Source organism: Hemitrygon akajei, chromosome 1, assembly GCF_048418815.1.
Source record: "Hemitrygon akajei chromosome 1, sHemAka1.3, whole genome shotgun sequence".
In the NCBI taxonomy this organism is placed as follows: domain Eukaryota; kingdom Metazoa; phylum Chordata; class Chondrichthyes; order Myliobatiformes; family Dasyatidae; genus Hemitrygon; species Hemitrygon akajei.
In genome coordinates this window covers 170,346,770-170,490,948 of record NC_133124.1, presented here as the reverse complement: position 1 = coordinate 170,490,948, position 144,179 = coordinate 170,346,770, and the positions used below count along the sequence as shown (strand labels likewise).

The 144,179-nt window shown below is 42.9% G+C and overlaps 1 protein-coding gene across 2 annotated transcripts; it reads right to left on the bottom strand.

The window, feature by feature from the left end:
• Positions 1-55,584: 55,584 nt before the first annotated feature.
• On the bottom strand, positions 55,585-94,949 carry LOC140732255 (cell adhesion molecule CEACAM5-like). Of its 2 annotated transcripts, none has more exons than XM_073054626.1 (10): positions 94,703-94,949; positions 94,242-94,559; positions 81,239-81,517; positions 78,811-79,074; positions 76,801-77,067; positions 75,049-75,312; positions 67,179-67,454; positions 65,206-65,466; positions 57,901-58,014; positions 55,585-56,868 (listed from the first exon to the last, which is right to left on the bottom strand). In XM_073054626.1, exons 1-9 carry the CDS (start codon positions 94,752-94,754, stop codon positions 57,902-57,904), a joined length of 2,094 nt encoding a protein of 697 aa, XP_072910727.1. In that variant the 5' UTR covers positions 94,755-94,949; the 3' UTR covers positions 55,585-56,868; position 57,901. The 2 variants fall into 2 exon arrangements, with proteins under 2 accessions (XP_072910727.1, XP_072910717.1); XM_073054616.1 differs by having other exon boundaries at positions 55,585-56,871; positions 94,703-94,947.
• Positions 94,950-144,179: the final 49,230 nt, after the last annotated feature.

Here is a 144,179-nt window from a genome sequence, read left to right as displayed (position 1 = left end):
TGTTTACTTTTTTATTGTTTGCACAGTTTGTTCTTTTCTTCACACATTAGGTGTTTGACGGTCTTGGCTGTACATGATTTTTAATGCGTTCTAATGTGTTTCATTTTTTGTGGTTGCCTGCACAACACAAATTTCAAAGTTGCATACAGTATTCATACTTTGGTATTAAATGTGCTCTGAAATTGATAAACAAAGACAAGCAAACAATCAATGTGCAAATGACAACAAACTGTGCATATAAAATCTAATACTGACAACACAATTTGTAAAGAATCCTTGAAAGTGAGTCTGTAGGTCATAGGTCATAGAATCAGTTCAGATTTCTGGTGAGTGCAATTATCCAAGGTGGTTCTGGAGCCTGATGATTGAAGCATAATACCTGCTTCTGAACTCGTGGTGTGGGACCTGTACCTCCTGTCTGGTAGCAGAAGTGAGTCTGGTCTGAAAAATGGGTGTTTTTGATGATGGATGCTGCTTTCTGTGGTAGCACTCTTTCTAAACGTGCTCGATAGTGGGGAGGACTTTGCCTGTGATGGACTGGTCTGCATTCATCACTTTCTGTAGTCTTTTCCATTCCTGGGTATTGCCTTTTCCATACCAGGCCATGATGCATCCAGGAAGGATATTCATCAGTGTGCATCCATGAAAGTTTTTAAAGTTTTTAGTGACATGTCAAATCTCTGCAAAACTCAAAGGAGGTAGAAGTGCTGTTGTGCCTTCTTTATGAATACACTTATATGCTGGACCCAAGATAGATCTTCTGCTATAGTAATGCTAAGGCTTTTGAGCTTTTATCCCTTTCCACACCAGTTCCCTTGAGCAGGACTGGCTCAGGACCTCTGGCTCCTTTAAGACTGGGGTTTTAGAGCACTGACATCTCCATGAGTATCACCTCATGAGGCAGCAACACCGCAGAAAGAGGCAGTTATGGAGGAGGGTAGAACACAACAGAGATGAACTTTTATGGAATAGAGTCACAGAGTTAAATGGCACAAAAACAAGTTCTTTGGCCTGACTTGTCCATGCCAACCAAGACGTTTGCTTGAATTAGTAAGATTTGGCCATAACCCACTCAACCTTTCATATTTATGTACTGTATAAATGTCTTTTAAACATAATAATTGTACCCACCTCCTCTCCTTCCACTGGTAACTCGTTCCATATACCCACCACCTTCTGCGTCAAAAAAACTGCTCTGTAGATCTTCTTTCATCTCTCATGTTAAATCTGTATCCTCTACTTTTGGATTCCCTAACTCAAGGGAAAAGACGATGACCATTCCATTATTTACACCCCTCATGACTTTATAAACCTCTATAAAGTCACCACTCAGTGTCCTTTGCTTCAGGGAAATCAGTCCTAGACTGTCCAACCTCTCTTTATAATTTCAGCCCTCCAGTCCTGGTAACATCCTCATGAAGCTTTTCTGGACATGCTCCCGCTTAATCACACCATTGCATAGCTGTCTGACCAGAATTGCATCCATTCTCTGAGAGCAGTCTCCCTGACGTCTTGTAGAGATGTAACTCGGCAGCCTAACTCTTAAAATCTATGCCCTGACTGACGAGCGCCAGTGCACCAAAAACTTCCTGCAGCATCTTGTTGAGCTGTGTCACCCCTTTGAAGAAACTAAATATCTGAACCCCTTAGGTGTCCCTATCTGCCAAGATTCTCCATAAGAGAAGACAATGTATCCTGCTCCACCATTTGATACTAACTGAACCTGATCTCAAATCCATGTCCATCCTCTTCAATATTCAAAATGTTCAAAGTTCAATGTAAATTTATTATCAAAGTACAAACTTTGTACATATCTGTACACTATACTACCCTGAGATGCATTTTCTAGTGGACATTCATAATAGAGAGAAACACAACTGCATCAATGAAAAAGCACACACAACAGAGACAAACGAACAACCAAGGTGCAAAATATAATAAACTGTGCAAATAAAAAGAGAAAGGAAATAAACATAAATAAATAAATAATAAAAAACAAAAACAAAAACTGTAGAGCCCTCAAAATGAGTCCATGGGTTGTGGAATCAGTTCAGTTTTGGGGTGACTGAAGTTATCCCCTCTGGTCCAAGAGCCTGATGGTTGAGGGGTCATAACTGTTCCTGAACCTGGTGGTGTGGGACTTCAGGCAGATTCAGATTCAGAATCAGCCGCAGGACAGGACAGGCCTCCGGGCCTCTTGTCTCCAGGCTTTAACTTCCAGAATTCCAATAAATCTCTGGCTTCGATCCATGACAGTATTTCATTCCCCATGATCTTTCACTCCTCTTTAGCCACTGATCAGAACAGTATGAAGGGATTAACTGAAGCAGCAAGGTAATATTCTCTGCTGTGTAGGACTTCTAAGCAGAGCGATTCAACATTCAAAGATTCAATATACATTTATTATCAAGGTATATATGCAATATACAACTTTGAAATTTGTCTTCCCAGACAGCCCCAAAACAAAGAAAATCTTGGAACCTATTCAAAAAACATCAAACACTACACCGCACATGCAAAAGAAAACAAATCACACCAACGGCAAACAAAAAAACAAGCGAGAAGTGGAGAAAATAAAACAAAAAACCGAAAGAGTCCAGCTATATTCATTTAACCTCAGTTCAGTTCAATCTAGCGGTGTCATTTGTTATCTGCAGGCCAACCAAATCAAAGCTGCCCAAAATAGCAACAAAAAGAGGAATGACCAGAAAGCAGAAACAGATCATAACATGAACTACAGAGCTCACTCCACAAACCACATTGAGGAAGCGAGAGAGAGAGAGACTATTTGAATGCAGGCCTGTTCCTTCAGGAGTAGTGAGAGAGAAGGAGCAAGACTGTCACATGCAGATACCCTCCTCCGGCAACAGCGAGCACAAGGCTAGCTGACAGCGTTGAACACCCGCTCGCCTTCCGCACTCGTGTCAACGATTTCAATCTTCCTTGATACTTTAATCGGTGAGGTCAGCAGTGAAGAGTTAAAGTCAGAGTAAGTTTATTCTTAAGGTCACCATTCATTACCTTAAGATTAATTTTTCTCGCACACATTCACAACAGAACAAAGAAATATAATAAAATCAAAATTTCAAATGATGATTGAAGTACAAATAGAAAAGAAATTTCAAAAGATAGGGCAACATTTCTTTTCTTTAAACTCTTTCAGCAATGTTAGCTCAGTACACCCTGGTGGCGTACCAGGGACATATTCAATGGGTTACCTCAGGTATACCGAGGTGGGATACCAGGAAGATATTTACTGAGTTAGCTCAGGCGCATCCTGGTCGAGTATGAGGCATATTCAATGGGTCAGCGCAGGAATATCTAGTAAGAATACTAGGAATATATTTATTGGTAACATACTGTATTTGCAGGGTCAGGTTTAAATTCAATATTGATATCGGTCAGCGTGGACATTCTGGGCTAAATGGCCACCTCCTATGCATCCTGAACCATGTTCTGACGAGGGTCAGTCAGAAATGAGACTAACTAAATGCCACTCTAAGCTAACATGAGAGAGAACTTCCTTTAACAGAGGAAGAAACTCTGACCAGGGAGTGTGGCAGCTCATTTGTTGAGCCTCCCAGCCTCAGTGACTCAGAGCTGATCTGGACCTCCGGAGCTGTCTGTGAGGCATCCACACATTCTCCCTGGGAACACTTAAGATTTTCCTTGGGGGCTCCATTTCCCTCCCACATCCCAATGATGTGCAAGGTGAGTGGGTTAAATGGCTGCTCTAAATTTCCCCCTCAGTATGTGAGTGAGGGATGGAATCTGCAAGGAAATTGATGGACAGATGGAAAAAATAAAATTGGCATTAATATGTCTGAGTTGCTGAAGCAAAAATATTTTAAAATGTATACTTTGTTCTTTTCTTATTCAGCAGCAAGCAGAAAATAAGGAGACACTGTACATGCATTCAAGGATATATCTGATTACTTTACTGGAATAATACAAGTCATAAAATGCAGAAAAAGAGAAACAATAATTAGTTAAACAGTAGAAGAGACAAAATAATTACCAAGCTACCAAATACTGTTGAAAGGAACAAGTGGCCTTCAGCAAATTTTCCCTCTTCCTCTCTCTTTCTCTCTTGTTACGGCCCAGCCTTAGAATACATTCCCATTTACACCAAGAGGGTGCTCCATTTTTACATCCCTCAAAAATGAAACATAACTCTTACCTTAGTACATTTCCAATACCAAGTATTCTGTCTGGTCTGTATCTTCTTAACCCTTTTGACCTTCAGTCTGAGGGCATAACTTAGAAACAGACACAGCAGGTCTGCAAGCAAAAAAATATTTATTGCCAGTATCTCATCTGAAGGATGAGTATTCATTCTCATATTCAGGCCATTACACAGTTCAAGCTGACAACACTTTGCCTCACAACCACCATTTTTTGTTATATACTACTGTACATACTTAGGAAGAACCAAAAAATGACTTTTGGCTAATTTAACTCATTCCTCTCAGTTGGTATTAATAGGCTTGCAGCTCAGCATGAACTAGTTGGGCTGAAGAACCTATTGTGGTTTTGTGTGACTAGCATGTGGATGAAAGATTTAAAGGGGACTGAGGGGCAACTTGTCCCCAGAGAGTGATGGAATGTGCTTCTGAAGGAAGTGGTTGAAGCAGGTACATTAATAACATCTGAAATGACACTTGGGCAGGTACATGGAGAGGAAAGGTTTAGAGGCATAAGGGCTAAATCCAGGCAAATGAAACCAGCTTAGCTGAATATCTTGGTCAGTAAGGATGAGTTGGGCCAAAGGGCCTGTTTCATTGCTGTACATTCTGTCTCAGAGACCAATGAGTTTGGATTTATTATCATGGGCATGTGCACCCAGGGTAAAAATGGCATGAAAATCAGCATTTTACGGCAGCAACATAGTACATTACAAGCATAATGTAGTGCAGCTTGAATAAACCAATGCCACTGCAAGAGACCACAAGGGAAATTATCCTCTATAGAGCACCTGCCGATCAATCCAATAATAATGTTTCAAAAATGTCAAAGTAACGCTGTCAATCGTTAAAGAGCAACTAGCAAAACATACAATCTTGAAGCAATGAAACTGAAATGAGCAACATTAAGTGTAATTAAGTAGACTTAAGCAAAGTAGTCAACAAAAGACATGACATGGGGCCATCCCTAGCTCTAAACTGCCCAGAATAAAGCAAGAATACGTAACTAAGCCCTTCCCTTTTACCACATCCGCACCCATGTGACTAGATAATATAATAAATGCACAACACAGAATACAATGCAAATGTAAAAGAGATGCATTGCTCCTGTATAAAAATATAAACCAATATCATCTACACACAACTTCGATAATTAAACAGAGTCAAGATGTTTAATATCAGAGGGCATGCATTTAAGGCGAAGGGTAAAATTCAAAGATGTTCAGGGCAAGGTTTTTACACAGAATGGTGGGTATCTGGAATGCGTGGTGGAGACGGATACAGTAAAGTTGATGAAGAGGCCATGAGGCAGATGCATGAATGTGCAGGGGATGGAGGGAAATGGACATTGTGTCGGCAGAAGAATGATGTTAGATATGGATTTGTTTCATTCGCTTGGCACAATATCCTGGGCTAAGAGCCTGCTGAACTCTTCTGTTTTCTGTGCTCTGGAGCAAGTTCTGGGCAATTTTAGAGTTGGCTGAACTTCTGTACACGGAGTCGATTTGGGAATGATTCAACAATTCCGAACAGCTCCTTCCCCTCCACCATCCAGCTTAGCACATCACGCTAACTAGCCTAGTTATGTTGTGTAACTCCAAAGCATAAAACTAATTGAAAGAAAGCACGGAGCAGAATAACGTGTGTGCTCTAGTTTTGTCGTATGCCATTCAGGTACTTTATACAAAGAATGCTCAAAAATATATTTACAATATTACTCAAATATTACTGGAATAGGTAAAAACACAACAAGCCTCTCCTCCATGGACTTTTATACTTATTGCTGCCTCAGTAAAGCAGCCAGCAAAATCAAATACCCACCCATCCCAGCCACTCCTTGTTCTACACACTCGCATTGGGCACAAGATGCAAACATGTGCTAGTGTGTACCCACCAATCTCAAGGAGAGCTTTTGTCCTGCTTTTAAAAGAATATTAAACAATCCCCAGTACAGTAAGAGAGACTATCGACCTCACAGTCTACTTCACTATGCTCCAAGTATCTCATTGCCGGTCTGCACTGCACATTATTTGTATTGTTAACACCTTACTCTGTGTTTTGTGCTATTCTACATGAATGCACAAATGTCAATACGAAATTCAAGTGTATTTTCAGAAGCATGCATCAATATGCAGAGGTGCAATGAAATATTGCAGTTGCATCAGGCACAGAACATCAATGAATAAAACATCTACGAATAAGAAATAAAGAGTAAACATGAACTTTTTCTCATAATTTTATGAGAAAAAGGCACTTTTATTACAAAGAGCTTAACATAGCAACTACATGAAGGAACAGAACTTTCTGTGCCTGAACAGGCTGCTGATGTCCATTTTGTGATGCAATTACATATATGGTTGCTAGTTTCATTTTTTATCTCTGCATGTGACAATAATAAACCATCCAACTTTCACATGGCCCATGAACCCATTAGCACTGCATCCTTATTCTGTGAGGTTTTTCACTTATGTTGTAACCCATAAGTTTTTTGCAACAACACGAGGAAATCTGCAGATGCTGGAAATTCAAACGACACACATAAAATGCTGGTCAGAACGAAGGGTCTCGGCCCGAAACGTTGACAGCGCTTCTCCCTATAGATGCTGCCTGGCCTGCTGTGTTCCACCAGCATTTTGGTAAGTTTTTGCACTGTACTTTTCCCGCCAGACAATAAACTTAACGTTCTGGAAGACTGATCATAAATCCAAGCCAAATTGTTCGTAGAAAAGTGGCGCTGACGCAGTCGCTAGCAGAATGGAGTAGGATAGGTAGGCAGGGCCGAATGTCCACGAATTGTAATACGTACCCGACGTTATGACGCAAAACGTCAGAAGGGAGAGGGACGACGGCGATGTCGGTGCATGGAGGATGGCGAAAACTGGAGCCGCTTAGGACAGCCGAACGAGCACTTCATTTTATTTCAGACCTGGATACCCCGGCGTCGGCAGACGTCCGACAGCAGCGGATTCACCCACCTTCTGGCTAGATGGCGATCGTCGGCAACATGCAGACGCACCGGATTGGCAAAGCTGGGAGTTTCTTCTATAGCGCCCTCTGGTGTGCTGGAGGAGTGATGGGATGTCTCCCCACGCTCACCTACGGTGGCCCCAAAGCTTCGGCAGCATCGATGTATCAGGTACAGAAACACGAGAGATCATGCAGATGCTGTAAATATGAGCAACACACACAAAACTCAGCAGGTCAGGCAAGATTTATGGAGGGGAATAAAGGGTTCTGCTCCATTCTTTTACAATAATGATGAAGGTATTTGCTCGATGATCTGTTAATTTCCCAACGTAGATGCTGCCTGAGTTGCTGATTTCCTCTTAGCGTTTTGTGAGTGAATCAGGTTCAGACCAATGCAGAGAAAACACATGAGATTACACAACACAGAAAGAGACCTCTAGGCCCAACAGTTCTATGCCAACCAAGATGCCCTGCTGTTCTGGTGGAATTCCAGAATCAGGTTTAATATCACTCATCATGAAATTTGTTGTTACACCACAGCAGTACATTCCAATACATAAAAATAAAATCTAAATCACAGGTTCCTGTATCTCTGCCTCTGATGATAGCTTTGAGAAGAGGGCATGTCCTGGATGATGGAAGCCCTTAATTATTAAAAACACCTTTCTGAGACATTGCCCCTTGAAGATATCCTGGGGAGGCTAGAGCCCATGATAGAGCTGACTGAGTTTACAACTTTCTGCAGCTTAATTCAATCCTTTGCAGTGGCTCCCTATATCAGACAGCAATGCAGCCTGTTAGAATGCTCTCCACAGTACATTCAAGTTTATTGCCATTCAATCGTACACATGCATGCAACTAAGCAAAACAATATTAACGGATAATGAAAATGACTTGGACATGATGGACTGAAGGGCCCACAAGGTTCCTCTCTTGTGTTTTCTGTCAGTCAGGTTGATGGATTCACTCAAACTTAGTCTAGCTGGCCCATCTCATCTCATTGCATCTCTCTATATGAGATTCAGTGCCGGTCACGTTTCGGGAGGCACATCCCTCCTGTGGCGTTTTGGATGAATAACCAAATGATAGGTAGGCACTGCTCTGAGCTCCATCCCATCCTGTTCTCAGCTCAGACAATGCAGGATGCAGCAATATAAACTTTCTCTAGAATCACCCCTAACTTCCTGCTTCTAACCAGCCCTGTGTTTTCAACCCCCTCTTGATCCCTACTTACCTCTCCAATTGTGAACTCCCTCTGGCCTCTACACCCCTTTTATCCTTGCCTTGAGAGTTTATTGAATAGTCAGATATAAAACCGTTGAGTATCTATTTATCCTGCCACCTTGGCATCTATGTAATCCTCTCTGATCCCTACACACCACCTCATTTCTGTAATCACCTCTGTTCACTATACTCCTCCCTGTCTCTGTAACCCCTTATGCCCCCTACATCCCTCTCCTTCTCTGTGGTCCCCTCCAGCGCCTGTACCCCTTCATGTTTTGGTCAACACCTTTGGAGAAATCCAGAAAACACAAAATGCTGGAGGAGCACAGCAGGTCAGGCAGCATCTATGGAGGGGAATGAACTTTTCAGGACGAGAAAGGAAGGCAAAGAAGCCAGATTAAGAAGATGGGGGTGGGGAGGGAGTATATGCTGACAGGTGAATCTAACTGAGGGAAGGTGGGTTGTGTGGGGGAGGAGAATGAAGAAAGAAAACAGATGATAGGTGGAAGAGGCAAAAAACTGGAAAAAAATATATTTTTAGGCAAGGACAGTGGTCTATGGAAGAAAGGGAAGGAGAAGTGGAACCAAAGGAAGATATGGAGAAGAGAAAAGGTGAGAGGATAACCTGAATGAGGAATGGAAAAAAAGAGAAAAAGGTGGAGTAGGGGAAGGGACAAGTTTCCTGATGTGCTGAGCTCAATGATTTGAAAATCTCACTTCAGGATTAAATTCCTGCCTGGACTGCCTCATCACTTGACTGCCCCAGCCCCCAACCCTGGCCCCTCAGCCTCTCCTCCTCCTCACTCTGCCTGTGGCTTATTTTATATCCCAACTGAATTCTTTGGCCAGTTCTCCTTTGTGACTTGTCTGAGCACAGCGGTTCAACAAAAGGCTGACTGTTTAAGCACCACAGCATTTGAAGTGAGAGGAGGATATAAATAACAGAAAGAACCAAAGGGAACTGAGCACACAGTGTATTTTTATTTATATTAGATTCCTGGATAAGCTGAAGTTATGTCTGTGCTCTGAGAGTTTACTGGTCTGTCAGTTATGAATGTCTTTAGTTATTCTGTCACCATGCATGGCCAGTAATGGATTATATCTCACTCCTATCCCAGCTGACACACTGGTGCAAGAAGTTATTTGGATGATATGTTTGTGATTGTGATATGCTGTGTATAATATATATGACATGGATGGAAATACACTTGGACACGGCTTTGATTAATAAGTTTAGAGGACACAAAGATTGGGAGGAGTTGTGGGCAGTGTGGCGGAGTTGTAAGAGGATACGGTGAGGTACAGATCAGTTACAGATGTGTGAAGAAATAGCAGGTGGAGTTTAATCTGGGCAAGTGTGAGGTGTTGCACTTTGGAAGGTCAAATGTAAAGGGGAAAGTACGGATTCAATGTCAATATAAAGTGCGCTTGTTACTTATGTTCCCTACATTAACATTAATACATTCATAAATATATGTACATGATCAACATTACTTAAACTAAATTATGGATGCATGTGAAGGGGATGGCCTCAGGAGGGAGCCTCTCTCCCAGCCAGAGGTGATTTCTGTGGAATTACTGTACATATAATGTATTGCCCTGCTGACGGAGTTACAACTGCCAGGCTGTTTTTGCTGTCACTCTTTCTGCACTCCATCTGAGCTGCCACTGCACTTTTAATTCCTGGAGGTACTTCTTAAAATGGGTCTCAAAATTAAGGATTACAACGCAGAATATAAAATACAAGAAACAGTGTTTGTGGTTGTTCCTGCATCAGGGGTGATCCCAGTGAAATAATCCCATCTGCCTTTGTATGATCTGTTTGCTTCCCTACCGTACCTGTTCATGTGTCCGTCTAAATGCCTGTCAACATCTCTGAAGATCTATCTCAGGCCCAACCTGTCGATGTAATTACAAAGAAGGCACGACAATGGCTATATTTCATCAGGAGATTAACGAGACTTGGTATGTCACGAGAGACTCTCCCAAATTTCTACAGATGTGCTCTGGAGAGCACACTAACTGTCTGTATCACTCTCTGGTATGAAGGGGCCACTGCACAGGATAGGAAAGAGCTACAGGAAATTGCAAATTCAACCATCTCCATCTTGGACTTTAGCTTCCCTCTCATCAAAGACATCTGCGTGCACTATTCAGGAACTCCGTCACCCTAGACATGTTCTCTCCTCATTGCTACCATCAAGGAGAAGATACACACGCTCAACGTTTTCGAAACACCAGCCTCCCTACCACCATCAGATTTCTGAATGGACACTGAACCTATGTTGACTACCTCACTATTCATTTCCTTTTTTTTTGCTCTCTTTCTGCATTACTTATTTAATTTTATTTTATACTATACTGTGGAAAAGTCTTAGCCATATATATTTAGCGAGGCTGCCTAAGACTTATGTACAGAACTGTATATGTCAATGTGGAGTGGAGGGTGGGTTTGTAAATCTGGCTCGAGCAAGGAATGAAGGGAATGGAAAGTGTGGAGCACCATGGAAGGAGTGTCGGACAAGTGGCAGAGGAATGCCAGGAACGTTGGATGGCATGTGTGCAGACACACACAGCCCTGCAACACCGGGGAAGGTCATTTCATTGCAAGCAATTGGTTTATTGATTTTTGCAGAATGTCCCTCAGGGATTTCCCACTTACACCCCTCTGCCTTCTTTTCCTAACCATGATGCCCCTCTCCCTGCCACCTTCCCACTCTCAGTCCACAAGAGCCCCATATTAGAGTCAGGTTTATTATCACTCACATATGTCCATAAGACCATAAGAGATAGGAGCAGAAGTAGGCCATTAGGCCTATCAAGTCTGCTCTACCATTCAATCATGGGCTGCTCCAATTCTTTCAGTCATCCCCACTCCTCTGCTTTCACCCCATACTCTTTGATGCCCTGGCTTATCAAGAATCTATCTATCTCTGACTTAAGTATATCCAATGACTTGGCCTCCATAGCTGCTCGTGGCAACAAATTCCACAGATTTACCACCTTCTAACTAAAGTAATTTCTAAGCATCTCAGTTCTAAAAGGACGTCCTTCGATCCTGAAGTCGTACCCTCTTGTCCTAGAATCCCGTACCATGGGAAATACCTTTGCCATATCTAATCTGTTCAGGCATTTTAAAATTCAGAATGTTTCTATGAGATCCCCCCTCATTCTACTGAACTCCAGGAAATACAGCCCAAGAGCTACCAGATGTTCCTCATACGGTAACCCTTTCATTCCTGGAATAATTCTCGTGAATCTTCTCTGAACCCTCACCAATGTCAGTGTATCCTTTCTAAAATAAGGAGCCCAAAACTGCACACAATACTCCAACTATGGTCTCACGAGTGCCTTATAGAGCCTCAACATCACATCCCTGCTCTTAATATTCTGTGCCTCCAGAAATGAATGCCAACATTGCATTCGCCTTCTTCACAACAGACTCAACCTGGAGGTTAACTTTTAGGGTATATTGCACAAGATCTCCCAAGGCCCTTTGCATGTCTACATTTTCAGTTCTCTCCCCATCAAAATAATAGTCTGCCCAATTATTTCTTTCACCGAAGTGCATAACCATACACTTTCCAACATTATATTTCATTTGCCACTTCTTTGCCCATTCCCCTAAACCAGGGGTGTCAAACTCATTTTAGGTCACGGGCCGGATTGAGCAAAATGCAGCTTCATGTGGGCCGGATCAGTCGGACGCGTGCGAACGCAGCTTTCGTTGCCTCCGTTTTTTCAGCCTGCTCTCATGTGTCTCAGTCTCTGCTATAACTACAAAGTGTTTCACTTTACAAATTCCGTTTCTTATGAAGAAGACTGCCAAATAAACACTAAAAACCTTGAAAACCTGGTACCTGAATAAACTCAGCATTAGCCATATCATACGCCATAGGCGCTTCGATTACTGGGGCCAGCTTTAATAGTAATTAGATATTATCTCGCGGGCCAAAGATAATTCCACCGCGGGCCGGATTTGGGCCGCGGGCCTTGAGTTTAACATATATGCCCTAAACTATGTAAGTCTCTCTGGAGGCTTTCTGTTTCCTCAACACCCCGCTTCTCCACCTATCTTTGTAACATTGGCAAATTTAGCCACAAATCGATTCATACCATCGTCCAAATCATTGACGTACATCGTAAAATGCAGCAGTTCCAACACCAACCCCTTTGGAACTCCACAAGTAACCGGCAGCCAGCCAGAATAGGATCCCTTTATTCCCACTTTCTTTTTACTGTAATCAGGCCATGCTCCACCCTCAATAATAACTTCCCTGTAATTCCAAGGACTCTTAATGTAATGTTAAAATTGTATAAGGTATTGGTAAGGCCAAATTTGGAGTATTGTGTACAGTACTGGTCACCAGAAGATGTCAACAAAATAGCGAGAGTACACAGAAGATTTACTAGAATGTACCTGGGTTTCAGCACCTAAGTTACAGAGAAAGGTTGAACAAGTTAGGTCTTTATTCTTTGGAGCGTAGAAGGTTGAGGGGGTTAGTTGATAGAGCTATTTAAAATTATGAGGGGGATAGATAGAGTTGACGTTGATAGGCTTTTTCCAGTGAGAATATGGGAGATTCAAACAAGAGGACATGAGTTGAGAGTTAGGGGGCAAAAGTTTAGGGGTGACATGAGGGGGAATTTCTTTACTCAGAGTGGTAGTTATGTGGAACGAGCTTCCAGTAGAAGTGGTAGAGGCAGGTTCTATATTGTCATTTAAAGAAAAATTGGATAGGTATATGGACAGGAAATTAATGGAGGGTTATGGGATGAGTGCAGGTGGGTGGGACTGGGTGAGAGTAAGTGTTTGGCACAGACTAGAAAGGCCAAGATGGCCTGTTTCTGTGGTGTAATTGTTATATGGTTATCTTGCCAAGCGGCCTCATGTACGGCACCTTGTCAAAAGCCTTCTGAAAATCCAGGTACACCAAGTGTACTCCATCTCCTTTGTCTACCCTGCTTGTAATATCCTCAAAGAATTGTAGTAGGTTTGTCACGCAGGATTTTCCTTTCAGGAAACCATGCTGTCTTTGGCCTATCTTGTCATATGCCTCCAGGTACTCTGTAATTTCATCCCCAACAATCGATTCCAATAACTTTCCAGCCACTGATGTCAGGCTAACAGGTATATAATTTCCTTTCTGCTGCCTCCCACCCTTCTTAAATAGCGGAGTAACATTTAGAATTTTGCAGGCATCTGTTATAATGCTAGAATCTATCGTTTCTTGAAAGATCATTGTTAATGCCTCCGCAATCTCTCCAGCTATTTCCTTCAAGTCAAGTCAAGTCATGTCACTTCTTATTGTAATTTCGACCATAACTGCTGGTACTGTACGCAGTTAAAATGAGACAATATTTTTCAGGACCATGGTGCTACATGAAACAGTACAAAAACTACACTGAACTACATAAAAACAACACAGAAAGAAAAACTACACTCGACTACAGACGTACCCAGGACTGCATAAAGTGCACAAAACAGTGCAGGCATTACAATGAATGATAAACAAGACAATAGTCACAGTAGAGGGCAGTAAGTTGGTGTCAGTCCAGGCTTGGTATTTTCGGAACCCGAGGGTGCATTCCATCAGGTCCAGGAGATTTATCCATCCTCAGACCATTAAGCTTCCTGAGCAGCTGTTCAATTGTAATATTTACTGCACAAAATTCACTTCACTGACACTCTTGAATGTCCGGTATACTGCAGATATCTTCCACTGTGAAGACTGATGTAAAATATGTATTCAGTTCCTCGCTTATCTTTGTGTCTCTCATTACAATATCTGCCCTTGACTGTCTTTTACCCTTTATATACTTTAAAAAGCTTTATCTTCTTTGATATTCGTCGCCAGCTTCCTTTCATAATTCATTTTTTCCTTCCAACTGACCTTTTTAGTTTCCTTCTGCAAGTTAGTAAAAGCTCCCCAATCCTCTATCTTCCCACTAGCTCTGGCTTCCTTGTATACCCTCTCTTTTTCTTTTACTCTGACTCTGACTTCACTTGTTGGCAATGGTAGTGTCCTTCTTCCCTTTGAAAATATCTTCTTTGGAATATATCTGTCTTGCATTTCCCTCATTTTTCACAGAAACTCCAACCATTGCCGCTCTACTGTCTTTCCTGCAAATGTCCCTTTTTAGTCTACTTCAGACAATTCTCCTCTCATTCCATTGTGTTTTCCTTCATCCTACTGAAATATTGACACATTGGATTTTATTTTTTTCCCTCTGAAGTTTCAATGTGAACTCGATCATATTGTGATAACTGTTGCATAAGGTTTCCCTAACCTGAAGCTCTCTTATCACCTCCGGATCATTGCACAACACCCAATCCAGAACAGTCGATCCCCTGGTGGGTTCAACAACAAGCTGCTCTAAAAAGCCATCTCCAAGTACTCTCTCTTGAGGTCCAGTACTGACCTGTTTTTCCCAATCCACTTTCTTGTTAAAATCCCCAACAATTATCATGACATTGCCTTTCTGACTTGCCTTTTTTGTCTCCCGCTGTAATTTGTACTCCACATCCCGGCTACTGTTTGGAGGCCTGTATACAACTGCCTTTAAGGTCCTTTTACCCTTGCCATTTTTTAACTCAACCCAATCCTATGTCATCGCTTTCCAATGGTTTAATATTATTTCTTATACACAGAGCCACACCAGCCCCTCTGCCTAATAACCTATCTTTCCGATACACCGTATATCCTTGGACGTTCGGCTCCCAGTGGCAGCCAAGTTTCAGAGATTGCCACAACGTCATATTTGCCAATCTGTAGCTGAATTTCAGGAACATCTATTTTATTCCTTATGCTGCGTGCATTCAAATATAACTTCAGTCCAGAACTTGTTGCTTTCTGATTTAACTGTATCATGCCTCTATTGCCCTGTAACTCATGCCACTGGCTGTGATAGATAGATAGATAGATAGATAGATAGATAGATAGATAGATAGATAGATAGATAGATAGATAGATAGATAGATAGATACTTTATTCATCCCCATGGGGAAATTCAACTTTTTTCCAATGTCCCATACACTTGTTGTAGCAAAACTAATTACATACAATACTTAACTCAGTAAAAAATATGATATGCATCTAAATCACTATCTCAAAAAGCATTAATAATAGCTTTTAAAATGTTCTTAAGTCCTGGCGGTAGAATTGTAAAGCCTAATGGCATTGGGGAGTATTGACCTCTTCATCCTGTCTGAGGAGCATTGCATCGATAGTAACCTGTCGCTGAAACTGCTTCTCTGTCTCTGGATGGTGCTATGTAGAGGATGTTCAGAGTTATCCATAATTGACCGTAGCCTACTCAGCGCCCTTCGCTCAGCTACCGATGTTAAACTCTCCAGTACTTTGCCCACGACAGAGCCCGCCTTCCTTACCAGCTTATTAAGACGTGAGGCGTCCCTCTTCTTAATGCTTCCTCCCCAACACGCCACCACAAAGAAGAGGGCGCTCTCCACAACTGACCTATAGAACATCTTCAGCATCTCACTACAGACATTGAATGACGCCAACCTTCTTAGGAAGTACAGTCGACTCTGTGCCTTCCTGCACAAGGCATCTGTGTTGGCAGTCCAGTCTAGCTTCTCGTCTAACTGTACTCCCAGATACTTGTAGGTCTTAACCTGCTCCACACATTCTTCATTAATGATCACTGGCTCCATATGAGGCCTAGAACTCCTAAAGTCCACCACCATCTCCTTGGTCTTGGTGATATTGAGACGCAGGTAGTTTGAGTTGCACCATATCACAAAGTCCTATATCAGTTTCCTATACTCCTCCTCCTGTCCATTCCTGACACACCCCACTATGGCCGTGTGATTATGCCTCATCTCCTGCCTGTTCTTTCTATAATCTCTGTCGCATGCTATTTATTTCTGTTTTCCCCTTCCTCAACCCTATCACTCCGATTCCCATCCCCCTGCCAAATTAGGTTAAACCCTCCCTAGCAGCTCGACTAAATGTGCCCGCTAGGATATTTGACCCCATTGGTTTCAGGTGTCACCCGTCCTTTTTGCACAAGTCGTACCTCCCCCAGAAGAGGCCTCAATGATCCAGGTATCTGAATCCCTGCCGTCTACACCAGTCGCTCAGCCGCACACTAATACGCCTGATCATGCTATTCTTGCACTCGCTAGCATGTGGGATAGGCAGCAGTCCTGAGATGTTTACCCTAGAAGTCCTACCTTTCAGCTTCCTACCCAACTCCCTGAATTCTCTCTTCAGGACCTCCTCCCTTTTTCTACCTATGTCATTGGTACCAACGTGTACCAAGACTTCTGGCTGTTCACCCTCTCCCTTCCGAATACTCTTGCACCCGATCGGAGACATCCTGTACCCTGGCACCTGGGAGGCAACACACCATGCGGGTATCTCTATCAGGCTGACAGAACCTCCTGTCTGTCCCCCTCACTATGGAATCCCCTATGACTACCTCATTCCTCATCTTCCTCTCTCCCTTCCGCACTACGGAACCAGGCTTAATGCCAGGGACCTGATCGCCGTGGTCATCCTCTGTCAGGTCACCCCCCTCAACCGCATCCAAAATGAGAAAATGATTACTGAAGGGTATGGCCACAGGGGTGCTGTCTACTGTCTGAGCTCTTTCCCTCACTTCCCTGACCGTCATCCACTTATCTAACTTCTTCAGCCTCGAGGTGGCTAACTCCCTGTAGCTCCTCTCTATTTCCTCTTCTCTCTCCCTAGTAAGCTGTAGGTCATCGAGCCGCAGCTCCAGATCCCTAACGTGGTCTCTCGGGAGATGCATCTCGGTGCACCTGGCGCAGATGTGGCCATCTGAGAGACTGGAAGATTCCCAGGATTCCCACATCCGACACCCAGAGCAAAATATTAACCATACCGACGTGCTCACTATTCCTCAAAAAAAAATGCAAAGAAAAGCCAAAAACGAAGTCCTCTTCCCCACCTATCTTGCCGAAGCCTGAAAGAGCTAAAGCCTGTCGCTTCTACTGTCACCACTGCCCTATTCCGGACAAGGGCCGCTCCGCTTATTCCTTCTGCACTTTTAACTGCTCCATCAAGCTCAGTTGCCACTGCTGATAGGCCCAGCATAATGGACTAATGCCCGCGAAGCTCTCGTTTTAAATCACCAACTCTGACCCGCGAGAAGCTCTCCTCTGTCGAGCTCTGTTGCCACCGCTGATAGATACCGCACAATGTCATGAAATTTGTTTATAATTGTAGCAGCAGTACAGTACAATATATTTCTTACTGTAATTTATAGTTTTTAATTATATATTGCAATTTACGGTTGCAACAAAATAACATATTTGATGATAAATAACAGTGATATTAAGTCTGATTTTGATTCTAAATATTGCTGTCATATTCGCCTCCACCACTGCCTCAGCAGCATGTTCTAGACTCCTGCTGCCCTCTATATGGAAAAAATACTCTTAAATTTATTTTAAATTCTCCCTAACTCTTTGGAATTCTGCTGTCTGGTGTTTGGCATTTCCTGTCACTGTTTCAAAGTATTTTAAACACATTTCCCATTTCCGAATTGAATCTGCATTCACACACATTTCCATTGGTACAGGGGTTCCCTCGTTACAGGTAACTGCATGTAATTTTATCTATTTATGTCTAGAGGTACAATGCAGAATGTGCCCTTGGCCCTTTTAACTCCACTGCCTAGCAACCCCTAATTTCGAGATCTTGACCTAATCTCAGGACTAATTCCAATGATTAGTTATCCTACTAACCAGTATGTCTTTGGACTGTGGGAGGAAACGAGCAACCAGAGAAAAGTCATGCGTTGCACGGGGAGGCATACAGTCTCCTTGCAGATGACATCAAATTTGAAATCTGAACTCCAGTGCCCTGAGCTGTAACAGTGTCATGCTAACTTCTATGCTTCCATGGCTCCCAATACTCCCATATAATTTCAAACCAGGTCAGGCAATATCTGCAGAAACACAAACCCTCCCCACCATCGACGACATCTACAAAGTCAAGGTTACTGTCTTAACTACGTGCAATGAAAACCTTAAATGCAGCAACATCACAGGCACCAAGTGCTGGGCGATCTTGAGGCAGTGTCTCAAAAGGTGGCATTCGTCACTGAGGACCCTCACTGTCCATGACATACCCTCTTATGGTGCTCCCATTACCCTCTGGTTAAAAAAAAATTCTCATCTCTGTATTCTGAGACTGCACTCTCTGGTCCTAGACTCTTCCACTAATAAAAGCATCTTATCTGTGTACACCTCTCCAATCATTTAAGTGAGATCTCAAAGTTTATTTATTATCAAAGAACATAAATGTCACTATATATATTGATGAGATTTGTTTTCTTCTGGGCATATTCAATAAATATAATAGCCATATAGAGTCAGTGAAAGACCACACCAATTAGGGTGTGCAAAAGATGACAAACTGTGTGAGTACTAATATTTTTAAAAAAGAAATGATAGCACGTAAGCATCAAGAACATGTGATGAGGAGTCCTTCAAAGTGAGTCCATAGAGACTGTGGGAACTGTTCAATTATGAGGCAAGTGACGATGAGTAAAGATATCCTCTTTGGTTCAAGAGCTTAATGGTTGAGGGGTAAAAACTGGTCCTGAACCTGCTGGTATGAGTTCTGAGGCTCCTATACCTTCTTCCTGATGACAGCAGTGAGAAGAGAGCATAACTAGTGGGGGTGGGCCACTTATAATGGATGCTGCATTCCAGTGACAACGCTCTGTATAGATATGCTTAGTGGTGGAGAGGGACTTACCTGTGATTGCCTGGGCCATGTCCACTACTTTTTGAAGGATTTTCCATTCAAGGGCATTGGTATTTCCCCAGGGAGTACAGGCCCAGAGCCATCAAACGTTCCTCAAACCTGTAGCTTTTCATTCCCAGGGTTATTATCGTGAACCTCCTCTTGAGAGGCTGATCTCCAAATCCAAGATATTCTTTCTTAGATATGGCCCAAAAATTCTTCACAATACCTCAAGTGAAGTCTGACCGGTACTTTGTGAAGCCTCAGCATTATATCTTTGCTTTTATATTCTAGTCCTCTTGAAATGAATGGTAACATTGCATTTACCTTCCACAACCTGTAAGTTAATCGTTGAGGAATCCTGCACTCCAAAATCCCATGGCACCTCCAATTTCTGAATTCACTCCCCGTTCAGAAATAGTCTACACATTTCTGATACCCTCAGCCATGCCTCATCATTCTCCTCCTCTGGTTGGTTTTCCTGTTGGTCCTGCTGCCTGTGTGTTGAGGAAGAACCTTCAATGCTCTCACTCCTTTTGTTTCCTGCTATTTCCTTTCTTGTTTTTTTTTTCTGTCTGCACTTGTGTTTTTTCTGCTGTATTTAGTTCTGATGTTTATAGCAGGTTTCCTGTTTCAGAAGTGACCAGGGGATGACCTGCCTCACACAAACCACAGTGGGTTTGTGAATTCCTAGTGTTAAGTGTGGTCACTCTTTGTACTAGATTCTGTGAGCTGCAGGTTTATGATTATTTTGTGTTTAAAGTCAGTTTCTTCTTTGTTGTTTAACTTTTTAGAATTATTTTCAGGTCATCTAAGACTATTGGAGTGGGATACACAATGCCCTACAGGGAATTTTTAAATGTGAAGTACCCTTAGAAAGTAAGACCATATATTTTGGGTATATACCTGAAGAATGGTTGAAAAGAGATAAATATTTAATGAATATGCGGCTGGTGGCTGGTAAAAAGATTCTTACCGGGAAATGGTTATCACAGGAGAGCCCAACTTTAAATGCATCAATGGATATTATGATGGACATTTACAAAATGGAGAATATAACAGCATCTGTCAATCATGAATTCGAACAATTTGATTCATACTGGGAAAAATGGTTTAACTATATAACACCCCATAGGCCTGATTTTATTCTCACAAATCAATGATTATGTTTTAAAAAGAAGATCACTCCCTACTTGTACATGGTTTTCCTTTTGTTCTTTCTTTTCTATAAGTGTATACCTCAGATAAATACTATGTAGAGATTTGTGGCGAACATGAATATATGATATATATACAGCATCTGAAATACATCTTATGGAAATGTTTGTACGATGCTGAATTTCAATAAAAAATAAATTACAAAAAAATATATTATTTTCATACACGGCACCGAAACAGGCCCTTTGGCCAACTGTCAATGCTAATAATGAAGTCCAACAGACTGTCCCATCTGCCTGGATTTGATCCTCTAAACCTCTCCTATACATAGGCTCATGTAGATGGCTTTCAAATGTTGCTAATATGCCCAACTCAACTAGTATTTCTGGCAACTTGTTCCAAATACACACCACACTCTGCATAAAGAAGGTGCTTTTAAACTCTCTTTGTCTCTGATGGTAAACCTTCTTGTTTCTCGCACCACATCCCTGACAAAAAAAGACTATGTGCTTTCAACCTATCTATCTTCTTTTTCATCTTACCTGTTTAATATGTCCAGGGAATAAAATACTAATCTGCACAATGTCTCATTGTAACTCAAGCCCCCAAGTCCAGGCAACATCTTGTCTGCAATCTTAATTTAAAAACCTCTTTACAATAGGAGGGTGACCAAAATTGACCAAGACTTCTGACTGCTCACTCTCTCCCTTTTGAATTCCATGAACTCAGTTGGAGATATCCCTGACCCTGGCGCCTGGGAAGCAACATACCATCTGGGTGTCTCGTTAACTCCCATAGAATCTCGTGCTGACTCTCATACGCTCATACCTTGCAATTTGAGTTGGAGAAGCTAAAGTCAGGTGTATCAGTTTAACAGTAGAATAAAGGGAATTATGGAGGCATGAGAGAGGAGTTGGTCAAAGTTGATTAGAAGGGGAGATTTGCAGAGATGGCTAGAATTTCTGGGAGCAATTCAGAAGGCCCAGGATAGATACATCCCAAAGAAGAAGTATTATTCTAAATCCAGGATGACATAGCTGTCGCTGACGATGGAAATCAACATAAAAGCAAAAATGAGGGCATAAAATGAATTAAAAATTAGTGGGAAGTCAGAGGATTGGGAAGCTTGATTTATAAAAATCAACAGAAGGTAACTAAAATAAACACAAGGTGAGATGAAATATGAAGATAAACTAGCCAATAATATCAAAAAGGACACCAAAAGGTTTTTAAGATATATTAAGAGTAAAAGAAAAGTGAGAGTAGATGGTGGACAGCAGGAAAATTATGCTGGAGCAGTAGTAATAGGGAACAAGGAAATAATGTATGAACTAAATAATTACTTTGCATCTGCCTTCGCTGTAATAGATACCAGCAGAATGCTGGGATTTCGAGAGTGTCAGGGGGCAGAAGTGAGTGCATTTGCTAGTACCCGGGTGAAGGTGTTTGGGAAGCTGAAAGGTAGGGTTCTGAAAGAGGGGACTGGGGAGACTGTGGGGATTATAATGATCTTTCAAGAATCACTAGATTCTAGCATGGTTCTGTGGGACTGGAAAATTGCAAATGTCACCTTACTCTTCAAGAAGAGGGGGAGGCAGAAGAAAGAAGATTAAGTGTCAGTTAACTGACGGTGGTTGGGAAGGTGTTGAAAGATGATTGTCAAGAATGAGATCTTAGGAAGCACAAGTTAAAATTGGTCAGTCAGCATGGTCTCCTTAAGGTTAAATCTTGCCTGACAAATCTGTTGGAATTTCTTGAGGAAACAACAAGCAAACAAGGAGAATTGGTGGATGTTTTGTACTTGGATTTTCAGAAGGACTTTGACAAACTGCGCCCATGGGCTGCTTAACAAAACCCGGGTGTTACAGGAAGCATGGGCAGAGCATGGGTGTTACAAGCCTGGATAGAGCATCAGCTGATTGGCAAGAGGCAAAAAGTGGGAATAAAGAGAGCCTTTTCTGATTGGCTGCTGGTGACTAGTGGTGTTCTTCAGGGGTCCGTGTTGACTCCGCTTCATTTTCTACTCTATGTCAATGATTTAGACGATGAACTTGATGGCTTTTTTGCCAAGTTTGTGGGCAATATATAAATAGATGGAGGGATAAGTAGAGTTAAGGAAGCACGAAGGCTGCAGAAAGTCTTAGACAGATTAGGAGAATGTCAAAGAAGTGGCAGATGAAATACAGTGTCAGGAATTGTATAGTTATTTACTTTGGTAGAAGTAACAAAAGCGTAAACTTTTTTTTAATGACTAGAAAATGTCAGATACAAGGTGCAAAGAGACTTGGAAGTCCTTGTGCAGTATTCCATAAAGATCAGTGCAGTGGTGAGGAAGGCAAATGCAATGTTTGCATTCATTTTGAGAGGACTGGAATATACAAGCAAGAGGGCGATGCTGAGGCTTTACAAGGCACTGGTGAGCCCTCAGTTGAGTACTGTGAGCAGTTTTGGCCCTGTTATCTAAAAACGGATGTGCTGACATTGGAGAAGGTCCAGGGGAGGTTCACAGGAATGAAGTGTAATCGTATGAGGAGTGATTGATGACTCAGGGCTTGTACTCGCTGGATTTCAGAAGAATGAGGAGGGATCACATTGAAACCTATCAAATGTTCAAATACCGAGACGGAGTGGATGTGGAGAGATTGTTTCCCAGAGTGGATGGATTTATGACTGGAGGGCACAGCCTCAGTATAGAGGGATGTCCATTTTGAATGGAGCTGAGAAGGAATTTCTTTAGCCACAGGATGGTAACTTTGTGGAAATCATTACCACAGGTGGCTGTGGAGGCCAGATTATTGGGTATATTTAAGGCAGAGGATGATTGGTTCTTTATTAGGTTTTGAAAGATTATGGAGAGAAGGCAGGAGAGTGGGGTTAAGAGCAAAAATGGATCAGCCGTGAGGAAATGGCAGAGCAGATTCGATGGGCCAGATGCTCCTATATTTTATAGTAACGATTAGATCTCTGTGAGCAGTACCCAAGACAAGTTGGTCACTGTATCTTGGTACATGTGGCAATAATAAACCAATACAACAAATGAACAGGCCGGGAATGGAGGGATATAGAGGCCTGCATAATGAAAACCTGCGTCTTGAGGCACCACCTTTTGACGATCTCCTCATTGATGGAACACACTCAAAATGCTGGTGGAACGCAGCAGGCTGGGCAGCATCTATAGCGAGAAGCACTGTCGGTGTTTCGGGCCGAGACCCTTCGTCAGGTCTAACTAAAAGGAAAGATAGTAAGAGATTTGAAAGTAGGAGGGGGAGGGGAAATGCTCACTCCCTCCGGTCTTTTATCATTTTGCATTTTCCCCTCCGCCTCCTACTTTCAAATCTCTTACTATCTTTCCTTTTAGTTAGACCTGACGAAGGGTCTCGGCCCGAAACGTCGACAGCGCTTCTCCCTACAGATGCTGCCGAGCCTGCTGCGTTCCACCAGCATTTTGTGTGTGTTGCCTTAATTTCCAGCATCTGCAGATTTCCTCGTGTTTCCTCATTGATGGGAAGGTTTGTGCCCATGATGGAGCTAGCTGAGTCTACAACCCTCTGCAGCTTTTTTCAGTCCTCTGTAGATGACATGACTCAGTGTTGTAACTAAAGTCAGAGGTATACTGGGCAAACAGGAAGGGAGCCAGTACTGTGCCCCTTGGGACCCCAATGCTGCTTATATCCATGTCTGGTACACAGTTCTGAAGCCGCACAAACTGTGGTCTGCCAAATTACCTGAATGCCTTCTATGCCCGCTCTGAAAGGGAGAATATAGCCACAGCTGTGAAGATCCCTGATTCACCCAGTGAGCTTTTTTCAAGGAGGGCGAGCCTTGCAAGGCAGCAGTCCTTGATGGAGTACTTGGTAATGTCCCAAAAACTTGTGCCAACCAACTGTCAGGAGTATTCAAGGATATTTTCAAACTCTCACTGCTATGGTGAGAAGTTTCCGCCTGCTTCAAAAAGGCAACATTTATACTAGTGCCAAAGAAGAATAGTGTAAGCTGCCTTAATGACTATCGGCCCGTAGCACTCACATCTATGGTGATGAAATGCTCTGAGAGGTTGCTCATGCCTAAAATGAACTCGCGCCTCGGCAACGACCTGGACCCACTGCAATTTTCCTATCGCCACAATAGGTCTACAGCAGACACAATCTCAATGGCTCTTCACATGGCCTTACATCACTTGGACATTACAAACACCTATGTGAGGACATATTTATCTCCCCCCCACTTTCAACTTTCCTCAGGTATTGCTCCCTACGCGACTCCTTTGTCCATTCATCCCTCCCCAGTAACCTCTCACCTGGCACAGCCTCACAAATGGAACAATTGCCACACCTGCCCCTGCACCTCCTCTCTCACAACCATTCTGGGCCCCCACACATTCCCTCTAGATGAGCAGAAACTTTACCCGTGAGTCTGTTGGGGTCATCTAATATAGCTGGTGCTCCTGATGCGGCCTCCTGTATATCCGTGAGACCCGACGTCAATTCGGAGACCGCTTTGCCAAGCACCCACCGGAAAAAGCGGGATCTCCTGCTGGCCACCCATTTTACTTCCACTTCCCATCCCGATTCCAATTTGTCTATCCAGGGCCTCTTCCACTGTCGTGATGAGGCCACACTCAGGCTCCTTAGCTCATTGCCCGCCCATCGCCATCCTCTGGTGCTCCTACCCCCCTTTTCTTTCTTCCATGGCCTTCTGTCCTCTTCTATCAGACTCTCCCTTCTCCAGCCCTGTACCTCTTTCACTAATCAACTTTCCAGCTCTTTACTTCCTCCTTCCCCTTTCAGGTTTCATCCATCACCTTGTGTTTCGCTCTCCCCTCTCCCCACCTTCTTACTCTGACTTCTCATCTTCCTCCAGTCCTGATGAAGGGTCTCAGCCCAAAACTTCAGCTGTACTCTTTCCCATAGATGCTGCCTGGCCTGCTGAGTTCCTCCAGCCTTTTGTGTCTTATTGATTGCTACTGTAATTTATTTATATTTTCCGTATTATCATGTATTGCATTGTACTACTGCTGCTAAGTTAACAAATTTCACTATACATGCCGGTAATAATAAACCTGAATCTGATTAGGGTTCATGATTTTTGCTGTTACTCAGTGTTGTTTAAATTTCCTTAAATGACATCGCTTCAAATAATATGATTTGTCCTGTCAGCATGAGGTTTATGTCAAAACTGCACCAAAATGCAGATGTCTTTTTTTAGGTAAGGCTTATCCCAACTTTGGAACTTGCTGCAGGCAGACAACCTGACAGTCCTTGTGAAACATCCTGCAGAACAGCAAGGTGGGTGGGGATAGAGAGGCCCCTTTAACTGTCTCAGGGCTACTGTTTAAAAATAGATCTAACAGAGTCACAGTCAGTGATGAATTTATAGACTAAGTGCACGTGCGTGTGTGCCCAGCTGCAAAGAAAATTTTAGTTGTAGCAGCATTACAGATACAGAACATCAGATACACAACAGTCTCAAGGAAAACATACATTACACAGCTTGTGCACGACTTGAACACAAAAATAGTTAACTTTCCTGAAAAATTATCAAAGTGTTGCTACTGATCTATTGGGCTGAGTTGACTAATCTCTGCAGCGTGTTGTATTCCTATGCATTCAAATTACCGTACCAGACCGTGATGCAAGAAATCACGTTTACCAAGCATCAGTGATAAGTCCATTTTAGTATAAAGTGATTAAAGTGGTCATAGTTTTGCTAAACTATAGTGATTAGTGCTGTGTCAATTGGTTCAAAGACAGACAGACAGACATACTGTATTGATCCCGAGGGAAATTGGGTTTCGTTACAGTCGCACCAACCAAGAGTGGTGTAGAATATAGCAATATAAAACTATAAATAAATAAATAATAATAAGTTAATTATGCCAAGTGGAAATAAGTCCATGACTAGCCTATTGGCTCAGGGTGTCTGACACTCCGAGGGAGGAGTTGTAAAGTTTGATGGCCACAGGCAGGAATGACTTCCTATGATGCTCAGTGTTGAATTTCAGTGGAATGAGTCTCTGGCTGAATGTACTCCTGTGCCTAACGAAGTGGATGGGACACATTGTTCAAGATGGCATGCAACTTGGACAGCATCCTCTTTTCAGACACCACCGTCAGACAGTCCAGTTCCACCCCCACAACATCACTGGCCTTACGAATGAGTTTGTTGATTCTGTTCGTGTCTGCTCCCCTCAGCCTGCTGCCCCAGCACACAACAGCAAACATGATAACACTGGCCACCACAGACTCGTAGAACATCCTCAGCATCGTCTGGCAGATGTTAAAGAACCTCAGTCTCCTCAGGAAGTAGAGACAGCTCTGACCCTTCTTGTAGACAGCATCAGTGTTCTTTGACCAGTCCAGTTTATTGTCAATTCATAACCCCAGGTATTTGTAATCCTCCACCATGTCCACACTGACCCCTTGGATGGAAACAGGGGTCAAGAACTGAATGGTTGAAGAAAAGTAGCTGTTCTTGAACTTAGTCCTGTACCTCCTGTCCGATGGGAACTGCAAGAAGATGGCATTGCCTGGATGATGGGCACTTTGAGGTTGTTTGTTCCCTTTTTAATGTAGGTGGAGCAGGATTTACCTGTGATATATTGGGCTCAGTCTACCATTCTTTGCAGCTTCTTGCATTCCTGTGCATTCAAATTCTCCTCTTGGACCATGATGCAACCAGTAAGGACACTTTCAACAGGATATCTGTACAAGATTCTTTTTAAATATGCAGTGAACTTTGCTTGCTAACAGTAGTTGAACAGAGAAAGGCAGTGAAGTCAGCTGAGGCTCCTCCCTTCCCTCCTCCCACCCCAGGCAGACATTCCAATGTGCTAAACATCAATGGAACAACTTGCAATTACTTACATCATAAAATACTGTGCCAAGCTTCTTTCATCGAAAATCCTATATCTTTAGTGGTGGGAATTAGGGAATCTCAGAGTTACTGACAGCAGCTGAACTGTGCAGTCTTACAGAGATACAGCACAGAAGCAGGCCCACCCATTCCTGCTGAGTATCAAACATCAATTTACACAAAGCCCCTTTCATTCTCCCTCTTCCCCCTACCCCATATCTGGGACAACCCCCCCCCCCCCCCCCGGCCACATTTTACCATTCCCCACACATTAGTAGTACAATTTATAGTGGCTGTTTAACCCATCTATGTGGAGGAAACTGAAGAACCCAGGAGGAACGTTTGGGGTGGGGTCACAGGAAAAGCATGCAAACTCTACATTCTCACACACACTAACAAACACAATGACCAGAGGCTGTGCCACCCCTTCTCTTGAGATTTTATTGCTCACTGTCTGCCCTTTTCCACTTTGTTTTTATTCAAGAAACTATTTCCAGGAACTGTTTAAGATTTCTTTGTAGCTGTTTTGTTTTGTCGAGATTTGAAGCTTTGATGTCTGCGTAAATCCTATTATGAAAACAGTTGAGACCAAACATAAGAAGGTGGAACCGGTGAACAATGCCAGAAGTGACGTCCTTAAGGTGGTTCACAAACACATTCTTTTCGCTTCTTTCACAGCTTCTTATAGTTTCAGATATAGTATGGTTCAGCTATCGGGCAGCAAGGCGCTTTGCTGTCTCTGGGAGTGTTCCATGAAGCTGCAACCAAAGCCTGCAGCATGGAGGCCAGGAAGCCAGGAGATGGGGTGTGGGCCCATGTCTGACTCCATCTCTTGCTGATCTCACCAATTAAAGCATGAAGGAAGATTGAAGTCATTGAGGCACTGCGTCAGTGAGTGTTCAGCACCCTCTACCAGTCCCTCGCTTGTTGCTGCCAGAGAGGGTGTCTGCGTGTGGCAGTCTTTCACTCTCTCTCACTTACTGCTCCCGAGTGATTCCTCTCTCCCTCAGTGCTGTCAGCGGATGGTGCCAGACCAAGGTTTAATTGATGCAGATTGTAGATTTGCCCTCTAATTCAGTTTTTATGATGTGTTCCGGTTCTGGTCCTTTTTTTTGTTACTACTTCTGGATTAATTTTGAATCGGGGCACCTTGCAGATAATGAACACTGAGCTGAACTGAACGGAAATGCCTATTGATGTTGTGTTTTATATTCTGTATTTTTGGTTGTTGTTTTGTTGCTGTTTGTACAACTTTTTTTGCACGTGGGAGGAGGGGAGTGTGACATTTGATATTTTTATTTGAATGGATTGGTGCTGTGGTTCTTCATTCTGTGTCTGTCTCTGGGGAAGACGAATTTCAGGGATGTATACTGCAGACATACTTTGATAATAAATGTACTTTGAATCTTGTATCTTTGTTTGGCTTTCAGAATTCCATGAGGCTGTTTAGACAGGTTGGTGAATGTTGACAACTTTGACTTCCTCTGTTACAGGGAGGTTTGCAATCTTTGGACTACTTCAAGTGTCAGGAGGATTGGACCGAGACATCCAAATATCCCTCAACCAGGTAAAGAAGCTTTCCTCTGAATCTGCACTACACTTTCCTCTAATCACATTAAAAGTATGTGCTCTCAATTAACCATTGCCACCCTGGGGAAAAGAGAGCTAGGCCAGCTTGAGTATTCACAAGACTACATCATCATCTAGATCACAACTAACCTCGAGCCACCTGAACATCCTCCTGACATATTGCATGGAGTGTCCATGTGTAGTTCTTTGTCTCAATCCATGTTTTTATTAGGCACAGTAGCACAGCAGGTAGAGATGCTGCTTTTCAGCCCCTGAAAAGCCCCTGGGTTGCATCTTGAATTTGGGAACTGTCCATGTGTGCATAGAATGTGTATGTTTTTCCCATGACCACATGGGTTTTTCCATATCCCAACAACCTGCGGGTGTTAATCATCTGCTTTGGATTGCTCCTCTAGTGTGTGGTTGATGGTAGTATCTGGTGGTGAGGTGGAGTTAATGGGAGAGTGTGAGCAATTTTAGAACCCTTATCTGAGAAAAGATGTGCTGGCCTTGGAGAAGGTCCAGCGGTAGTTCACAACAATGATTCCCAGAATGATCTAGGCCTGTCCTCACTAGAACTTAGAAGAATGAGGGTTGATCTCATTGAAAGCTATTGAATTTTGAAAGACCAAGATAGAGTGGAGAGGATGTTTCCCATAGTGGAAGAGTCTAGGACTATAGAGCACAGCCTCAGAATAGAGGTCTGTTGCATTAGAACAGAGATGAAGAGGAATTACTTCAGCCAAATGGCGGTGGATCTGTGGAATTCTTTGTCACAAATGGCTGTGAAAGTTACTGGGTATATTTAAACCAGAGGTTGATAGGTTCTTGATTAGGCAAGGTGTCACATGTTACTGGAGAAGGCAAAAGAATGGGGTTGAAAGGGCTAATAAATTGACCATGATGAAATGGCAGAGTGGACTTGATGGACCTAAGTTTGCTCCTATGTCTTCTTGTCTTATCCTATAGTGAACCAGAATTGGTATAAAAGTGTTGTCAATGATCATCTCTTGAATCAATGTAGCAGAGGGCCTGGTCTTCTGCTATGTAACTCTCTGCTGCATTGCCTGGTAAAGTGACCTACCATCCCTGTGAATTTGCAGTGAAGTTATTAAAAATAGACCACGGATTGCTATATCAGTAACTCAATGACTGGCTGATGTTGACTGTCTCCCAATTCAAGCCTGTGCTTCTCTCTGTGATATTCCTCACTTCTCTGTGGAGGTTGTTTTATTGGAGCACGTGGCATTAACTATTTAATAACAGCAGAAAAAAATGCAGAAATCACCAGAGAGTGTGGTGGGGTTGGGGGTGGTGGTGGGAGTGAACCCTGCCGTGGATCTTCCAGAGATAACTGAGAATTTCCTGGAAGGTCCGATAAGGGTGACATTGGATGCACGTGAACTCTGGCAGGGTTTGCAGGCTATTATTTCCTACAAAGCAAAACCCAACATCATGAATGGCAGTGATGCTTCACTATCAGACAAGCTCAATGCATTTTATGCTATTTTTGAAAATGAGTATAAAACCACAGCTGTGTGGATCCCTGCAGTATTCAAAGACCCTGTGATCTCTGTCTTGGAGGGCAATGTCAACCTGTCTTTCAAGAGGATGAACCGTTGCAAGGTAACAGGGGCCTGAGGAGTACCTGGTAAGGCACTGAAAAACTGTCAACCGACTGGCGGGAGTATTCAAAGATATTTTCAGTTTCTGTCTGATACAGTCGGAAGTTCCCACCTGCTTCAAAAGGGTAATAATTATACCGGCGGCCAAGAGAAACAGTGTGAGCTGCTTCAGTGACTGTCATCCAGTAGCACTCACATCTATGGTGACAAAATACTTTGAGAGGATGGTCATGGCTAGAATCAGCACCTGCCTCAGGAAGGATCTGGACCCACTGCAGTTGGTCTACTGACACAGTAGGTCGACAGCAGGCATGATCTCAATGGCTGTCAACTGAGCCCTGGTCCACCTGGAAAATTCAAATACCTATGTCAGGATGCTGTTCACTGACTATAGCTCAGCACTTAACACCATCATTCCTACAGTCCTGATTGAAAAGTTACCAAACTTAGGGTCTCCCAATGCAACTGCATCCTTGACTTACTAACTGGAAGACCACAATCTGGTTGGATTGGAAATGACATCTCCACCTCGCTGACAATTAACGCTAGTGCTCCACATGGATATGTGCTTAGCTCACAGCTCTATTCTCTCAACCACCCACGACTGTGTGTCTATGTATAGCTCAAACAGCATCTATAAATTTGCTGGCAATACAACCATTGTTGGCAGAATTCTAGATGGTGACAGAAGGGAGTAAAGGAGCGAGATGTACCAGTTAGTTGAGTGGTGTCGCAGCAGCAGCCTTTCACTCAGTGTTAACAAGACCAAAAGGCTGATTGTGGACTTCAGGAAGGGTAAGACGGGGGAACAAAAGTCAATCCTCATAGAGGGATCAGAAGTTGAGAGTGAGCAATTTCAAGTGCCTGGGTGTCAATATCTTTGCAGTACCCCCAGTTGAACTCTGCTTTTTTTGTGTGTTTCCTCCTAGCTGTCAGTCTGTGGTTTTGTATTGCCACGTGCTCCTGCTCTACTCCGACCCCTGTATTACTGAGTACTCCATCTCTCATCTACCTCTCACTATTACTTGTATTGCTGCCATCTGCATCTCATTGTGCTTCACCTATCATCTGTCTCTCCTTTATTGCTCAATGGATTTGAGTCCTGTGTTTTCACGAGTTTGTTGCCAGATTGTGCCAGTGAATTTTCCTGAGCCTTTCCAGCATTCGTCTCTGTACTCTGTCCATCTGAATGTCGACTCTGCCTGTTTCCTGATTGTTTGTGCAACTTGAGTGTGGCCTCATCGTGGCAGTAGATGAGGCTATGAACTGACATGTTGGAATGGGAGTGGGAAGCGTAATTAAAAGCGTTGTTAGCCCCTGGGAGATCTCGGTTTGTCTCGCAGATGGAGCATAGGTGCTCAGCGAGGTGATCTCCCTAGCAATGCTGGGTCTCACCGATATACAAGAGTCCAGACCAGGAGCAGCAGATACAGTAGATGACCCCAACAGACTCACAGGTGAAGTGTTGCCTTTCAACTGGAAGGACTCCTTGGGGCCCTGAATAGTAATGAGGGAGGAGGTGTAGGGGCAAATGTGGCATTTACTCTGCTTGCAAGGATAAGTACTAGGAGGAAGATCAGTGGGGAGGGACTTATGGACAAGGGAGTCGCATGGGGAGCGATCCCTGTGGAAAACAAAATATGGGTACTGAGAAAGATGTGCTTGCTGGTGGGATCCCGTTCAAGATGTGAAACTTACAAAGAAATATGTGCTGGATAGAGAGGTTGGTGGGGTGCTAGGTGAGGATGAGGAACCCTATCCCTGATGGGTGGCGGGAGGATGCGTTGAGGGAAAATGTGCTAAACCTGCCTCTTAGTAATGGCTACCACCTTCCTCAGACACAGATTCATGAAGAAATCCTCAAAGGCGTGAAAGTTGTGCCGGTGATGGAGCTAGGTGAGTCGACAACCCTTTGCAACCTCTTTCCATTCCGTGCATTCCAATCTCCGGAACTTAATCATAGTTTTTACAAAGTTTAAATCATGTTATTTCTTATTTTTATTGTAACTCATTGTTTTCTTTATTTCCCTGCACTGCTGCTACAAAATTACCAACTTCCTGCCATTTGGCTTATAATAAATCTGATTTTGATATCTCACATCTCAATCAACTCATATTTGATCCTGCCCCAGATGCTATCTGTGTGGAGTTTGCATGTTATTACTCTGATTATGTGGGTCTCCCCCTGTGCCCCCCCCCCCCAAGCACTCCAGTTTTTCCTCATATCCCAAAGGTGAGTGAGTCAGTTATTTGGGTGCTCTAAATTAGGTAGTTAGTGTGAGTTAATTAAACAAGTTATTGATGTATACCTGTGGAAGAGAATTAGGTGTAAAGGGAAACAAGGAGAAGGGGTGGAATTAATAGGACTGCTTCCCAGGGAGCTAGCATAAACTTACAGGGCCAAATAGACTCTTCCTGCCTTGTTTTAATGCCATACGGCAAGGACACCGCCCCTTCAACCCATCTAGTTCATGCTATCCAATTTGCCCATCTAAGCCACTCTGATTTACCTGTGTTTGGCTCATATGTATCCACTACTTTCTGTAACCTTCTCCACTCTTAGGCATTGGTGTTTCCATACCTGGGCATAATGCAACCAGTTTAGACTGGGTTTCTGCAGAAGTTTGTCAAATATGTATGTGCGTGTCTGAGTTTGTGTGCATGTGTGTGTGTGCATCTTCAAAGTTCAAAGTAAATTTATTACCAAAGTACATTTATGTCACCATATACTACCTCGAGATTCTTGTGGGTATTCACCTTTGGTACAAAGAAACAAACTAGAATCAATGGAAAACCGCATTCACAAGTTGCACAAACTATGCAAGTGCAAAGAGAAAAAGTACAAAATAATAACAATAAGAAAACAATAAGTATCAAGAACATAGATCCTTGAAAATGAGTACCTAGGTTGTGGGAACAGTTCAATGTTGGGCTGAGTGAAATTGCATGATTATCCCATGTAGTTCAAGAGCTTGATTGTTAACTGTTCCTGACCCTACTGGTGTGGGTCCTGATGGCAGCAGGAAGAAGAGAGTATGGCCTGGGTTGTAGGGGTCATCGACGGTGGATGCTAATTTCCTGCGATAGTGCTCGTTGGAGAGGAGGGATTTACCCATGATGGACTGGGCCGTATACATAACTCTTTTGTTGGCTTTTTGATCAAAGGCATTGATGTTTCCATACCAGGCCATGTGCAACTAGTCAGTATACTCTGCATCACAGATCTATAGAAGTTTGTCAAAGATTTAGATGACTTTTTAAATTTTCGCAAACTTCAAAGGAAGTAGAGCTCATGCCATGTTTTCTTTGGAATGGCGCTTACATGCTGGACCCAGGATAGTGTTACGAAGGATGAACAACTCTGATGGGCAGAAGGGTGCAGAGTTGCCCATGCTCCCCCTTTTGGAGAATCGCAAACTGTTACTATTTCGATGCTGCTAACAAGGAAGTAAGAGAGATAAAAGAAAACATGCCAGGACATCTGTTACTGATAACAGCTCATGAGAGAGACACTGATAAGAGGTAAACAAGTTGGAACATCTGCTATTGATAAGAGAGGAGAGGAGCCATTAATTTACAGTTATTGTCTTTTGGAGAAGGATTGTTTACTTGGTACTATTCTATTCATTGAAATTCCTCGGTGGACAGCTGGAGTGGGCTGGTTTGATGGGCTAAACCATTCAAAACTGATTGACACTTGAGACCCTGTGAGTGGGGATAAAAGTGAGGTCTGGCGTGACACCCCTCAGACGCACCAGGAGACACACTAGTGAGCATCAGACACCCAAGAAAAAGTGTGGGGCATCGGAGACCAAAAGAAGGATTGGTAAATTTTAACTTACAGTGTTTATAGTGAGGCCGGTGGGGGCTTGTGTGTGTATCCACCCTTGCCTGGGTGACGAGTCCACCGTGGAAGAACGGTCTAGCTAAAGGACGGAGGGGTCATACTTAAATGGCCACAGCAACAACACATCGACGGATCAAAATCATAAAGGAAGGTTGGCAAGACAATAGCTGTTACTGTTTGCGCGTTCTCGCTCTCTGTCTCTCTCTCTAACAATTACAACACATCGACCAACAACTACCTCAGCCTGCATGAACTGAACTGAACTTCATATTTCCATGTGACAATTCATTATCCCCTAGACAACGATAGAGCTGGTTTATTATAGATTATTATTATACCCACATTTTTAGGTTTAGTATTGCTAACGTATATTATCTGTATATTTGCATTAATATTGTTTTGTATATTTTTACTAATAAACACTGTTGAAAATAGTACCACCAGACTCCAACGGACACTTCTATCTTTGCTGGTAAGACACCCAGTTACGGGGTATGTAACAATAGATTCTCTGAAATGATAATACCAAGAAATTTAAAGTTGCTGATTCGCTGTATCTCTAAGACGAGAAAATCTGCAGATGCTGGAAATGCAAGCAACACACACAAACTGCTGGAGGAAGAAGTACAAGGTTGTAAATAATAGGTGAAACCAGAGGAAGGAAGGGGTTAAGTAAAGGGCTGGGAAGTTGATATATGAAAGAGATAACGGGCTGGAGAAGGGGGATCTGATAGGAGAGGATAGAAGACCAGGGAAGAAAGGAAAGTTGGAGGAGTGCCAGAGGGAGCTGATGGGTGGGTAGGGATATGAGGTGAAAGAGGGAAACGGAATGGGAATGGTGAAGGGGGGAGCAATCAGTGGAAGTTTGAGAAATCGATGTTCATGCTGTCAGGTTGGAGGCTACCCAGTGTGGCCTCATTGTGGCAACAGAGGAGGATTTTCAGTCTACATCCTATATGCTGATTTGTCAGCACCCTTGATTTGACCTAAAACAGTGGCATCAGCAGCAACTTAAATGTGGCATTTAAGCTGAGTTTAGCTTCACAGTCATGCATATAGTGAATAGAACAGGGGGTTAAGTACATAGCTTTGCAGTGCACCTGTGCTGATAGTGATTGTCTAGTTGATAATGTTGCCAGATAGAACTAACTGATGAAAACCAATGTACTGGTGGCAAATATTAGTATCAGAATCATATTTATCATCGCTGACTTAGAGGGACTGATGTTCGTTGTTTTGCAGCTGAGTACAAGGACAAAATTACTCTTAAGATGCAAAAATAAATAGTTAAGATAAGGAAGATAGTGTTCATGGGTTCATGGACCATTCAGAAATCTTATGGCAGAGGGGAAGAATTTGTTTCTGAATCATTGATTGTTGAAAGGCTCCTTGATTGTGTTGGCAGCCTTCCCAAGGCAGTGGGAAGTGTAGGCAGAGTAAGTACAGTGGAGGCTGGTTTCTGTGATGTACTGCATGTCAACATTTATTTACCCAGATATGGATCCACCTAATGTATCCCTTTTTATCTATACACTCTCTTCTCCAGACATATTTTAGGCCTTTGGTACCCATAGCATCCTCATAACTCTCTCTGCTTCTGTTTTATTGTAATAATGTTCTCCTGCAGCTGGGGATCCAGAAGGTACATAATACTCCAAGTGTGATCTAACTAACCATTTGTAAAACTGTAACATGACCAACCAATTCTTGTATTCTGTGCACAGCCCAATAAAGGAAAGCATGCCAAATGCCTTCAGCACTATGATGTCTGTGTGTATATTTACTGTACTTTCATAAAGCAAAGCCAAGAGACCCACTAATTTCCCTATTATTATTTTCTTCCTTCATTTTCCCAAACCAATCACCCCAATTTGCCTTTTGCTCAACTTAAGCCATAATTTATAAAAAGCCTATCAATACCAGCAAACTGTGGGAGGGAACCTGATGCGACAGAAAAATGGAGCAGTGTGGAAAATGCCACATAGTTACAGGTAGAACATGAGAATTCCCCACCCAAGCATCTCTGATACCTTCCAGATCCAGAGGTGTTCCATTTCAATCCCGACCTCTGGATCTCTGGAACTGTAACTGCAACTACACCACTGTTATGCCATATTCAGGAACATGATACTAACTATAATACTGTGTTTCTTTGCTGAAAGTTGAGGATCAGTACGATTCAGGCTATATGGTAAGCATTTACTTGTCTCATTAATTCTGATTCCTCTGTTGTGGAACACAGTTTAAGAAATAATTAATATTTTACCTTCAAAGGACCTACAATTTATGAACAAATCAGTTCACAAACAGATTCATGTATAAGTGATGGTTTGCAAATCGTGCTCGGGTTAACATCCTTTATGAAATTGTCTCTGCCAATTATTAAACTCATGCTGAGATCTGAACAGATCTTCCTGAGGTTCACCATATGGTTTGTTCAAAAATCAACAGCGCGGAGGAGGCATGCAGATTTTCTGATGCGCAGAACCATGATTAAACTCAGTTTTTCTCACAGTGTGAGACTCCAAGCATATTGTCTCAGTAGTTTATTATTTGTGTGATTTGATCAAACCACTTCAGCACGGAACTAGATCTGTGGCTGTGACCTGCAGCCATCAACACGGCACTGAACTGACTGACTTAGTGACGTGACTGTGACCGTTACTTGCCTGTGCGGGCTTGTGGCTGTGGGTTCACTTCTGAGGACTCCATGGTTTGATGTTTAATTTTCTACGTGTTATTTGTTTGCTTTTTACTGTTTGCACTATTTTGTTCTTTTTTCAAATGTCTGATTGTCTTGCTGTGTGGGGTTTTACTTTAAACAGGTTCTATGGTGTTTCGTTGTTTTGTGGCTGCCTGCTAAAAGACAATCTCGATGTCGTATACTGTGTACCTACTTTGAAATTATATGCATTTTGAACTTTGTATCTGTGCTAGGCTAATTAGATCCTTTATTGACTCATTTGGGACTCAGATGCCTGGTGCCCTGGACTTATCCGGCTACAGGATAGACACGTGCAGAGTACAGACACTGTACTGCAGCCTTAGTGAAAGGCTGGTCCACATCTGTACTGCACTCCAGTGGTATATGCTTCCCCACTGGTACTGGTACTGTACCATATAATTTCAAAGTAGGTACACAGTATACGACATCGAGATTGTCTTTTAGCAGGCAGCCACAAAACAACGAAACACCATAGAACCTGTACCCCAGTGTCATACGGTAACCTACTTGTTCCTCCCAGTACTGTACCCCAGTGTAATAAAGTGACAGACCTGTCCCCAGCAGTTCTGTTCATCAATGCTGTAGTGTGACAGCCCCGTCTCCACCAGTACTGTACCCAGTGTTGTACAGTGACAGACCTATCCCTACGGGTACTGTACAGTTCTAAAGTGACAAACCCATCCCCACCACTCCTGTACCCTAGAGTTTGATAGGCTAAGTGGTACTTCAACCAGTGACATAGTTACACAAGTACAGACCCCTCATGTCTGAACCAGCTAAACCATGGGGTCATTTATTTATTAACAATGCAAATAACATGTTCAAGGAAGTAAATTAATTTGATGATCAAACATTATAAATGGAAGCCTTTGTGATGACATTGTCCAGAACATGATTTTACCATCATCGTGCCTTGTAGTTAAGTCTAGTGTTGGGCTTCACACCATTAAATGGAAACATCACCAATAAGTATTCCCCTTAAGTGTGCATCCAGAGTCACATCATTTACTTTCTGTGACAATGTATCGATCCAAATGTGATCAGCACAGTAATTAGTCCCACCATCGTCTTATGTCCACTGCATTTACAGCAACATGAGCCTTCACTGATCTCTGTTCGCTTGCTTCATCTCTCCAACCTGCCTCCAACAAATATCCGCCACCCAACGCCAAGCTCTGAATCCAATTCACAACTTTTCTAATCCTTATTTCTTTCCGCCTTCTCTTAAATCTGGTATCCGAGGTCCCCACTCGTGTTTGTGTCTGAGAAATACTGACAGTGAAATTGTTAATGGTCTGTACACCAACATCACTCGGAATGATAGCCCAGAATGTGTGGAATACCAATACCCATGCAGGTTTTGAGTGGGATGTTTATTAATATAATAGACATGCAATATTAATTACTAACCACCTATACAAAGATTGAGCCAGACAAACTTATCACTCTGGTGTGAGCAGAAGTAAGAGTTTACCAGTTTAATTTGAAGAAAAGCATAGTGTATTGCAGGGTTCATTAGATTGTTGATCTGAACCTTGCTTAATCTGACTAAAATGCAATGCTTTGCCAGGCTAAATATTTCTTGGACTAGAATTTTGCCTCTAACAAACCAACTTAGTCCTGGCTCATGCACTGGGATCATTTGACTTATTAGACCTTTCTCACATGGATTCACATGTCGTTTTGCAGCTCCTGCCTCACCCTTCCCTCTCTGCTCTTTTCCACAACTGTCATTCTGCTAACTTGTAAGCCCTGAGGCATGGTCTGATCAAAAAACAGCAATTACTCCTTTGCCTCCAGTGATGCTGCCTGCGCCGCTGAGTTCCTCCAGCAGCTTATTTTTGTTTTTGCTACTTAGCTGACCCTTCCTTGGCTAGTGAACACTGTTGGTTTTGCAGAGTTGATGGGCTGAATGGCCTAATTCTACTGGTAAGCTTTATGGTCTAATCAGGGAGAAGGCAGGTGAATGGGTTTGAGAATGATAAAAACTCAGCAACAATGGAATGGTGGAGAAGATTTGATTGGCTGAATGGCCCGAATCTATTCCTTTTTCTTATAGTCCTGATGCAATAAAATATGACTTCAATTGTTTGTAATGCTGTGTGCACAGTTACTGTTGTACAGGGCTCATTCTCTGAACTTCTTTGTACAAGGAAATAGTTGATTGCTTCTGTGTACCACCCTGAATGTCGCACCACCAATACCTTCTTAGCCTTCTATACGTAACACTTCCCTGCTTCATGCAGCTGCATTCAAATTCATGACAAAAAAAAAATCATGCTAAAATCTGCTGAAAATCAAGTCACAGCAAATGCTGGAAATGTGAATCAAAAGCAGAAATTGTCTGAACAAGTAACAGAAACTTAAAACGTGGAATGCGTCACTTCAGATATCCATTTTCAGGGGCACAGTTGATACATGTAGTTCAGCAGATTGAAATGTGTGCAGTGATTATACCGGAGTTGGGATATTGGCCGTAGTTTAGGGTTGGCGCAATAGTAATAATGTGCTTTTACTGGGCAGGGTGCAGAAGGGATTCACCAGAATGTTTTCTGGAGTGGAGAGACTCTGTATGGTGAGAGTATGGATAAACTGGGATTATTCCCCTTTGGAACGGAGGTGTTTGACTGGAAAAGCTGACATGTACACAGAGTAAAGAGGCAAAAACACTGTAAAGTGTTAGAATCTTAGAAGAATAAAAGGGGCGCTGGGGTAGCCTTAAGAAGGAACCAGATGTGGAAAAAAGATGTGATAAGGTATCCCTGAAGGTAAAGGAGATTCCTAATTCATTTGGTATAGAATAAAGGGCACCAAACAGTGACAATCTCTTCCCCATCTGTCACAACCCTAAATATTGCTGGTCCCAATGAGTTCCTCAAACAGATAGTTTATTGCACCAAATGCCAACATCTGCAGACTCTGGTATCTCTGGAAGGTGTAGTCCCCTGTCAATAAACGTAGCAATCCACGGAGAATGATCTGGGACACAAGTTAATATCTACCATCTTCAGTTCCTGTGGAGAAGGCAGTCGGTTAGGGAAACCAAATGAAAGTATTGTGTGCAGTTTTGGTCTCCAAATTTGAGGAAGGACATTCTTGCTATTGAGGAAGTGCAGCGTAGGTTCACAAGGTTAATTCCCGGAATGGCGGGACTGTCATATGTTGAAAGATTGGAGCGACTGGGCTTGTATACACTGGAATTTAGAAGGATGAGAGGGTATCTGATTGAGACATATAAGATTATTAAGGGATTGGACACGCTGGAGGTAGGAAGCATGTTCCCACTGATGGGTGAGTCCAGAACTAGAGGCCACAGTTTAAGAATAAGGGGTAGGCCATTTAGAACTGAGATGCGGAAAAAATTTTTAACCACGAGAGTGGTGGATATGTGGAATGCTCTGCCCCAGAAGGCAGTGGAGGCCAAGTCTCTGGATGCATTCAAGAGAGAGTTAGATAGAGCTCTTATAGATAGTGGGGTCAAGGGATATGGGGAGAGGGCAGGAACAGGGTACTGATTGTGTATGATCAGCCATGATCACAGTGAATGGAGGTGCTGCCCAGAAGGGATGAATGGCCTACTCCTGCACCTATTGTCTATTGAAAGATCATCGATATTGTGAAATATGTCCACGTTAAAAGACAGAAGTTTTTGACACCGGAAACTCATAAACTGGATAAATCCACTGGGGAGACAAGTGGAGCAAAGGGTTTAGAAGGATGACATGATATGAGCTAGGGTTTTGCTTTTTGCAGCGAAGGAGGATAAGAGGTGACTTGATAGAGGTGTACAAGATATAAGAGGGATAGATCGAGTCAATAGAGCCTTTATCTCAGGGTGGAATGACTAAGATCAAGACGAAGGGTCTTGGCCTGAAACGTCGACAGTGTTTCTCCCTATAGATGCTGCCTGGCCTGCTGTGTTCCACCAGCATTTTGCGTGTGTTGCTTCACTATGTTTTACTCTCTGTGAATTTAGTTTGTTTGTTTTAAGTTATGTATTACCGTCGCAACATAACAAATTTCACAACATATGCCAGTGATACTAAACCTGATTCTGATTCCGATACAATTATCACACTTTCTTCACCATCTCAACCGATGCTCCCTTACCCGCCATACCTAGCATTGTCAATTTTATGAACTGAGTAAGGCTTGTAACATAATTCTAAACCAATGAATTTCAGCTGTTTCAAACCTCAGCCACTACAATCTCACACAAAACAAGCATATCAGGATGCAAACAATGTGCAGTGTAGTCAGCGTTCGGCCATTCTTCACAGGCCATGAAAGGAGAAATTCTCTGGGATAGTGACCACTTCCTTGATTATTGGCTGTTCATAGTATCAACAAATGAAATAAATACTCATTAACAGATTGTTGTCACCAGACTCAAAGCAATACATTGTCCTTCACTTGCTCAAGGTAACAAAGCCTCTGTGCATTCCTTGACCAAGAGTCCCCTACACTTCACTTGGAATCTGTACATTTTTGCTTCCTATCACAAGAAATAAGGAAAAGCCAACTGCTGAAGGAACTCTGTGCATTGGGTAGTATCTTTACTTTATTGTCACCAAACGATTGATACTATAGCATACAATCATCACAGCGATATTTGATACTGTGCTTCGTGCTCCCTGGAGTGCAAATTGAAGTAAATATAATAAAAATTTTAAATTATAAATCATAATCAGAAAATAGAAAAGGGAAAGTAAGGTAGTGCAAGTCAGGTCCGGATATTTGAAAGGTACGGCCCAGATCCAAGTCAGGATCCGTACAGCAGTCTTATCACAGTTGGAAAGAAGCTGTTCCCAAATCTGGCCATATGAATCTTCAAGCTCCTGAGCCTTCTCCCGGAGGGAAGAGAGACAAAAAGTGTGTTGGCTTGGTGGGTCGTGTCCTTGATTATCCTGGCAGCCTTGCTCCAACAGCATGGGGTGTAAAGTGAGTCCAAGGATGGAAGATCAGTTTGTGTGATGTGCTGGGCTATGTTCACGATCTTCTGCAGCTTCTTCCGGTCTTGGACAGGACAACCCCCATACCAGACTGTGATGCACTCTAGAAGAATGCTTTCTACAGTGCATCTATAAAAATTAGGGTTTTAGGGGACAGGCCAAATTTCTTCAGCTTTCTCAGGAAGTAAAGGCGCTGGTGGTGGTGGTGGTGTGGATAGAAATAAATGATTGACGATTACTGTTGAGACCATGCTTTGTGACTGATGAAGCAACGTCTAGCAGGAGATGACAGGGAACGACGAAAGTAGAGTTAACAGACTATAACTGGAATCGGGTGAGGGGGAAACAATGGGCAGATGGAACCAGGTGAGTTTCATTGTGGAGTAAGAAGCTAAACTTCAACAACAAAGGAATATGAATTGAATTGGCTTTATTTCATACATCCTTCACGTACATGAGCAGTAAAAAGCTTTGTGGTATGTCTCCATCTAAATGTGCAATCGTAGTATTCTATAATAAATAGATCAGTGAATGTAATATAGAGTACACTCAAATCAGCGTGAGTTCACCACTCTGGTGGCCTGGTGGAAGAAGCTGTCCTGGAGCCTGTTGGTCCTGGCTTTTATGCTGCGGTACTGCTTCTCGGATTGCAGCAGCTGGAAGAGATTGTGGTTTGGATGGCTTGCATCCCCAATGATCCTATGGGCCCTTTTTCACACACCTGTCGTTGTAAATGTCCTGAATCATGGGAAGTTCACAACTACAGATGCTCTGGGTTGTCCATACCATTCTCTGCAGAGTCCTGTGATTAAGGGATATTTAATTCTCATACCAGGCAGTGATGCAGCCAGTCAGAATGCTTTCAGTTGCGCCCCTATAGAAAGTTCTTAGGATTTGGGGGCCCATAACAAACTTCCACAACCATCTGAGGTGAAAGAGGCGCTGTTGTGACTTTTTCACCACACAGCTGGTGTGTAGAGACCACATAAAGTCCTCGGTGATGTGGATGCCAAGGAACTTAAAGCTGTTTACCCTCTCAACCCCAGATCCATTGATGTCAATGGGAGTTAACCTGACTCCATTCCTCCTGTAATTCACAACCAGCTCCTTTGTTTTGCACCATTGAGGGACAGGTTGTATTCTTGACACAATTCTGTCAGAGAGATAACTTCTTTCCTTTAGGTCACCTCGTTATTGTTTGAGATAAGTCCAATCAATGTAGTATCATCAGCAAATTTAATTAGCAGATTGGAGCTGTGGTTGGTGATACAGTCACGATTATATAGGGAGTAAAGGAGGGGACTCAGTACGCAGCCCTGAGGGGCTCCTGTACTGAGAGTCAGAGGGTTAGAGGTGAGGGAGCCCACTCTTACAACCTACCAGTGATCTGACAGGAAGTCCAGGATCCAGCTACACAAGGCAGGGTGGAAGATTCTGGAATCAGGTAAGTGTGGAAGATGGTGTGGAGCCAGATAAGGGAAATATATGTGTGGAATCAGCTGCCAGAGAAAGTGGTTGAGGCAGGTACATTAACAACTTTTAAAAGGCCATTGGGCAGAATTAGATAGAAGATTTTGGACCAAGGGAGGGTAACTTGGACTAACATAGACTATCTTGGTCAGCATGGGCAGATTGGGTGCAAAGTACTGTTTCTTTGCTGTTTGTATCTATTCTTGAAGTCTGTTGCACTCCAGCATTTCCCACGTCTGAGGTCATTGGCCAATTATCCAATGGCAGCAACTCTACACAGTGCAACTCTGTCTAGGTCCATGATAAGTGGATAAGTAGGCTATCAGCTTCTAGTTAGGTAGATCCGTAATCAATGGTAGATCAAGAGCTTGCTGCCTCCAATAATCTCTACCTTCTGCCCTATTGTACTCTTCTCTTTGTTTCTCTCAACCCTCTCTCCCTGTCTCTTTATTCTCTTAGTCTCACTCATTCTGTTTACATATTTCATTCTCTCCTTTGTCCTATTGCCTTTGGACAGCTGCCATTATGTGAGACTTTTGATTTCAAGGCATATTCTTCAATTCTCAGTGTTATTGCCTACATCATTCCTCTATTGTTTCTAATTCCTTTTGTTGACGTAATTTAGTTATGAGCTTGAACAAGAATTGTTCTGCTCTGAACATAAGAGTTGTGAAAGGAAACACGAGCTCTGACCAGTGACCAATTGGGGTTTGGGATTGATTAGCAAGAACAAATTAAAAGAAGGCAGGGGCAAGTGCAGCGACAATCATTACAGCAGCCATCATCTGAATGGACAGAATCAGAGTGCTAATCTTGATCTTTAGCTCTTTGAGGCTGTAGCAAAGAGAGGCTTCAGTCAGAGAAAGCAAAGGAATGAGAAGCTCAAGGTTAAGTACTTTTTATTGTTTTCTTCTCAACTAGGACAGTAGAGATGCCAGGTAGGATAGTAGAATGCACCTCTTACAGGATGTGGGAAGGCAGGGAAACCTCCATTGTCCCTGACAGCTACAATTGCGAGAAGGGAATCCAGCTGCAGCTTCTAACAATAATGTGAAAGAATTCGAGCTTGAACTGGATGAACTCTGGTCAGAAGGCTGAAGGGGTGATAAAAAGGACAGACGTATATAGAGGTAGTTACACCCAAGGTTCAAGGCAGAGGAGACTGGGTGACAGTGAGAAAGTGGAATAGTGGTTAAAGGGCCATTGCAGAGTACCCCTCGTGGCTAGCCACCTCAACAACACGTATAACAACATGTATATCACTTTGGAGACTGTTGGTCGGTGGGGGATGACAAAACAGAGGAAAGTCATCGTGGTCGTCTCTGGCTCTGCGACTCAGAAGGGAAATGGGGGAGTCTTGGAACTCGGTGTTCAGGTGGGATTTGTTATTTAAGAGAGCGGACAGGAGGTTCTGTGGCCGAGAACGAGATTCCCGGATGGTATGTGACATCCTGGGTGTCAGTGTCTGGGGTATCTGGGATCGAATCCTCAGCTTTTTCTTAAATGGGAGGGTAGACAGCCAGAAGTCGCAGGTACCAATAACATGGGCAGGAGAGTAACAAAGTTCTGCATAGCATGGTCAGTGTGTTAGGTGCTAAGTTAAGGTCAGGGCCTCCAGGGTTGTGATCTCAGGATTGGTACCATGCCACCTGCTAGTGAGGCCAGAACTAGGAAGAATGTGTAACCCCCTGGGTCGCCTCAGGCTCGCTCAGCTCATTCTCGTCTAGGGGGAGCAGCCTTCGGCCCCGCCAAACTGGGTAATCAGCTGGTGTGGATGCTGTGTGATGTCCCCGCCTCGCCCAAAAACAGACAGTACACCATATGCGATTAAATGAGTACAATTTATAAAAGTTACTATAACTAAGTGATTAATAACGATACAGTATATATGAAGGAAAAACAATAAAGAAAAGGCGCCAAACTTATCAAAGTCCAAACCACCGTGCACAACCGTTGGAGCTCAATTACTGAAGTCTTCTGGCCACCATTCGATCCCCTCCGAACTCCTCGACTCGCAGCTTAGGACCACCCGAAGTGGTCAACCAAGCACATCTAGCTTTATCTCCTCTCCTCGGAGTACCTCCTGGCCTTGGACCCCCGCTTGGGGTCCGTTCCTCGCCCAGCTTACAGCATCGCGTCCTCTCTCTCTCTCAACCCCTCGCGCCGATCTCCCAAAAAGCCCAACAATAGTTTACAGACTCAGAAGAAAGAACAACCTTAATCCCAATTGGTTTACAAAGGAATACAATTCTCGTTATCAGTAAATTTTAACCCAAACAAGCTTCCAGCACTCTCTCGCAACAAAGAAGCATTCCTACTTTTAACAAAACAAAGAAGCCATTTTGATTACATACACAGTAACAAAGAAAAAGAAGAAATCCCCTTTACAAATGTAAGTTAATACGTGGCTACAAAGTTGGTGTAGGGGGGAGGGCATAAGATTTTTGGATCATTGGGCTCTCTTCCAGGGATGGTGAGACCTATACAGACGGTTTGGTTTGCAACTGAACTGGAAGGGGACTAAATATCCCAGCGAGAAAGTTTGTTAATACTGGACAGTGGGGTTTAAACTAAAGTTGCAAGGGGATGGGAACTAGAGTGCTACATATTTAGTAGAGTGGTTGTGGAGTTAGATGTTGGTAAGACCTCAGACAAAGTTAGGAATCAAAAGGTTGAACGTGGTGACTAGTGTCCTGAGCTGCGTATATTTCAATGTAAGAAGTATCGTAGGAAAGGCGGACAATAGTGCTGAAGATAAAGGGAGCTCATTTACAAACAGAGGCAAAGTGCAGTGAGGAAAAGGTGTTGATGAGGCAAAATTGCAGTCAACAACATGAGTTGCAATGTAAAAAGTGGGCAACATGGAAATGGATGATTACAGGGCTGAAGGTGTTATAGTTGAATGTGTGCAGTATAAGGAATACAGTAGATTAATTTGTTGCACAGTTGCTGTCAGCATATATGATACTACAGGCATCACTGCATCGTGATTGAAAGAAGATTATAGCTGAGAGTAGAGCTTAATGTCCAAGGATACATGTTGTACAGAACGGACAGGGGCGGCACTCTGATGATAAAATATAGAACATAGAATATTACAGCACATTACAGGCCCTTCGGCCCACAATGTTGTGCCGACCCTCAAATCCTGCCTCCCATATAAGCCCCCACCTTAAATTCCTCCATATACCTGTCTAGTAGTCTCTTAAACTTCACTAGTGTATATGCCCCCGTCACTGACTCAGGCAGTGCATTCCATGCACCAACAACTCTGAGTGAAAAACCTTCCTCTAATATCCCCCTTGAACTTCCTTCCCCTTACCTTAAAGCCATGTCCTCGTGTACTGAGTAGTGGTGCCCTGGGGAAGAGGCGCTGGCTGTCCACTCTGTCTATTCCTCTTAATATTTTGTACACCTCTATCATGTCTCCTGTTATCCTCCTTCTCTCCAAAGAGTAAAGCCCTAGCTCTCTTAATCTCTGATCATAATGCATACTCTCTAAACCAGGCAGCCTTCTGGTAAATCTCTTCTGTACCCTTTCCAGTGCTTCCACATCGTTCCTTTAGTGAGGCGACCAGAACTGGACGCAGTACTCCCAAGTGTGGCCTGGCCAGAGTATTAGAGAGCTGCATCGTTACTTCACGTCTCTTAAACTCTACCCCTTGACTTATGAAAGCTAACACCCCCATAAGCTTTCTTAACTACCCTATCTACCTGTGAGGCAACTTTCAGGGATCTGTGGACATGTACCCCCAGATCCCTCTGCTCCTCCACACTACCAAGTATCCTGCCATTTACTTTGTACTCTGCCTTGGAGTTTGTCCTTTCACACTTCTCCACCTGCCATCTGCCAAGTTGAACTCCATCTGCCAATTCTCAGCCCACTTCTGCATCCTATCAATGTCTCTCTGCAATCTTCGACAATCCTCTACACTATCTACAACACCACCAACCTTTGAGTCATCTGCAATCTTGCCAACCCACCCTTCTACCCCCACATCCAGGTCGTTAATAAAAATCACAAAAAGTAGACGTCCCAGAACAGATCCTTGTGGGACACCACTAGTCACTACCCTCCAATCTGAATGTACTCTCTCCACCACGACCCTCTGCCTTCTGCAGGTAAGCCAATTCTGAATCCACCTGGCCAAACTTCCCTGGATACCATGCCTTCTGACTTTCTGAATAAGCCTACCGTGTGGAACCTTTTCAAATGCCTTACTAAAATCCATGTAGATCACATCCACTGTACTACCCTCATCTATATGCCTGGTCACCTCCGCAAAGAACTCTATCAGGATTGTTAGACACAATCTGCCCTTCACAAAGCCATGCTGACTGTCCCTGATCAGATCATGATTCTCTAAATGCCCATAGATCCTATCTCTAAGAATCTTTTCCAACAGTTTTCCCACCACAGACGTAAGGCTCACTGGTATATAATTACCTGGACTATCCCTACTACCTTTTGTGAACAAGGGGACAACATTGGCCTCCCTCCAATCCTCCGGTACCATTACCGTGGACAACGAGGACATAAAGATCCTAGCCAGAGGCTCAGCAATCTCTTTTTTCACCTCGTGGAGCAGCCTGGGGAATATTCCATCAGGCCCTGGGGATTTATCTGTCCTAATGTATTTTAGCAACTCCAACACCTCCTCTCCCTTAATATCAACATGCTCCAGAACATCAACCTCACTTATATTGTCCTCTCCGTCATCAAGTTCCCTCTGATTGTTGAATACTGAAGAGAAGTATTCATTGAGGACCTCGCTCACTTCCACAGCCTCCAGGCACATCTTCCCACTTTTATCTCTAATCGGTCCTAATTTACTCCTGTCATCCTTTTGTTCTTCACATAATTGAAGAATGCCTCGGGGTTTTCCTTTACCCTACTCGCCAAGGCCTTCTCATGCCCCCTTCTTGCTCTTCTCAGCCCTTTAAGCTCTTTTCTTGCTACCCTATATTCCTCAATAGACCCATCTGATCCTTGCTTCCTAAACCTCATGTATGCTGCTTTCTTCCACCTGACTAGATTTTCCATCTCACTTGTCACCCATGGTTCCTTCACCCTATTGCTCTTTATCTTCCTCACTGGGACAAATTTATCCCTAACATCCTGCAAGAGATCCTTAAACATTGACCACATGTCCATAGTTCATTTCCCTGCAAAAACATCATCCCAATTCACACCCACAAGTTCTAGCCTTATAGCCTCATAATTTGCCCTTCTCCAATTAAAAATTTTCCTGTCCTCTCTGATTCTATCCTTTTCCATGATAATACTAAAGGCCAGGGAGCGGTGATCACTGTCCCCCAGATGCTCACCCACTGACACATCTGTGACCTGACCCGGTTCGTTACCTAATACTAGATCTAGTATGGCATTCCCCCTAGTCGGCCTGTCAACATACTGTGACAGGAACCCATCCTGGACACATTTAACAAACTCTGCCCTATCTAAACCTTTGGAACTAATCAAGTGCCAATCAACATTAGGGAAGTTAAAGTCACCCTGTTATTTTTGCACCTTTCCAAAATCTGCCTCCCAATCTATTCCTCGGTATCTCTGCTGCTACCAGGGGGCCTATAGAATACTCCCAATAGAGTAACTGCTCCCTTCCTGTTCCTGACCTACCCATTCTGACTCAAAAGAGGATCCTGCTACATTACCCACCCTTTCTGTAGCTGTAATAGTATCCTTGACCAGTAATGCCACCCCTCCTCCCCTTTTCCCCCCTCTCTATCCCTTTTAAAGCACTGAAATCCAGGAATATTGAGAATCCATTCTTGCCCTGGTGCCAGCCAAGTCTCTGTAATGGCCATTATATCATAATTCCATGTATGTATCCAAGCTCTCAGTTCATCACCTTTGGTCCTGATGCTTCTTGCATTGAAGTACACACACTTTAGCCCTTCTACCTTACTACCTTTACACCCTTTATTCTGCTTCTCTTTCCTCAAAGCCTCTCAAAATGTTAGATCTGGCTTTACTCCATGCACTTCTTTCACTGTTTTATCGCTCCGGGTCCCATCCCCCTTGCAAATTAGTTTAAACCCTCCCAAACCATGCTAGCAAACCTACCTGCAAGGATATTGCTCCCCCTTGAGTTCAGGTGCAACCCATCCAATCTGCACAGGTCCACCTTCCCCAGAAGAGATCCCAATGATCCAAAAATCTAAAACCCTGCCCCTTGCACCAACTCCTCAGCCACGCATTCAACTGCCATCTCCTCCAATTCTTACCATCACTATCACGCAGCACTGGCAGCAATCCTGAGAACGCCACCCTTGAGTCCTGTTCTTCAGCCTTCTGCCTAGTTCCCAAAACTCACACTTCAGGACCTCATCCCTCTTCCTGCCAATGTCGTTGGTACCAGCATGTACCATGACTTCTGGTTGTTTTCCCTCTCATACCAGTATGTCATGCACCCGGTCAGAGACATCCCGAACCCTGGTACCCAGGAGGCAACAAATCATGCGGGTGTCCTTCTCACATCCACAAAATCTCCTGTCTGCTCCCCTGACTATGGAGTCTCCAATGACAACAGCTTTCCTCTTTTCCATTCCATCTTTCTGCACCACAGGGTCAGACTCAGTGCCAGAGGCCCTGCCACCGTGGCTCACACCTGGTCGGTCATCCTCGCCAACAGCATCCAGGATGGTAAACTTATTATTCAGGGGAATGGCTACAGGGATGGTCTGCACTACCTGTCTACTCACCTTCACTTTCCCCCCTCTGACTGTCACCCAGTGGCCTGCTTCCTGCAGCCTAGGTGTGGCTACCTCCCTGTAGCTCTCATCTATGACTGCCTCATTTTCCCTTATGAGTCAACCAGCTGCTGCTCCAGATTCCACACATGGTCTTCCAGATCGCCCAGCTACATGCACTTCTGGCAGATGTGACTCTGTGGGAGAGGGGACTTCCCCCAAGTGTGCCACATCTCACAGGAGAGGCACATCACCGTCTCAGGAGGTATTGTAAAGACTAACTGGGAACAAACTCGTCCTACGCCTCTTCTCGTCGAAGCCTCTCGAGTCAGAGCCTCAAATCTCTACTCCTTCACTGGCTGCTTTCCACAGGCCGCTCCACTTGAGCTACCCCTCTATCTATTTGTTTGAGCTTTTCAAACTGCTTGGTCACTTGACCTCAATTGCCCAATCAGCTGCTTTCTGCTGAGTCTGAGCTATTCAAATCTTGATTGTCTAATCAACGGCTTTCTGCTGAGCTATTTGATTGATTGCACAGTCCAACTGCCAAAACTGCCAGAATCTCTCGAGTCAAAGCCTCAAATCGCCACTCCTTCACTGTCCCACTCACTCACTGGCCGCTTTCCATAGGCTGCTCCACTTGAGCTACCCCTCTATTTATTTGTTTGAGCTTTTCAAACTGCTTGGTCACCTGACCTCGATTGCCCAATCAGCTGCTTTCTTCTGAGCTATTGAAGTCTTGATTGACTTGATTGCACAGTCCAACTGCCAAAACTACAGGATCTTTTAAGTCAAAGCCTCAAATCTCTACTCCTTCACTGGCCCACTGACTCACTAGCCGCCTTCCACAAAAATTGTACAAATCTTTAAAAAAGAGGTGGCATAGGATTGAAAGGTGTCGAGTTATTGTGTATGGTTTGCTGGTTCAGTCTACGGTGGAGGAGGGCAAATGAAATGTTACCATTCATTTCAAGGTACGTTGTGAAGCACTGGGAAGGCCTCACGCTGTATTGTAAGCTGTTTAGGACGCCTTAGAAAAGGATGTGCTGAAACGGAATAGGGTTCAAGGAAAGTTCAGGAAAAAAATCCAGGATTAAGTGGCTTGTCATATGAAGAGAGTTTGATGGCTCTGGGGCTATATTCACTAGAATTCAGAAGAATGAGCAATGACCTCATTGAAGCCTATTGAATGATGAAAAACCTTGACAGAATGTATGTGGGGAGGATGTTTCTTATATTGGGAGGTTTAAGCCCAGAGGACAATGCTTTGGCATAGAGGGGCGTCCCTTTAAAACAGAGATGAAGAGGAATTTCTTTAGCCAGAGAGTTGTCTGCAGCTGTGCAGGCCAAGTCTTTATGTATATTTAAAGCAGGGTTTGAAAGATCCTTGATTGGTCAGGGAATGGAAGGATACCAGGAGAAAGCAGGAGATTAAGGATGACATAAAAAATAGGTAAATCATAATAAAATGGCAAAGCAGGCCCAATGGGCAAAATGGCCTAATTCAGATCTTATATCTTATGGACTAAGGGTAAACAGGTGGAGTCCAGATGAATGCAGGGGGATTGTTTCCATTGCTGAAAAGGTGATGGATCAAGTGTCAGGGAAAACAGCGGCAGCAAATTAAATTGTTATGTTTACAATCAGATGGATAATTTGGAAAGAACATGGTTAGCAAAGCAGAATCGGAGATATTGAAGACATGGAGTGCCGTTAGGGGAATCCATGATGCTGAAGAAAATCCTGTCATGTTTCATGAAGGGAGGGGTCTAGAATCATACAAAACAACAATTTTCAATTGGAAGCATAAGATTATAAAAGGGAATTATGACCACAGAGCTCAGATTGAGTTATCACTCCCGAACGGATCCCTCTTTTTTAAGTTAGTAAATCTATCAGACAAAGTTCTCCACTGCCACTGAGTGTATAATCACAATCATGGGGAAATTCTCAAGGCTCGTTAGTTAACTTTCCCAATGCATTTTCTTTGCTCTGTCCATTAGATGAGATGTTGTAAGCAAATTTAGAAACTTTCCTCCCAAGTCAATCTTTAACCATACTTCCTTTCTTTTTTAAGACTGTGATGAGCATTACACTTTATTGATAATAAGCATGAGCCAAATTTAATGTAGTCTCTAACTGAAATTAAAAAAATGGATCTGAGGTTTTAAACTATTTTGTTTTCTCAATTTTCCCTTTCCAAAAAAAAATTGCAGATTCGAGGAGTCTGGAAGTAATCCAGAAGACACTGTAAAGTTTTAGCATGTAAGGCAGTACCCGTGGAAATGCTGACTGATCTGCCAACCTTACTGTTTTGTTTTCCACTCAAGCTTGTAAAACCTAGGGTATAAACACAGGCAAACACACTCATTTCTCAAGTTATAGGAATCTTTGGTTCCTATAGCGATCTGCTAAGCTTTATGAGCAATATTATTATTATTATTTTTCCGCTCAAGCTTGTAAAACTTGGATATTGGCACAGGCAACCATACTCATTTCTCAATTTATCAGAATTTTCAGATCCTATAGTGGTGTTTACCAGTGGCTTTCTGGAGATTTGTGTAGGCTTAAATGTTTAAAGTTAGTTTGTAGTGATTTTGGGATAATGCCAGTTATATATATATTACTATTTGGACAATATTATTCATGTTCCATTGCCATTCATTTTCCTCTTTTAATTCAGCATATTTCTGATGTTTTTCACTCATTGATTTCTGTATGTTAGAACAGTAAAAAGATTTTGACAAGAACGGGCTATGCAGTCTAACAAATCTTGCCAAATTCCTGTTCACGTAATGTGTTGAAATAGCTATTCCGTTTAGACTTGGAAGTCTCTAATGTACTCCCCTCAACTGCACAATTACATACAGTAGTTTCTCAACTCACTCTGTAAATAAATGCTTCCTGACGTTCATCTCAAATCTCCCCTTAACTAATCTCCAACCATGGCTCCGTGTCCTTGATGAAGGATTAGTTTTGAAATATCATCTAGCATCAACTTATACCGTTAATGATTTTGAGCAGTTCTATCATGTCTTCTGTCATTCTACATCTACTTAGGCTTCACAATATGAAGACCAAAATTTTACACAATTTTCAAGGTGTGGCCTCATAAGCACATTGTACTGCTTAAGCAGAAAGTCTCTAGAATTGTACTCCAGTGAGCACATTATATAGCCCAACACTCTATTAGTCATCCAAATCGCTTCTGTGCATTATTTTGATATTGATTATGAGTCAACCAGGATGCTGCAATCCCTTTCAAACAATGTACTTTCTAACTGAAGACCCGCATTGTATACTTGTATCTAATATTTCTTCTTATTACTTGTATTTCTTTACATTTATTTACATTAAGTTTCATCTGCCATTTATCTGCCCACATCAGAATTTGTTTTAGATCTAACTGTATTGATCCTGCTGCCAGCATGTTACCAACCCTAATTTTGTGTCATCAGCAAACTTTACTAGTATATTTGTTAGGCTCTTGTCAAAATCATTAATGCAAGTTAACAACAGCCGAGGCCACAAAACCGATCCCTGTGGAGTCCCACTTCTAAATGTTCCAGATGTGAAGGCTATCCTCTTACCATAACTCGTTTTCTGGCTTTGACCAATTTGCAAAACTTAATCCCTACCTCCTATAATTTGAATATTAACCTCGTGTGGAGGTCTATTATTTAGGGTCACCTATCATTTTTACTCATGTGTTAACTGCCAACAATGTAATCTCACTCCCTTTGTACTGCTATGATCGTTTTGTATCTGTTTTTGAAAAATTCAATAAAAAGATTGAAAAAGAAAGGAATATTTATCAAAAGCCATCAGAAAGTCCAAGCAAATTATATCAACCATTCTATTGTTATCATAAATTTCAGTTGCCTCTTCCGAGAATTCCAGAATATTAGTAAAGCATTATTTCTTTTCTAAGCAGCATGCATGTTCTTTTCAGCTGCTTTTCCATCTCATTCTTTATTATTTTCTTGCCAGCAATATATGTTAATCTTATTGATGTACAGTTATCAGGGTCAGTGTGGTCACCCTTCTTATATACTGGGACAAAGTTAGCCCATGTCCAGCCCTTAGAAATTTCATCGGTCTTCAATGACTTTTGAAAAATACATGTTAGGGGTTTGTATATATAATCAAACACCTCTTTAAGTACCCTTGAATATATGTTGTCTGGCTCTGGAGAGTTATTAACTTCCAGCCTTTTCAGCTGAAGCAGAACCTAATTTTTATGTATATCTTTATTCATCCATTCTTTTCATTGCTTCTCTTGACCTTGAGCATGAACATTTCCTGCACTGCATGTTTTACCTCTTGAAGTCATCTCAATTGTTCCTCAACTGACTCAGCGTCAAGCAGTATCATCCAGTTTAGTTTTTGAATGCTCTGCTGCACTTGTAGAGACTTTGCCTTTCTGGAATTCGACTTAATGCTTTTGTTTTTATTGATATACTCCACCCACCCAAAAAAAACTCTGGGACTAAATGTTATGTTTACTTGTTCCTAAAGGCTCCACAACTTTCATACTCTAAATTCTATGCTGATACTGATATCCAGAGAGGCCTCCCATCTTTTGGTACATTAACATACTGGGTCAAGCATAACAATGAACAACCCAATAAATTCACTTTCCTGTAATCCATTAATCACTGGGTTCTCCCACTCAATATTTTGGAAATTAAAGTCACCCATAACTGTAACATCACCCTCAGAACTTGTTTTTTTTAATATGCTCATTGAGTTTATTATTAAAATTACTAACAACATTAAGCAATCTATGACATACACCCAGTTAGTCATTTATACTTACAGTTTTCAATTCTTACACAGACGTCATCACTGAGACTCGATTGATCTTCTATCATAAGCAGTCTCACGTTTAAATTCTCTCTTCTGAAAATGGCTATTCCTCCATCTTTACGATCACTACCATGAACACTACCTCACTTCTTATTATTTCTGTTCTTGCACTATTTTTTTAATTCAACTATTTAATATACTTACTGTAATTGATATTTTTTCTGTATTTATCATGTATTGCATTGATCTGCTGTTGCTAAGTTAACAAATTTCACTCAAATGCCAGTGATATTCAACCTGACTGAGATTCTAATTCTTATTCCAGACATTCAGCGAATCGTGTTTCATATCTGCTCTGATTAAACATTCTGTTGGAGGATGCCAGAGGAAGATTAAAGTCTAACTTCATGGCTGTTCATTGTGTTACCCGGAATACAGACATTTCCCACAGTAGCCGGGAGAGAGGCTGTTTGTAACGACTGTAATCCATTCAAGACGACTCTAACATAGATCATTCCCTTGTGTCTTACGGAACATTTGCCTGTCCTCTGTGCTGTTTCTTCTAAATAAATTAACAGAAAATTCAGCAAGCAGCAAATGGCAATATCAAGTCACACAGCATTTACAACCCCATCGCAGACGCAGTGTCATTGAAACAGACAGATCTGAACTGTGGAGGATGGGGGTTTGGATACTGACCGTATTCTGTTATTGTCCATTTTTCTTAAATATCATTTCTGATTTTGCCATTAGACTTAGATTGGTTTATTATCATTTGCAACATGGTGGAATGAAATTCCTTGTGTGTCTGAAACACACAGAGTCACCGGCATTCATGATATATAAATATAGCAGATATATAGGAAAGTGCAAAACAATAGACATGTAGAATACAGCAGTGCAATATGGATTAGTGCAAAATTAAATTGGACGTGACCGTAAAGATATAACCAACAGATTGGTGAAATACACCATGGTTCGGAGAAACATTGTTCCGCTTCTATGTGCGTTATATACACGCATATAGTTAAATGACAATAATGTGGACTTGAGAATGGTGGAGCTAATAGATTGAGAACATGCCAACGCCACTTGAAAGAGGGGGTTACTTGAGAAGTCTGCAAGCAAAGTAGGAACATCTTCTGATGTTTCTGTTTCATCGCTTGCTGTGTTCTGTCTTGTTCTGGCAAGCGTTGTGGGTATTTTTTGTTGGTGATGGAGTGTGTGGTGATATTTGCTGGCTGCTCCCAACACATTATTGGGTGTGTTAGTTATTAACTCAAACAAAGCATTTTACTGTATGTTTCAATACAAGTAACAAATAAATCTGAATCATTAATCTCAATCCCCACATTGTTGTCATTTGCAGAACAGGATGAAAAAAAATAACATAAGCATTACAATAACAATGGTATGTTTTATCAAATGATTCCTCGGACACCACAAGCAGGGGCAAGTAAACTTGTGGAATGTAACCAGGCTTTTGCTTCTATATTGATTTGAAATCATGGACTGCATTATTTACAAATAAAGCACTTTAATATCAGAAAGCAGCACATTATGTTTAAGTCTAAGCAAGTAAGTCCGTGTTATCCAAAAGAATTAGGAGCAAGGCCTGGGCTGCCAAAAAGAGGATACCCGTAAACCTTCTAAATCCAATAGTGTCCCAGCATGTTTGCTTTGAGGCAGCAGGAAGAGAGAACTTCAATGTATTCTGTTGGTACAAAGAAAGATATAACTTTAATAAAAACATTAAAGAGCCTGTCATTACAGCAGACCTGCCCTTTTTCAAATAACCCTACGATGCAATTGTTGCATAATCAGGTTAATAAAGGCAAGCCAGAATCCATATTGTACCAGCCCCATCACATGGTATCAACACAAATTTCTCAAATCGAAAGCGACTTTTGACTGTACGATTTCAGCAGGAGACAGACAACCAGGGTAAGAATTTCCAGCATATTTCTCTTTTCATTTCTTGTGGTGTTTAATAGATTTGGTGTGCAATAATCTTCTGTCCACACCCTCTCCATCTGCTGGATATAAAGAGAAGAACATTAGTTTGAAGACAGCCCGGAGATCGTAAGAGACTTTATGATGTCAACTGTTAAATTTGTTCTCACATATTGAATGTGGAGATGTAGCATTTTGGAAGTGGGTATGGTGCAAAAATGCATTTAGCACACTTGGTTTATCAGTCAAGATTTTGAGTTGGGATGTTATGCTGCAGCTATACAAGACATTCATACTCCACATTTGAGTACTCTGTGTAGTCATAGCCAGCCTGCTATGGAGAGGATGCTATTTAGCTCAAACAGGTACACAAAGGATTCATGAGAATATCGCCGGGATTGGTAGGTTTAGGTTAAAAAGAAAGATTGGATAGGCTGGAACATTTTCCCCCTGGAGCACTGGATGCCCTGATGTGAGCATATCGAGGTGTATGAACTCGTGAGACATATAGGTACCATGATTAGTCAAGATCATTTTCCAAGGATAAAAGAGCCGATAGTCAGCTGGCATGAATTTCATGTAGGAAGAGAAGGATCGGAAAGGGACATGACATCCATCTTCTCACACAAAGAGTGTCAATAAATGTCAGGTGCTGTTAGAGGAATTGGGAGAGGTAGGTACAGTTACAGAGTTTAAAATACAGATGGATCTGGATAGGGAACGATTATAGGGATATAGTCTAAATGCAGACAAATGGAACTAGCTCATTTTGGCATCCCAGTCGGCATGGGCCAAGTGTTGCATGTCTCTGTGACTATAATGATTCTAACACCTACTTGGGACATAGGACATCCACACTAGCCACTCAGACCAATCAGCCCAAGCATGCATCCCATCTTCCGTCGATGTTTTTGATGAATTCTATTGCAATGTACACAACCAACAATTCATGTCCAGCCTCCCATATTGCAAAGGAAATGCCTGTTCCCTCAAAATGTTGATGTTCATGACCTTCATCTTCCAATTTTAATTACTCTGGTCATCCCACTCTATGCCGGGATAAGTTTAACTGTAACGTTCTGATGGGAGAAAGTGAATAGAGTGGGGCTTACTTTAGTTTCTGTTTCTGAAGCATGCGCAGGCACTGAGAGCAATGATGACCAGAACACCAATGACAGCAGCAGCGATCCAGGACTTATTTCCGTAATCCTGCAGATCATCTGATTCTTCAGAAATTAAGAAATAAAAGAGACAATTGATATAGTTTGAACATTCTATAAGTATGAAACAACCAAATATATTTTCCTATTTAGTGAAGATAATTGACTTCTTGTATCAGGTTTAAGCTTTAGAAGTCGAGTGGCTGCTCGCGCATACAGTAAAATGGCTAATTCATTGTTTCATCTCTGTGGTCTCTGAAATATTTCCACATCATTCCTTTGTAGTGAAAATAAACCATCTTGCAAAACAACTCGACCTTTTTCTTATTTCCACACCGCATAATATTGCATTATCTGACATTACCACTGAGAACAGACTCTATGCATTATTGTGTGATTGCTAAATATCTCACTCTCCTCCATTTAATCTGTGTCCATGAGATCATGTCCCTCCCGCCCTTTATCAGGGGTGTCATGATCTCGGACGGTATTCTTCATCACAAGATGCCTACTGGAACTGGTTTATTTGCGGTGCATTACAGGAAGATAACTGAACAAGCTAAAAAATTGCTGTTCGTACTTTAGCACGAAAGGTTTGGGTTCAGTAGCAACGTTGCCATATTCTAGGATTAAAACCAAAGTCCTAAATGACCCAGCGTGTTTAGCAATTGGATGAAGAAATGACAGAATGGAAATGGAAGGTAATTACCATTTTGTTATCAATTAAATAGTTTAGAACAGTGGCCCACGATACCAAAGCTATATATTAAACTCTTCTGACACGTTACTCATTCCATAGAATTTTCCAAAAATGTGCATCAGCAGACCACACCAACAACTCTGTACTCAGCATGGTTTTAACGCCCAGGAGTTTTCAGTCTCGAGAGCAGTGAGCTTTCAAAGTGACAAGGTTTCTCGTTCTATCATTCTTCCCAACACTAAATCCCGAGCACAACACACAGTGAAAAAAAAAAGAAAAATATAGTCTTTCGAATAAACATTATAAACCATCGTCTGGTGGTTTTTGAACCATGTGGAACAATCCCACTAATTTTGTGCCACCCAGCCTTTCAGAATTAATGTCAATATGTTTATATAGGCATAGCAATACTTGTATTCCCTGAGATAAAATAATTTACTGAGGGTTGAAGAGTGTTTTATCATGGCTGGAGATAATATTCATTCATACTACATGGCTGCCTGTTGCGTTCTGGTTCTGGACAGACCAACCCAAACCACCGCGTCGCAAAGCAAATTATTCTCTTCCACGGGCGAAGCAGAACCCGTCTGGCTCTGGAATCTGCCTGGGTGGGGATACAATTTACAGGAGCCAGTTCAACTGCCAGTCGATCTCCAGAAACCGGAGATCTTGGCGCAAATCCACTGTGTCATTTGAGAGAACGTGGAAAAGCCGGATATTTTTGAGGCGTTAACCCACGCACTTGTGAAGCCAGCGCCTCCAGCTGCAGTGGCCTCAAAAATTTATGTGGAGTTCAGCACAGGAATACAAGGCCGCCTTCAACAAGAAATTACACTATTTACGATACTTTAAAAATACTGATCTTGTTTTAGCTATAAATTGTCAAGTGCTATTTCTATCTGCACTTGGGGACACATCGCACTGTCAATGCAACACCAGCCAAAAATTATTACCATGTTCTAGCCTTAAAGGATGAAATAGCCCACGAACATATATGGAGCATAAAATTTATGTCTCTCCCGCTTAAGACTAACGACTTTGGCAATCGAGTTCAAGGCAACACAGAACATGTTTTTGCATTATCCCCATGACCCATCAACTTCAACTATAATGCAGAGGAATCACTTGGCACTCCAAGCCAATTTCACAGGTAGACAATCAGTTAAGAAGTTATTTTATGTGCATGCGTTCGGTAGCCGGGATCATGTAGAAAAGGAAATGGAAATATATTAATACGGTCTCATCGGGAGCACTGTGTACAGTCATGGTCGCAACACTATTGGGAGTATTGCACTGGAGTGGTTACAGCAGATAGCCATCAGCAGGACCTTACAGTCCCGAGAAGAGACTGGACATGATATATCGCACAACATGCCGGAGGAACTCAGCAGGTCGGACAGCATCCGTGGAAACTAGCAGTCAACATTTTGGGCCAAGACCCTTCGTCAGGACTGAAGAGGGAGGGAGCAGGAGCCCTCTGAAGTAGGTGGGGGGTGGGTGGGAAGGAGAAGGTTGGTGAGTGTCAGGTTAAAAACCAATCAGAGGAACGATCAAGGGATGGGGGAAGGTTAGCAGGGAGGGGATAGGCAGGAAAGGTGAAGAAGGAATGTAAGGTGAAAACACTGTGTAGTAGAAGAAGGCAGAATCATGAGAGAGGTGATAGGCAGCTAGAAGAGGAGGGTCACTACATGGACGACTACATTGGTGCTGCTTCCTGCACCCCATGCTGAGCTCGTCAATTTCATCGACTTTGCCTTTAACTTCCACCCAGCCCTCAAATTCACGTGGTCCACCTCGAATACATAGCTTCCCTTTCTTGATCTCTCGGTCTCCATCTCTGGAGACAGACTGTCCACTGACATCTTCTATAAACCCACTGACTCATAACTACCTCGACTATACCTCTTCCCACCCTGACAAATGCAAAAATGCTATTCCCTAGTCCCAGTTCCTCCGTCTCCGTCCTGAGTTTGGAAAATATTAGTAAAACGTCATCTGCTCCCAGGATGAGGCCTTCCGTTCAAGGACTTCTCAAATGTCCTCTTTCTTTAAGAATCGTGGTTTCCCTTCTGCCATTATCAATGTTGCCCTCATTCACATCTTCTCCATTTCCCGCACTTCTGCCCTCACGCCAACCTCCTGTCACCACAACAGGGACCGAATTCCCCTTGTCCTCACCTACCACCCCACTAGCCTCCAGATCCAGCATATTATTCTCCACAACTTCTGCCACCTTCAACAGGACCCCACCACTAAGCACATCTTTCCCTCTCTACCCCTCTCCGCTTTCTGCAGGGACCATTCCCTCCACGACTTCCTGGTCCACACGTCCCTCTCCACAGATCTCCCACCTGGCAAATATCCCTGGATACATAATTGCTACACCTGTCCCTACACCTCCTCTCTTACCACCATTCAGGGCCCCAAACAGTCCTTCCAGGTGAGGCAACACTTCATTTGTGAGTCTGTCGGGGTCATCTATTGCATCTGGTGCTCCCAGTGCAGCCTCCTCTACATCGTTGAGACCCGACGCAGATTGGGGGACTGCTTCGTAAAACACTGCCACTCCATCCGCCACAACAGACAGGATCTCCCGGTTGCCACCCACTTCAACTATGCTTCACATTCCCATTTGGATATGTCCATACATGGCCTCCTCTACTGCCATGATGAGGCAAACTCAGGTTGGAGGAGCAACAATTCATATACTGTCTGAGTAGTCTCCAGCCCCTTGGCATGAACATTGCATTCTCCAACTTCCAGTAATCCCTTCCATCTCCCTTCCCGCATCCCAGTTTCACTCTGCCTCCTCATCCAGCTGCCTATCACCTCCCTCACGATTCTGCCTTCTTCTACTACACAGTGCTTTCACCTTGCATTCCTTCTTCACCTTTCCTGCCTATCCCCTCCCCCACCCCTTGATCTTTCCCTCTGATTGTTTTTTAACCTGACACCCACCAGCCTCCTCCTTCTCACCCCGTCCCCCACCTTCTTTATAGGGCCCCTGCTCCCTCCCTCTTCAGTCCTGATGAAGCGTCTCGGCCCAAAACGTTGACTGCTCGTTTCCACGGATGCTGACAACCTGCTGAGTTCCTCCAACGTGTTGAACGTGTTGCTTTGACCATAGCATCAGCATCACTTTGTATGATGACATATTGTGTTGCTTGTGGGGTGCTCGAACTTCCCCCCATATCGGTAAAGGCGTGCTGGTTGAATGGTGTCGACATGTAAAGAAATTGAATGGAATGCAGGAAGGGTGAGATGGATTTAACGTAGTATTGGTTGAAAGGAGTTGATTATTGTATGTCGTGACACCTTCGTTATGATTGGCAGCAGGCAAAGTTTAAAGAATGTAGTGCAGGGAGTCTATTTATTTTATCCAGTATTATAGATAAAACGGTACAGCATGGAAGCAGGTTCATCACAACACCATGCCCCTGACGACTATCAACAAACAACCTATGTATTCTATAATCTAGCATTCAATTGTAGCCTTCTATCTATGACATTACAAGTGATTGCGTGAATACCTCCAGAAAGTGGTTGGAGTATAGTTTTTCTTCCATCGACTCACGCAGTGAGACGCAGATTTTAAATAACGTCTACATGAAAAAAAACTCAAGTTGTCTTGTTTCTATCTCTTGTCGTAAACACATTCTCACGATTATTCAGATCTCTGCTAAAAGAAGCGATTACTTTTTTTTGGTCCATCAGGAGCCGTTAGTGATACGTCTGTTAATTGCCCCACCGCCTTTTCAACTCCAAGGAACAAACAGCTATCATATCCAGTCTCTCTTAGGAGCTGAAACGTTTCATCGAATGCAACATGATGATGGCCATATTCTGTTACCACTTCAACATAATTCTCCCGATAGATTTGTGACCAGGACTGCACACAGTGCACCCGATGTGACCCCATTAATAAATGCGTCTTCTCTTATGTATCAAGTGCCTTCTTAACCGTGTTGTCTACCTGGGATATTGGCTTGGAAATGTACACGAATGCCACCTAAACCCCATAGTCTCTGGAACCACAAATATTCATTGTACGCCATCGAGTTGTTATGACACTGACAAATGCTAGGTGTCAATTACATCTGTGACAGCAACTGTATCATATTCTGAGATTATAATCTGCCCAATTCATCATGGACACCTCACTTTTCACCATCGGTAGTTTTTCCAGAAGGTGCCCCTCAAGAAGGCAACATCATTCATCAAATATCCCTACCATCCAGACCATTCCATCTTCTAGTAGATACAAACCGGCAAAATGAAAGAAGCCTGAAGTTCCACAGAGTTAGGCTCAAGAACTGTTACTTTTCTTCAGGAATTTGGTTGTGGAAACATCGAAAAAACCTTAACCACTGCAGCTTATAACACTGTGACCACATTGCACCAAAATAGAGTTAGAGTTTTGCATTAATGTGCTTGCTTCTAAAATATGCATACCATAACTTAGGTTTAATTTGTTATTATGAATGCTGCTTACATGATTCTTTATTCCTGTGACGCCTTCACAAATTTTGATTTGAAACTATACATACTTGTACTTATGCATTGAAACTCTCCATTCATTTGTTCTAACTGATGTCCAGGTAGACCCAGTACTTAGTTCTTATTCCTGCCCAACAGAATTTATATCTGCACACTTGACTCTGTTTTATCCTCCCGGTTTAGTCCCTTCTTACTTACATACGGGACACACCACACACTCTGGATCTTTTCAATGACATCAAGTTTCCTGTCCCAGATTGTCTCATTTTTAGCATTTATGTCCACTTCCATCCCCTATCAGCAGGGGCTTAGAGCTCTTCGCTCCTTTCTAGACAACAGACACAACTTGTTCCCCTGAGCCACCACTCTTATCCATCTTGTGGAACTGGTCTTCACTCTCAATAATTTTTCCTTCAGACCCTTCCACTTCTTTCAAACAAAAGGTGTAGCCAAAGCCACTTCCAAAAGTCCCAGTTTTTTTTTTTGTCAGCCACAATCTCACTCCCCAACTTTTCCTACGCTACTTCGATTACCTCATTAGTGCTGCTTCCGGCACCCATGCTGTGCTCGTTAAACTCATCTGCATCTCATCCTGTTTTCCTCAAATTTCCACCCTGCCCTCAAATTTACCTAGTCCACTTCCGAGACCTCCCTTCTCTTTCTCGAGCTCTCTATTTCTGGAGATAGATTATCTACTGATATATTTGAAGAACCCACTGATTCTACCTGGACCATACTTCCTCATACTCTTTTACATGTAAAAATGCCATTCCCTTCTCTCAGTTCCTCGGTCTCTGTCGCATCTGCTCTCAGGATGTGGCTTTTGATTCCAAAACTGAAGAAATGTCCTCCTTCTGCAAAGAAAGTGGCTTTCATTCCTCCACCATTAACGCTGCCCTCACCCGCATCTCATCCGTTTTGCACCCGTCTGCACTCACCCCATTCTCCCGCCACCCACCAGGGAGAGGGTTCCTTTGTCCTCACCTATCACTCCACTAGCTTCCGCGTCCCGCATATAATTTTCCATAACTTCCGCCATCTCCAACGGGATCCAGGGACATCTTTCCCTCACTACAACTTCTTGCTTCCCTCAGGGTTTCATTTCCTATATGTCTCTTCCATTTGTCCCTCCTCACCGATCTCCCACATGGCACCTACGCTTGTAAGTGGAACGTGCCACACCTGCTGCTTTTCCTCATCCCTCCCTACCATTCAGGACGAAACAGTCCTTCAACGTGAGGCGACACTTAACCTGTGTCTGTTGGGGTCATCTACTGCATTCAATACTACTGGTGTGCCTCCTATATATTGGTGATATATAGATTGAGAGACCACTCTGCGAGAAAATGCAGGATCTCCCAGTAGCCATCCATTTCAATTCCTCTTCCCATTCCCATACCATAGTGTCAGTTCATGGTCCCCTCTCCTGCTGCGATGAGGCCACATTCAGGTTGGAGGAGCAACACCTTGTATTCTGTCTGGGTAACCTCCTACATGATGGCATGAACATTTATATATCGATCTTTCTGTAACTGCCAACGCCATCTCCTTCACCATTCTTCATTTCCATTTCCTCACTCAATTTAACTCTGTACCTGCCCATTGCCTCTTTCTGATGCTTCTCCCCTTCCTTTTCTTCTATGGTCTTTTACCCTCTCCAATCAGATCGCCTCTTCTTCTGCATTTATTTCTTTAACGAATCAACTTCTAACATCTTTACCCCTTCCCCCTCACGATTTCACCGATGACCTTGCACCTCTTCCTCCCATTCCTCCCCCCCCCCCCCCCCCCAACACACCGCTCACTCCGACCTCGTCTTTTTTTCCCCAGGCCTGGTGAAGAGTCTGGGCCCGAAACGTTGGCTGTACCGTTGTCTATTGATGCTACCTGGCCTGCTGATTTCCTCCACCATTTTGTGCGTGAATACCTTGACATAGGACTTGAGATGCAATACAGTATATGAAATCTAGTCTTATCTTATTCCGCCGTACCTTGCCAATATGTACATTTTCTGCATATATTGAACTCAATTCACAATTTTCAGAACATTTTCCATTTACCTCTCAGGGAAACTAGTACCGATGTCCATTTCCTGAGTCCGGTTTTGCTGTTAAAAGCCTCGCAAGTATAATTTCCTGTTTTATTTTGGTGAAGGTTGAGGATCACCATTTGCTCTTCGTTGTGTTGTAGCGAGTTTCCGTTGAATAGCCATTGAAATTCCGAAGATGGAAAGGACGATGCATTGCACGTTAGTGTCACGTTTGAGCCACTCTCAGATGCTGAATCGGGACTAACTAATAGCTGGAGATCATCTGGTCCGTCTGCAACAAGTCAACATATTAATAAGTTAGCGGACTCAGAAGAAAATGAGTCCAGTTTGCAAGGAACTGAGAAATTTAAATGCTATTCTATCGAGTTGTAGACTGGAAATAGATTTGATGATATTGCGCTCACCGAAATAACTCACGTTTCAATCAGGACAAAATATTTCAACATAACACGGTATCATATGCCTCATATAATTGCGACACAGAAGGATGTCATTGGGTCTATTATGTTCGTGCTTGTCTTAAGATTATCTTTCGATTAATTGCAGCTCATTCTCACCTAATGGTGCAAAGGGACGTCTTTCTTTCGTGCCACTCTAGGCTTCCTATAACATTCCAAAACAGATTATATTCCACCGCCCCCCCCCAGCATCAGTTGCACTAAGTAAACACCCCGATCCTTAAAAATAAAGCGTAAAACAACAACGCAGTTTAAACATAACTAATTAATCAGCTCACAATTAATTGAAAGGTACTCTATGTTTTCAGCAACAAACGAGTCATCTGTTATCTATACTACTAATTTGCCCAACATTGGATTAACCGTAACGTTGCCAGCAGACTCCACAACAATCAGAGACCCGTGCAGTGACCGGGAATTCTTTATTCTTTCATAAAATCTTTAAAACTCAGCTATAAACGCTAGCAAAACCCGACTGCAAAATAAGGAGGATTGTGCAAGGAACTAGCAACCTCTACCTTTAAAAGCTCGGGTACTACGGTAACGCTGACTGAAGCTCCAAATGCGTCATCCCTCAGATAGTAAGGATCCTGGCCTAGGCGACGTATGAATACGTGTGAAGCGGAAACGACAGGGCTGATCAACCTTCGGCCCAGGACAGGGAGTCTCCGGGAGCTGCCTTTGATGGCCGAAGCCCCAGTAGGTTTTAACCCGTTAAAAAGAAAAGGAATATTTCCTGGTATGAAATGCAGAATGTAAAATAATTTCTCTATCAAGGACAAATATGTGGCAATTTGTTGACAGGGAGAAATAGCAGCAGAAATTAATGAGCGTGTAGGTACTTGTTAAGGACAGAAAGTCATGCTGAGATCTCACATTAAAGGGCCTAATCGAACAGAAGAGCATCAGCTGGTACCCGGATGTCATAGAGTTCGGCAGATAACCGCCATGTAACATGGGAAAGAGTGGCATGAATTGACCACAAGGCCATGATCGAGAGGTCACATTGCGGCCGTACAATGCGCACTCGGCAACGCCGGACTGTGTACAGTAATTATCATACGACAATTCAAGCGAAGCATGTGAAACGAACAGTTATGCGTCTGAGAGAGAGAGAGAGAGGGAAAAGCACCTGCAAACATCAACCCAACAATGGGGAAAAGCTTGGAACAGAAAATTTGTGTTATGTCGTTTATAAGTTTTCATTATCGCAGAATACCCGAGGACGCTTTGCAGTCAATTTAGCATTGATTTTTATTGGTCCAGGATAGGAAGACTTGTTTCGTGACCACGGCCATGATGTTACGAACCCTACAGTCAATATGTTGCAGGCGCCTTTCAATGAGCCACAAATGCTTGCTCCGAACACCAGAAAGATCGTTCAGACTGGCTTCGATAGAAATGAAAACCGCGCCCAACAAGTCCGTTCGTTGTTTAGCACTGCGACCTCGTTTACCCTTGGAACAGGGTGACCCACAATAAGAACAGAACACACAACTCTAATAGCCGATTATTCGGAACTTACAGTAAACTACTAGCTGGAACAGCTTGCTCTCTTTCCAATCGTGCAGACCCTTCGCCTCACAGGAGTAGTTCCCCGCGTCTTTTCTCTTCAATTCTCTTATCGTTAAGGTTCTGTTTCTCTCTGAAAGCCTTGCGTTCTCGGTTTCTGGGACAGCGTGCTCGTTCTTGCTCCATCGAATGGAAACTGGTTGACCAGACACGTCACAGGTGAGGGTCACGTTTGTGTTGTACTCAATTGGTTCCTCGGAACTGGATGTGATATGGGGTACGGAAATGCCTTGGGAAAGAAACAGAAAACCAAATCAGAATTTTATTGAATTTGATGAAGCTATCGAGTTAACTTTGCTGTGAATATACGGAGCGACGAATGGTGACGCGTTAGATACACAAGACTGCAGATGATGGACGCTTGAGCAAATAATCAATCTGACACAAGGACTCAGCATCTTGGGTGAAAAGGAAATGTCCACGTTTCCCATCGAGACTGAACAGTGTTGATATTTAACATAGAAACATAGAAAACCTATAGCCCACAATGCTGCGCCGAACATGCACTTACTTTAGAATTTACTTAGTGTTACCCATAGCCCTCTATTATTCTAAGACATATTTACATATTTTGAAGAAAATTTTAATCGAAGTGAGAATGGATTTCCACAGCAATAAGCAATATGAGAAAGGATAGTAAGTTCTGTTATCACCTTGAGTTTCGGCTGTTGAGACCTGGTTATCTACTCTTTGTAACTACTCTCTTGCCACTTCCATGCTCCAAGATGTTGACTTTAATATATTCAGTGACTCGGCTGTTCCCTTCACTTCTGGCAGTGAAAATGACAAAGATTCACCAGAGAGAGAGGGAATAAACTTTTCTTATAGCGTGCAGGGTGTCTAGCCACCTCGTCTCAATTTTGGCCCACATGCTTATAAGCCTTGCAACTTCATGTAGCTATCCAAGTGCTTTTGAAACGATAGTATATTAAAATTGCCTTAACCGCTTTTTCTTACAGTGCATACCATATATTCCCTACCCTCTCTGTGAGAAGAATTAGCTCTTCTGGAAACTTTTAAATCTTGGTCCTCGCATATTGAGTCTTTGCCCCTATTTTTGGCCTAATTTGCCCTTGGAAAAGCCTGTTACTATGCGTCTTACCTATTCCTTTCGTAATTCTAATGGCTTATCTGACGTAGTGTCGTATTTTTCTACATTCTAAAGAACAAAGACCTAACCTGGCCAGCCAGTCCCTCTAAATCAAATCCTCTAGGTCTCGTAACTTTACTATAAATCTTTGTTGTAGTCTTTCCAATTTAAGCACCTCCTTCCTATAATAGTGTGACCTGTTATATCGTTGCTCAAGGCAACTGTACCTTAATTCTACATATCCCGATGTGGCAACGGTGAAGGGAAGAAGCGGTGGGGTCGGCAGGTGGAACTCACCATAGGAGCGATGTCACCAACGTGAAATGTAGTGATATCAACAAATAACGTTAGCGCTATTTTGGTGACAATATAATTCAAGAAATAATTAAAACTAAAACACAATACTTAGATCTGTATATACTCAGAAAGCCATGGCTCCAAAATAAGTATACACGAAACTTTAAAGCCAATAAAAAATGGAAACGGATTTCACGTCATTCACTAATGGGGCGCTTTATGTTTGAATATAAACCTTCATTCCCTTGTATTCAGCCATGTCTGCTATCACGATTACAGTCATTTAAAATCGAAGGACTTTCTAAATCATTTACTACTTTAAGGCCATCGCACACATTAAACGAAACACTGATTTTAGCTGAAAATTGCTCTTTAGAGCAGGGTAGTATTTTCCAGTGTTCCACCAGTCCGTTTCGATGGCGTTTTAATAGTTCTTTAGAATTGCACGGATCGCTTTTGTTTTGCTGTTGTTGATAAGTTATGTTGGAATTGGCCTGGTTGGTTGGGCTCCATGATGTTGGATCGTGTTTTCCTGCAATTGCACCTCTGATAGATGTACTCAAATGTGAGGAGGGCTTTGCCGATGGTCTGGGCTGTACTCTTTGCAAGCTTCTCCGTTCAAACAGAATGTTGTTTGCATACTAGGTCGTGATGCAACCAGTTAATATACTCTCCAGCGCACATCTATAGATGTTTCTCAAAGTTTTAGATGTCAGACCAATTCTCCGCAAATTTATAAGTAGAAGCGCTGTTGTGCTTTCTTTGACAGGTGAAGAGGAACGGTTTAATTGACATCAATGGGGATTGCTTTTTTTAGCACGGGATCGTGGGAACTACGTGCTGGAGGATACTGTAGAGGATGGTAGAATTACAATGCAACCACAGAGAGAGAAAGGGTGTGTAGTGATATGCGCTAGACACAGAGAGTTTGGTCTTGCAAGCTGGAAGGGTCTGTTTCTATAAAGTCAAACTCGAAGAATTCATGGACGTTTAGAGTAAGCTGCTCGCGTGGCACATTGCCTAATTCATTGCTAAAATGTATAATAATAAAACAGTCTCCTCTGTCCAACGAAGCGTTTATTTGAGTGTAAATTTAACTTAAGTTCTCCTTCAGATCAGATCAGAAATTCTATCAAGCAGAACCTTATATCTAAAGGCACAAAAGCTAATTACTGAAGTTCACTTAGTAAGATTATCTTGCTCTTTTGTTTTCCGCTATTTGGAGACTGCACGGCCTGAAATGGTTGAAAATTCAAATGTATAAGATCCTCTTAGTTTAGCAGTAACATTCATTGCCAGCTGGAAACTTAGTCATAGAACTTGTTACCTAAACAAAGCAAAAATAAACAGCTGGAAATGGTCATGGCAACCGCAAGTACCTGGCAGACAACACTAGATTGGTCAGAGGAGGCTAATTTCCCAAGTTAGATTTTAGCAAAGATTTTGGCAATGCGCCGAGAAATCGTTGCTCATATTCACAAACAAGGTACAGATGTAACTGAAAATAAGTGGAGAGAATGAGGCTGAGTATTGGCCAACATCATTGTACCAAACTTAGCTATGAGCTGTTCTGGGAACAAACTGCTTGGAATGCAACTATTTCTACACAAAACGAGAGAAAATCATCTCTGCTTGGGAGGCAGAGACTTGCTCATGAGTACAGAGAACAAAAAGACGGAATATCTGTAGGGGCCTAGATGAAATGGTTTACGCAAACACATGCAGAGCAATAAATATAACAGAAGATTACAGAAGGCGGTGAGCAATTCATGACATCCGGCTGGTGAGATTGGAAAATATTGGTAAAACGTCATCCAGAGAAAAGAGGGCAATTTTCCTCTGTGAACATATACTCATATAGAACATAAATCTAATGGGCAATTCAGCACATCTTATTATATGACTTATTTTCTTGCCATCTATTCATTTTCCGGTGACATTGCAACAAAGGCATAGGTTCAGTTCTAATGTGTTATAGGCAGTACAACATAGCAACAACCCTTTCAGTCCATGTTATCGAGCAGAACTGATTAAGCAAATAATTAAATTCTAAACTCAACTAATCACTTTTGCATGTGAATGTCCATTCCGTCCATTATCCTGGTAATTAACAGCTTCACAATACCTTCAAAACCTCGATCCTACCGCCTCCACCTCTGCCTCTCTCTACTGCCGATGTAAAAAATCTTGATGGGTTAAACTCCTTTTGAACTTGAGATCTTCAAGACCCTAGGAGTGAACATAGTTTGTCTCCGTCTAACCATCTAGATGTAATGGTCAAGAAAGTTCAGGAAAGCCTCTTTTTGATGAAAAAGCTAAAGAAATTAGGCATGTACCCACGCACCGTTATCCGTTTTTGCTGATGTGCCATAGAAGTGAAAATGAGAGGATGCACAACGGCTTGGTGTAGCAACTGCTCTACACGTAACATGAAAAAAACGCTGAAATCACCATGGAATTCGGCCCCCAGCGACACTGTCTATGATTTTCGCTGCCTCAATCGTACAACCAAGTAAGCACCAAGCCTAGCCATTTCTCAGAAGATCAAAAAAAATTGAAAACATTTACGAACGAGCTTAATGACACATTGTACACAGCTATTCCATCACCATTAAATAGTTTCCCTTATGTTAAGTTCGACACTTGACCTTATAAACCACATTGTATTGTTCTCCTGCAATTTACCTTTTCTGTAACTTTAATACTTCATTCTGCATTGTTATTGTTTCACCTTCTTCTACGTCAGTACATTTTGTAATGATTTGATCCCTATGAACACTATGCAGGGAAAAGAAAAAAAAACTTTTCATTGTGTCAGGGTACATGCAACAATTTCTGGGCGGAGTGACTCCATGGGCTGGAAAGTCGGATTCTGTACTGTATCTCAAAGTGAGTAAGTAAGCTGGTAATTGATCAATCAAAGGAACAAATAGAAATAAACAAATAACTTTGTAAAGAAAGAGATTATGCATAAATAAATAGCTAGATTGATAGGCAGATAGATGAGACATTGAGGAACAGGCATGTTCAAAGATTAAGAAAAAAATGTTGTCAGGGAAATTTCAGCTTCCCTAATACGAACCAGCACTAGGGCATTCAACCAGTGTGCAGCAAGCGAAAATTGAGTAAATACAAACATAAGAAATAATAATAATAATAATAATAATAATAATAATAATAATAATAATAATAATAATAATAATAATAATAATAATAATAATAATAATAATAATAATAATAATAAAATATTAAGCAATAAATATCGAGGACATGAGATGAAGAGGCCTTAAACGTGGATCCATTGGTTTTGGGAACACTTCAGTGATGGGGCAAGTGAAGCTGAGTGCAGTTATCCCTTTGGGTCAAGAGTGGTTAGAGTTCAAGGAGTAGGAAACGTTGGGACTCCAATGAGTCTAAAGATGGATACGTCCCCAGTGCCCAATAGGATTAACTCCACGTTATTGAAGGGGGAACGGACGAGATTGCTGGAACCTTGACTTGTATCTTTTGACCTCTCTAGGCGTAGGTGGCCAAAAGGACTGGCCAAGACTTAATGTTGTACCTCTATTGAAGAAGGGAACAAGGGAAAATACTGGAAACGATAGACTGGTGAGTCTCACATCAGTTGTGGTACAACTGCTGGATAGAATTCATAGGGATAGGATATATTAGCATTAGGAATCCCATGGCCTTATTAGGGATATTTAGCATGGCTTTTTATGTGTCATTTCATGCCTTAACAACCTGAATGAAATTTTTGACAAGGTAACGAGAGAGATCGATAAAGGTGGAGCAATAGATGTTGCCTACATCGATTCTAGTAAAGCATTTGAAAAAGATCTTAGGATGCACGTGGTCCGCAGCGAATTGGCTGCTTGGATTCAAAACTGGCTTGCACATCGAGAGATTTTTTGGTGGTCGAGGTCTGCACTGGTGATGCTCTTCAGGAGTCTTTGCTGGGACCTTTGCCGTTTGTGATGGCTATAAATGAACTGGATGAAAATGTAAATTGGTGTGTAGCAAGTTTGTGCATGATAATAAGATTGGTAGAGTCATAATTAGTGCAGGATCCTGGCAAAGAATGCAGTGCGAGATAGTTCAGTTGCAAATATTGGCACAAAAATGGAAGATGGAGTTTCAACCAGATACATGTGAAGTGTTGCACTTGGTGGGGCAAATGCAACGAGGCAGCATACTGTTATGGATAAGACCTTTAATAGTGTTGCAGAGAGATCTTGGAGTCAAAGTTAATTAAATAAACAAGCAAATAAATACATGCATCAACAAAACATGTTGAGCTGTAATGCACTGAGGAGCATGGCAGAGCAGAGGATTTTCAGAATACAAGAGGTATCTGTAATTCCTTGTGAGTGGCGTCACATGGAGATGACGTCATAAGGAAAGCTTTTGGCACATTTCAGAAATCTAAACAATGTTAAGAAAGTTGAAAGAGTGCAAAAATTTTACAAAGCTGTAGCCAGGATTTGAGGACCAGTTATAGGAAAAATTTGAACAGATTAGGACTTTCTTCCCTAGAGCGCTGGAGAATGTGGGAATTATAATTATGAGAGATGTAGCTACGGTAAAGACAAGCAGGCTTTTGGGTGAGAGAACAGATACAGATGGTGAAAAGAGAAAGGTGAAATATTTAAGGAAAACTTGAGGGCAGACATCTTCTCTCAAAAAGTGCTGAGAGTATGTAAAAAGCTGGCTGCACAAGTTGTAGATGCAGGTTCGATATCAGTACTTAAGAGAAATTTCGATAGATGCAAAGCTGGGCCGGAAATGGGGGGCTATATTGCAGGTGCAGTTCGATGAGCTAGGCAGATCAATAGTTCAGCACAGACTAGATCTGTCCAAGATCCCGTTTCTGTGCTGTACTGTTCGACGACTTTGTCTCTGTGAAATGTATTGGGCAAGATTTTACACATTTAATCAATCGCTGTGGTAGTGCTGTTGCCGAATGCGATAAAACCATACACAGGAAATTTGTCAGGCACGTGAATGTGCAAGACATGAAGGAACGTGCACATTTTATAGATAGGCTGATGGGATTAGTTTTGATGGTATTTGATCACTAGTTTTACAGGTTCAATGTAGCATCTTTAGCTGAATAATCTATTGCTGCTGTTCTGGTGTATGAGGTATATGCTGCAGTCTGCTCATACACTCACATAAACATACACAAGCACACCATAGATACACTACACACAAACACAGACACACACACACACACACACACACACACACACACACACACACACACACACACACACACACACACACACACACACACAAAATCGGGGCCTCTCTGGGATACACAAACATGTTACAAATTTGGTCTATGAATGAATCATGAAATACAGGCACCAAATACAACCTCTGACATATCATCAAGATACATGTCAAGAAAAAACACCAACTTAATCCTGCTTCCACAATGAGACTGCAAACGGCAAGTTCAATCTTTGAATATAAAACCAGACTTTTTAAAAGTGAGGACATTTTCTTCTCTGCATCACTTCTTTTTAACCTCTGGCATCCTCTGTTCGTATAAAAAAAATCCTTATATGATTTGACCGTTTCTCTGTTTTGATAACCCTTCTAATTCCTGCTTATTTATCCTGACCTAGAACACAGAACATTGAACAGGGAAATCTACAGCACTTTTCAGGCACTTTGGCCCACAATTTTGTGCCGACAATGTAACCTAATCTAGAAAATGCCTAGAATTTCACTACCGCATAGTCATCTATTTTTTCTAAGATCCATGTACCTCTTTAAGTGTCTCTAAAAAGACCCTATTGTCCACCTCTATCTCAGTCGCTGGTGCTATTCCTGTTAGGAAATATTCCCATCTGATAAAATTTTCCATCAATGCTTCTATTGCCGATTTTTGGCATCATCATCTGTCCCCTCTCCAGTGTTTAAGAGAAATCTGGACAGATACAAAGATGGGCCGGATAATGAGGGCTATATTGCAGGTACAGTTCAAGGAGTTAGGCAGACTAGGCAGACTAATAGTTCTGCACAGATTGATATGCCCAAGGACTCGTTTCTGTGCTGTACTTTTCGATGACTCTGTTTCTGTGAGAACCTTCATCAGTACCGAAGCGGAAAAAAAAAATGAAGAGTCCTGATGAAGGGTCTCGGCCCGAAACTCTTTTCGACTGTACTCTTTTCCAGAGATGCTAACTTGGCGGCTGAGTTCCTCCAGCACATTGTGTGCGTTGCTAGCTGCTATTTTATTTATGGGTTTTTTTTTTACACTGATCTCTGGTGGTGTTACTGTATTGCGTTTTTATATCACATTCTGTCAACTGTAATTTTATCGACCGATGTTAGAGTCACAGTTCATGCAGTGTCACCCGTTTGTGAATCCTGACAAATGAATAATGCCGGTTAATACTTGATAGATGAAGAGCTAATTTCTTACCGTTTGCAACTATTAGTTTTGTTGTCGTGACGTATATTTTAGTGATGTTATTATAAGCACGACAGGTGTAATTTCCGAAGTCATCTTTGGTCATATTGATAATAACAAGTTCCTGGGTTTTCTTTTTAAGACTTTTTCCATTTAGCTGCCATTCAAATTCTGCGGGTGGAACTGATTCCGCAATACAGTTGAGCGTGAGATTAGATTCGACACTGTATGTTTCTTTGCTGTCTTCAGGCGTAATCTTAATTGTATCTGGTCCATCTAAAAAAACGTAATGCACAGTTACATTTAAGAAAGCATAGACTATTATAATGTTTTTGTACAGGAACAGGCCTTTCAGTCCACAAATGTTATACTGAAATACTTAAGCTAATGAAACCAAATTAAATTAAAACCTTCTGCCCGCACGTTGTCTATGTTTCTCATTCCTCTGCATATCTATGCACCTAACCTGAACGTCCCTATTGTATCTGTGTACATCACTTGCCATGGCAACGAATTCCAGGTACCTGAAGTGTACCAAAACAACACGGCCTACACATCTCCTTAGAACTTTCCCTCTCACCTTCAGTGTTTGTGTGGAGATTAAGCTGGTGTATATTGGATGCCTCTCATATAATATTATTCTTTTATCTGGTCTGACCTCAGCCTCTGCCACTCCAGAGTAAACGATCCTAGTTGCCAAACCTCTATTCATGGCATATGCCCTCTCATTCAGGCAACACCCTTATAAGATGCCTTTTGAATTTCAAACAAAATTGCTGTTAAATACAGATTTTGGCATAAAGTTGGAACTGTGTAAATCAATATTGCAATTAAAACAATTCTAAAACGGGTTGAAAACACGCGGCCATTTTGATATTATTTTCATTATACAAATGAATGTAAAACGACTTTGTCGTGACTAGAAGTTCTTGGATAGTCAGGAGTCTAACTCAATGTCAAAGTTACGTGCCAACCCCAGAAGTGCACCATCTGTGTTCCTTTTCATGATGAACATTTAATGCAGATTATTAGTGAATATGCATCCGGGAAAACATTGCCTTTGGGAGTATTTACTTCCTTTTGTTATTTCAAGCGACCTTCATGTTCTCAATGTTATGCCACCCATCGATAGATGACATATCAAAAAGATGAACGCACACTGATGTTGATACCCTGGCTGAATTCGCTATAAAGCTCCATCTAAATTCCATCCTGACCATGCAGTACAGAACAATTAGACTTCTACTAATGCAATGACACGAACTCTCAAATTCAGGGATGTTCCACAAATTAAAAAATCCTCTAACAGGTCAAATAGGGTTCCAAGATAGAAGGCAGCTGTGTACCCATTGCATGTCTGTAGGCAAAATATGACCAGAATGATAGTTCCATATCCCGGGTCGTGGATCAGTTATGAACAGCTTTTGACTCTTGATGCACTAACTTCCATACTTCTCCTCTGGCCCATTATTGATCCTATCGCCTTTACACCTCTAAATCTGCAATCATTTAACTTGAAGTTCTATCCCCTAGAGACAACGACCTCTGTTTCAAGAGACAGACCTTCGTGATTATCAGGCTACCGCATAAATTCGCACTCTGTTTTTCATGGCATACAGTATTGCAATAGAACATCGGTCTTTCCAACTAACCCTTAATCGTTTGCGGGTCGAATAATGGTAGCAGAATGCGGGTACTTCATCAGCATGTTGAGTACACACACGAATATTTCAAAATAACAACCATATATTAGCTTGTACTTACAAGACACATTTACTGGAAAAGGTTCGCTTGTTTCATTGTTAACAACACCCCATGCCTGGCACGAGTATGCACCGGAATATGATCTATCGATTGACCGTATAGTCAAATTCACGTTGTCAAGTGATGTATTTATCAAGGCAATGCCGTCGGGCAGAATCCACTCAATGCGTTTCACATCCCCGGTAACTTTGCAAGTCAACGTCACTGTGTCATTACGTTCGACAGGGTATGAAACATCTGTGGTAATGAATGGCTTCGAGATTGGCTCTGGAAGATTAAAAAAAAAGACAATCGTTGCTTTCCAACAGAAAATCTGCGGATGCTGGAAATTCAAGCAACACACACAAAATGCTGGAGGAACTCAGCAGGCTAGGCAACCTCTATGGAAAACAATACAGTCGACGTTTCGGGACGAGAACCTGCCGCAGAATTGGAGAAAGAAACAGACGAGGAATAGATTTAAAAGGTGGGGCGTTGGGGGAAAGAATGGAACACAAGGTGATAGATGAAACCGGGAGGGTGAGTGGTGAAGTAAAGAGCTGAGAAATTGATTGGTGAAAGAGATACAGAGCTGAAGAAGTGGATATATAACAGGAATGGACAGAAGGCCATGGAAGAAAGTAAAGGGGTGATCATCAGAGGGAGGCGAAGGGCAGACAAGGAGATAAAATTAGAGGAAAAGGGGATAGGCAGTGATGATGGGGGGGGGGTCATTAATGGATGTTAGAAAAATCGATGTCCATGGCCATCTTTATGATAATGCGCAATGCATTTACATGAGAAGCCTGCAGAACGTTCTAAAAATGTAAAACATGTTAAAATTAGAGAAATAATAATCAGCGTATTCTAGTGTTTGATTTTCACAATATATTCTGATTTATGTGATGCTCTATGGCAGTGTTAGAAAGAATGATATCAACAATATGCATAAGGATAGTCATAATAATCATGTGATTTTGGGTGAGCGATGTGAAAAGACTCGACTTGCTGCGGTAACATGAAACTGCTGGGGCAAATGATACCAGTTTCCGGAAGAATGTTAGTTTCCACAGTCGCTTTCAGTGAAGTATATGGCGGGACTACAGTAGGGCTGCCAATAATGACTACAAGTGAGCCTGATTTAAGGCCCTCAGGCAAGCGAAGGATAATGGTCAGAGATAGATTCTCCTTTGTTGCATTCACAGAGGAGGCCACGAGTCACCCGGATGATGCTTATGTCGTGTGAAGGAGGGCATAGAATGGACGTAACAACTCGTTTCGGTACTTTAAAGGGGGAAAAAGTAATCAGAGATTGGTCTTTACGCGGATCAGGGAGAAATCAAACGTTAATTTTCTTTGAGAAAGAGAGGTGACAGAAGATTTGTCGAGATGGAAACGAAAAGTCTACGAAGATGATGGAGCCAGGTAACCTCTAAATATTAAATAAATACCCGTACTAACAATTGATTCACCGGGTGCTACTACATTGAGTTAATATATCTGGAGAAATAATGAGCTGCATAGATGTGTTGGGTCCACGGCCCTGTAGCTGTCCAATGCAATATGGAAATTAAATCAACTGAACCATTTCTATCTCTCAGTTCTCTACACTTTACAACAATTTGGAGTTAGAAGCAGAGAGACACGGTGCAATACACATAGACAACGGTGCCTTCAGCACTGCTAATCCACGCCAACCACAATGCCGTCAGTACCGTCCTTCCATGCACCATCCAATTGCTTCTTAAATGTTGCCCTTTTATTGGCCAGCCACTTACATACAACTTAATTCTTATACTCACCACCTTTTGTGGGTACAGACAATTGTGTTCATGCTATTCTCACGTTTGTATTAAAAATAAAACCCTCCTACTCGAAGCCTATAAATTGAACTCATGTCCCAGCATCCTCCAGCTCCCCTCAGTTTTATATTTCCATACCCCTAGGAAAAAGAGTTTACCATCTTGTTTACTGTGTTTTCTTTTTGGCTATTTGTTTGCAAATTATTACTGAACTGGTACATAACCTTACCTATCAGGTTCAGCGTCCTTGTTAAGTTCATGTAATATCCCGTCATATTGTTGTAGGCATGGCATGTATAATTGCCACTGTTATTTCGGCGAACCTCCACCAGATCCAGCTTTGGCCCCGTGTGATCCAACGTTTCACCATTAAAGAACCACTTGAACTCGGCACGCGGAATGGACTGCGCAGAACACTCGAAGGTGACATTTGTTCCCAGTGTAATATCCTCATCCATTGGTTTTACAGACAAATTCATATTCTCTGGTCCATCTATAAAACAGCAAAGTTTTCCATTGATAGTATTGGAAACCTTTAATTTTGGCAGCGTTATGATTCAGTTTGCTAGATTTCTCAACAATCCACATAGATATTAGTTCCGTTGTTAGTGCAACTAAGGTTTGTAACTCCGTTCCTACACTTTTGCAAGTTCAGAAGCAGCTGTTCCTCCGAGATCAGCACCGGTCTCTCTCAATACTCCATGAATGCTTAAATCTTCAAGATTGACAAAATATACAGGGACCAAGATCTAAATCAATGCACCCTCCCAACAAACCAACGAAACACTTTGTTTTCGCATCTCTAAGCGACTGCAATGCAGACAGTTTATACCAGGCCTGTCCACGTGATCTGCATGAACGAACATATGAACTTCGGTTAGTTCTCCCTTCGGCCCGCAAATTTCCAGAACAACAAAAAAAGAACTATCCTTATTGCTAATAAGGATCTGTGGATTACAGAACAGCTGTAATTACAACTGTTCTGTAATTCATGCACTATCCTGCTGGATCGCTTCTGCACCATCTCTAAAGCCCCCACATTCTTCTCGGAATTGCAATAATTAAACTCCACATAATATTATAACAGTGATATAACCTGTTTTATATTGCATGCAGCGATCAAAAAAGAAAGAGAGCAAGGAACAAGAAGGGGGTGGGGGAGGGATTGGAAGGGAAGTAAATTAAGGAAATGGAAGAAAAGAAAATGAAGGATAGGAAGCAATAGGAAGGGATGTAGAAGGGTGTAAAGGGAAGAAAATTGATGGGAAGGGAGAGGAAGGGGAGGAAAAAGGAGGATAGGGAGATGGAGAAGAATAGAAAGGGAAGGAAAGGAAACAGAAGGGTGAAAAGGGGTGCAATAAGGTAAGGGAAGGAAAGGAATGGAAAGCAAGGAGAGAGAAGGGAATGGAAAACATAGGAAGGGAAGACAAGAAAAGAGAAAGGGATCAAAGGGGATTAAAAGGGAAGAGAAGAAAGGGAAAGGACATGACAGAGAAAGAAAGGGAATGAACCAGAACGAAACAGCAGTGAAGAGAATGGAAAAAATGGAATGGATGTGATGGGAAGGAAAGTGAAGCGAAGAAAAGGGAAAGAAATGAGTGTAAAGGGAATGGAAGAGAAATGACGGAAAGGAAAGGGTATGGAAGAGAAGGAAAGGGTAGGGAAGGCACGAGAAGAAAACGGAAGGAAAGAAGATGAAAGGGAAGGGGATGAAAAAATAAAAATGGAAGAGATGGGACAGAAAGGAAGGAGAAAGGAAGAGATGAGAAGGAAGAGAAGGGAATGGAAGAGAAGGCAAGAGAGGGGAAGCATAGGTAGGGAAAGGAAAGGAAAGGGCAGAAAGGGACGTGAAGAAACAAAGTGGAAGGATAGAGAGGAGGAACAGAATGAAAGGGAGGAGAAACAAAGGTGATTGGAAAGGAAAAGAAGGGAAAGAAAGAAACAGAATGAATACAAAGGTACTAACAAAAAACAGAATGTAAGTGAAGGGAGGAGAAGAATGTGGAATGGATGGGGAGACAGGGGAAGGAAACGGATGCAAAGAAAATGGAATGGAAGAAAAGGGAAGGGAAGAGATGGGAAGAGATTCAAAAATGGAAGAGAAAGGAAGGGGAAAGAAAGACAAGGGAATACAAGAGAAGGAAGCGTAAGGAAGATGTGAGAAGAAAGTGGAGATGGAAGGGAGGTGAAGTAAAATGGAAGAGAATAGAAGGGAAGGAAATGAAAGGGAAATATTGAGCTGGAAAAAGAAAGGTATGGAAGTAAAGAGCAGGGTGAGCAGGGGATGGAAGAGAATGGAAGGGAAGAAAAGGAAGGGGCGGAAAAGGGAAGGGAAAGAACGTAAAGTAAGGAGAAGAGAAGGAAGGGAGGGGAAGAAAGGAAACAGGAACAGAAGGGAAGGGAAGGGGAGGGAAGGAAAGCATATTAAAAACGGAAAAGAAGGAAGAGGAAGTTAACTGAATGGAGTGGGAAGAAGAGAATGGGAGAGAAAGGAAGGAAAGGGAAGAACATAGAATGAATGAGGAGGGAAGGGGAGAAATGATAATAAAGCGGATGGAATGGAAGGGATGGAAAGGCAAGGGAAGTGAAGAGATGGAATGGAAGGGCATAAAAATACGATCAATTCTACCATTGAATCGAAAGATATTTATACTCACAGAAAACTGTCAGATTTCTTAAATCACTTATTTGCGTACTAACAGGGTTGTGCCCCTCACACTGATAACCTCCAGAATCGGACCTATTGACTGATGCAATTGTTATTGTCAGATTATCCGCCGATATGTTCATTCTGTCGTGATATTGCAGCAATTCTCCGTCTTTCAACCAACGAATCGTGGGTGAATCACCAGTGACTTCACAAAACAGTGTGAGAATCCCATGGCCCTCCAAGACCTCAGAAACGTTGGCTACAACTATAGGCTTCGAAACTGGAACTAAAAGACACAGCATATAATTTCGTAAATCCCAGCATGTTGGTTGTTTTTTTTTCATGGAATATATTTTAATTACAACAAGCAAAGCAGATTTTACTATTTTCTTTTAAGAAGAACGTTAACATCTTTGTTTCATTGGTACTTAATGTATTGATGGTATATTTCTCATAATTATATTAAAACATATTGTTCAGGTGTTTGCAACAATAGAGGACGAGGATTTGCGTGCCAGTCATAAACATGTATTCCTACTAAACATTGAGAGTTCAACTATACAAGCCGACTAAAAATCAGGGCTGTTTCCAGCAATATAAATAGACCATGTGGGAAAATATGCTATTGTTACAGGTCAGATATTATGAAAGTACAGAGTACTTCGCTGGGGTATTCAAAGGGAAATAACAAGTTGCCTCATTGTTCAAGTATTGTTTCAATGCAATGCATTGTACTGTTCTGAGCATACCAGAATTCGCTAGGGAGTATATAACAAGTGACATTCATTTTTCATTCTTCCAACCAGACGAAGTTGTTGCGCAATGAAGACGAACTAGGAGCCCAACTCCATGTCTCCATGAAAGTAAGCGGCACTGTTCAACAATATGTTACAAATGGTGTTTTGCACTCTTGCCTTCATCGGTAAGGGCACTAAGTACAGATACTGGGACGTTTTGTTGCAGTTGTTCAAGAAGATCGTGAACATAGATAATGTAAAAGAATATACACTCTTCCAGGGGAAGGAAATTGTAACTCGTAAACACACGCTCCAACTGACTGGCAGAATATTTAAAAGGGGCCCGAGGTGCAATTCTTTCACGGAGAGGGCGGTTAGTACATAGAACGTGCTTCCAGAGGAAGTTGTTCAAGCAGGTATATTAATAACATTTCCAAAACATTTGAATCAGTAAATGGATAGGCCGGTTACATTACTCTCTGGTCCTATGTCTCCTTGATTCTAGGGGGTGACTTTATAATGCTTAATAATCAAGTTTTCCTACCAACAGCATAGCTTGGCCCATTAATCTTCACAGGGTACGGCACTGCGGTAACTATTGTGCATTAAGTTTCTGCCTTGCTTGTGAAGAGATGTTCCATAATATTTTGGACAAGAGGCGTTGCATTTGAGTTTTAGCCACAATTTAAAACTTACCTAGGTTGATGGTGCATTGCAAAACTGCCAGGAGCACCATCTCTCGGGAATGTTTTAAAGTAGGGCAACAGAAAGCTTTAGGGACTATTCGTACCTTCGAATTTACCCGATTGATCAACAATGCTATACAATGAATGAAATATGTTCTTCACATGTTCGTCTTCCAACAAATCATTTGTTGTCAGCGGGTGGAGCAGTGTAAAGTGATGGTCGAACTTTCGGATCAAATCTCTAGATCAACAAAGACTATTTATTTCTTCTCACTGGTTCAATGAACACAATTAATTCCTACAGCAGATTTTTGTTGCTCCACATTCCAGCATCTGTCTAAGAAATATTGCTATTAGTCTTACATCAACATCATCCTACCAACCTTGTGGACTCCTCTATTCATCACCATCAATCACCAATAAATCAGAAATATAATTCAATGTTGATGTCAGTGATGTTCAGGAAATTTCATGTCAATATATCTGGCTTGTTCACCCTATGTTACTACAGTCGGAACGTTACAAAACTGCAGAAAGATGGACGGGCGTTTGGAAGGTTGCAGAAAAATAATATTTATTTCTTGATTTATAATTCAATAAATGGGCTATTATACCATATATTTATAGAGCACATCTGCAAACCATTATTTCTGAAACATCTCAATATGTATTTCTAACTTCGTATGAACACATTTATTCGGCGATTTTGTACAATTCTTCTTTCCATATAGCCGTAAAGCACAAACAAAAGGCATTGACCTTAGCCTAACAATTTGCACAGATTGACTAACGCATTTTTTGCAGAAGTATATATCTTGAAATGTAAGCAGAAATATAAGGTTAAGAAATTAATAATATGTACTGATTTCAAAATGCCCTCTGACATCTGCCGCGTACAAAGATTGCTTTAAGTTCATTGATTCGGATCATAAAATCTAGGTTGATATTTCAACCATGATGTTAAGGATGGTTCTAAGTATTCATATTAATGTAATTCAGATGAAACCTCAAACTCAATATAGGCTAGTATTTTAGTGGACAGACCATCCAGCTTGCAATGTTGTGCTGAACTCTATGACAATTTCTAGAAACAATAGATTTCCTGTCTCTCATCTATATCTATATATTCATAAACAAGATTCTACAGTCAGATGAACATTAGAGCATGGAGACAATATTACGTCTTTCCAATCTCTGAGAAAGTGTCAGCATTCCTAAGCGCCCGACTCAGCTCTTCCCACCACTGACGCTGCATGGCCTGCTGAATATTTCCAAAAAATTCTGTTTATTATGCATCTCTTAAACCCTGTTACAGTTTGTCTCGGGGGGTTACTGGAGATGAAGAGCTTGTTGAAAGAAAAATTTAAAGTAATTGAAAATATACCAATATTTATCAATCTATATTAGAGGAAATTCACTTAGCAGTTTAACAAATGGTGTGACCTGTCTGCGAGAGCTTTGAAAACATATCGGTGTCAATGGAGTTTCTGCATTTATTGTTCGAACTGGATTGTCATCTCTCTACCATTGGGCTGTCATGCCAGCCTGTATGACCCACGGGGAGGAATTGAACAGCCGACTTTAACGGGTAATATAACTTCAGGCGCCTTTTCCATGTCAAATGTGGATATTGGTTGAAGGATTTATAGAAGAGTGATAAGGAACTCTGATCAATAAACAAATCTGAAGTGATATGATCCAGCGTTTACACTATTACTTGCAGTTAAATTTCGTTTGATAAAAATAAAATATATTCTTTCCCCGATAGTGACTTTATGTTTATTGTAACGGGAGCAAGGGAAATTGGTAACTACGAACACAAGAAACTCTTCTTCTTGGAATAAAATATCACATTTCCTTTTGATTCGCGAAATGTGAAGTCATCTAATATTTTAATTATTTGCCTACCGTACACCACAATTATTTCTGCGTCATTTCCTACTTGTGAATAGACAAAACTGAATGTTGATCCACAGCTTGATTATCTGATCATTAATTCTTATTTACATATCACCTCCAGTATTTTGTCCCTTCTCCACTCACTTCACATCCCAGCGTCTCCGCAGCCACACGTCCAGTTTCACACACAAGAATTCCTCCATCGATCCCCAGCCATTCCATTGTTTCTCACTGTCGTTCACCCTTCCGATAATAGTCCTCATTCTCACATCCTATGTGTATCCAAATCTGCAAAGCTAACAGCTTCTTTTGTTCCTGCTGTTCTCCCTCCATTACATGTCTGCTCTCTTCACATTCCCATTCTAACCAAACTACACCATCTTTTAGCGTTTTTCTCTCCCCCCCCCCACCCGATCCCTCTCTCTCCCCCTCCTCTCTCTCTCACATGCACACAAACACACACTCTCACACTCACATGCATTACTCCCAACTCCACTCCGAGCTGGCCTTATATGCCTTTGACCCCTGTCCAGTTCACCGATCGTGTTACTTATGGAACCTATCGGCTAATTGAAGATCTAATGTTATTGTAAGCCCTCTTGCAGTAAACAGTGTTGTTAAACATCCGGGCTTGCGTTTTATTGTTCTGTAAAATGCAACTCCACATCACGTTTCTGCATAATTTCTTTAACAGTCCCCGAATGCCGTTTACAGGACTTCCAATGTTTCCTTTCTAAAATTTCCTTTAAGATTGTATGCCTTTCTATTTGTTGCAGAGATCATTGTTTTGAAGTTCTTAACTGTGCATTCAATTTGTACAGGTGATTTCATCCTGCTCATAATAGCTTTCAATGCACCCACTCAAAACAGCTCAAGTTGCTTTTAGGACAATAAAGAACGTCGTGGCCATTATTAACTTCTGTATATTTTAGGGAAGAGTCTAAAGATTAAGGGATATCTGAGAAGTCGCTTCGAACGTAATGTGACCAACTGAGTTTTCCACAAAAAATTTAGATAAGGCTTACTTTGAGGACCATGAAAGGCAGTTCCCAAAATAGAATGGCTGGCATGGTAAGTAGAATGAAATGTGAGGGTTTGACATTGCAGGTGGTTCTATCGTTATGTTTGTCCTTACGTACAGAATCACAAAATTATTGAATGGCTACGGCATGGGAGGATGCTATTCGGGCCATCCATTCCTAATTGGGTCTGTATAGCCAATAAAAACAAGACCTGCTTTCCCACCTGTTCTCCGCATAACACCATGTGGAGAAATTAACCGGATCATTGTTGAAACTTCTTTATACGCATGAGGAACACCAGAGGATTGGAGGATATCCAACGTTGTTCCACGATTGAACAAAAGCTCTAAACATAAACCAGGAAATTATTCGCCAATGACTCCGACTTTAGTTGTGGCAAATTTACTGGAAGATATTCTAAACGTCTGGGTAGACATGGATTGATTATGATTAATCGGTATGGCTTCATCCCTACTAGGTTATGTCTAATCAGTCTTATAGGGTTTTTCAAGGAAGCTACCAGGAAAGTGGATAAAGGCAAGGCAGTGGATGTTGTCTACATAGACTTTAGCAAGGCATTTGACAGGTCCCGCATGGGAGGTACTGTTCGGCATTCACGATGAGGTAGCAAATTGGATTAGGCATTAGTTTTCTGGGAGGAGCTAAAGTGATAGCAGTATGTTGCCACCTCTGACTGGAAGCATGTGCCGCAGGAATCGGTGCTGCTTCCTTTGTTGTTTGTCATCTTCGTCAATGCTCTAGATGATAATGTTCTTAACTAGATCAGCAAATTTACGATGACACAATAGGATTGGGGGTGTAGTCGACAGTAAGGAAGGCTATCTCTCCTTGCAGAGGGATCAGCATCAGCTGGAAAATAGGATGAAAATGCAGATGGAATTTAATGCATAATACTTCCGTCGGACCAACCAGGGTAGCTCCTAAAGAATTGACGTTAGAGGGCAGCGAAATATAGTAGACCAAAGTGATTTGGGAACAGAGATATATAATTTGTTGAAAGTGTCGACACACGTAAATAGGGTTGTAAGGAAGGCTTTCGGAACACTAGCCTTCATAAATCAATGTACTAAGTACAGAAGCTGGGAGTTTATTATGAAGTTGTATAAGACGTTGATGAAGCCTAACTTGTAGTGTTGTGTACCGGTTTGTTAACTACTTGAAAGAAAGATGTAACAAGTTTGAAAGGGTGCAGAGAAAATTTACAAGGATGTTGCTGGATCTGGTGACCTAAGTTAAAGGAAAAGATTGAATAGGACTGTGTAATTTAGAAAGTGGTAGTCTGAGAGGAAATTTGACATAGGTATACAACATCATGACGAGTAATGCAAGCATTATTTTCAACAGCATAGGTAGGGCAAATGCAAGCAGGCTTTTTTTTTCCCATTGAGATTAGGTGGGACTCAACCAGAGGTCATGGCTTAACGTTGAAAGGTGAGGTTTAAAGGGGACTTGAGGGGAAACATCTGCGCTCAGAGGGTTCTGAGAGTGTGGAATGAGCTGTCAACCCCCGTCGTCTATGCGAGGTCGAATTCAACGTTTGATAGCCGTTTGGATTGTTAATGGATAATAGGGGGGTTATGGTCCTGGTGTATGTTGTTGGAGTAGGCCGTTTAAGTGCTTTTGGTCTGGAATATATCGGCCGAAATGCCTGTTTCTATTTTATTTTCTATGATTCTGTGACTCTCTAATGAACGTTAGTCAACGTCTGCTTCCATGTAGTCAAATACCAACGGGCATCGTTTTAAGCTGAGTGGAGAAGTTTCATGAAGCTGCATGAGGCACGTTTACACAAACAGAATTGTGGTTTCTGCCGATGGGAACTGATACGATAGTAATGCTCGAGGCGTTGAAAGAGGCGCATAAATAGAAATGGATGGAGGGTTATCGGCAACGCACGGGCATATGTGCAGTTTAAATTAATGGCATAGGCTTTACAGCCAGAACGCACAGAAGGGGATGTTGCTGTGTTGGGTTCTTCAATGTCATTGGTTGCCAGCAAAGTTAAGGATTAAGTAGTTTCATGTAATTACCATTCCTGTTAGACAGTAATTTAAATTGCAGAAGATCGACAGACATTTTGAAATAGGATTTTCCCCTCATACAAATAACTTTTGTTTTATCTTGTAATGACTTACTCAAGTTCCTCTAGTTCAAAGAAACAGACTGTCAGCATTGGAACCTCATTCGATGTATGAGATCATACTTTATTCTTGTCAACTTTAATAAGTGCAAGCCACTCCTAGAAGACAGAGCCTTCAAGCCTGGAGTCTCTGACTCTTAAGTGCGGAAATCACCACGGGGAAAAGAAAACACCAATGGTCCTTCCAAAACCTTAATTAACTGCAACAACACAATCTCACACTTACATTAAGCTCCTTTAACAGTTATGACCCATTCCAGACATAACCCTGAATATAAAGGAAGTGGGAAAATACATCAGTCGATAATTGGGGATGACATGTTTTAACAAATAGAAATAGAGAAAATACAAAGGCATAGTGTACCTACATTAAAAAAGAAATTAACTATGGAAGTAACTCTGAATTGTGTAGGTCACTCATGGGAAGCATTGGAGGTACTAAACGAGGGACTTCACATCAAGTTCCAACGGGTAGGACATGGAGGATAATGAGACCACAGTGCAATGTGCTAATAATGCCAGAGCCTATTGTGAGCAAGAAGGAGCTGCATTGCGTCTATTAATTAAATTAGCGTGAATGAGTCTTCAGGCCCTATGTAATCCGTCCCAAGTTATTTAGAGATGCAGGAGAGGAGGTTGCTCTCATCTTGACAACGTTATTTTCATCCACTCTGGCCAGAGGAATGTAGGATTACCTCTGAGCTAATTTGTTCAAGCAGGACAGCACTGATAATACAGATCACGAAATGTCTGCGAGCCTCACCACGAGTGATAAGGGAGCCATTGGAAAATATTAATGTGAATGTGATATACTGTACTCACATTGGGAAAAACGTGTGTGTCGCAGATCATTCGTAATAAACTTGATAAATTCTTTTGGTAATTGACCAAGGAGTTAAATGACAGGAGGGCTGTTGCTACTGTCTGCTTTGTTATTAATAAGGCATTTGAAAAAAAGGTTTCTCCTCATGTTCTGATCGATAGGATTACGATGCATGAGATCCGTGTTGATTTGGTAGATTGGACTAAACATTGGATACAGAAGACACAGAGAGAAGTATACAGAACTACGTGAAGTATAAATTGGGTAGCTCGTTACAGTATTTTACGAGGGTGTGAATATCAAATACAAGACTTTAAAGTAAAAATTCTGAACTTCTGAAAGAAATGTTATCAATGTAGTACGGAGACTACATTCAATTAAGCAGTCTGATGGCCTGGTGGAATAAACTGTTACAGAGCCTATTGGTCCTGGCTTTACTGCTGCGGTACCGTCTCCCGGATGGTGGCAGCTGGAACATTCTGGGCTTGGGGTGACTCAGGTCCCCAATGATTCTTGTAAATGTCCTGAATAGTGGAAAGTTCACATGCACAGATGCACTGGGCTGTCCGCACCACTCTCTGCAAAGTCCTGCGATTGAATAAAGTACAGTTCTCGTACCAGGCAGTGATACAGCTTATCAGGATGCTCTGAGTTGTGCCCCTGTAGAATGTCCTTAGGATTTTGGTCTCATGCCGAACTTTTTCAGCCGTCTGAGGTAAAAAGGGAACTTTTGTGCTTTTTACACCACACAGCCAGTGCGTAGAGACCAAATAAAATCCTTGGTGATGTGTTTATCAAGGAACCTGAAGCTGTTCATCCTATAAACTCCAGATCCATTGATGTCAATAGGGGTGAGGCTGTCTCCGTGACTCCTGTAGTCCCCAACCAGCTCCTCTGCTTTTGCGACATTGAGGGAGAGGTTGTTTTCTTGGTACCACTGTCAGAGTGATGACTTCTTCTCTGTAGATTGCTTCCTTATTATTGGAGATAAGGCCAATCAATGTTAGATCATCTGCAAACTTAATTAGCTGTTTGGAGTTGTAAGTGGTGACATAGTGGTGGAAATACATAGAGTAGAGGACGGGGCTTAATGTGCAGCCCTGGGGACTCCTGTGTTGAGGACCAGAGGGACAGAGGTGAGGGAGCTCACTCGTAACACCTGCTGTTGATCTGACAGGAAGTCCAGAATCCAATGACACAAGACAGGTTGAAGACCGAGGTCTCTGAGCTGCTTGTCGAGCCTGGAGGGAATTATAGTGTTGAATGTTGTAGTCCAAAAACAGCATGCTCACATGATCATTCCACCTCTCTAGGTGACTAAGGACGGTGTGTAGAAATGTGACTGTTGTGTCATTTGTTGATCGTTTGTGTTGGTAGGGGAATTGTAGGTGGTCCAGTATGGGTGGTAGCATGCTGCAGATGTAGTCCATAATAAGCATCTCAAAGAATTTGCTTATTATTGAGGTGAGTCGTTCAAACATGTTACCTCGGTCTTTTTAGGTACAGGGACAATGGTGGATGTTTTGAAACAAGAGGGCTCTCTACACGGAGAGGGGGAGAGATTACAAATCTATGCAAACACGCCTGCCAATTTTGCTGTGCACACTCCGAGTTCCCGCCCTGGGTTGTCTGGCTGTTCACTCGTTGGAATCATTTGCTTACTTCAATCTCAGAGAAGACCAAGGTGCAAGTCGTATTGGCAGCTCTCCAGACGGGGTGGGGGGGGGTGGGGGCTTAGTGTTGGCGAAATCGAACGGAGCGTAAAAAAGATTTAGCTCATCAGGGAGAGAGGCAACGATGCTAGCAGCATCACTGTGTTTACTTTGAATCTGCGATGGTGTTCTGAATTTGCCATAAACTGCACGTGTTGTTGGTGGAGGTTTGTGTCTGGATCTTGTCCCTATGTTGTCGCTTCGCTGCCTTGATGACTTTGCATGGATCATAGCTGCATTTCTTGAGTTCCTGCTGGTTACCGGCGGCGAAAGCTCTGTCTCGTGTGATGAGTGCAGCGCGCCCGGAACTGTTGATCCAGGGTTTCTGCTTTGTATAGACCCTGACCAATTTTTGGGGGACAAAGTCCTTGATGCACTTACGGATGAACCTCGTGACCCCTTCCGTGAACTCGGAGACATCTTCATCGCGAAAGACATTCCAGTTGACATAATCAAAACAGTCCTGAATCATGGAGACTGGTTTGTCAAGCCAACAGTGAACGGTTTGAACTATGGCCGCCTCTTGTTTCAGCTTCTGCCTCTAAACGGGCAGAAACAGGGTGTTTTATTTTACGAGCTCCGTATTTTCCTGCTGCTACGAAAAGCCTCGTTAAAAATTGTGGACTCTGAAACCTCATTCTATCTCCAAATATACTAGTGTTTAAAGTTTAAGAACATACAATCTAATATTATCCGAAATGTCTTCAGTTACTCGAGAACAAAGATCACATTTTCATCGAATTAAAGTCATCTGCACTTCTTTCCTTCATATGATCATCAAATGTTACTTTGTTTTCAACATTCGAAGAAATGTACTTATTCCTTTCTTGTAATAAAATAAATTTATTCCTTCCACCAACAGAAATTCAACTTTGGCTACGACAAACTGCATTCATTTCTGCTCTGTCACTTTACCATTTTTTTTCCAGACAAGACATTCTTCTGCGGTGGTTTTTAATGAAGACAAGCTTTAAAATCATGGATTTCTCAGTTCAAGTAATTCGACCTCTCCTGCATTAAATCTCCTAAATGGAGATTTAATATTTTGTAGATGCTGAAATTTGGAGCAACAAACAATCTGTTGAAGAATATCAAGGGGTCGCACAGCATCTGTGGCGAGAAAGGTACTGTCCACTGTTGGGATCAAAACCCTTTAACTGTTGCTATTGCATTCCTGTATCATTTCTACACTATACTGTATATAACTGAAATACTCCTTACAGAAAATTATTTCATTTTCCCGTGAAGCCCCTTTTTCAGGCTACTGTGCTATGCCGGACTTATTTTTATCAGGTAATATTTGGCACCTTTTGTTCTACTTCAAAGTAACTGAGTACCCCTGTGTTCTGTTAGTGATATCACACGCAATTATCTCGAATTTCAATCCATTACTACAGTACGGAAGCAACAGAGTCAATCCTAGACCGAGGTGCTTAATTCTCATTGGCAGAAATCCCCACAGTGTAGATACTCTGAGTAACGTTAGAAGGCAAGGGAATTACGCCGAAATAAGAGAATTAGAACAAATATTCAAGGTAAAGCACCCATAAATTTTTGGTTCTCTTCTATCGTCAGGAAGTCTAAAATATATATATATATATATGAAAATACTAACACAATGTTCTTGCCCAAGGCATTTCTATCAATAGCGTGCAGTCGTACTAACATTGTAAAATATTAGTCAGGCCAAAGTTGTGTGTAGTTCCTTCAAGTCTATTTACCACGTGACAGAAATTACGAAGCACGGTTGCAGATCGTGCAGATGAAATGCACAGAATATGTTCTCTTCTTGAACAGTAAAGCACAGACAATGTAAGATTGCCGAGATAATATTGTTTACTGTCCAGTGATGGAGGCTGAGGACAATAACATTGCAGAATGTCTAATCTGAGTGGACCAGCTGGGAAGGATTCACATTCCTTAGCAATGGGGTAGACATCTAAATAGTGTACGTGCATTTTTAGGGATTAGAAGGAGTTTTCCAGCAAAAGATGACGGTGGTTTGAACTTACTACCAGCAACAGAATCTATGTGGGAACGCTCATGAAACGTTTATTTTACTTAGAATTTCGTCATGATAAAAAAAAGACAAAGGGAGAAGAACACTGTGAAACAGACGGGACATTAGGAGTCGAAATAAAACAGCATTTTAGGTCAACGAACGTCATCAGGACTGGAACTTCGAGGAGGTGCGTGGCTCAACGAGGGATTGGGAGTAATGAAGCAAGCGAAGGAATTTTGTGACAGTGTGCAGATAATAGTTGACAGGACACTTTTTGTGCTTGGATTAATGAAAAAAAAACACACATCAGTTATGGACAAAAAAGAAAGAGAGAAGAAAAACAAATTGAATCCCACATTGTCCGGGTATATCCATATGCGAGGTGTAACAAGATGGCTGCAGAAAGATCAGACGGGTGAAGGAGAAAAAGGATCGGAAGTGCAGAGAAGGAAAGAGAAATCGAGGGCTGTTTACCGACAATAGTTATATTCCAGCTACAAAGGGCTCCAACTTGTTCACAGATGTACTGTACTCGGGAAAAATACCCAGACCCTATCAAATTATACCGTTATTTTCTGTTTAAAACATGGGTCTTTTTAGCACTTTCCCAATTCTGATGAAGAGAAAAAGCTTTTCAGGATGTATATTGTGCACATTTCTGTGACATTAAATGTACCTTTGAAACTTTTCAGGAGTTCTTGACTTGAAAAGTCGACTCCAGCTATCTATCCTCCCTCTCAGGCTATCTGCCCTGGAGAGTATCTCACCACTTTTTTTGCTGATTATTTTCATAGCAGGATCTCTACAGTGCAGAGTAGTGGGATTTGTTCAACTTTTAAGAATAGAAACAACAGTTAGAGAGTTGAAAGATAGAGAACTGGAGAAGGAGAGAGCGGACGGATAACAAAACGCTGGAGGGGAGAGAGAGAGAGTTAAGACAGAAGTGATGAGAAAGTATGAGAGATAAGATGGGTGGAGGGGATGGCCCGGCACGTTGCCCCTTTATCTCTTGTAAAAAATGAATCTTTTTCATATATGTTTTATTATGAAAGCGTTGGAAAGAGTTGACGAAGGGAGTGGGCAGAAGCTTGACAAAGATAAAAGCTTCTGAAGACATGTATTTTAAGGAAGCGAGAGGTGGTGATGGTGGACGGAGTCTGAAATGGAACCAGGGAGGGAGGGAGGGTGAGAGGACGAGGGAGACAGTGACATAGAGAGAAAGAGAGGAGAGAGAGAGAGAGAGAGAGAGAGAGAGAGAGAGAGAGAGAGAGAGAGAGAGAGAGAGAGAGAGAGAGAGAGAGAGAGAGAGAGAGAGAGATCAGAGGGAATGATCAGAGAGCAAGGAGCCAGGGAAGTGTTGAAGTGTTCAGAGTGAGTAACAGGAGATGGAATTTTTGGAGGAAAGACAGAGTGTGTGTGTGTGTGTGTGTGTGTGTGTGTGTGTGTGTGTGTGTGTGTGTGTGTGTGTGTGTGTGTGTGTGTGTGTGTGTGTGTGTGTGTGTGTGTGAGAGAGAGAGAGAGAGAGAGAGAGAGAGAAAGAGGGGGGAATGAGAGATAGATGAAGAGACATAGAGACAGAGGGAGCTATATAGAGAGAGGAAAAGAGTGGTCAGAAAAAGACAGGGAAAGAGAATGAAGCACAGAGGGTGTTTCGAAACCAAAGAGCTAAATACATCATCAATTACTGAACCACACATATCACGGTGCAGTCATTACAATGGAAACTGTTCGCAATTTTCATCAACTCTAATTGTGGCCTGATAACAGTTCCCTGAAGTTCCGGTTAATTGAATCATGAAAAACACATTACTATGACATAATAAGATGCAATCTATGATTTTGAGAGATTGCCTTCGGCCCATTGCACTCACATTCCAGTGAGCTTCACATCTCTCCTGACTCTCTCACAATAAGTTTTGCTGTTTTACTCGAATTTCTTAACAATCACCACAGACGCACTCTGCTTACCCAGAACTTCCAGTTCCATGCGGGTAGTGACTGATGAGTTGGAGAACGTCGGGTTCGTGGTAACAACATATTCTCCACTGTCGGTCACTGTCAGAGATTTGAAAGTCAGAGACCCGTTACTCAGCAACTCCACTCTGTCCGAGTAATCGTTGTTGATGTCTGTCATGTTGCCGATCCATACAGCTACGTCCCTGCAACTGAACTTCCATGTGCCGCTTCTGGAGTCGGCGGATACTTCTGCCTGAAGGACAATAGGTGCCCCCACCGCTGCGTAGATCACGTCCGTTTCGTTTTGCGCCGCGGGCGGCTCTGGCCTGACTGTAAATAGAAACGGGCCCCGAATTAGCAACGGTAGAGTAACATAGAAAATAAACCCTCGTACCACATCAGCACACACTGGGTTTCAGCAGCACCTCTCGCATGCATAACCGGGTTTTTGAAACACAAGAGCAGTATCTCACCAGCGACTATGCACAAAGTGCAAAGGAGCAGAGGGAATCCGTGGTTTTGCATTTCGGCGGAGCAGCATTCGTCTTTTGCTGCCGGCCTCTTCGCTACAGCCGCCTCTGTGCGCAACTCAGCTGGTGAGTCACATCGCCGGAATGCGCCTGTGGCCCACTTCCAATCCTCGCTCTTATCTACGTTGAAACATGCCCCCCACCCGCGGAACAGTCAAAACAATTCCCAAAAAGGCAGGAAACTCAAATTAATCGCACTTCTTCGGAACTTCCTTTCACAAGGCTCAGTTGTTTGCATTGGTCATGATAGGGAAACAGTACTGTGTGACTAAACGTCTTTCGCAGTCGCACCTCGCCCCAGATCGCACCCGCACCCCGCCCCAGATCGCACCCGCAGCTCGCCCCTGATCGCAGCCTTACCTCCGCCAACTAAATCTGCAGCCTGCGAACAACTTATTGCGCTGGAAACATAATCGCAAAGACTCAATTTTAAATAGACAAGTAACAGTTCGACGCTGAGAAACAGACAGACGTTTAATATAAAAATAGAATAACTGCCTATAGTTCACGAACAGTATGAGCCACATATTCCAAATAGTTAAGAGAAAGGAAGCATTTGGGCGCAGCCGTTCGTGGAAAATTTCTCTCCTGATCGTCTCCAGTTTATTTTGGCAGTTCGCTAACTGGCTCGGCCCAGGAGATATATATTTTTTATTCTGTCCCACCGTTAATTGAAAATAAGAGGGGGTATCAAAGGGCAGGTAAACCCATCGACTTGCTGCTGAATGCAGCACCCTTAGCGAGCCGAAGACAACTTACAACACGATTCTGCAGATTCCTTCCATTCTCTTCCAATGCCCAATAACAACAGCAACACCCACACCCCACCACCAACACCACCTTTCACCCACCACTGCATTTATATCTTCAAAGTGCGAGCTAAATTCGGGTCTTCACAACTGAGAAAAATATTTAGATAAATAAACCATAGGACCATAAGGCAAAGGAGCAGAAGTCGGCCATTCGGCCCATCGAGTCTGCTCCACCATTTTATTATGAACTGATCCAATCTCCCCTTTAGTCACATTTCCCCGCCTTCTCACCAAAACCTTTGATGCCCTGGCTACTCAGATACCTATCAATCTCTGCCTTAAATACACCCAACCACTTGGCCTCCACTTCAGCCCGTGGCAACAAATTCCACAGATTCACCACCCTCTGGCTAAAAAAAAATCTTCGCATCTCCGTTCTGAACGGGCGCCCTTCAATCCTTAAGTCATGCCCTCTCATACTAGACTCCCCCGCCATGGGAAACAACTTTGCCACATCTACTTTCTCCATGCATTTCAACATTCGAAATGTTTCTATGAGGTCTCCCCTCATTCTTCTAAACTCCAAGGAGTACAGTCCAAGAGCGGTCAAACGTTCCTCATATGATAACCCTCTCATTCCCGGAATTAATCTAGTAAATCTTCTCTGAACCCTCTCCAACGTCCGCACATCCTTTCTTAAATAAGAGGAATAGAGTATAGGAGCAGGGATGTGATGTTGAGGCTCTATAAGGCTCTACGCTCTCCACGTTGCAGTATATTTTCCCGTTGTTCTAATCTTCACCCGCACAAAAGGGAAACCATTCTCAGCAGCCGATTAATATATCAACACCGCACGTCGATGAGCCGTGGAAGGGAACTGGAGCACGCAGACTAAACTGATAAGGCCACAAACCATAGAAAAGGTGGAGAGGAGATTTACAAGAATATTGCCTGGATTGGGAAGCATGCCTTAAGAGAATAGGTTGAGTGAATTCGGCCTTTTCTCCTTGGTGCGATGGAGGATGAGAGGTGACCTGAGAGAGGTGTATAAAATGATAAGAGGCATTGATCGTGTGGATAGTCGGAGGCTTTTTTCCCAGAGCTGAAATAGTTGCCACAAGAGGACACAGGTTTCGGGTTCTGGGGAGTAGGTACAGAGGAGATGTCAGGGGTAAGTTTTTTTCTCAGAGAGTGGTGAGTGCATGGAATGGGCTGACGGCAACGGTTATGGAGGTGGATACGATAGGATCTTTTAAGAGACTTTTGGATAGGTACATGGAGCTTAGAAAGATAGAGAGCTATGGGTAAGCCCAGTAATTTCTAAGGTAGGGACACGTTCGGCACAAATTTGTGGGCCGAAGGGCCTGTGTTGTGCTGTAGGTTTTCTAAGTTTCTGTGTTTCACAAGGGCAGGGTCAGACGCCGGATTGACAACGTGAAACCTTGGGGATTACTCCCGGATGCAAAGAGGAAATAACCTCAACTCTACATTCTGCTGTACTGATGCATTCGGACAGCACTGTATAGGCCCAATCAGGAACTCGTCTCTTTATGGGTGGAACTGAGGAACGCGACAGGTGTGACCACATTAATAAGGACCACAGAACAGTCTGCGGGCATTTGAAGGACAAATCTGCCGAAATTGCACTCTATAAATGCAAACACAAGGTTGCTACAGGAGGTGATTTTAAATTTCGACATTTTGAGGAGGACTTCCATACTGTAAAATGACTAAATGAGATAGCGTCTATCAACTGTGTTCAGGGAAGAACCCTTTTAGCGAGATAGTGTGCGGAGAGTGAAATAGGCTCTGGCTAGAAAAAAATAGACCCATAGCAGGCATTCGTACTGAGGAACAAATTAAGTAATTATGTAATATACAAAATACAAGGGAACGTCTAATAAGGAAATCAACAGAGCTGAACGAAGGAATGAGAATGCCCTCGCAAATGAGCTGAAGTGGAATCGTAAGAAATTCTACAGGTATGTTAAGAGCCGAAGGATTGCAAGTGACAAATTTGGTCATCTCGAAGATTAGAATGGTAATCAATGCATGGAGACGATATTCGATGGGGAGACCATAAAGATGTATTGCTTTCATCACTATTGATTTGGGAGACACACTCTATGGAAGTGAGGAAAATTAGTAGGAAGGTCCAGGAGCTAACATTACAAAGGAGGAAGTGTTTGCTGTCTTGAGAGAAATTATAAATCCCTAGAACCAGACAAAGTATTTCCTCGGTCCCTGTAGAAGGTGTGTGCAGAATTTGCATGGGGCCCTAGCAGAGACATATAAATAATCTATAGCGACAGATAAGGTACCAGACGATTGGAATGCAGTGACTGTTGTTCCTCTATTTAACAAAGGCTCTTAGAATAAACCAAAAATTGTTACCTTTGTTGTGCCTTATATCGGTAGCAGGGAAGTTATCGGAATGTGTTCTAGGAGAATGGATATATGAGTATTTTAAAAGATAGTGTCTGATTAAGAATAAACAGTATGGCCTTGTGTGTGACAAAGTCTACAGAGTTTCTCGAGGATGTCACGAAGAAAGTTAATGATGTCAAGGCATTTGGCAAGAAAGTTGATGATTGCAAGTTTGTCTACGTGAACTGCAGCAAGGCATTTAACAAGATCCGGCATGACAGGTTAGTTAATAAGATTCGGCCACTTGATATTAAAAATGAAGTAATGACATTGAGTAAACATTGGCTTCGTGATAACATTCAAAGAGTGGTAGTCCTTGGTTTCTTCTCCGACAGAAGGCTTGTGTCTGCTGTTGTCGTCTGTATGAAAGATTTGGATGATAATGAGCAAAGACGAGAAAATCTTGAGGTTCTGGGAATCAAAAGGTTGAGGACGGTGCCAATAATGCAATCAGTGGCATATACTTCAATGCACGAGGTATTGTATGAAAAGCGGGCAATGCACTATAAGATGTGGTAGCTGATTTACAAACAGAGGCAATAGTAGGAAGGAGAGACTGTTCATAGGGCACACTGGAGTCCACAGGATGAGGTGCAACGTAAAAGGTGTTACATTGAAATGCAGGCAGTGTACGGAATAAGGTGTACGAAATTGCAGCACAGTTGCAAATTGGCAGTTATGATGTTGTAGATTTCACTAAACCATGTCTAAAAGAAAATTATAGCTAGAAGCGTGATGTCCAATGATCCACGTTGCATCGAAAGGACAGACTGGAAGGCAGAAGGGGCGGTGTTTTCTGTTGGTAAAAAATGCAATCAAATAATTGGAAGGAGGTGACACAATACGCTATACGTATACAAACATACGTTTTCTCTGAGATTTCGTAGGACTACAATTAGAAGTTATCGGCTAAGGGTGAACGGTGAAAGGCTTAAGTGGAACATGAGTGAAAACCTTCAATGAGACGATGGTGAGAGAGTCGAACAAATTGCTAGCACAAATGGTTGATGCGATCTCGATATCAAGAGGAGTTTGGATAGGTACCTGGAATGCAGGGGCATCGTGTGTATGGTGTGAGTGCAGGTGATGGGACTAGGCAGTTTAAATGTTTCAACGAGGACTTTATGGGCCAATGGGCCTTTTTTCTGTTTTGTATTTTCCTATGAATCTACTCTATGACTAAAGATATACCAGATTGTCTTAAAATAATTTAAAATCTCCTCTTCCAGCAAACAATGAAGAAAGGAATTATAGAGGCTCTCCGTTATTTTGAGAGAGAAATTACTAAGCAACTCCTGTAATTTGAGTGTCGTTGTATATAGCGAAACAATCCATCTTCTGCAAGCCACGCAAGTCTTTACTCATTTCAGTTTCCATATACATCGCTGTTCCTACGAATCAACCTGCTGAACATCGCTTCCAAAGATAAGCTGCCCAATCTAGATAGAATAACTTCAACAACTGGGTGGCCGCTATTATAGAGACCAGCTTCCGATTAATGGAGTGTCAACAAGATGTTTATGAAAAATCTCCTGTGTCTTACTGTTGACCATGAAAGACGTAACATGATAATTTTAACCTGACCTATATCAATAATTACTGAGGATGCTCGAACAAGTGTTTAGTACGTCACTAGGACAGCTAGCAAACTAAAGGATACGGGCCATATGCAGGCAGAAGGGATGACATAACCTAGAATCATTAACAGACCAGGCATCGCGGACAGAATGCCTGTCCTCCTACTGGACGTTAATATGTTTTGTGTTTTTCTCCTTAGCCACAATTAAGACCTGAAAACTCACTACCACTTAAACGCATCTGAGAACCTTCATGAAAATTCTGATATTTCTGCACGTGGAAAAAAAAAGGATCCGTGCATTCTTAAAATCGTATTACAATTCTAACTGAAATGCATTTTCATGTTTTCAGTTGAACGGTACTTGATTGGCTAACCTTTACTGTTGCATTTGCAGATATAATATTAATTACAAAAATGACCATTGTAAAGGTGTGATGCTCCCAACTTCTGATCATCTTCTGTTTATCTATTGTAAATATTCCACAGAAGGGACCAGGAATCTTGGTACAGTGCTGCCATCCTGCCTTAGACTGACAAGACATCCATGTGTATTTGGTCCCACCTGTCACCTCTAAAGAAGACTGTGATGCGTGGACTGCTGATTATTTTCTAAAGACCAAATGGTTAATTCTGGTCTTATAACAGTCTTTTCTCCTAGGCAAAGTATTAGAGGTAAAATAATGAAAGTCGAGGAACCCAGAAATAGAAGCATCCCAAGGTTGCCTTACAGAAATTATCTAGAATGGAGACCTCTGCTGGGCTGATCTTGCGAGCCTAACTGACACTGGCACATTTTTCTGCCCTACCTAATTATTATCCAGATAAATGAGAAACAGAGCTTTCTAGTTCTGTGACTGTAATTCCTAGTAGTTCATCCTATGTTGGATGTAAAACTTTACTTTCCGTCCTATAGATATAAAAATAAATTGTCAGTCCCATGCTGTACATTCGTTGGTCATGTAGTAAGCAGGAAGTCTAATCAACATCTCCACCGCTAAACCCACCCCACCACAGCCCCAAACAGCACTCCTTCATCATTGCCTTCAGTCATCTTATGGACTGACACTTTTGCGCCTAGAATCTGGTATGGGGGAGCTACTGCACAACATCAAATTGACCTGCAGAAAGTTGTGAAATTTGTCAGCGTCATCATGAGCATTAGCCTCCGTAGTATTGAATATGTCTTTAAGGAACGGTACCTCAAAAAGGTGACATCCATCATTGAGGATCCCCACCACTCAGGACATTGCCTTCAAGAAGGAAGTACAGAAGCCTGAAGGGACACACACAACGATTCAGGAACAGCTTTTTCTTCTCTACCATCGGAATTCTGAATGGAGATTGAATCCATCAGTATTTTCATTATCTTTTTTTTTCAAATTTTAACTACGTTTTACATTTATCTGTAGGTCACAATGTTTTCTATTTTATTATCTGGTGTCTTGTATTGCTGCAACAAAGTTAACAACTTCACGACAAATGCTGGTGATATTAAATCAGATTCTGATTCCGATCACTTTATGGAGGTACAATCAAATATTGTATATGAGATATCTTAGGAATATACAATAGAATACAATAGAAAACCTGGAGCACAATACAGGCCATTCGGCCCAAAAAAACTATGCTGAACATGTCCTTACCTTATAAATTACCTAGGGTTACCTATATCTCTACATTTTTCTAAGCTTCTTGTACCTGTCCAGAAGTCTCGTAAAAGACGCAATGGATCTGCCTCCACCACAGTCGGCGGCAGCCCATTCCACGCACCAACCACTTTCTACGTAAAAGAAACCTCCGACATCTCATTTGTACCTACTTCCAAGCACCTTAAAACTGTGCACTCTCGTGCAAGCGATTTCAGCCTTGGGGAAAAGCCTCTGACTATCCACACGATCAATGCCTCTCATTACCTTGTACACCTCTATCAGGTCACCTCTCATCCTCCGTCGCCCTAAGGACAAAAAGGCCGAGTTCACTCAACCTAGTCTGACAAGGCATGCTCCCCAATCCAGACAACATCCTTGTAAATCTCCTCTGCACCCTTTCTATGGCTCCACAACCTTCCTATAGGGTGGCGACCAGAACTGAGCACAATACTCCAAGTGGGGTCTTAACAGGGTCCTATTTAGCTGTAACATGACTTCTCGCCTCCTAAACCCAATTCCACGATCGATGAAGGCCAATGCACCTTATGCTTTCTTAACCGCAGAGTCAACCTGTGCAGCAGCTTTGAGTGTCCTATGGACTCAGAACCCAAGATCCCTCTGATCCTCCACACTGCCAAGTGTCTTACCATTAATACTATATTTTGCCATCATATTTGACCAACCAAAATGACGCACCTCACAATTATCTGCGTTGAACTACATCTGCCACTTCTCAGCCCAGTTTTGCATCCTATCAACATCCCGCTGTAACCTCCGACAGCCTTCCACACTATCCAGAACACTCCCAACCTTTCTGTCATCAGCAAATTTACTAACTCATCCCTCCACTTCCTCATCTAGGTCAGTTGTAAAAATCACGAAGAGTAGGGGTTCCAGAACAGATCCCTGAGCCACACCACTGGTGGCCTACCTCCATGCAGATTATGACTCGTCAACAAGCACTGTTTGCCTTCTGTGGGCAAGCCAGTTCTGGATCCAAAAAGCAATGTCTCCTTGGCTTCCATGCCTCCTTACCTTCCCCAGAAGCCTTGCATGGTGTACCTTGTCAAATGCCTTGCTGAAATCTATACACACTACATCTACTGCTCTACTTTCATCAATGTGTTTAGTCACATCCACAAAAGAAAAAATAATCCAATAAGGCTCGTAATACACGGCCTGCCTTTGGCATAACCACGCTGACTTTTCCTAATCATATTATGCCTCTGCAAATGTTCGTAAATCTTGCCTCTCAGGACTTTCTCCATCAACTTACCAACCACTGAAGTAAGACTCACAGATCTATAATTTCCTGGCCTGCTCTACTCTCTTTCTTAAATAATCAAACAACGTCCACAACCGTTCAATCTTTTGGAACTTCTCCCGTCCCGATTAATGATGCAAAGCTCAACGGCAGAGGCTCAGTAATCTCTTCCCCGCCTCCCACAGTAGATTGGAGTACATCTCGTCGCGTCCCGGTAACTTATCCAACTTGTTGCTTTCCAAAAGCTCCAGAAAATTCTCTTCCCTAATATCTACGTGTTCAAGCTTTTCAGTCCGCTGCAAGCCATCCCTACATTGGCCAAGATCCTTTTCCAGAGTGAGTAATCCAGAAAAGTATTCATTAAGTAACTCTGTTATTTCCTCCGGTTCCATGTACACTTTTCCACTATAACATTTGATTGATCCCTTTCTCTCACATCTTATCCTCTTGCTGTACACATACTTATAGAATGCCTTGGGGTTCTCCTTAATCTTGTTGGGTAAGACCTTCTAATGGCCCCTTCTGGCCCTCATAAGTTATTTCTTAAGCTCCTTCCTGCTAGCCTTATAATTTTCGAGATCTCTATCATTACCAAGTTTTTTGAACTTGCCGTAAGCTTTCTTTTCTTCTTGATTAGGTTTACAACTGTCTTTGTACACCACGGTTCCATCCTTTCCCTGTCTCATTAGAACGTACCCATGCAGAACACCAGGCAAATATCCCCTGAATATTTGCCATATTTCTTCCGTACCTTTCCCTGAGAACACCTGTTCCCAATTTATGCTTCCAAGATCCTGCCTGATAGCCTTGTATTTCCCCTTACTTGAGTTAAACACTTTCCTAATTTGTCTGTCCCTATTGCGCTCCAATGTTATGGTAGAAGAAATAGAATTGTGATCACTATCTTCAAAATGTTCTTCCACTGTGAGACCTAACACCTGACCAGGTTCATTTCCCAATGCCAGATAAAGTACATCCTCTCCTCCTGTAGGCTTATCTAAATATCGTCTACAAACCTTCTTGAACTCACCTAACAACCTCCACTCCATCTAAATTCCTCCCTCTAGGGATATGCAATCGATATTTCGGAAATTAAAATCTCCCACCAAGACAACCCTGTTATTACACCTTTCCAGAATCTGCCTTCCAATCTGCTTCTCGATGTCCCTGTTACTTTTGTGTGGTCTATAAAACAAAAATTACTCAGTAGAGCTATTAACTACTTCCTGTTTCTAACTTAGACCCACAGAGACTCCGTAGACAACCCCTCCATGTCTTCCTCATTTTCAGAAGCCGTGACACTATCTCTGATCAACAATGCCACTCCCTTACCTTTTTTGCCACCCGCCCTGTCCTTTCTGAAACATCTAAAGCCTGGCATTCGAAGTAACTATTCCTGCACCTGAGCTATTCAAGTCTCTGTAATGGCCACAATATCACTTCTCCAAGTACTGATCTACACTCTAAGCTCATCCGCTTTGTTCATAACACTTTTTGCATTAAAATAGACACATCTCGCGTCCCCTCTCTATCACCTGTTTATTCTCCCTCTCGCACTGTCTCCAAGCTTCCCCTATTTCTGAGTCAACCACCACTTCCTCCGTCTTTTCAGTTTGGTTCCCACCCCCTCCCCCCCCCCCCAGCAATCCTAGTTTAAACTCTCCCTAATAGCCTTAGCAAACCTCCCCGCCAAGATATTGGTCCCCTTAGAATTCAACTGCAACCCATCCTTTGTGCACAGGTCACTCCTGCCCCAAACAAGGTCCCAATTAACCTAGAAATCTGATTCCCTGCCCCCTGCTCCAATCCGTCAGCCACGCATTTATCCTCCCCCTCACTTTATTCCAATACTCACTGTCGCTTGACACAGGCAGTAATCCCGAGATGACTACCTTTGTGATCCTGCTTCTCAACTTCCTTCTTAAGTCCCTGTAGTCTGCGTTTAGGACCACTTCCCTTTTCCTGCCTATGTCGTTGATGCCAATATGTCCCACGATCTCTGGTTGTTCGGCTTCCCACGACAAGATGTGATGGATGCGATCAGAAAAATCTCAGACCCTGGCACCTGGGAGACAGACTACCATCCCTGATTCTTTCATGCGTCCGCAAAATCGCCTGTCTGACCCCATAACTATAGAGTCCCCAATCACTGCTGCCATCCTCTTCCTCTCCCTACCCTTCTGAGCCACAGTGCCAGAATGTGCCAGAGGCGCGGCCACTGTTGCTTTCCCCAGGTAGGTTGCTCCCCCACCCCCAACAGTACTCAAGCACAAGTACATATTGTCAAGTATACAGCCACAAGGGTTCTTTCTAGCCTTTGACTCCTGCCCTTCCCTCTCCAGTATATTTATTGTTCTATCAGTATTAGTGTGTTCTTTATCTCATTGTGCAATTAAATTCACATTTAATTGTTTCACCTTCCTCTCGTGTCCTGGAAATTATATTATATTAAAACATCATGAATCCTGAGTGCACATTCTGTTTGACGTGCAGTCACCTGTGCACATGTTTTCAGGAACTGGGCTACAGATCTGCACCAAACTTTTCTTTAAGTGTATCTATAAATTCTACGATAGCGATGTTACACAGAACGCATCTTGGGTGAACTTTATATCTCAAAATCAAAATCAGATTCAGGTTTATTATCACCAGCATGTGTCGTGAAATTGGTTAACTTAGCAGCAGCAGTTTAATTCAATGCATAATATAGATAAAGAAAATAATTAACAAGATAATTATAATAATAAATAAGTGAATCAAATACAGTATACGTATGTTGAATAGATTAAAAATCGTGCAAAAACGGAAATAGTATATATTTGAAAAGTGAGGTAGTGTTCACGGGGTCAATGTCCATTTAGGATTCGGATGGCAGAAGGGAAGGAGCTGTTCCCGAGTCGCTGAGTGAGTGCCTTTAGACATCTGTACCTCCCCCCTGATGGTAGCAGTGAGAAAAGGGCAAGCCCTGGGTGCTGTTGATCTTTAATAATGGACGCTGCCTTTCTGAGACACCGCTCCTTGATGATGTCCTGGGTACTTTGTGGGCTTGTACCAAAGATGGAACCGACTAAATTTACAACCCTCTGCAGATTATTTCGGTGCTGTGCAGTAGCCCCCACCCCCATACTAGACAGTGGTGCAGCCAGTCAGAATGCTCTCCACGGTACATCTATAGAGGTTTTTGAGTGTATTTGTTGACATACCAAATCTCTTCAAACTCCTAATTGATATAGTCGCAGTCTTGCCTTATTTAGAACTGCATCGATATGTTAGGACCCGGTTAGATCCTCTGAGATCTTTACACCGAGGATGTTGCAACTGCTCACTCTCTCCACTTCTGATCCCTCTATGAGGACCGGTATGTGGTCCTTCGTCATAGCCTTCCTGAAGTCCACAATCAGCTCGTTCGTCCTACTGACGTTGAGTGCAAGGCTGCTGCTGCGACGCCACTCCACCACACTCGCTCCTGTACGAAGTCTCGTCTCCATCTCGTCTAGTCAAGTTAAGTCGTTTTTCTTGTCATTTCAACGATAACTGTTGGTACAGTACACAGTAAAACCGAAACAACGTTCCTACAGGGCCATGGTGCTACATGAAACAAGACAAAACTACATTAGACTATGTGAAACAACACAAAACTACATTAGACTTCAGATCTACACGGGACTTCATAAAGTGCACAAAACAGTGCAAGACTGTACAATAATTAATTAACAAGATAATAGAAACCGTAAAGGGAAAATCACAATATAATAAATGATGTAAATGTAAATGTAAACAACGTTTTAGCGGATACAGTGTGCGGTGTAAATGTCCGTAATGGCGGGAAGGGAGACCCCGCTGACCCCTTCAGCTGACCTCACTATCCGCTGCAGTGTCTTACGATCCGAGACGGTGCAATTTCCGAACCAGGCATTAATGCAGCTGCTCAGGATACTCTCGATACTTCCTCTGTAGTATGTGGTGAAGATAGGGTGGGGGGGGGGAAGGGCAGTGTGGGAGATGGACTTTTCTCAGCCATCGCAGAAAGTAAATACACTGCTGAGCTTTCTTGGCTATGGAGCTGGTGTTGAGGGACCAGGTGAGATTCTCTGGCAGGTGAACACTAAGAAATTTGGTGCTCTTAACGACCTCTACGTAGGAGCTGTTCATCAGAGTATAATCTGAGATTATAACAACAATGGTTGTACCATCAGCAAATTTATAGATGGTATTTGAGCTATGTCTAGCCACACAGTCAGGGGTAGAGACAGAGTACAGCGGTGCCCTACGCAGCAGTGTTGATCATCAGCGAGGAGAAGATGTTATCACAAATCCGTACAAATTCTGTCTTACAGTTAGGAAGTCGAGGATGCAATTGAAGAAGGAGGTACAGAGGCACAGGTTCTGTAACTTCTGAATCAGATTTGTGGGAATGATTGTATAGAGATTATAGATTATAGAATACAGAAATTAAGTTATTCCTTTTATTATCATTCTACGTTGATCTGCTATTCATTGTGCACTCACTTGCAAGAACGGAAATTGTGCTATAAATTTGTTCCTCTATGCTGTCATGTCAATCTTAAGTTCCGTTACTCGATAATACACACTCATTGTGCTTTGTTTTGATTTCTAAATGCCAATTCAATTGCATCCTTTCTTAACTTACTCGCAGTCTATGCTTTTTGTAGGCTACTTTGAATGTAAGCTGCATTTCTTTCAAGTTTTCGGGGCCTGTCCGCGTGTCCATTAGCGGATCGCTTTACGGTCGCACTCTTGTTCACTGGGAGGCATTGGGAATCCCAAGGCAGCGGATGTATTACTGTCATCCGCAGACGTCTCTCAATTTCAAAAATTAAGGTGTATATGTTTTTATACATACAGTCAGGTTGAGCTTCCAGCCACCTCCCACAAGAAGAGTAAACGCTGAACATTGCAGGGCCCAATCTGGCTACAGGCATACATGGCACTTGTTTCTATTTTGGTCTGCCGGGGGTACTTAACTTCCCTCCTCCCCTGTATATCTGCAGAGCATTCCGCAAACTGCTACCTGAGGACGTGATCGATCACAGACCGTAAACGCCTCGCGAGTTATTATTATCTTTATTGGACCTTTATTTTTCATCGAAAATAGAACATGAAACAGTACAGATAAGGATTAGGCCATTCGTCCAATATGTTGCACGTAAGCAGCTGAAAAGTCAATCAAAAATGCTAAACCCTCCTAACTCCATCTATCCATCCATCTTCCAATATCCATGTGCCTATCCAAACCTCTCTCAAACCCTCTCATATATTAGCCTCTAATACAATACGTTTTTTTTTCAACTAAAGACTATTCAGGAGGACTACTATAACTTGAAAAATTAAGCAAAAAAAAATAATAACGAACGTCAAGCCGAGATTGAGTAAAGTAGAATTTGCGGAGTACCATATTCTCTTTTTGTGAAAAGCAGAAAAAACTCCAATACAGCCAAATCAAATATTTAGGGAGTAGATTAACAGGTTGTAATTTACAAGGCGGTGATTTGGATATATGCGTACAAAATCTAGATTTCAATGCATTCAGTACCAATCTACACACATTTCTTTCTTCATTGCTGCGCACTAACCAGTTAAGCACTAGAAAGAGAATTAGAACAGTTTGAAGAAGGATGAGAAAGAAAGAAATAACGGGTCTGAAACTCATAAAATGCTGATATATGCCTGCAAAATACGCCATTAAAATCAATTAATTATAACTAGTAGTCGGTCTTCCCCTATTCCTCCCGCACGGTGTCCCAACTTCAATTACAATGCCTGAATTTATTATCTTTTGCAAATATACATGGACAGAGCAGAATCTGAAACCGAGTTTAACAACATGCTGCCTGGATTGGAGAATATAAGAGGACTTTATATGGAAAAGAAAACACACTAAGTTTGTCTTCTCTGGAGCGCAGTTGCCTGAGAGGACACCTGACAGGTTTACAAAATTATGAAAGGCCTCGATAATCAGGGGAAAATTGTCGAATGCTATAGTGCATAAGTTAAGTGGGACAAGGTGATGCATATTAGGAATACCATGAGTTAAAGCAGTTGAAACCATCTTCATATCTTGAAATATATGATCTGACAGAGAATGCGTGTGCTCTGTGTATGGTGCTAATAATGAAATTAATATGACCCATATCATTTAAATGTTACCGTTAAAAATCCGGAAAATACACCGAAATTATTAGCGATACTATTGGCAGGACTTGTAGTATATTCCTTCACATTCTACACGTTCTGTTATTATTGAAGCTTAAATATTAAATTTTGAAAGGAAAATGCCTACAACTTATTTGGTTGCATTTTCAGCCATAAGAAGCCATGTACGTTTTGTAATATATGGCAGGGCTATTCGTCTGTAAACTAACCAAGAATTACAGTCATCTGCTTGTTGAAAATGCACTGTAGAATAATGATCGAAACTTCATATCAGGGGTATCACCAATATAGCAACTAATGCACCATGTTTCCAAATTCATGAAAATGTTTAACAACGAAATTTTTAAAAAATATATTTTTGTAAGTTTAAAACTGACAACCTGGACTTTTGTTTGTTGCAAAGATTCATGCTTCGTTTGGTATTTAAGATTTCAGTTTCCTGCCTTCAAAGTTTAGAAATGTTCAGACAATTGCTGAGTTGACTGTTTTAATTGAACATACATATCATCATTCTGAAATCACCAATATGTTTGTTTGAAATGGACTGGAAAGCCCCTGCCACAGAGACTTTATTTCATATTTGGCGCGATTAAATGTGCCTGTTCCTATGTTCTACAGTTTCAAACCCTACTCTTCAATCTCACATTCTTGGTGAAGCCATCTATTTCATATAATTCAATGGTTCCTGGAATCGCATTGGTAATTATACGTGCAAAGTTTCCTACAGGATAACACAGAAATGCAGTGTCACAACAGGGTCAACACGCTCTCCGAGATGCAGAATGAATCTAACCATGGGGCTATCCTTGAATGAAACCGCTGTGGATCTGACGATGATTCAACGTCTGGATAGAGAGGTACAATGCAGTCGACCCTAAACAATGTGTTTCAGATTTCAGAATCAGTAATGGGCACAGACGCTACCAGGGTTCGGCCCGAAACGTCGTCACTACCTCCTCCCATAGATGCTGTCTGGCCTGCTGAGCTCTGCCAGCATTTTGTGTTTTTATTTATTTCCAGCATCTGCAGATTCATTCGTGTTGCCTTTGAATTCACTACTGCGAAGCCTCCTCCTAAAAGGAACTGCGTTAGCTTTGAGTGACTACAATTGAAATTCTCGGAAGCTCTGGTAAGGTCTGCTGTGTCAACGTCTTGGCTTCTGACTTCAAGATATAATTAGAAATATTATCGGTCACATCTTCGCAAAGTTTGAGATCAGCGATTATGGTGGAGGAAGGGGAGCTCCTTTCTTTAAAAAAGGAAGACATCTCCTTCGTCCTGGAATGAAAAGCCTCATCCTGGGAGCAGATGCGGCGGACACGGAGGAACTGCGAGAAGGGGTTAGCATTTTTGCAAGAGACAGGGTGGGAAGAGAAATAGTCCAGTTAGCTGTGAGAGTCCGTAGGCTTATAATAGATATCAGTAGATAAGCCGTCTCCAGAGACAGAGACTGAAAGATCAAGAAAGGAAAAGGAGAGCCGCATCTGCTCTCAGGATGAGGCTGTTCATTCCAGAACGAAGGAGATGCCTTCCTTTTTTAAAGAAAGGGGCTTCCCTTCCTCCTCCATCAACTCTGCTCTCAAACACATCTCTCTCATTTCATGCACATTTGCTTTCACCCCATTCGCCCGCCACCCCACTCGGGATAGGGTTCCCCTTGTCCTCACCTACCACGCCACCAGCCTCCTGGTCTAACATATAATTCTCCGTAACTTCTGCCACCTCCAACGGGATCCCACCACCAAGCACATCTTTCCCAACACCCCCCCCCCCCCCTTCTGCTTTCCGCAGGGATCGCTCCCTACGCGACTCCCTTGTCAGTTCGTCTCCCCCCACCCATCCTCTTCTCACCGATCTTCTTCCCGGCACTTACCCTTGTAAGCGGAACAAGTGCTACAACTGCCCTTACACTTCCTCCCTCACCACCATCCAGGGCCACAGACAGTCCTTCCAGGTGAGGCAACACTTCACCTGTGAGTCGGTTGGTGTGGTATACTGCATCCGGTGCTCCCGATGTGACCTTCTATATATTGGTGAGACCCGACGCAGACTGGCAGACCGTTTCGCTGTACACCTACGCTCGGTCCACCAGAGAAAGCAGGATCTCTCAGTTCAGTGGCCACACATTTTAATTCCACGTCCCATTTCCATTCTGAAGTGTCTAACCATGGCCTCCTCGACTGTCAAGATGAAGCCACACTAAGGTTAGAGGAATAATACCTTATATTCCATCTGGCAGCCTCCAACCTGATGGCATGAACATTGATTTCTCTAACTTCCCTTAATGCCCCCTCTCCTTCTTAACCCAACTCTTATCTATCTATCTATCTATCTATCTATCTATCTATCTATCTATCTATCTATCTATCTATCTATCTATCTATCTATCTATCTATCTATCTATCTATCTATCTATCCTTCTATGTTGCACGGAGCGACTGAGCAGAACCCAAGTGCAGAACACGGCTTGGAAATTGAGTTGGGGATGCGGATGCAGGCGTGAACGTTGAACAGCAAACCGGAGAAATTTTGATATGGAGCTCGGGTATGCAGTCTTGACACGGAGACGGGGTTCTCATGGAATATTTTGAAACTGGAGCTGAACTAATACAAACGGTTCGAAGCAGTCGAGAAACGAAGTATCACATGGGAATAGATAGATAGATAGATACTTTATTCATCCCCATGGGGAAATTCAACTTTTTTTCCAATGTCCCATACACTTGTTGTAGCAAAACTAATTACATACAATACTTAGCTCAGTAAAAAATATGATATGCATCTAAATCACTATCTCAAAAAGCATTAATAATAGCTTTTAAAAAGTTCTTAAGTCCTGGCGGTTGAATTGTAAAGCCTAATGGCATTGGGGAATAGACCAACAAACTGGCAACTTGTGATCGTGACGCCATCGCATTTATTTCCCAGTTTCTGATGAGAACCAGGTGTACTGTAATTGAGTGAACTGGCAGCAATTGGAGATCTAATGACTGAAATTAGGGCAAAATCAGGGAGAAAGAAGCGTTAATGGGGAACAGCCAACCGGAACCATGACAGTACCTCGCCCTCAACGAGAGCCTCCAGGCGACACCCCAGGCTTGTCTGGATGGTCCCGATGGAAGTCCCGGATGAGAGAAGGGCCCGGGATGAAGGAGCGAAGAATCCAGGAAAATTCTTCCGGGCCGTGCCCCTCCCAGTCGACCAGGTACTGGTGACCCCTGCCCCGATGGCGGGCATCCAACGCCGGATGGTCGTCGATGATCCGGGGGGGAGGGGGTTCAGTCGGAGAGCACAAGCGGCTTAGAGAAACCGGTTTTAATTGGGAGACGTGAAATGTAGGCTGGATCTGCATAGACGTAGGTAGTTTGAGCTGGACTGCCGTGGGATTGACAATGCTCTCAACATCGAAGGGTCCAGGAAGCGGGGCGCGGGAGGGGGCGAGCTTCTTGGGCTCGTTCTTGAGTGGAATGTCTCTAGACGAGAGCCACACCATCTGCCCAGGTCGATAATCAGGAGCAAGGGTACGATGGCGGTCGGCAATTTTTCGGTTACGGTTGGCTGAGCGAAGCAGGGCCATGCGCGTGTCTTCCCAGGTTTTCCGGCACCTGTGTATCTGGGCCTAGACTGACGGCACCGCAATCTCCTCTTCCTGGGCGGGAAACAGCGGGGGTCGATACCCAAGAGAGCATTCAAACGGAGATTTTCCGGTCGCCGTGCTGACCAGAGAGTTGTGGGACATCTACCCATGCGAGATGGTTGCTCCAGGTAGACGGGTTGTTGGCTGTTATACAACGTAAAGCGGCCTCCAACTGTGGGTGAAACCCGGGCGACAGGCTAACTGAGGCACCAAGGGATCGACAAAAGAATCTCTAATCTTGCGAAATGAATTGAGGTCCCCGGTCAGAGACAATATCCGAAAGAATTCCGTAAAGTCGGAAAACGTGGATGACGAGAAGGTCTGCGATCTCCTGCGCGGAAGGTTGTTTAGGTGGGGGGGGGGGGGCTACAAAATGTACCGACTTGGAGAAACGGTCCACCACAGTGAGTATGACAGTGTGTCCATGTGAGGATAGACCGGTAACGAAATCTAAAGCGATGTGGGACCAGGGACGCCCAGGGTCAGGTAGGGGACGAAGTAATCCCGCAGGTGGCCGAAGGGAGGCTTTTCCACGGGCGCAGACGGAACATACGAAAACATAGGAACGGGTGTCAGCGTCTATGGAGGGCCACCAGAAATGTCTCTTCAGGAGGGTCAGGGTCCGATCGATTCCGGGGTGGCAGGAGAAACGAGAAGTGTGCCCCCACTGTAGGAACTGTGATCGAAAAGCATCGGGTACAAAGAGGCGATTGGGTGGTCCGGTGCCTGCGTCGGGTTGAGTCCTTTGGGCCTCTGACTCTGGACTTGATCTCCCAGGTGAGGGCAGACATTACACAGGATGGTGGAAGGATGGCCTCCGGGTTGGGAAGGTCCTCCTCGGAAACGGTATTGACGGGAGAGGGCATCGGGCTTCCCGTTCTTGGACCCCGGACGATAGGTGAGGCTGAATCTGAACCGGTCAAAAAATAATGCCCAACGGGCCTGGCGGGAATTCAGGCGTTTGGCGGTCTGAATATATTCAAGTTTCTTGTGGTCTGTCCAGACGGTGTTCAGCCCCCTCCAGCCACTGCCTCTATTCTTCCAACACCAGCTTGGCCGTTAGTAGCTCCCGGTTCCCCACGTCGTAGTTTCGTTCAGCCGGAGACATTCGGCGAGAGAAGAAGACACAAGGATGTAGTTTCTGATCCGGGCCCGAACGTTGGGACACCATCACTCCCACCCTGGAGTCAGAGGCGTCAACCTCTATAATGAACTGACAGGAGGGGTCCGGTTGATTCAGAACGGGAGCAGACGTGAAATACCACTTCATTTCTGAGAATGCTGAATCCGCCTCGGAGTTCCAAAGGAAACCTGTGGCAGGTGAGGTAAGTCGGGTAAGAGAAGCCGCCATCTGACTGTATTCTGATGGACCGGCGATAGAAGTTCGCAAACCCCAGGAACCGTTGAAGTTGCTTGCGGTTCGTGGGTTTGGGCCACTCCGCCACAGCCCGGATCTTCTCGGGATCAGCTCTTACCTGTCCCCTCTCGATGATATAACCTAGGAAGTTGATCGAGGGGACGTGGAATTCGCATTTCTCCGCCTTTATGAATAATTTATTCTCCCCCAGCCTCTGCAAGGCTTGAAGACATGGTGTGCATGTGTTGCTGGAAAAGATTAGGACGTCATCCAGGTAGACAGGCACAAAGCAGTTAATGAAGTCTCCTAGTACATCGTTAATCAAGGCTTGAAAAACTGCGGAGGCATTGGTGAGGCCGAAAGGCATGACCGAGTACTCGAAGTGGCCTAAAAGGGTATTGAATGCCGTCCCCCTCCCTTATTCGGACCAAATGGTAGGCGCTTCGGAGATCCAACTTCGAGAAGATGGTGGCTCCATGAAGTGGTTCGAACGCAGAACTTATAAGAGGCAGTGTGTACTTGTTCCTAATGGTTATATGATTTAGGCCTCGGTAGTCGATGCAGGGACGGAGAGAACCATCCTTCTTCCCCACAAAGAAGAACCCAGCGCCCACCGGGGAGGATGAGGGTCGGATAATGCCCGCCGCGAGAGATTCACTGATGTAACCCTCCATTGCTTCCCTCTTTGGCCGGGAAATGATAGACAGCCGACTGGTGGGTAGAGGATCACCGGGGAGAAGGTCGATGGCATAATCATATTGTCGGTGTGGAGGTAGGGAAAGGGCGCTTTGTTTACTAAACATTTGTCCCAGGTCGTGGTACTCGGCTGGAACCCTGGACAAGTCGGGGGGGGGGGGGGGGGGGGGGGGTTCAACGGCAGATGAGGTCGTGGTGGTTTTTACATAGGAAAGGGCCGAATGTAGACAAGTGGCGTGACTAAACGGACTCCAGCTGACTATCTTCCCGTTGTCCACTAAATGTAAGTATTATGGGGGCTTAACCAGGGGTACGCAAGAACTATAGAGCTTGAGGAGAGGAAATTAGGTTAAATTTTACCTGCTCCGGATGGTTCTCAGAAAGGATCAAAGAGAGTGGTGGTGTACGATAAGTGACTCCGGCCAGAAGTCTTTCGTCCAGTGCCCGGGCTTCCAGAGAGGTAGTCAATGGCTCTCGAGGAATTCTGGTCTGGGCAGCTATGTCTTCATCCAACAGATTCCCATCAGCACTGGGCAAGGCAGACAAGGACAGGGACTGTTGGTTGTAGTTTACAGCAGCTTGGGTCTGTATCCGGGATTGGGGGACAGAAGGGAATGTACTCTGACTCACCAGGGCCGCCCGCCCCCCCCCCCCTTCCTACTGGTGAGCCCTCCTTTTGGCCAAAGGGAACAGGTAGCACGGAAATGGCCAGACTGACCACAATAGAGACAATTCCCTGCTCTGAATCTCCGGAGTCGCTCTGTGGGAGAAAGACGGCTCCACCCCAGCTGCATTTGTTCCTCTCCTGGGGTGGTGGAAACGGCCGGGCCTGGTGCTACTCTAGGGACAGAAGGAAGAGAGCGGTTCGGGCTGGGAGCAGATGGTAAAGCATACCGTGGGGTTCCCAACGGTGTAGGACGACCGATTCTCTCTTTCTGCCGTTCTCGGAGTCGGTTGTCCAGCCTGGTGGCTAGGGTGATCACTGAATCCAGGCTGTTGGTGTCATCCCTAGCCGCCAATTCGTCCTTTACCTTGTCACAGAGGCCTTGCCGGAATACCTCCTGGAGTGTCCCATCATTCCAGCCCGAGTCGGCCGCTAGTGTCCGGAACTCCATGGAGTATTCGGCAACACTGCGTGAGCCGTGATAGAGGGTGAGTAGACGCTTGGCGGCATCTCAACCGCGGACGGGATGGTCAAAAATCTTCCTTATCTCTGAGATGAGGGTGGGGAAGTAAGAGCAGGTCTCTGGCTGATTATCCCAAATCGCGGTGGCCCAAGCTAAGGCATATCTTCGCAACAACCCCATAATGTAAACTATTTTCGATCGGTCAGTGGCGTATGCGGATGGCTGCTGCTCGAACACCAAGGAGCATTGCAGTACAAAAGCCCGGCACTTCCTCAAATCTCCGGCGTAGGGTTCTGGTTCAGGTACGTGCTGCTGTCTTAGCGGACACGTAGTGGACGCATCGGGCGGCGCGCCTACAAGCTGTCTGGATTAGTTAGACAGAGTTCCCGGGGTCGACCGGGTAAGATGAGTGGATACTCTGTCGACCTGTTCACTGGCCTTTCTTACGTCCACTGACAGGGAGAGGAGGTTATCCATGACATCCCGTGCAGGCCCAGTAGGGAGCTCTGGCTGGCGAGAGCTTGTTGCAGGGGATTCATGTCTGTTGGGTTCACTGTGGCCAGTTTGTTCTGTTGCACAGAGCGACTGAGCAGAACCCAAGTGCAGGACACGGTCACGGAAACTGAGTTGGGGATGCGGACGCAGGCGTGAACATTGAACAGCAAACCGGAGGGATCTTGACACGGAGACGGGGTTTTCATGGAATATCTTGAAAATGGAGCTGAACTTCGGGCAAACGGTTCGAAGCAGTCGAGAAACGAAGTATCACTTGGGAATAGACCAACAAACTGGCAACCTGTGATCGTGACGCCTTCGTATTTCTTTCGCACTCTGCTGAGAACCAGGTGTACTGTAGTTGCGTAAACTAGCAAAAAATGGAGATCTAATGACTGAAAGGGCATAATCAAGGAGAAAGAAGCGTTAAAGGGGAAAAGCCAACCGGAACCATGACAATCTATCTGCCTATTATCTACCAATCTCTCTATCCATCCAGTAATTAATTAATTAATTTATCCATTTATTCGTTTTATTTATTTAATAATTTATCTATCTATCTATTTATTATTTTCCCTTTTTTCTCACAATCATTCCTTGCCTGCTCTCCATCTCCCTCTGGTGCTCCCCTAATCTTTTCTTTCTCCCGAGGCCTCCCGTCCCATGATTTTTTTTCCCTTCTCCAGCTGTGTATCCCTTTTGACAATCAACATTCCAGCTCTTAGCTTCATCCCTCCCCCTCCTGTCTTCTCTTATCATTTCGAATCTCCCACTTTCAAATCACTTACTAGCTCTTCTTTCAGTTAGTCCTGACGACGGGCCTTGGTCCGAGACGTCGACTGTACTTCTTTCTATAGATGCTGCCTGGCCTACTGCGTTCCACCAGAATTTTGCACTTGTTGCTTGAATTTCCACCATCTGCAGATTTCCTCGTGTTACACTTTAATTTGGTCTCCCTTAACTTTATAAGAGAGGAGATCTTATAAAATTATGAAAAGGATAGATAAGATAGAGGCAGGAACATTGTTTCCACTCGTAGGAGTGCCTAGAGCTAAGGGACATGGCTCATTCGTGGGGGAATAAATTTAGGATGGTGTTGAAAAGGAACTGCTTGTCCCAAAGAGTGGTGAATCTGCAGAATCCTCTGCTCAACGAAGCAGTGGAGGCAACCTCAGTAAAAATATTTAAAACAAGGTTGTATAGATTTTGCACAGTTTAGGGAATTAAAGGTTGTGGGGAAAATGCAGGTTGGGAATGAGTTTTCAGAGATGAGAACATGGTCAGATCAGCCATGATCTTATTGAATGGCGGAACAGGCTCGACGGGCCAGATGGACTATTCCGGCTCCTATTTCTCATGTTCTTGTGTTCCTACTCTGCCATTCTCTCAATAGGTCAAGGAGCATAGCAGGGAGTAAAACAGAAAAATAATGTGTTAAATACTGAAAGTTTCAGTGAGCGTCAGTTAACAGAGTAACTATTTCAGGATTTTTTTTCCATCTCTGTAGCCTCTATTTGACGAGCAGAAATTTTGCAGGATTCGCTGTTATTTCAGATTTCTAGCAATTGTTTCATTTTCGCTTTAATCAGTATGACTTAGTTTTAATGTCTTTCGGTTGCTGACAAACTGTAAAATTAAAGAACTTGCCTTTGGAGTAAGCTGTGGCCTCTACGCCACCATATGAAGTGCAACTTGAAATAGCTTGGGATATCACTCAAGTCCCGCGGCGGTTAGGGAGAGGTAATACGTTTTGACAATGTCCGAGTCCAAGCAAAACTCGATGAAAATTTCAATTAACTGCAGTATATTCTAATTGCTCCTGACACGATATTAAATAAATTGATCACTTTTCACTAAAACTTCCGTGCGTAGATTTCCATTCAGAACTTGATTTATCAAGACATTTTTCCTGGTTCCGTTTTGAGTATATGAATGTGCAACGTCAGAAGATTCTAGAGAAAGCACAACTGCAACGAAACTAAAAGGAATCAGCGATTATGAAGCAGAAATAAGGTTTTTTTATTTAATTAAAAAGAGCTCTTGCTGTTAGCTTATCGCGCCTTTTACTTTCTGCTCCATTTTAACCTAACACCCGAAGGACCTTTTGGCCCAAAAACCAGGCGTGTTCTGGAAAGATCTAGTTTCCTGCTTTCAAAAAAAAAACAATAGCAATTATGATTTCTAAGGGATTAACGTCTGTTACCTTGACTTTATCATTTAATTTTATAGTAATGTCCCGACAGTGCAGCTGCTGTTTACTTTATGATGTTGAAAAGAATAAGCGAAGGGAAGCAGAAGGCATCAAAAGGGATTTAATATTGGATCTATTTGAGCACACCTATGTATTAGTTTCTTATTCGGATATTTTCATTTTCACTTTAAAGTTCTCCCTCCCCTGTAGTGTTGTCAGCTAGAGCGATGGATAGGACTGTGAACGGCGATCGTGCTGAAGCTGCGATTGTGGATGTCACAACCACGGATTCGGCAGCGCAGTCGATACGGCAATTGTTCTCGTGAATATGCAGGTGTCAGCTAATTATTATTTCCTGTGATGGCATTTAACTCGATTCTTTCCGTCTAGTGCTTGTCGACTTGAATGCTTCGCTGCCTGCTTGCATTCATCCTTGCCTGAGAAATTGGACTGTCGAGTCAACTGATTCTGAAGACAAGCGATAATCGTTTTGCATTTAGTTGTTCCTTTCAGCCGCAGCGAGGGTTGGTTGTCCATTTCAGAGATTTAACTAATGGCCCTGTTTGGCTTAGCGTTTATTGCTTTCTTTTCCATCTAAACCTTTTCGCATTAAAGTGTGTGAACTATCGACCCGCTTCAGTGTCTCTTGCTCCGCACATGGGCCGTATTCGAACCCGGTGACAGTGGATGCACTGGCTGCCTAATTAACGAAAATCAATAAGAATAGGTAAATCCGGTTTGCTCAACTGTTGTATTTGCACTGCATTTTGGAGCAATGGTTCAATTTTGTACCTGCATTGTGTGGTTTGTTGGGCTTTTATTACGTTTATTACGGTAACTACTCACGTATGTAGGCCGTGATGAAAACGAAGGGAACAAGTTATCTATTCATGCTTTGTTTTCGACAGTTAAGAGCCTGGGGCCGTCAGGTGTCATACCTTAAGTTGACCGCTTAAATACATTATTTAAGTACATTCACAACTTCGCTTAAGTCAGCTGAAGTACGTTTAATTTGATGTTTAAGGTTTATAAATTTCATCCCTTCAGGGTTTTATATTTTGCTAGTTACGAACCACGAATGGAATTCATCTCTTCCACTGTAATGGAACATTATAATTGGATTGATCAGAAGATAGATGCAGGTGTTTGGTCTCCAGCACTGGCATTGATCTGTTCTAATTGCTGCTGCACTGCATGCTGCGCTCTCCAGAGGTGATGTTCTAAAGTGATCAATTATTTTTTGCTGAACAATTTGGGCTTCCTTTCAGGAATCAGCAATTGGGCTATTTTTCTGCAGTAAATCGCATATGCTGTTCAAAGCACAATTTCGCTTAAACTCTGCTCGGCCTTTTTGACACTCGTTCATTCATCGCAACCAGCGTTTGCAGAATTCAACGTCCTTCTCATGTCTTCTGACAGCGAAGGTCGCTGGCTCATTAGTTGTCTCTTCTCAATTGATTTTCACTGGCATGCTCTCCATCTGGAGAGTCCGTCCGAACATTTCCTCTCGGTGAAGCTTGCAGCAGCCAATTAATCCAACGCCCCAAACTTGTTTGTATTACAGGGGCAACTCGAGGCACTCATGTGTCAGAAGAACATCGGAGGTAGAACACAGAACATCACAGTACAAGTTCTTTCCGTGCTGCGGTGCCGACGTTTCAACTTCGTCCAAGATCGATTAAACTCTTCCGTCTCACATAGCCCTCCATTATTTCATACATGTCCATTTCTAAGAGTCCCTCAAATATCCCTAATATATCTGCTTCTCCCCAACATCATTGTCACCGCGTTCCACGCTCCCAGCACTACCGCTGGCATCCCCATCCTTTATTTTCCTACAATCTCCTTGAAATTATGCCCTGTCGTCTTGACCTTTTCGGAGCAGGAATTTAAAAAATGTATCTGGCTGTTAGCTGTATATATAACTCTTTCCATCGTCTACGCCTCTATCCAGTCATTTCTCGCATCTCTTCGCTCCAAAGAGAAAAATTCCTCGTTTTCTCTCAAACTGTCCTCATCATACATGTGCTATTGGAGGCAGCATCTCTCTCGACACACAATAATGCTTCCATATCATTCCTATAATGAGACAAACAGACTCGAACACAATACACCATGTGTTCCAAGCATATTTTGTTTGTTTTGTAACATTGCCTTGCAGACACTGAACTGGAAGATGCCCAACCCTTACATAAAATTTCGGGGGTAGCACCAAGCACAAGTCACTGGGTATGCACATTAGCATTGCTTTTTGCGACAATGTACTGCCCTTGTCGCTTCGAAAGGCATGTGTTATTTTATTTTCTGACGTCTTTGACTGAAATCTCACCTTACTAATGCAATAAACACAAAATGGGCAGGGCCGTTAGTCACCCCAAGAGTATTATACCGATTATTGACATGACGTCTCATTTAATTATGGCCTAAGTGTCATTTATATCCCACCAACACCACACACCAAATAAAAACCCTTCATTCAGTAATGGACCAAGGTTCCGAGAGTTAATATTGCTTACAACTCCACATGAAGAGAGATTACGAATATTCGCCGCCACTCTTCCTTCTAAAATGGAAGATATCTCATTCAGAGCGATTTCAACTTTCTCTCCATATCTCCTCCAAGGGAAATGAAACCTCACCTTGCAAGTTCCTGCCAGAAATGTACTTTAGGCTCGGAGATGGTTAACTCCTCCTTCATGTGATCGAAAGAGTCTATCCAATAACCGTAAAGAAGTACATAGTCCCAAAAGACAGACAGACAGTCATACTTTATTGATCCCGAGGGTAATTGGGTTTCTTTACAGTCGCACCAACATCGAATAGTGTAGAAATATAGCAATATAAAACCATAAATAATTAAATAATGATAGGTAAATTATGCCAATAAAACCATAAATAATTAAGTATTAATAGGTAAATTATGCTTCAGATACTTCACCGCATTTCCACTAGGAAATGTGTTTGCCTGTTCTTAACTTGCCTTTCAGTCAATGATCTCTCCTCAGTCCAGGGAAAAGAAGTGGCTATCTATCCTGCCCACACCACCCATAATTATTTAAATTACAAGAATGATAATCTCCGCCTCCTACACGCCAGTGGAAACAATCCAGCCTATTCAATCTCATTAGAACTGAACACCCTGAAGAATATCTTCCGCACACTACCTAATAAGTTCTATAGTGTGGTAGAGAGAATTACACATAATGTGGCGTGTCTCTCAAAAATAAATGTTTCTACAGATAAAGGTATAAAATTATCTCCACATACTATTTACACGTGGTTTTGTGCTCCTGTGATGTACTCTAAGAACATTCACACTAAGAAAGTAAAAACATTTCTAAGTATGTATCCTGAAAAAAAAATCTTGTTTTAATTGGGTAATACAGTAAGTTGAAATTTCACCAGGAACCTCATATTAATGCAACTTGACGGCATAGAATTAAAAGTTAAAGAACAGTATAGTAAATTGGGTTATTGGGGAGCATTTAACCGAGAATTGCTGGGGGTGGGAACCGAACTGAAGTGATGGAGGAAAAGGAGGTTGGCTCACAAATTGAAGAAGCTTGGAGACAGTGCGGAAGGGAGGATAGGCAGGCGATAAGAAATGCGAGGAGTATTATAATTAACGTTGATGAGCTTAGAGTATGGATCTGCACTTGGAGCTATGATGTTGCGGCCATTACAGAGACTTGGATGGTGCAGGAACAGGAACGGCTACTTCAAGTTCCAGGCTTTAGATGATTCAGAAAGAGTAGGGAGGGAGGCAAAAGAGATGGGGGCATGGTACTGTTGATCAGGGATAGTGTCACGGCTGCAGAAAATGAGGAAGTCATGGAGGGGTAGTCTAAGGAGTCTCTGTGGTGGGTGTAACGTACCCTGTGACCGAGTTACCAAACCAACAGAAATGGAATAATACGTTGGAGTCTGGTGGTACTGTAACTAAGAGTGTTTATTAGTAAACTAAATAATACAGTACTATAAAATGCAAATATATATATATATAACAAGTTAGCAATGATATATACAGAAGTGTGGAAATATAAATCAAAACCAGGCTCTATCGAGGTCTAGGGGTAAATGAATAGTCTTAAGATGATGCAGAGTTCAGTTCAGTTCAGTTTAAGTCAAGGTAGCTGCTGTGGCACCGTTGGGGGGGGGGGAGAGAGGAGAGAGAGAGAGAGAGAGAGAGAGAGAGAGAGAGAGAGAGAGAGAGAGAGAGAGAGAGAGAGAGAGAGAGAGAGAGAGAGAGAGAGAGTTGAGCAGTTGAAGCAGGCAAACCTTCCGTTGTCTTCTTGTTCTGTTGTGCTGCTGTTGTGCTGTTGTGGTCACCGACTGTGACCCCTCCGTTCCCGGCTAGACCGTTCTTCAGTGGTGCGCTTGTCACCCAGGCGAGGGTGGACACACGCACAAACAAGCCCCCACCGGCCTGCCTTGACACACTGTGAGCCTCTGATCGATTCCTTCGAATCGATCCTCCGAGCCTCCACCTTCCTGTGGGTGCACAATGCTCTGTCAGTGTCAGGTGGTGTGTCTGCCAGTGTCTCAGCAGACTTGCCTTTTATCTCCCCTGCCGGGGTACCAGCCATCCATCAGCTGACCATGTCCATGTCCATCAAACTGGGCAACTCCTTGCTGTCTCAGCAAGAATGTTAATGTGCAAAGAAGAGTGTCCTTGTAACAACGGTAAATAATCAGTGAAGAATACATAATACTAAATTATGTGTGTGTCTCTCCCTCTTCTGCTTTGGGCACCGCCCCCCTTCTTCTCTCTGTAACACTTACCCAACAGGCTGGTATATGTCTAGGGGAAAAAGAGATCCAGCCACACACCAACCCACCTCCCGTACACGCAGGTGCTGTGAGGATCGCGTTTATGCATCGCGCCCGCCAACAGTATCAAACCCACAACAAATACCGGTATGAAATACACTTTAAAGAGTTTACTAAAATTAAAAGAGTATTAGGCAATACAATATATATATATATACAAGAAAAAAACAAAAGGCGTCAACTTATCAAAGTTCAGTCAGTTTAGTGCACTCGGTGAGGCTCATCCAGCGAACCATTCGACTCCTCGTTGGTCGTCCTCCTGAAACTCCCACTTCGGACTCCCCGGTGGTCGTCCGAGCGCACGTCCTCCTTCCTCGGCGTCTCCTTCCCGACTCCCCTCACACCCCAAGCCCGCGCAACCCCTCCCCCAAGTTCCCAGCCTCACAAAACACAATAACATTCCCCATTGATTAACAAATAAATACAATTACCATATCAGCCATTCTAAAGCGAAACAACGGCAAGAGAAACTTTTAACAGACAAAGAAGCATTCCTACTCGTAACAAACCAAAGAAGCCCTTTTTAGTAACATACACAGGACATTGTACATCTCTCTCTCTCATTAGCAGCACAGTGTCCAAAAGCCAGACTCATTCTCCAGACACTTTAAAGTGGTTGTCCACAGAAAATATGAACCGTAGGGGTACATAACAGGAGACGTTCGTAATAGTAAGACGTCAATAACTCTACTGGATGTTTTTAAAAGAGCACCCAATAGTAACAGGGACATCGAGGAGCAGATAGGGAGACAGATTTTGGAAAGGAGTAACAATAACAGGGTTGTTGTGGTGGGGGATTTTACTTCCCCAAACATTGATTGGCATCTCCCAAGAGTGAGGGATTTAGATGGGGTGGAGTTTGTATGTATGTTCAGGAAGGTTACTTGACACAATATGTAGAATAGCTTACAACAGGAGAGGCTGCACTTGATCTGGTATTGGGAAATGGACCTGGTTAGATGTCAAGCCTTTCAGTTGGAGAGCATTTTGGCAATAGTGATGACAGTTCTATCTCCTTTGCCATAGCATTGGCTAGGGAAAGGGACAGACAAGATAGGGAAACGTTTAATTGGAGTATGCGGAAATATGAGGCTATCAGGCAGTAACTAGGAAACATAAATTGGAAACAGATGTTTTCAGGAAAACGTACATAAGAAATGTAGCGAATGTTCAGAGTATATTTCCGTGTGGTACTGAATAGGTACATTCCAATGAGACAGGAAAAGGATGATAGGGTAGAGGAACCGTGGTGTACAAAGGCTATTGTAAATCTAGTTGAAAAGAAAATAAGAGCATCCGAAAGTTAAAAAAAAAAAGGTGTGATAGAGATCTGGAAGATTATAAGTCTATTTGGAAGGAGCTTAAGAATGAAATTAGAAGAGCTAGAAGAGGCCATGCCGGACAGGAGTGAGGAGAACCCCAAGGTATTCTGCAAGTATGTAAAGAGCACGAGGATAAGACATGAGAGAATAAGGCCAATCAAGTGTCACAGTGGAAAAGTGTTTATGGAAGCGCAGGAGATAGCAGAGGTACTTAATGAATAACTTTCTTCATTACTCAGTACAGAAAACGATCCTGGCGTTTGTAGGGTCGACTTGCAGCGGACTGAAAAGCTTGAGCACGTAGATATTAACGAAAAGGATTTGCTGGAGTTTTTGGAAAGCATCAAGTTGGATAGGTCACGGGGTCCAGACGGGTGTACCCCAGGCTAATGTGCAAAGAGAGGAGGAGATTACTGAGCCTCTGGAAATGATCTTTGCATCATCACTGAAGACGGGAGAGACTGGGAGGATTCGAGTGTTTCGGATCTTGTTCCCTTATTCAAGAAAGGGAGTCGAGATAGCCTAGGAAATTATAGAACAGTGATTGTTACTTCAGTGATTGCCAAGCTGATGCAGAAGATCTTGAGACGCAGGATTTATGAACATTTGGAGAGGCATAATATTTATAGGATAGACAGCATGGCTTTGTCAAAGGCAGGTCGAGCCTTACGAGCCTGTTTGAATTTTTTGAAGATGTGACTAAACACACTGATGAAGGTAAAGCCGTAGATGTACTGTATATGGATTTTAGCAAGGCATTTGATAATGTACCCTATCTGAGACTTATTGAGATAGTAAGAGAAGCATGAGATCCAAGTGCACAATGCTTTGTGGATCCAGAATTGGCTTGCTCACGGAAGGCAACGATTGGTTGTAGACGGTTCATGTTCTGCTTGGAGGCCGGTGACCAGTGGTGTGCCTCAGAGATCTGTTCAGGGACCCCTACTCATGTGATTTTTATAAATGACTTGGATGAGGAAGTGGAGGGATGGGTTAGTAAATTTGCTGCTGACACAAAGGTTAGGTGTGTTCTGGATAGTGTGGAGGGCTGTCAAAGGTTACAGCGGGACATTGACAGAATGCAAAACTGGGCTGAGAAGTGGCAGATGGAGTGACAGAATATACCATTAATGGTAAGACTCTTGGCAGTGTGGATGATCAGAGGGATCTTGGAGTCCGTGGCACTGTGTTTAAGAGCCGAGAGGTAATGTTGCAGCTATATAGGACTCCATTAGAACGCACTTGGAGTACTGTGTTTAGTTATGGTCTCCTCACTACAGGAATAACCTGGAAACCATAGCAAGGGTGCAGAGGATAGTTGCAAGATGGTGCCTGGATAGGGGAGCATGCCTTATGAGAATAGGTTGAGTGAACTCGGTCTTTTCTCCTTGGAGTGACGGCGGATGAAAGTTGACCTGATAGACGTGTACAAGATAATGAGAGGCAATGATCGTGTGGATATTCAGAGGCTTTTTCCCCCCCAGCGCTGAAATGGCTTGCACGAGAGGGTCTAGTTTAAAGGTGTTTGGAAGTAGGTATAGAAGAGATGTCAGGGGTATTTTTTTTTTTTTACGCAGAGCGTGGTGAGTGCATGGAATGCGCTGCCAACAGCAGTGGTGCAGTCGGAACCGATAGGACTCCTGGGTGGGTATATTCTGGGACTCCTGGGCTCCGGGGTGGTATATGGAACTGAGAAAAATCGAGGGCTATGGGTAAGCCTAGCTAGTTCTAAGGTAAAGATGTGTTCGGCATAGCTTTCTGGGCCAAAGGGCCTGTGTTGTGCTGTAGGTCTTCTTTATTTCTTTGGTTCTAATCATCTGGTCTGAGCAAAGAGGTGTTTACCGTGCCACAGGTACAACGTGCAAACTCCGTATTGTGATTCCTTGGCAACTTTTGGCCAGACAACCATCTTTCGATACCCGCAATGCTTCTGGCTTCATTGTCAAGAGCCATATATTTCTGCCCTGGAATCAACTACTGACGGAGCGGTCACCCACTTAAATTCTACTTTCTATTTCCGGTGCATGTCCTCCTCTACTGACGTGATGAGGCCACACTCAGGTATTCATCAGGTATTACATTTGGGTCGCCATCACCCCGATGACAGGAACATCGATTTACTGAACATCTTGTAATACCCCACCCCCTTCACTATTACCAGACTTGTTTCCTTCTCTTACCTGATCTCCTTACCTCCCTCTGGTGCTCCCCTCCCTTCCCTTTTATAGTCGCTTACCGTCTCCTATCACATTCCCTCTTTTCTGGCCCTTTATCTCTTTCACCCATCAACTTCCTAGCTCTTTACGTCATCACTCCCCGTTCTCCATCGCAATGGAGAAAATCATTCACAGTTTCCCTTTTGCCAAAATACCGTATACGTATAGCTTGATTGTAGACACCTGGTTGTCTGAAAACGGTGGAGGATGTGCAAAATCCTACGGACAGTATGCAAATTTGATACGGCGCGTGTTTTCACCTGTTTAGTGACTACGCCTTATACATCTCAAACTCGGGATATCGACGCCATCGCATGTAGTATTATGGCTCCCTCCGCCCACTCTGTGAACCACAATTGCACGTTTATCCTCTTCATTGACAGCAATTAATAAAGCATGTAGTTATCTGCTTCTTTTGCTATCTTCGCTTCTGAAAATACTCGGAAGACTGCAGCTGACTACGACGGGAACACACTTCTGAATAACCAAGTTTGAAGCCAATATATATCTTAAAGATACATACGTCGTAATTAACAAGCTGAGCCTAATGCATCTTTTACACTGGGAAAACTATGACACACATACACGAGACCTCACATCTCCGGATGACCCTGTAATATCAGATACGGGATGGACGTCGGTGTATTGTTTCAGATGTCATGAAAGTTCTGATGCACACGGCTCACCTAGCTGAGTATAAAAATATGTGTAGACCAACTGATTGAAATTTTAAAGTCATTGGCAACTTTTCGTTTCTGATGAATAAAATTCACCTCTGCTTAGAAAAATCATCTGTTCTTCCGTAGCCCAAGAACAGCATGGTACGTTCCCTTAGATTTTACATTCTGTTAGTGTTTAAACCTACCATAATGGAGTTCTTCAGAATAGAAATTGGAATCTGAATCATGTTTAATACAACTGGCATACATAGTGAAATCTGTTGTTTTGCGTTACAACGTATTTGCAATACATTAAAATGAAAAGTATAAATTAAATAACTAGACCAAAATACAGCAAAAATGAAGAATAAAAGTGCGGTGCTGTGTATGCGTTTGCCAGCCATTCATAAGTCAGAAGGCAGTGGGGAAGAAGCTATGCCTCATTCCTGATGGAGGGTCTCGGCCCGAAACGAAGGCTACTCTTTTCTCACGGATGCTGCCTTACCTGCTGAGTTCTTCCAGCGTTGTGTACGTATTCTATGCCCAAAATGTTGGGTGTGAATCTTCAGAATCCTGTAGCTCCTCCTTGACTGCTGCAATGAGTCGCGGGTATATTCTGTGTGGGCTTTAGTGATGGATATCGCCTTTCTGAGGGATCCCTTTTTGACTGTGCTCTCCAGTCTGTGGAGTCTAGTGCCCATTAAAGAGATGGCGAAATTTAGTAAGTTAATTACAAAGAGTATCTTTTGTTTCTCTGCTCTGGAATATCTGGACAACAAGAATGGATAGAGCTGGCTGCTGTTCACTGAATAAAGCTCGGCATTCATCAATGTCATCAACCGGAGTCATATAATCAATTTCCAAGGACCATTGCTATGTGCCGGCCACTGCAAATGAATCATTGACTTTCTCTTCAACATATCACAATCAGAATCAGATTCAGAATCTGAATCCGGTTTATTGTCGGTGATATGTGACGTGAAATTTGTTAACTTAGCAGTATCAGTTCAGTGACATACATCATATAGAACAGAAAAATAATCAACCAATCAATCAATCAATCAATCAATCAATAAATAAATAAATAAATAGATAGATAAATAGTTAAATGAATGAATTTACAGTATACATATACTGAATAGATTAAAATTGTGCAAAAGCAGAAATAATTGTTTATAATAAAAGTGAAGTAGTGCCCACGGGTTCAATGTCCATTTTAGAATCGGATGGCAGAGGGGAAGAAGCTGTTCTTGAATCGCTGAGCGTCTGCCTTCTGTATCTCCTAGCTGATGGTCACTGTGAGAAAACGTTATGCCCTGGGTGCTGGAGGTCCTTAATAATGGACGTTGCCTTTCTCAGACAACACTACTTGAAGATGTCATTGGTACATTGCAGGCTAGTAAGCGAGATGGAGACAACTAAATTTACAAGTCTCTGCAGCTTTCTTCGGTCCTGTGCAGTAGCTAACCCCCCATCCCCCATGCATACCAGATTGTTGCAGCCTGCCCGAATGCTCTCCACGCTGCATCTGTCGACGTTATTGAGTGCATTTGTTGATAGACCAATTCTCCTCAACTCCTAATGAAGTATAGACACTATCTTGCCTTCCTTATAACTGCATTGATATGTTGGGAACAGTTTAGATCCCCAGAGATCTTGAAAGCTAGGAGCTTGAAACTGCTCAGCTTGTCCACTTCCGACCCTTCTATACGAATTGGTATGTGTTCCTTCGTCTTAAGCTTCCTGAAGTACACAATCATTTCTTTCGTCTTACTGACGTTGAATGACTATTTGTTGCTGCAGCACCGCTACAGTGGTTGGGTTATCACACTCCTGTACGCCATCTCGTCACCAGCTGAGATTCTAACAACAGTGGTTGTATCGTCAACAAATTTATAGATGGTATTTGAGCTATGCCTATCTACACAGTCATGTGTATATAGAGAGTTAAGCAGTGGGCTAAGCACGCAGTCCTGAGGTGCGCCAGTGTTTATCATCAGCCAGGAGGATATGTTATCACCAATCCGCACAAATTGTGGTCTTCCAGTCAGGAAGTCGAAGATCCAATTGCAAAGGGCGGTAAAGAGGCCCACGTTCTGTAACTTCCCAATCACAATTGTGAGAATGAAGGTGTTAAATGCTGAGATATATTCAACGACCATCACCTTGACATAGGTGCTTGTGTAGTCCACCTGGACAACACAAACAGGCCGTGTGAAGAGCCATTGAGAATACATCTGCCCTTGATCTATTATGGCGATAGGCATATTGCAATGTGTTCAGGTTCTTGTTGAGGCAGGAGTTCATCTAATCATGACAAACCATTCAAAGCATTTCATCACTGTAGATGTGAGTGCTACCGACTGATAATCATTAAGGCAGCTAACATTATTCTTCTTAGGCACTGGTTTAATTGTTGCCATTTTGAAGCGAGTGGGAACTTCCGGCCGTAGCAGTAAGAGGTTGAAAATGTCCTTGACTATTCCACGCCCCCCCCCCCCCCCCAGTTGGTTGGCACAAATTTTTAGAGCCTTATCAGCTTCTCCAAAGGGACCTTTGCCTAGCGTGGGTGATGAGAAGATGTTGAGTTCATCAAGTAGTGATGCATCGCTGTCATTCATGCTATTAGGTTTCGCTTTGTAGAAAGTAATATCTTACCAACCCTGCCAGAGTTGTCGTTACATCTGATGTTGCCTCCAACCTCGTTTGAAATTGTCTCTTCTCCCTTGCAATAGCCCTCCAAAAATCATCACTGGTTTTCTGGTACGGACATGAGTCACCAGACTTAATTGCCTCTAAGACATCCACACAGGTTTTAATGAAGTCGATAACAAGTGGAGCGTCCAGATTCGACGATGAATCCTTGAATACAGTCCAGTCCACCGATTCAAATCAGACATATTACCGCTTCTGTGGTTCTCTTATCCATACCTTCGTGGTCCTCATTACTGATGTTGCCGTCTTCGGTCTCTACCTATATTCTGAGAGTAGAAGTATAGGCAGGTGCTCAGACTTCCCGAAATGAGGGCGTGGAATATCATGACAGGCGTTCTTTATGGATATGTAACAGTGGTCCAGTGTGTTGTATCCTATCTTTAAGAATTTTCTCTAGAGGTACAACATTAGGCACCCGCCACTCTAGCAGGACGTCGCCTGTGCATAGAGGACAAGACGATTCTGCTCAAATTGAATAGAAATTAATTGAATTGACTTTATTACCTACATTCTTCACGGACGTGACGAATAAACATCTTTACATTACGTCGTCTGAACTTTCAATGTGCATTTTATTGTAATTTGTAACAAATACAATGTACAACAGCAAATTATATGTACAAGAGTATCCAATTCGATTCAATATAAATTCTGATCTCCTGCTCCTCCATATCATTTTCCTTGTTAAGTACTGAGGCTACCTGCTAATTAAATACCTCACACACATTCTCCACATTCAAGCAAATGTTCCAGTCTCTGTCCTTGAGTGGTCCTCCTAGTTATGTACCATCTTGCTCTAGAGATATGTGTAGAATGCCTTGTCAGAATTTTTTGTGGATCCTGCTGTTTTCCCTGTCTCGTATTTAGTTCTTTTCTCTGTTCTTTATACTCCTTACGTGCTCTGATTCATCCTATCTTCCAATGTTTTACATATACTGTAGCTCCTTTATCGTCTTGACTAAATTATTAAATTCATCATCCCTCCGGACACCTAGTTTTCCATCCCTGTCCTTCTTTCTAAAAGTAAATTGTGCTCTGTAAAATTGCTTTTTAAGAACCGACCACATGCTAGGTGTGGACTTGCCAAAAGAAACACAATTCTAAATTAACTTGTATTAGTTTCTGCTTAATGCCGCTAAACTATTCTTACTCCATTTTAACACTCCACTGCAAGGACCATACCTATCCATACCTATATCTATCCTGGGAAGTTCTGGAGCTGTTGGCACTGCTCCCTAATTGCTGACCCTATGAAAGCTCAGTCACCTGGCCAGGTCATTGCCAGGTTCAGTACAATTCCCGACTGAGACACAGAGCCGGCCACAGTGCCACTACCTTGCCTGCTGTGTACTGATCTGTCATCCGCCAGCAGTGTCCAAAGAATTACGTGTTTTACTGTGGGAAATGACCACATGGAAACCTTTCACTGACTTCTTAATCCCTTTGCCTCTTCTATTGGCTAAAAATCTCTGTCAGAGCCTGTACTCTGGCCACCTCTTCTATAGTCCGATATATAATGTTTTTTGCCTCCTGAATTATCCTGATTACATTCAACTCCAGCTACAACCCGTCAACCGGAGCTGAAGATGGGTGCATTTCCCGCACATGTAGTCAACAGGGAAGAAGTCAGGCATCGTTAGCTCCCATATTTAACAGTAGTCATTATCCTGACTACTCACCAACAAAGAAATCTTACCTCTTCCAATATGTGTCTTCGCCTGTTCTCACTGAAGCCTATTAAATTGAAGGTTTTCCATTCTGTTGCTGACACACTCGACAATGGCTGCTCCGCCTGACTCTACAGCCTTTTCCTGGATATGAAATCTGCAGATTTTGAAAATTGACACTGAGGAACTTGAAACTGCTCACTCTCTCCACTTCTGATCGCTCTATCCAGAATGGCATGTGTTCCTTCGTCTTAACCTTCCGCAAGTCCACAATCATTTATTTTGTCTTACTGACGCTGAGTGCTTTTTGGTTGCTGCAGCACCACTCCACTGATAGCCATATCGCACTCCTGTACGCCCTCTCGTCACCACCTGTGATTCTACCAACAGTGGTTGCATCGTCAGCAAAGTTATAGACGGTATTTGAGCTATGCCTATCCAAACAGTCATGTGTATATAGAGAGTAGAACAGTGGGCTAAGCACATACCCTGAGGTGCGCCAGTGTTGATTGTCAGCGAGGATATGTTATCACTAATCCGCACAGATTGTGGTCTCCCAGTTAGGAAATTGAGGACTTATTGTAGAGTCAGGTATAGAGCCCCAGGTTCTGTAACTTTTCGATCAGGATTATGCAAAGGATGGTATTAAGTGCTGAGCTATAGTCGAAAGCAGCATCCTGACATCCGTGCTTGTGTTGTCCAGGTGGTCTAAAGCTGAGTGCAGAGCCATTGAAATTGCATCCGCCGTTGACATATTGTGGTGATAGGCAAATTGCAATGAATTCAAGTCCTTGCTGAGGCAGGAGTTCATTCTAGTCATGACCAAACTCTCAAAGCATTTATCACCGTCAATGTGAGTGATACCAGGCGATATTCATTAAGGCAGCTCACATTATTTTACTTAGGCAGTGGTATAATTGTTGCCGTTTTGAAGCAAGTGGGAACTTCCGCCCGTAGTAGTGAGAGGTTGAAAATGTCCCTGAACACCCCCGCCAGTTGGTTGGCACAGGTTTTCAGAACCTTACGAGGTACTCCATCGGAACCTTCCGCATTGTGAAGGTACACTCTCTTCAAATACAGCCCAGCATCAACCTCTGAGATAGAAATCGCAGGGTCATCAGGTGCAGCATGGATCTTCACAGCTGTAGCTGTATTCTCCCTTTCAAAGCGAGCATCGAAGAAGTTGAGTTCATCTGGTAGTGAAGCCATTCGTGCTTCGTTTTGTAGGAAGTAACGTCTTGCAAATCCTGCCAGAGTTGCTGTGCATCCGATGTCGCCGCCAACCTCGTTCGAAATTGTCTCATCCTCCTTGAAATAGCCCTCCGCAAATTATACCTGGTTTTCTCGTGTAGGCCTGGATCGCCAGATTTGAATGCCACAGATCTAGCCGTCACCAGGCGACGTACCGCCTGGTTCATCCACGGATTTTGGTTTGGGAATGTAATCCTTTGTAAGCACACACCTATCCACACAGGTTTTAATCAAGTCGGTAGCAACTGCAGCATGCTCTTCCAGGTTAGTAAGGTGAATCCCTGAATACAGTCCAGTTCACCGATTCAAATCACTGCTGGAGGCGCTCCTGTGCTTCCCTTGTCCATACCTTCTTGGTCCTCACTACTGGTACTGCAGTCTTCAGTCTCTGCCTATGCTCAGGGAATAGAAGTACAGCCAGGTGATCAGACTTCCCGAAGTGTGGGCGTGGAATAGCACGGTATGAATTCTTGATAGTGGTGTAGCAATGGTCCACTGTGTTGTTTCCTCCGGTATTGCAAGAGATCTGTTGATGGTGATTGCTAAGTGGTTTTTGTTCAGATTATGGTGAAGGCGTTAGGGTGCGCTGTTTCGTGCATTACTCAGATCATCGAAAGCTTTCTTCAGATTGGCCTGAGGTGGAATGTATACTGCTACCGAAATGACCGTGAAGAACTCAGTGGTAGGTGAAAATGACTGATAGATATTCCAGGTCTGGTGAGGAGAATTGGGACAGCACTGATATATTTGTGCACCAGAGACTCGATACATCTATCCTGACGGTGTTTAATAAACACGTCAATCTGAATCGTTGCATCCGGTACGGAAGGGGTTAAAGAACCTTCAGTGAAACGTAGGTCACACGCGGTCCTAATGTCCCTCTGATTCAGCACCCTCGCTCTGAGATAATCGATTTTATTCATCAGAGACTGCACGTTTGCCAGCAAGATAGTCGGCACAGGGAGTTTAAAACCCAGTTATCTTAAACGCACGTGTAACCTCGTTCTGCACCCGCGTTTCCTCCGAGGTATCCGACCACAATCGGTGCTGTTTCTGTCACTTTTAAACTTCATTACGACATCTTGTTGACTGTACTGACCATGGACGCAGTTGTGCTTTTTAGCTGTATCAGGGTGAAACGGGAATTTATAAACGTGTCCATTGAGACTACTGCTGCCATTCGAGACACGCCAAGGTGCCCCGGATTGCTAAAAGGATTGCTATAAATATTTCCTCCCGGAGCATCGTCAACTCAGGCGCAGCACAGGACTGAATGCTCAGCCCTCTGACCGTTGATGTACAACGGTCGCTATGTAGCCACAGAAATATTGTCACATCCAGTTTCACCGGCGACAACATTGTTGTTCGACAAATAACCGACGGTAATCCCGCAGCATAAGTAAGAGAGATAAATACCATGATTGAGTGAAGCAGTAACATTATCCTCTCGTTCAACATCAAAGCTAAAGAGGTCTGACTAGTTGTTTCAGGAACAGATACTTCAATGCGAATGCACAAGAATGTAAAGTGTCTTAGATTACAGAGGAGTAATCTCTATACATCACGGGAACATCCTCCGCCCTTTTGGTAGTCTGTGCAGTGGCTCATGAAGGCAACTTCCATGACTTCTTCTTGCAGCTATGATCAGCCATGAATTAAAGAATATTTTAATACTCAAACCATTACATTGCGAATTCCTGAAAGCAAGTCTTTCGAATGTAGAGTCATTTTGCATGGTATGAGTGCGGTATTCATTGCTGGTTCTGGTATCTGTTAGTTGTGGGTAATAACTGTTTCTGTCTCTAGTGGAATCGGGCCTAAGACTACTGTAATTTGACAAAGATTGAGAAGACATGGCGAATCAAGGAGAAGTAAGAACGTAAAGGCGCTGTTGTTCTTTGATTGCACGTTGGTCTGAAGTCAGAATCTCTAACCTGGTGCCTACAAATTTAAAGGTACTGACGTTCTACACCGATTCGCTAACTAGAACTGGGTCATGGATTCCTGCCTTCCTCTTCTTGTACTCAATAGTTAGCTCTTCCTCTTTGTTGAGGTTCAGTGAGAGGTATTTTGCTGTAACACCATTCAACGAGATTTTCAGTCTGGTTTCCACAGTATATACCGATTCGTCACAACAAGATTGACGAGCAGCTCGTTCCCTTGAGCACTAAGAAAATAAAACTATTAGCTTTGAGTGCATTTTATATGTGTTTTATTTTCGCATAATTTATGGTTATTTTGCTTATCTTGTAAATGCTGTGTGTCACATGAGATGCGCCTATCATTCTGCAGTACAAGTGCAAACACCCCATAGGCGGAGAACGAAAGCAGAGACTTAGGTGAAGACGTGTTTATAGCGAGAAGTATCATGCAGAAAGTGCCACAGGGAGTAAGCAGTTAAACGGCCTGCTCACTCCGTTCTAAATCATTTACATATATTTTCTGGAAGCATTTTACCGCTCCAATCAGCAATGCCGCTTTTCACGACTCACTTCCATGATTTGACGTAGTAAAGAGGAAGTGCGGCTCAGTCTCTGAATGTTAGAGAGGCAGGCGTTGTTGTCTCGGGATGGCGCAGCTACAACTCACCTTGTTCGCTCTTTTTGTCTTCCTAACGGCTGGTGAGTGTTTCTCTTTCGGATCTTTATTTGTCAGAGATGCAAAACATTGGGGGCGGGGGTCTTCCACGAAAGCATATTGACTTAATTAATTTAAGAAAACATAGATACTGTTAGTTTTGTCTTTTTACGTCACAAATTTCAAAATATGAATGTCTCCTCGCAGGCCAATCGCGGGAATTCATTATCCACCGAGAAACCAGCCAAATAAATGTTGCCGTCGGGGACAATACGTTACTTTCCCTTGGGCCGTTAGTTAACGTGAGCAGTGCAACTTGGTATTTCGGAGAACAAGTTATCGGCACCTGGATTAAAAACCGGCAGGCATGTACAAATGAAAACGTTTCACATGTACTAGTGTTTCTGAACGGATCCCTCCTACTAAACTCGGTGGAAGTTTCGGATCGCGGCGAGTATCGTGTGGTCATGAACCTAAACGATGGCAGTCAAAAAAATATGAACATCACTCTGGAGGTATCGGGTAAGTATGGCACCATTGATACACCTATAGAATTCAGATCCACTGCTTTTTATCGGCCGATGTTGAAAGGATAAGTTATGTTGAATTAGTTCAGCTGATCGCCTCATAATACGGGCTGGTGCTGTTGAATCTTCCTGAAGGGGAAGATTCAGTCTTTCTTAAGCATCATATCATTCAAAGTGAGGTTCTAACGTGGATATCAAGAACACCATAAGATATATGAGCACAATGACCCATCGGGTCTGCACCGCCATTTCATCATGGCTAATCTATTTTCCCTGCCAGCCCCAATCTCCTGCCTTTTATCCGTATTCCTTCATGCCATGAATAATCAAGAATCGATCACCCTCTACCTTAAACATAGCCAATACTTGCACTTCGAATCCGCCAGTGGCAAAGAATTCCGCAAATTTACTACACACTGGCTAAAAAAATTCCTCCTCATCTCCGTTCGAAAGGGACGCCCCACTATTCTGAGGCTGGGTCGTCTGGCCTTACAGTATTTCAATATTTCAATGACGTCGTCCTTTATGCTTTTGAGTTCTAGTGACTACAGACAGAAAGGGCAAAGAAGAGGCAGGCGGAATACTGTGTCGCGAAAAAATGGTGACGGTAATTGGTGGAATTAGTGCGGCATGGCCATTTCACTGGGCTAATTAATATATTGAATACTAATATATTAATATATTGGAGAAGCTTGAATCATTCCCCAGGAGCAAAGACTGTGATACTTCACCCAAGAATTGGTCATTCCGTCTAATTATAAGGGGAAAAAAAAACAAGTTGGTATTGAGTGGGGTGGATGTGAGATGCCATTGTATTTTGTTCAACAGTGAAGCAGCTTCTAAGACGAAATGGTCTCTTCTAGAACCTCTGTCACTCCGTGCTTCACCTATACTTGAAAAAAGTGTACAAACGAATTCACTAGTAGTAGCGTGTATAGGGAGAAGTGTACGCAAATAGTATTCCCTTAGAACAGCAAGAAGGCTTTACATAAATATTGGTCTTTATGTGCTTTCCACTCTATCCTAGGTCCTACTTCGAGATTGCAGATGGATAATCAAAGAAAACTTGGCAACTATGAAGACCTTATGAACACTGGGCCCAGAAAGGGTGATTTATCTGATTGGAAATTCTCGTGTGGAGATGGTGAGAAGGGGACTTCAATAATAACATTAGTATTGTGGAAACCTGGTCCCGATTGTTGAATGTTGTATGTGTTAGAAATGTGTCAGTATTGTGAAAGTAAGTAATACAATGCCTAAAAGTTTATAAAAGTTATGGAACTTTGGAAGTGACACAGAAAAAAAAAAGATTTTACACATAGCGAACATCTGGATCAATATATGAAATGGCCGGCCGAGTTGGAAGGAAGATAATTACCTGTCAGTTTATCTATTTTGTAATATAATATTGAATTATACACTTTTACATGGCGTTTGCAACAGAATGAGATCCATATATATTGGACCTCCAAGGCGACTAATTCTACAGCAATGGAAAATTTATATTTTGGACATACGAAGTGGATAAAGCTGTGACCATCAAACCGAGGAGAGAGTTTAGCTTGGTGTAAAAGTGAGAAAGGGATACATTTATGACTGTTTAAAGGTTGTTGTTGATGATTAGCGCGACCTTGGTGTCCATGAACTTAAATCAAAGAAAAGAGACCTGCAGGTTGTTCAAACATTTGAAAACAAATAATTAAACTTAGCAGTAGCAATCTCAGCATACAATCCCATGACCTGTATTGCATCAGGTTCTGCTGTCACAGAGGAGAATTTCCATTTTGTAGAACACTGTTGAGACTGTGATTGGAATCATGCGAGCGAAGGAAAGAATCCCACACGTTAGAAAGAGAAGAAGGGAAGAGTAAAATGTGATCAATGACAGGCATGGGCCTGGTTGGCTCAAATGTCTGCTTCTCATTTTTATAGAGGACGTACAGGGACCACCTACTGATAGGACCTGGTACGTTAGGTTTGGAGAGGTTTACTTGCAGAAGTTGAGAGATGATGAACTGAAATCGACAACGTGATTCCTGTCGTGTGTACCAGCGGGACTTGAGGTCCTGTAGTGTGAAGTCTAGACCCATGTAAAATTCTTCATGTACATATATGTTGACTTTGTAGCCGAACTGCAGCTGATCTTAACAAATTTAACCTGTCGATTTGAGAAACGAGGTGATCACAATTTCAAAGACTTTATTATGAGAGTTGTGCGTGCAGCCAGCCTGTGGTCGTTGCTTGCAGTGATTTTTGATTTTTATAGGGGATAGAATAATAATAGATTTGTTGGAACCATGCAGAGTTAACTATGAAAAAATGGCTGTGAAAATTGGAAATTGCTGATTAAAGCAGTGCTTAACAGTGACGGAGATCCAGAATCAGTACCAACAGCGGTCTTGATATTTTACCAAGCTTTCTCAGCTCCTGAACTTTGACAATAGTGTTGGACTTTGGTGATGGCCTGGCTAAATGGGCACAAGAGGGATCTTTGGAATGTCATCTATGATTCAAATCTGCAGTGCAACTTATTTTTCCGGTTTCAGAGGTAGAATATGCCTTCTTTTTGTAGTAGACAAAGAACTGAAGATATTTCCGGACTGAGTAACCGTCATTTGCAGAAAACCGGTTTTTCAGTTTTACTGAATGTTGGTGATGGTAGTTCTGATTTCCTTCTCCAACTTATCCGTGGTGTTTTGAGCCAGCTATTTATCTCTACTTCTGATTGTCTCAGCCTCAGACAAAAGGGAGGCTCCTGTTTTAAATAACATGTTTTAAAGTAAAATGGTGTAATTTTTTTTAAAAAAAACAACAACCTTTCGCTCAATGTCCACTTCCGATGCAGAAAACCAGCGCTCCAAGAGCTAGCAACCATTGGAGGATCAAAGTTGGAGAGGGTCAGTAACTTTAAACTGCGTAATGAGATTATCTCAGCGGATCCAACCTGGATCCACCATATAAATATAATTGCGAAGAAAGTACGACAGCACCTGTACGCCCTCGGCAGGCTGAGGATATTTGTCATGCCATTAAAAAGCATGGCTAAATTATATAGAAAAAATACTGACTGGCAGCATTAAAACCCGGTTTGCAAACTCCAATGCTTTTGAGATGAAGATCCTATAGAAGGCAAATGATTCATCGCAGCAGAAAACATGTAAAACCTTCCCAACCATTGAGCACATGTACATGAAACGTTGTTAAATCAAAGCAGCAGCCATCATCAAAGATACTCACTACCCAGCCATGCTCTTTTTTTCTCTCGCTGCTGCCTTCACATAGAAGACACAGCTGACTCAGTACTCCCACCACCAAAGTCAAGAACAGTTATTTCGCCTCAACCACCAGGATCTTGAAAGAAAGGATTTCCAATCATTAGTTTCAGGACTCTGCTCTTAATATTTCATTCTCTTTAATTACTGCTATTTACTTAAATCTGCAGTTGCAAAGTTTGATCTTCTTGACCGTGTTTACAATTACTGTTCTCTAGATTTTATATGTATGCCTGCAGAAAACGGATCCATGGTTGTGTGTGGTGACGGTTATGAACTCTGATGATATATTTTACTTTGACTTTGTGTAAAATCGCATTTGACCATTTGACAATAACAAATGTTTTTGTTTTAGTTCCTGTAACCAAATCAGAACGCGTTTTGGAAGGTAGGCGGTGGGACATTCCTGCAAAAGTGACGTAGGCATATTGCGGAAAAGAATAAAGGGGTTTTCAATTGAGGAATACACCTCCGATGTTAGCTTCATAAATCAGATTAGAAACATACAAACATAAAAAGATACGAAATCTACAGCACGATAGAGGCACTTCGACCCATAAAGCTGTGCCAAACATGCCCTTACCGTAGAAATTACCCAGGGTTACAGCTAGCCCTCTATTTCTCTAAGCTCCATGTACCTATCTAGGAGTCTCTTAAAAGACCCTATCGTATCAGCCTCCACCACCGTTGCTGGCAACCCATTCCACACACTCACCACTCTCTGCGTAAAAATCTTAACCCGACATCTCCTCTGTATCTGCTTCCAAGAACCTTAACCCTATGCCCTTTCCTGCTAGCCATTTCAGCCCTGAGAAAAAGCCTCTGACTATCCACATGATCAATAACTCTCATTATCTTCTGCACCTCTTTCAGGTCTTCTCTCTTTCATCGAAGCTCCAAGAAAAAAGAAAGCCGGTTTCACTGAAACTTTTCTCATAAACCACGCTCCCCAATCCAAGCAACATCCTTGTAAATCTCCTCTGCAACCTTTTCATCGTTTCCACATCTTTCCTGTAGTGAGGCGACCAGAATTGAGCACACTACTCCAAGTAGGGGATTGTCTCACTGGTTTATAATTCCCAGGGCAATCTCTACTGCCTTTCTTGAATAAGAAAACAACATCGGCAAACCTCCAATACTGCAGAACCTCAAATGCGAAGATCACCGCCAGGAGCTTCAGTTATCTCCTCGCTCGCCTCCCACAGTAGCCTGTGATACATCTCATCAGGTACCGCTGACTAAACCAACTTAATGTTATCCAAAAGCTCCAGCACATCCTCTTCCTTAATATCTACATGCTCAAGCTTTTCAGTCCCCTACGTCATCCCTATAATCGTCAAGATCCTTTTCCGTAGTGAATACTGAAACAAAGTATTCATTAAGTTTCTCTGCTATTTCCTCTGGCTCCATACACACTTTTCCACTATAACACTTGATTGGTCTTATTCGCTCACGTCTTATCCTCTTGCTCTTTACATATTTGTAGAATGCTTTGGGGTTTTCCTTAATCCTCTCCGCCAAGGCCTTCTCACGACTTCTTCTGGCTCTCCTAATTTATTCTTCAGCTCCCTCATGCTAGCCTTATAATTTCTAGATCTCTATCATTACCTAGTTTTTTTAAACTTTTCATAAGCTCTTATTTTCTTCTTCACTAGATTTACAACAGCCATTGAACACCACGGGTCCTGCAATCTACCATCCTATCCCTGGTTCATTGGAATGTACCTATGCAGAAGCCCACGCAAATATCCCCAAATAATTTGCCACATTCCTTCTGTGTGTTTCCCTGAAAACATCTGTTTACAATTTATGCTTCTAAGTTCCTATCTGGTAGCCTCATATTTCCCCTTACACCAATTAAACGTTTCCCTAACTTTCTTGTTCCTATCCCTCTCCAACGTTATGGTAAAGGAGATAGGATTGTGATCACTATCTCAAAAATGCTGTCCATCTGAGAGATCTGACACCTGACCAGGTTCATTTCCCAATACCAGCTCAAGTACAGCCGCTCCTCTTGTAGACCTTTCTACATATTGTGTCAAGAAACCTTCCTGAACACACCTAACACACTCCACCCCATCTAACCCCCTCACCCTATGGAGATGCCAATTAATATTTGGGAAATTAAATTCTCCCACACAACAACCCTGTTATTCTTATTCATTTACAGAATCTGCCTCACTACCTGCTCGTCGATGCCCCGTTACTATTCGGTGGTCTATTAATAACACTCAGTAGAGTTATCGACTCATTGCTGTTCCTACCTTCCACCCACAGATACTACGTAGACATCCTCCTTCCAATAACCTCTGTTAAACAACTGCCAGGACTTTGCCCAAAATTGAGCAATAACGCAGCAAACATCGCTGCCCCTAGTCTTATCCCAGAGTTCAAGGGGACTGTCTATTATCGGGAGGGCGTTGGTAGAGGACCCAAAAGCAAGACACAGACAATCAACTACCTGGAACAGGACTAGGCGTGAGAAGGCAGCAAGGAAAGTGGGGAAGAAAGGACACTGGACATGACACCGGCCCTGGACGAGACAAGGACTCCAGGCCTGGGCTAGTACCTGACTAGGATAGGGAACCAGGACATGGAACTGGGAACTAGAAGGCTAAGCTTGGACACCGAGCCAGAAACTAAACAGGGACCCAGAACCTGGGTCTTGAATCGGGCTCAGACCCCAGAACTAGGCGAGGACATGACGAGGTTACAGGGCGAGGAGAGGCACAGGGCGGGACGAGAGACTCTGGAACGGGACAAGGGAACCCCAACACAGGTCGAGGTAATCCCAACACCGGGCTGGACCTACCTAGCGAAGTCGAGGACACAGAGAGGCAGTTCCCCACGCTAGGTAGCGGCAAAACAGCCGGACCTACCTAGCGAAGGCGTGGACATGGCGACGCTGTTCCCAACGCGGCAAAACGGCCGGACCTACCTAGCCAAGGCGTGGACACAGACAGACAGTTCCAATGAAGGCGAAGCTGCAGACACAAGCAGAGGCGAGGCGAGGACAGGCGAGGCCAGGCCCGGCAAGGCTCGAGGCAGAGGCCAGGCCAGGCCAGGCAAGGCTCCAGGCAAGGCTCCAGGCAGAGGCGAAGCCAGGCCAGGCAAGGCTCCAGGCAGAATAAGGAACATGGACCGGACTGTGATCCGAAATGCGGATTTCTCGGACCAGACCATGACAGTACCCCCCGCTCTATAGGAGCCTGCTGGCGATCCAAAAGGTTTCGCCAGACTATAGACAATACGGTGGGAGGGGGGGGGGCATACAATAGGAGAGAACTCCAGGATAGCGAGAGATGTCTGTGTCGCTGGGTCCAAGTCAGTCTGGATTGTTCTGTCATCAGGAGGGCGTGGGAGTGGACCCAAAGGCAAGTCACAGACACTCAACTACGTGGAACAGGACTAGGCGGGAGAGGGCAGCAAGGAAAGTGGGGAAGAAAAGACATTGGACATGACACCACCGGCCCCGGACGAGTCAAGGACTCCGGGCCTCGGCTAGGACCTGACTACGATAGGGAACCAGGATATGGAACTGGGAACCAGGAGCCTGAACTTGGACTCCGAGCCAGAGAGTGGACAAGGACCCAGAACTAGGCGAGAACATGACGAGGTTACAGGACGAGGAGAGGCACAGGAGGGGACGAGAGACTCCCGAACGGGACAAGGGAACGCCAGCACAGGACGAGGGAATCCCAGCACCGGGCTGGGCAAGGTACTCCTATACTGGGCGAGGCACATGGACATGACGAGAACTCAGAACCTTGGTCGAGGAAGAGACAACAGGACTGGACGTGAGACTCTTGTACAGGACAAGGGGAATCCCAGCAGAGGACGAGGACGAGGGAATCCCAGCACCGGGATAGTCAAGGTACTCCTGTGCTGGGCGAGTCACATGGACATGACGAGAACACAGAGCCGACGCAGAGAGGAACATGGAACACCAATCTGGACCCCTCATTGGGTACAGGACGTAGGGCCGGGACTCATAACACAGACCCCTGAACACGACTAGACAGAGATCAACGCTAGGTAGCGGCAAACGGCCGGACCTACCTAACGAAGGCGTGGACACAGTCAGACAGTTCCAAAAAAGGTGAGACTCCAGACACAGGCAAAGCGAGGCAAGGATTCAGACGCAAGAAAAGCGAGGCAAGGCTCCAGATTCAGCTGACTCAACAGAATCTGGGGAAAATGGGAAACACTGGAATAAGGAACATGGAGCAGACCATGAACTGGTATGCGGATTTCACGGACCGGATCATGACACTGTCAGCTCAGTGTACCTCAATACCCAGTAGACCATGGAAGCTAGGGTGGAATATTTGTCTTCCCTCATAAAACAATCGGTGACGGTGAGGGAGAATTCTCTTTAGGTACTGATAAGAATTTCTATTTAATTAGATTTGCGACAGATAGAGCAAGCATTGGATATAAATAGTCCAGGTATTGACGAGCGTAAACTTCTTTCCCAGAATCATACTAATTCACCGGCTCACTTGTTCTGAGCCTGGTCCAACATTTCTTAAATGTCCCTGAGCATGCGGCATGAATGCAGGTCAATGCAGGTTATATGCAGATTGTAAGTAGATCCAGGAATTGTGTAATCCTGGCTGGATATTGATGGCATATCACTGTTTGTCGAATTTGCAAGAGCACATCCCATGATTATGTAATCGGGAGAGGATCTTTGATCACGCCTATCCCTTTTTCTGTCTCCTGTCCATGACGTTTTCAACTTCCAGTCAAATATCGTTTTCTTTTCCCATGAACAACGTGCTATACAGTAAACCTAACGGTAGGTCACAAGCGAAGATAACCAGATATTATCCGAGATTATTTTTAATTCCATGATTTTCATTGTTCATTTAAAATTTTGTTCCCAAATAGATCAGCAGTCCTTTATTTTCCCTCCATTTAAAATAGAAATAAATTAAAACCAGGTAAGATTCAAAAACAAATTAGAATTGAAATTGAAACTACATCATGCATTGTTATATTCCATAGGGATTTATTGCATGGTTTCCTCATCT

Coding starts and splice junctions, on each gene's coding strand:
- LOC140732255 (XM_073054626.1), bottom strand. CDS start 94,754: ATGCAAAACCACGGATTCCCTCTGCTCCTTTGCACTTTGTGCATAGTC. Junction 94,560..94,702: donor CACTTTGTGCATAGTCGCTG/GTGAGATACTGC, acceptor TTCTATTTACAG/TCAGGCCAGAGCCGCCCGCG. Junction 58,015..65,205: donor GGTACTAGTTTCCCTGAGAG/GTAAATGGAAAA, acceptor TAATTTCTGAAG/AATCAGATGATCTGCAGGAT.